Below are 144,179 nucleotides of genomic sequence, written 5' to 3'. Positions count from 1 at the left end.
AGGTTTGAGACCCTGAGGTCGCCAGTTTGAGCCTGGGTTCATCTGGTTTGAGCAAAACTCACCCAAGGTCGCTGGCTCGAGCAAGGGATTACTCGATCTGCTGTAGCCCCACGGTCAAGGCACATATGAGAAAGCAATCAATGAACAACTAAGGTGTCACAACGAAACACTGATGATTGATGTTTCTCATCTCTCTCCATTCCTGTATGTCTGTCTCTATCTATCCCTCTCTCTGACTCTCTCTCTGTCTTTGTAAAGAAAAAAAAACCACTTAGGTAGAGCATACTATGTTTGACTTATACACCTCACAACTACTTATTTTAACTATCTATCACATTGCATTAATACACATTAAATAATAATAAAAAAATAACACATAGCTTCAAATGTCTAGTTCCACAGGCAAGGAGCTTAAGAATCATCACTTCCTTCTAACAACAAGAAAATGCTGAACAAACTGAAATATCAGCAACTTTTCTTAGATCTGTAAGAGAAGCAAGGTCCCAAGGCAAACCACTGCCCCCAAATGGGAGAGACTGACAAGTGGACACAGAGAATCACAACTTACCATTAGCTGAAATCTCCATGGAAACCAGTGCCACAGTAGGAGAACCAGAACTGTGCTTGACAGGCTGCTGGAGGCCCAGAGTGACAGGTCTAAGAGTGAAAATCTCCAGGGAAACCCAATTATAGAGGGGTCTCCTACACCTTTGTGAGTTTCACCTGTAAGAGCTCTCAGAAAATATTCGAGAAAAATCCCTTCGTGATTCTAGCAGGAGGAGAGGAAAAGGAACTATTTTGAAATATGCCAGAACACTGTTTTTTTCCTAACAAGGTCTGCTCTCAGAACAAACAATTTAACCATATACTACCTTTCTGGGACTTAATCAGAACCTGACTGACCTGGAGGAAGAAAAATACCCGATTCCAGCCAGTCTGGCCATCCTGTTTTACCTAAGGGGGTGAGAATAGAATAAAAAGCACTTGTAAAGTTCACATTCCACAGGCACAGGCTTACTAAAAAAAAGATAATTAATCACTGGGCTATAGAACTTCACTCTTCCACAACACCTACCCACCACATTACCAAAGGTCTATTTATAGCCATTCCTTTTACCCAGTTCATCATGTTTTGCTACCAAAAAAAATTACAAGACATACTAAAAGGCAAAAAAAAAAACAAAAAAAAACCACCATATAATTTTAAAACACAAAGTAAGAATCAGAACCAGACATAGCAAGGATGTTGGAATTATCACACTAGAAATATAAAACAGTTATAATTATAACAACATGGGCTATATTACACAGAGTAGTCAGAATGTAAAAACAGATACACACTATAAGAAGAGAGATGGGAATTCTAAGAAAGAACCAAAAAGAAATGCTAGAGACCAGGCCCTGGCCAGATAGCTTCTGTCATCCAGAAGCACAGAGGTTGCTGGTTTGATCCCTGGTAAAAGTATATATAGGAATAGATCAATATTCTATCTCTTTCTTTCTCTTTCTCTCTCTCTCTCTCTCTCTCTCTCTCCCCCTTCCTCTCTCGCTAAAATCAGTAAAATAAAAAATTTTTTGAAAAGAAATTGTAGAGATTAAAAGAACTGTAGGACAACTACAAAAGCTATCATGCATGCATAATAAGAATATCAGAAGAAATATTGGAAAGAATAATGAATGAGAATGTTCCCAAATTAATGTTAGACACCAAACTACAGACTCAGGAAACTAAGAGAACACCAAGTAGAAAAATACCCCCAAAACTACACTCAGGCATATTGTATTCAAATTACAGAAATAAAAAAAATAAACAACATCAAAGGGGAAAATACGTTATTTGCAGAGCAGCAAAGATAAGAATTATATTCAACTTCTTCTCAGAAAACATGCAAGAAGAGAGTGAAATGAAATTTGAGTGTTGTGAGAATTCACCAACCTAGAATTCTGTACCCATGAAATTATCCTTGTGAAAAAGAAATACTTTCTTTAAAAAAATGAGGATAGCCTGACCAGGCGGTGACACAGTGGATAGAGTGTCTGACTGGGATGCGGAGGACCCAGGTTTGAGACCCCGAGGTTGCCAGCTTGAGCATGGGCTCATCAGGTTTGAGCAAAGCTCACCAGCTTGGACCCAAGGTCGCTGGCTCAAGCAAGGGGTTACTCGGTCTGCTGAAGGCCCACAGTCAAGGCATGTATGAAAAAGCAATCAATGAACAACTAAAGTGTCGCAACAAAAAACTGGTGATTGATGCTTCTCATCTCTCTCCATTCCTGTCTATTTGTCCCTATCTATCCCTCTCTCTGACTCTCTCTCTGTCTCTGTAAAAAAAAATAATAATAATAATAATGAGGATATTTGTTGAGAGAAGACATGACTTATAAGAAATATTGAAAGAAATTTGTAGAAAGATGGAAAAAATATGAGTCAGAATTTCAGATATAATTATAATATATATAATATATATAAGATGCTTATATATAAATGACAACAATGATACAAGGGATGGTAGGGAGGAATGAGGATTATTTTGTTATTATAAAGTTCTCACACCACTTGTAAAGTTGTACAATGTTATTTTAAAATAGACTTAGATTAGCTATAAGTGTATATCACAAATTCTAGGGTAACCACTAAAAAATAATTTTTTACAAGTATAACTGATGTGCTAAAAGGAAACAGAATCGCCTGACCAGGCAGTGGCGCAGTGGATAGAGCGTCGGACTGGGATGCGGAGGACCCAGGTTCGAGACCCTGTGGTCACCAGCTTGAGCGCGGGCTTATCTGGTTTGAGCAAAGCTCACCAGCTTGAACTCAAGGTCGCTGGCTTGAGCAAGGGGTTACTCGGTCTGCTGTAGCCCCACGGTCAAGGCACATGAGAGAGCAATCAATGAACAACTAAGATGTTGCAATGAAAAACTAATGATTGATGCTCCTCATCTCTCTCCGTTCCTGTCTGTTCCTATCTATCCCTCTCTCTGACTAAAAAAAAAGGAAACAGAATCATGTGAAATGCAATCATGTGAAATGCTTGGTTAACCCCCCACCCCCAAAAAAGGAAGAAAAAGAGTGGAAGACAAAAATTGGAAAAAAGAGCAAGGGCTACAAAGAGAACTGCTAAAAACTATGTTATCTATTAATTCAATATATCAATAACCAGTCTGAATGTCACCGATCTAAATGCATTGATCAAAAGATACAGGTGATCGGGATGAATCAAAAAACAAAGCCAAACCATATGTTGTCTACAAAAACCCACTTTAAATATAAAGACACATATAGATTAAAGTAAATTTAAAAAGGCATATCATGCAAACACTAATAAAGCAGTAGTAGCTATATTATTTTCAGACAGAGCAAACTTCAAAGCAAGGAAAGTTATCAGGAATAAAGAAAGGCATTACAGCCTGACCAGGCGGTGGTACAGTGAATAGAACATTGGCTTGGGATGCTTAGGACCCAGGTTCAAAACTTCCAGGTCTCCAGCTTAAGCAAAGGCTCACTGGCTGTGAGCGCGGGGTCACAGACATGAACCTATGATTGCTGGCTTGAGCAAGGGTTCACTGGATTGGTTGGAGCCTTCCAGTCAAGGCATGTATGAGAAAGCAGTCAATGAACAGCTAAGGTGCCACAACTATTTGTTGATGTTTCTCATCTTTCACTCTTCCTGTTTGTTTGTCCCTGGTGCTCTCTCCTTCTCTCTCCTTCTCTCTCTCTCTAAAAAAAAAATTAAAAGTACTGTAAATAAGTAAAAGAAGGGCATTACATAATAATAAAAGAGTTCTCTAAAAATACATAATAACCCTTAACATGTGCTTCTAACAACAGAGTGAAAAATACATGAGGCATAAACTGAAAGAACTGCAAGAGGAAATAGATGTCTTCTACTACTGTTGAAGACTTCAGCATCACTCATCAGAAATGGACAGATCCACAGACAGAAAACCAGTGAGGGCGTAGTTTAACTCAGCAACATTAATCAACAAGACATAATGGACATATACTGGCTATTTCATCCAACAACAGCAGAATTTACACTCTTCTTAAGCTCACTTGGAACATTGACCAAGATGGACCACATTCCAAGCCATGAAGCACACCTTAACAAATTTAAAAGAATAAGAATCATAAAATGCTTGCTTTCAGATCACAATGAAATTAAATTAAAATTCAGTAACAGAGAGGTAACTGAAAACCCTAAAACTCATGGATATTAAACACTTCTAAATATCACATGTGTCAAAGAACTCTTAAGCCAAATTGAAAATATTTTGAACTAAATTAAAATGGAAACATGACTTATGAAAATTTGTGAGATATAGCAAAAGCACTGCTTAGAGGAAATTTATTGAATTGAGTGCATACATTAGAAAAGAAAAAAAATATTTAAATCAATCATCTTAAGAAGCTAGCAAAAGTTAGCAGGAAAAAAGAAATAAATATTAGAGCAGAAATTAATGCAATTGAAAATGGGAAATAAATTTTAAAAATCAGCAAAACCGAAAGCTGAATCATTGAAAAGATCAATAAAATACATAGATAAGCCTCTAGCCAGCTAACCAAACAAAAAGAAGACAGGGCATAATTTGCTAACATGAGAAATGAAAGAGGAAATAAACATCACTGCTGATTCATGGACATTAGAAGAATAATAAACGAGTACTATGAGCAACTCAATGCCCAAAAGTTTGATAACCCTGATGAAATGGACCAGCTCCCTGAAAGATAGAATCCACCTAACTCACTCAAAAAGAAATGAACAAATTGAGAAGGCGTATAGCTATTAAATCAATTGAATCAATACTTTATAAACTTCAAAAATAGAAAGCACCAATCCTAGAGAGATTCACTAATGAACTCTATCAAATATTTAAGAAAAAGAAGTATACCAATTGTTTCAGAAGATAGAAACAGAGAGAATAATTCTTAGCCTGTTCTATAAAGCCAGTGTTATCCTAATGCCAAAATCAGATAAAGGCATCACAAGTAAAGAAAACAACAGATCAGTATCTCTCATGAATATAAATGCAAATACCTTCAATAAAATATTAGCAAATCAAATTCATCAATGTATAAAAAAATTATACAACATGACCAAATGGAATTTCTTCCAAGTATCAAAGGCTAGTTCAACATTCAAATATTAAATAATGTAATCCATCACATAAACAAGCTAAAGAAGAAACCACATGATTATATTAACAGGTGCAAAAAAAAAAAAAGAATTTGACAAAATTCAGCACTCATTTATGATAAAAACCACTCAGTAAACTATAAAGAGAGAGCTACTTCCCCCATGTAAGAGATAACATCTATAAAAACCCTACAGATACTATCATGCTTAATGGTGAAAAACTAGCTGTCCCACTAAGATCAGGAATAAGGCGAGAATGTCCCTCCTCACCTCTCCTTTCCAACATCACACTAGAAGTTCAACCTAATGCAGTAAAACATAAAAAGGGTATATGAATTGGAAAGAGGAAATAAAACTGTCTTTGTTCACAGATAACATGATTATTATTTTTTTTTTAAGTTTTATTTATTCATTTTAGAGAGGAGAGAGAGGACAGAGAGAGAGGGGGGAGGAGCTGGAGGCATCAACTCCCATATGTGCCTTGACCAGGCAAGCCCAGGGTTTCGAACCGGCGACCTCAGCATTTCCAGGTCGACGCTTTTATCCACTGCAGGTCAGGCGATAACATGATTATTTATGTTGAAAAATCCAAAAAAAATCAGCAAAAATCTCCAGGAACTTATAAGTGAGTATAGCGAGTTTTCAGAATATTGTTAATATATAAAAGTCAATCACTTTCATATATTAGCAATGAACAAGTGAAATTTGAAATTCCAGACAAAATCCCATTTACATTAGCAAGCAAAAAATGAAATTCTTGGTATAAATCTAATAAAATATGTACAAGATCTATATGAGGAAAACTACAAAACTGATGAAATTTAAGAAAAGAGACATTTCATATTCATGATTAGGAAGACTCAATATTGTCAAGATGTCATTTCTTCCCACATAATCTTTAGATTCAATGCAATCCCAATCAGAATCCCAGCAAGTTACTTTGTGGACATTGACAAACTAATTCAAAAGTTTATATAGAGAGACGAAAGACTCAGAATAGCCAACACAACCTTGAAGTTGAAGAACAAAGTTGAAAGACTGACACTACATGAATTCAAGACTTATTATACAGCTGCAATAATCAGACAGTGTGATATTAGTAAAATAGACAAATAGATTAATGAAATAGAACAAAGAGCCCAGAAAGAGACCTACATAATTATAGCCAACTGTTCTTTGAGAAAGGAGCAAAGACAATGATGCAGTGGTAAAAAGATAGCCTTCTAACAAATGATGCTGAAACAATTGGATATCCACGGGAAAAAAAAAAAAAAAAAAAATTAGTCAAGACACAGACCTTACACCCTTCACAAAATTAACTCCAAGTGGATCACAGACCTAAATGTCAACTGCAAAACTATACAAACCCTAGAAGATAACATAGGAGAAAATCTAGATCAGTAGTCCCCAACCCCCAGGCCGCGGACCAGTACCAGTCTTTGAGCCATTTGATACCGGTCTACAGAGAAAGAATAAATAACTTACATTATTTCCATTTTATTTATATTTAAGTCTGAATGATGTTTTATTTTTTAAAAATGACCAGATTCCCTCTGTTACATCCATCTAACACTCACTCTTTACACTTATCTCGATCACGTGATACATTTATCTGTCCCACCCTAAAGGCCGGTCCGTGAAAATATTTTCTGTCATTAAACCGGTCCGTGACCCAAAAAAGGTTGGGGATCACTGATCTAGATGACCTTGGGTTTGACTTTTTAAATACAACAAAGACATAGTCCACAAAAAATAATATTGATAAGCTGAACTTCATTAACATTAAACCTTTTTTGCTTTGCAAAAGACACTTTTAAAAAAATAAAAAGATAAACCTCAGACTGGGAGAAAATGTTTGCAAAGAATATCCAATAAAGAACTGTTATATTAAAACACACAAACTCAACATTAAGAAAAGAAACAGTTGGCCCTGGCCGGTTGGCTCAGTGGTAGAGCGTCGGCCTGGCGTGCAGAAGTCCCAGGTTCGATTTCCGGCCAGGGCACACAGGAGAAGTGCCCATCTGCTTCTCCACCCCTCCCCCTCTCCTTCCTCTCTGTCTCTCTCTTCCCCTCCTGCAGCCGAGGCTCCAGTGGAGCAAAGATGGCCTGGTCGCTGGGGATGGCTCCTTGGCCTCTACCCCAGGCGCTAGAGTTGCTCTGGTCGTGACAGAGCGATGCCCCAGATGGGCAGAGCATCGCCCCCTGGTGGGCAGAGCGTCGCCCCCTGGTGGGCGTGCCGGTTGGATCCAAGTCGGGCGCATGCGGGAGTCTGTCTGAGTGTCTCTCCCCGTTTCCAGCTTCAGAAAAATACAAAAAGAAAAGAAAAGAAACAGTTAAAAAATGAGCCAAAGACTTGGGCAGACATCTCACTAAAGAAGATATACAGATGGCAAATAAGCATATGAAAAGATAATATCATATGTTATTAGTGAAATGCAAATGGAATGAAGAATGAAATACTACTAACATCTATTATAATGGCCAAAATCCAGAACACTGACAACACCAAATGCTGGTGAGGTTGTGAAGCAATGGGAACTCTCATTCATTGCTGGTGGGATGAAAAATGGTACTGCCACTTTGGAAGACAGTTTGAGAGTTACTTACAAAACTAAACATGCTCTTACTATGCAATCCAGCTATCATACTTCTTTGTACTTGCCCAAAGAACTTGAAAACATTTCCACACAAAAATCTGCACATGGATGTTTATAGAAGCTTTCTTCATAATTGCCAAAACTTAGAAGCAACAGAGATGTCCTTCAATAAGTGCAAAGGTAAATAGGCCGTGGTACATTGAAATAATTGTAATATTATTCAGCACTAAAAGGAAAAGCACTATCAAACCATGAAAAGACCTGCATGAAATATAAATGCATATTATTAAGTGAAGGAAGCCTATCCAAACAGGCTATACACTCTAGGAACTCAACAATATGGCATTTGTAAAAAGGCAAAACTATGGAGACAGTAAACATATCAGTGGTTGCCAGAGGCTAGTGGGGAGAGAGGAATGAATAGGCATAAGAGATTTTTCGGGAAGTGATGTATGATATTACAATAGTGTACACATGTTAGGATACATTTGTACAAACCTCTGGTAAGTACAACACCAAGAATGAACCCAAATGTGAACTATGGGCTTTAGTTGATAATGATGTGTCGATGAAGGTTCATCAACTGGAACAGATGTACCATTCCTGTGGGGAATGCTGATAATGGAGGAGGCCATACATGTGTGGCGGTAGAAGATTATGGGAAATCTCTGTAACTTCCTCTCAATTCTGCTGGGAACCCAAAACTTCTCTAGCAAATAAAATCCATTAAAAAAAAAAAAAGAAAGGTATATTTTGTTTAATAATTTATAAAAATTGATTCCTTATTTTTATTAGATCCTGGACCATTTTAAATAAGACTTGACTGCTTTTGGTTATCTATCTTACAAGATGTATCCCATAATTTGGAGTAAAATTGATTTTTATAATAGTTTTTACAGTATAAATATTAACCCATTTACTTGAATTAAAAAATAAAGCCAAGCTTTTTCTAATAGTAAGTAGACTTGATTTGGTTGATTGGCTTGTCAATGAGAACAGACTTTGCTAATTAGGTTATAGAGTGGAAGTTTTCAATGAATTAAATGAACAGAACCTAAAGCCCCAAGGTCTTAACAAAAATACATTTAAAGCATATGGATTATGGGAGATATAAGCATTTTATCAAACTATTATATTGACAATATGTATTGAAATTATTACTATTTCATGTCACATTATATGTGTGTATATTAGATTAAACCATAGGCCCCTAAGTGCAAACGTAACAGGTATAATTAATAGACATTTAAAAAGTATCAGAAATCATTTCTGGTAGAGTTCCCATACACTGAGAAAATGAGTGACTCCAATAACTGGCTAACAAATCTTTGCAAGTAAAGTGATTTCCAATTCTTTGCTCTCAACAAAATTAAAGACAGACTTAATAGAATATTCAGCTAATAGATCATTTTAAATAATTTCTGGTGCTCGACCACTTTGCAATGTTTGACATGTAGTTCAGCAAGTATTCAAAGAATTACTCTCATCTACTTACCTATGTGAATTGATGCTGAACCCACCCTATGCTACTCAAGCAATAGATAATATTCATTTAGTGTTACATTAACTAATTGGGGGAAGGGAGTATAATCCATCACATAAATACTTAATAAATTTTTTTTTGTTAAATAGTCATCAAAATTACGTGTATGTCACTTTGATCAAATTGCATACTCATAATATAATAACATAATCCAGCACATATTTTCATATAACAAAAAACTTTAATTTAGATTTATAGTTTTTTAAAGTATTATGGGGATCGATAAAAGAATTTTAAGCATAAAAATATGTTTGTTTTCTGTGACAAAGACAGAGAGAGAGAGGGACAGGTAGGGACAGACAGACAGGAAGGAAGATAGATGAGAAGCATCAATTCTTTGTTTGCAGCACCTTAGTTGTTCATTGATTGCTTTCTCATATGTGCCTTGACTATGGTGCTATAGCAGAGCAAGTGACCCCTTGCTCAAGCCCGCAACCTTGGGCTCAAGCTGGTGAGCCTTGCTCAAACCAGATGAGCCCATGCTCAAGCTGGCAACCTTGGGGTTTCGAACCTGGGTCCTCCACATCCCAGTCCAATGCTCTATCCACTGCGCCGCCATCTGGTCAGGCAAAAATATGTTTTCTTAACATAAAACTCTATGGGAGACGTAGAATAAAATTTAGAGCTAAAGGAGAAAATGATATTCAATTTTTTACCACTTAAAATAAAAAGTTCTCTCTTATATTTTTAAAATGAATGGTGATGGCTATGAAATTGCTAGAGCATTTAGATTTTATTGGATACATTTAAAAGAGCATTTTAACAGTTTTATTTAAAATATAAATATGTATAAATATTTAAATATTTCAGAGTTATACCTTTTGCTTTTTTTAAAATTGGTGATTAAAAATTAACTAACAGCAATGATTAAACATTAATTACTCCCAGCCTTATCCTGACAACGAACATGTACTAGTCGCATCTTACAAAATAGTACTCCTCAAAAAAAGTCAAGGTCATCAAAACCAAGAGAAGTCTGAGAAACGGCCACAGTCAAAAGGAGATGTGATGAAGAAACGTGATGCGGTATCCAGAACGGGATCTCCAAACAGAAGAAGGCCACTGGGTAGAAGTAAGGGAAATCTAAATAAAGCATGGACGTTCGTTCCTAACAATACATCAATATTGGTTAGCAATTTTAAAATGCATGATAATAGTGGTGAAATGTTAATAATAAGAGAAACTGGATGCAGGCATATAGGTATAAACCTAAAAATGTGCAAGAAGGTACTTAGCTTTTCAAAAATTATTTAGTAGATATCCATGAGAAAACATGTTTTAAGATTGGGAGTTCTGGCTTCTACTACTTTCTGATTCTATTTACTGGGACAAATGGCCTCACTTCTCCCTGCCTCATTTTTTACCAAAAAAAAACAAAAAAAACAAAACAAACAAACAAACAAAAAAAACACCTCTTAGGTGGAGGTGGTCAAATGGTTGGGGAATAGAAATAGAACAGGACTTGGCTTGGGGCAATGGCACATGATGCAGTATGCAGACAATGTTTTATCAAGTTGAACACTTGGAACCTGTATGGTTTAGTGCAGTGGTCCCCAACCTTTTTTGGGCCACAGATTGGTTTAATGTCAGAAAATATTTTCACAGACCGGCCTATAGGGTGGGACGGATAAATGTATCACGTGACAGAGACAAACATCAAAAGTGAGTCTTAGATGGATGTAACAGAGGGAATCTGGTCATTTTTTAAAAATAATACATCATTCAGACTTAAATATAAATAAAACGGAAATAATGTAAGTTATTTATTCTTTCTCTGCGGACCGGTACCAAATGGCCCACGGACCAGTACCGGTCTGCGGCCCAGGGGTTGGGGACCACTGATTTAGTGAACCAATGTCACTCCCAATAAATTCAATTAAATTTTTTAAAAAGCACTTCTTAATAGACTTTGTGAGAGGCTTAAAATAATGTATATTATGTATCTAGCCTATAGGAAGCACATAAAGGTGGTTGTTATTGCTATTGTTTTTGTCATAGAAGTGGCAGGTCCAGGACTTGTGAATAGAAGTTTATGTTTGAATTTGAGATCACAGCTGAGAGGGTGACAAGTTGGTAAGATCAAGAAAGCAAGATGAAATGCTCATAGTCATGAAACATTCATATGGACATGCACACACACTTTCTCAAGGTGTGGGCCCCACCTTTGCAATGTTCTTCTGCTATTTTCTATTGCAAGGTTCCCTGTGTCCAGCCTCTGACACTAAGCATGACTTCTGACTGCAGCCTGAGAGAAGCCAAGCCTATTCTCAGTGACAAGCCTCTTAGGACACTCAGATTTAAGTCAGAAAGCCCAACCTCCCAGCCACTAAGGACTGACTGCAAGGTCAACCTCTAACAACAGTTCCTTCTAAAACCATCCACCAAGAACTAAAAATTATCTATGGGGTCAGAGTTACTTGTAATCATGATATTGAAAAAAAAGGCATAATGAGGACTGGGCAAATTTGTAAAAACATTCAAAGTGGTATGAGAGCCTTGCAGACATATTTGGAATAGTGACATCTCATCTGCGTGTTTCCATGTCTGTGACTCTTTCCAGCATGTAGACTCAAGGGGAGAAACTGTGGTTTTTAAGCTCTTCATCTCCAACCGAAAGCACAGTGCCTTAGTGAATATTTGTTTAGTTGTTTAGTGAACAACTTTGCCCCCAAAACAATATTTACCCAAATGCACTTTATGAAGATAACAAAATGTTTGTATTCCCTTTATAATATAAACGAATAGTGATAACAGTGTGAATTGCTCTTACATTGGACATTAAACTTTCAACTCACAATTACTTCTATCTTATTTTTATCTTTACAAATCATATATCATTAATTTTGATTTATTAAAATTCATTTTTTCTATGCAAAAAAAAATGGATGCAAACATTTAATCATCTGCCTGTTTACAGGACAGCAAATAATTGCTGTCTGTATGGGGAAAAGCCATTGCAATTCAATCTTGTATTTTGCTTCACAATTCAAATCTTGTATTTGCCTCCTACTTAGTACTTTGGACAACTTGGAATGATTTATTCATTCAATTCTTAATTCATTCATCAAGTCAATAAATGCTTAGCAAACATCTGGTGTGTGCCAGGTACTTGGGTTCGACAGTGAACAAGACATAGAGCTTTTTAAGCACCAAAAAGGTCATAAAAATAGATAAGATGATACCTGCAAAACCTTTGAGTTTCTAAAGAACAAAACCCTATTTGTGCTTGGAAACAAGGCGTCTACCATCTCATTAAGTGTCTGGCACATTGTGTCCCCGACCTTTTATGTATTTTGCTACGTTGACTACTCACTATAAACATGAAAGATGGATATTATCCCTAAACGATAGTTATTTGCATTTTAATGTAATAGGATCTTCATTTTACAGATGAGGAAATCGAGCTGAGGGAAAGTTATCTAAGGTCCTGATAAGTAATGGAGCTGAAATTTAAATGCTCAAGCCCGTTTTCTTTCCATTTTATCTGTGATTTCTAATACAAACTATAATGACACTTTGAAGATTCAGAATAGGAGAGAAAAGAGTTTCAAATTTATATTCAGCACTTTGCTTGTCATGCCCAAGAGAATGTATAAATTTTCTTGTTAGTGCAACAACCATACTGCTTCTCTGCCACAATTCTCTGTTCCCCATTTTATAGAAGTCTCTGGGCCTCTTCTTTATCCAGGGTCGGGCACTTGCCTTAAATCTCAGACTGACTTTTCACCACGGCCTTTCCTTCTCTTCCCTCTCTGAGCCCAACTGTTTACAAAAGGGGCAGGAAGTAGCCAAGATGTTGGGGAAGTAGACAGTGAGGGGTAACCAAGAAAGGGGAAGATGGTGATGGAAGTCTTGGGGGCAGTTGTGGCAAAGGAAGCAGAGGCAAAGAAAAAGAGTGTTAATGACAAGAATTGGAACAGAGCAATGTACAACTTGGTTTGGGTGGGACCTGAAGAATGTGCAAAATCTACGTAAAGAATTTTCCTCTTGCCTGACCAGGCGGTGGCGCAGTGGATAGAGCATCAGACTGGGATGCAGAGGACCAGGGTTCGAGACCCCGAGGTCGCCGGCTTGAGTGTGGGCTCATCTGGTTTGAGGAAAAGCCCACCAGCTTGAACCCAAGATCGCTGGCTCCAGCAAGGGGTTGCTCGTTCTGCTGAAGGCCCGGGGTCAAGACACATATGAGAAAGCAATCAATGAACAACTAAGGTGTCGCAACGCGCAACAAAAAACTAATGATTGAGGCTTCTCGTCTCTCTCTGTTCTTGTCTGTCTGTCCCTGTCTGTCCCTCTCTCTGACTCACTCTCTGTCTCTGTAAAATATAAATAAATAAATAAAAATTAAAAAAAAAAAAAGAATTTTCCTCTTGAATCACTTCCCTTGACAATCATCTTTCCATTCCTCGCAAATAATTATAACCGAATGAATCAGGTTTTGCTGTATAACAAAACACAAACACTTAGTGATATAAAACAACTATTTATTTTGCTCAAAACTCTATGGAGTGGCCATTTTAGGTGAGATTCAGCTGAGTGACTCCTTGGGTCACAGACAGGGTCATTCATGTGTCAGCTGCAGAGTTGACTGGATGCTGGCATAGGTGACTTTAACTGGAACTGCTGGTCAAGGCTCCGGCCACTTTTTCATCCCCCACCAGGCCAGCCAGCACGTGGCAGATGGCAGAGGGGCAGGCTTCCAAGAGAGCAAGTAGCACTCGGGGCCTCTAGAGAACTGGCGTACCACCAGGGCTGCCACATCCTGCCGCTGGAAACAAGGCAGCAGGCCAGCCCAGGTACAAGGAGGAAACAGTCCTCTCCTACATGAGGAGCTGCAAAATCACGTTACAAAAGAGTATGGATATGAGGCAGAGAATTGCATTTTTATACCAAACAATCAGAGCAGCTGAATCCAAAGAAAATATGTCTTATACAAAGATTTTTCAATTACCAAGGATTTCATTAGAAATATCAGCACTGCCCTGGCCAGTTGGCTCAGCAGTAGAGCATCGGCCTGACGTGTGGGGGACCCGGGTTCGATTCCCAGCCAGGGCACATAGGAGAAGCGCCCATCTGCTTCTTCACCCCCCCCCTCCTTCCTCTCTGTCTCTCTCTTCCCCTCCCACAGCCAAGGCTCCATTGGAGCAAAGGTGGCCCGGGCGCTGGGGATGGCTCCTTGGCCTCTGCCCCAGGCGCTAGAGTGGCTCTGGTCGCTGTAGAGCGACGCCCCCTGGTGGGCAGAATGTTGCCCCTGGTGGGCGTGCCGGGTGGATCCCGGTCGGGCGCATGCGGGAGTCTGTCTGACTGTCTCTCCCCGTTTCCAGCTTCAGAAAAATACAAAAAAAAAAAAAATATATATATATATATATATATATATCAGCACTCTGAATTTATCCTTGAACCTTGAATGTCCCTATGTTCATGAAAATAACAATTGCTTATTAAACAGTCATGCTACGCTACAAGCTTTACATTTCATCCTCTATGTACAATGCTACAAGATAAGGTTTATGATCTTTGTTTAACAGACAAGAAAACTGAGGCTTTGAGAGGTCCGAGAGCTTGCCCTGGGCCACATACGTGATGAGTATCAGGCAGTCTTGTCCAGTCCCATGCTCCTCCCTCTCTGTCCCGCTAGTAAACCGCCATCTGAATGCAGCTTTGGAAGTTCACTTTGTGTCCTCTATGTCATAAAGTCTGCACCAAATACGAAGACCGGAAACTTAAACACTATTGTAGATATAGTAGACTGGTTTTAAATATCATTGCAGCCTCCTCCTAGCAGACCTTCGACTATTTTCTCAGAGACTGGAAAGCTAAAATCTGTATTTCCCACAATCACCTGAATGTAGGGTTCTAAAGGTGATTTAGTCGTTTGGTTTCTAGGTTTTTCGGTTTTTTGTACTTTTAGATTTTATTTATTCATTTTAGAGAGGGAAAGAGAGAGAGAGAGAAAGAGAGGGAGAGAAGGGGGCAGGAGCAGGAAGCTTCAACTCCTATATGTGCATTGACCAGGCAAGCCAGGGGTTTTGAACCAGCAACCTTAGCATTCTAGGTTGACGCTTTATCCATGGTGCCACCACAGGTCAGGCTGTTTTTTTGTTTCCTTAGCTTTGGTTGACTTTTTAAAATAAAAATTGTGTATTTAAAGATGTACAACATGATTTGATATACATATGCATAGTGAAGTGATTACTACAGTTAATCTAATTAACATCACATCTCCTCACATGCTTACCATGTGTGCATGAGATGAGAACACCTGAAACCTACTCCCTTAGCACACTCTCGGTGTTGAATACAACATACAACTATACTATAGTTATGCTATTCAGTTAGTCATTAGACTTATTCATCCTACATAACGATACTTTGTAATGGTTCTTTTTATTTTCAGCCTTTTTCCATTAGATGACAAAAGTCCTTCCATGCTGGTACCACCTTTTTGTATTTGTCTTTTTCCCTTGGACTATTTATCATCTAGCACTGTACCTAGCCCACAGAATATGCTTAATAAGTATATTTTTTATTGTCATAAAAATGTGTAATGAGATCTCTAAAAATGCCTAGCAAGATCTCAACAAATTTTAAGTGTACAGTACAGTATTGTTAAAAGAGTATAAGTACAATATAAGAAAACTGTTATAGCCTGACCAGGAGGTTGCACAGTGAATAGAGCGTTGGACTAGGATGCAGAGGACCCAGGTTTGAAACCCCGAGGTTGCCAACTTGATCACAGGCTCACCAACTTGAGCACAGGGTCTCTGGCTTGAGTGTGGGACCATAGACATGACCCCATGGTTGCTGGCAGAGCCCAAAGGTCACTGGCTTAAAGCCCAGGGTTGCTGGCTTGAAGCCCAAGGTGGCTGGCTTGAAGCTCAGGGTCACTGGCTTGAAGCCCAACGTCAATGACTTGAGCAAGGTGTCACTGGCTCAGGCTGTAGCCACCCCCCTCCCCAGTCAAGGCACGTATGAGAAAGCAATCAGTGAACAGCTAAGGTGCTACAATGAAGAATTGATGCTTTTCATCTCTCTCCCTTCCTGTCTGTCTGTCCCTAACTGTCCCTCTCTCTGTCTCTCTTGCTAAAAGAGAGAGAAAGAGAGAGAGAGAGAGAGAGAGAGAGAGAGAGAGAGAAAACTGTTGTCCCTGGCAACTACTCATCTACCTTCTCTTCAATGAGTTCAGCTACTTTAGATACCTCTTGTGAGTAGTATCTGAACTAGTTCATCATTTCAAGATCCCAATTTTAATTCTCTGAATCAAGTATCTAGAAATGGGACTGCTGGGTCATATTTTTAATTTGTAATTATTGTTAATGTTTTGAGCAACCCCCATACTGTTTTCTATAGCAGCTGCACATTTTACATTCCCACCTACAGTGCATGAGTTTCCAATGTCTCTGTATCCTCACCAACACTAGTTGTGTTCTGGTGTGTTATTTTTTTCTTGTAATGGCTGTCTTAACAGATGTGAGATGACATGTCATTGTGGTTTTTATCTGCATTTCCCTGGTTATTACTGACAGTGAGCACTTTTTCACGTACATGTAGGCTATTTGTCTGTCTTCTTGAAAGAAATATCTATCCAAGTCTTGACCCATTTTGAATTAGGTTATTTGGTTTATTTGTTTGTTTATTTGCTTGCTTCTTGCTATTGAATTGTAGATGTTCCTTAACTATTTTGGATAATAATTCCTACCAAATATATAACTGGAAAATATTTCTCTCATTCCATAGACTGCCATTTTACTGTGTTGATGATTTCCTCTGCTGTACAGAAGGTTTTGGGTTGACATAATCCCTCTTGCTTGTTTTCATTTTGTTGCCTGTACTTTGGGTGATATATCAAAGAAATCCCTGCCAAGACCTGGAGGCGATTCAGTTTTGGAAGTAAGGTGAGCGTGCCTAAAATTTGAAAGTTGAAAGCGAGGAGCATGCTACTCTTCCTTCCTCCTCTGCTTCTGCTGTTGCTTTTGATTTTGCTGCCAACCAAGATTGTGGAGACATTTGTTTTTCCACTGGCTATATTAGAAAAGGTCCCGGTGTTCAGTCATTACCTTCATGAATGATGCATATTTGGCATCTATTATACAGGTATAGGTAAAGATTCTAAGAGGCGGTGTGGTTCTGGCCACTCTGAACAACAGCTTCAGGTTATAGGGTACAACGACTGTGGTGATGCTAATTTGGGCTGAAACCAATTGCTTCACAGAAAAGTCAGCAGCATTTTTAAAGACCCAGTTTTACATGTGACTTTGGAATTTAATCCTGAAACTCAACATAGAATTTGTTGCTTTATCCCATCCAACAAGCCATTTGATATTCATAAATACTTTCCTATACAAATTAGCTAGAGTGAATTCCAGCTACATAGCTAGAGTAGATTATTTTTTCCATAACTAAATGCCTAACAATATAGTCATTAACCACTGTTACCTGGATTGTTAATATCATTTTGCTTTAATTTTTTACAGAGGAAAATAGAGGGAAGGGAGGACTCGTTTCTGGTCCATAGGAGTTCAAGTTGTATATGACCTTCATACCTCCATAACATCTTTTGTGACTCTCTCCACTTCCATGCACACCATACACTGAGTATACCTCTCCACAGGATGCCCAGAGGTGACAGCCGGTAACATGGCCTCATGGAGACAGCTCTATACTTAATAAGTGAGCAGCTATGGAACAGATATGCTGACTACAAAGCGCAGCAGGAGCATTTAAACTGAAGCTATGAAGCCCAAAGTGAAAGGCCATTAGTTCCACCTTAGTCATTTCATCCAGATATACCACCTGCACATACACAAAGTTTCTTGTTCCATTAAGGATTTTTTGTTTATGTTGTGTTTGTGGCGTGGGTATGTGTGCAGCAATGGGAATGGAGTCGTGGGAAGAAATGAAAGATGAGAATGGGGAGATTCACGCTCTCTGGCTTTGCTGTGCCCACTCATCTTCTCTTAGGTTGCTTTCATTCTCATCCTTGTCTCTTGATCCTAGCTCTTTTTTCCCTTCCTCACTTTTCTCCTTTATGTGCCCGCCTTTACTCAGACTATACCTCAACCCCACTGTTCTTTCTTCCTCCTCCCGACCATTGTCTCTATTTCTCTTCTTCTCGGTCAAAAGAAGAAAGCAAAAGAGCAAAGCAAATATGTCTTGCAAAGGGAAAAACAAGCTCCTATTCTGACAACTAATATTTGATTCTCTTTTGCTATATTCAATCATGTTATCTTTATACCTAAAAATGACACAAACTGAAACTAAAGGAAAAGGAGAAAACAAATAAGAAAAAGCAAAAATAGTATTCAAATGGTATCTACTACTAGCATTTCTAACTAGATAAGAGCACGATGATGATGATAATGATGATGATGCTACTTAAAAGGCAACTCAGAATAATTTAATAAGCATTTATTCCATTACTACTCTCTATTTCCCATTATAATGAGCTAAAAACTGGCCACAAACCCTGGTTGTATACTCAGTTGGTTAGCATGTTGTCCGGATAAACAAAGGTTGCAGGTTCAATCCCCAGTCAGGGCACATATAGGACTAGATCAATGTTTCTTTCTCTCCTTTTCTCTCTCTCTTTTCCTCTCCTACCCTTCCTTGCTCTCTAAAACCAACACATAAAGTTCTAAAAAAGAAATGGATACAAAATGATAAATAAAACCAAACCCCACCCTGGCCAGTTGGCTCAGTGGTAGAGCGTCGGCCTGGCGTGCAGTAGTCCTGGGTTCGATTCCCGGCCAGGGCACACAGGAGAAGCACCCATCTGCTTCTCCACCCCTCCCCCTTTCCTTCCTCTCTGTCTCTCTCTTCCTCTCCCGCAGTGAAGGCTCTATTGGAGCAAAATTGGCCCAGGCGCTGGGGATGGCTCTATGGCCTCTGCCTCAGGCGCTAGAATGATTCTGGATGCAACAGAGCAATGCCCCAGATGAGTAGAGCATCGTCCCCTCCCTGGTGGGCATGCCTAGTGGATCCTGGTGGGGCGCATGCGGGAGTCTGTGTGACTGCCTCCCTGTTTCCAGCTTCAGAAAATTACAAAAAAAAAAATACAAAAAAAAAACAAACCCTGCCCTCAATCAGCTAGTAAGAAAAAAAATCAGTAAGAGAAACATATAGCACAACTATGACAAATGTGATAAATAAATACTCCAGTTTGAACCAAAAATCTGAGTAACTTTAATTTCTTTCTAGAAAGAGCTGCTCCCACCACTTGCCCACTGAGCTAATGCATTCCTAATACGTAGTTATTGGCTATTTGGTGCCTCCCACTCAAGCACTTATATCCTAAAACCCCAATGAGCACATCTGCTATGGGATGTTTAGGGAAACTTTTTGTGGTCTTAGCTTACCACCAAATCTTCCTTACTCATGTTTCATAGTAAAGAAGTATTGACTGATCCTATTTTTTTCCCTTCCTTTCCTCACGTCCTCATATCTGATCAGTGAGAAGGTCCCATTATTTATATCTCCAGAGAACCCAGCTATCCCACTATTAGGAATATATCCTAAGAATACCAAATCACTGATTCAAAAGAAGAAATGCACACCCATGTTTATTGCAGCATTGTTTACAATAGCCAAGATTTGGAAACAGCCCAAATGTCCATCAGTGGATGAATGGATTAAAAAGCTGTGGTACATATACACAGTGGAATACTATGCGGCCATAAAAAAGAAGGAAATCTTACCTTTTGCAATGGCATGGATGGACCTGGAGAATATTATGCTCAGTGAAATAAGCCAGAGAATATCTTAAATTCATTTACTTCTCTTTACGCTACAAGTCCCTAAAATAAGCTACTATTATTCTTATTTAGACTGCTGCAGTGGCTCCTGATTGGTCTCTGCACTCATTATTTTCTATCTACCATCCCTACCACCTCTTCCAAATCCATTCTCAGTCCTCCTGTGACCTGCATGGCTCCCCAAAAGTCTGATTCTCCTGACCACACCATCTAGACTCCCTTGCTGGCCAGATGCTAGTTAAATCTGGCAGAAGAGGGGCACCAACAAGCAATCAGGAAGTAGAGAAAAAATCAAGGTGTTTCTTTTCCTCTTTACCCCTCCTTAGCACTGCATTTCTGACTACCATCTCTCTGTGGAGCAAACCCTCCTCACAGCTCTAACTCTCACAGGGCTCTGGTTACAAGATTTCTTCTCATTTCTCCTTCAGGCCTGGGGAAGGCTGACGCATTGGGCTGTTACCAGTCATTGGGTGCTTTAGTGTCCCTTGTGGGTTCTCAACCTCACACTCCTCTATAAAAGAATTCCTTTGTTAAAGTTTCTTGAAGCTTCGAAGCTTCTGAGTAGAGATCATTAGGCTGTGACCTAATTCACATAGTCTCCTTGTCTCCACTCTTTTCCCCCTTCAATCCATTCTCCACGCAGTAGCCCAAGTGATAGCTCTTAAAATGTAAATGCTATCACATCACCCTGCCACTTAAAGCCCTCCTGTGGTTTCCTATCACACTTAGAATAACTCCCAACCATGGCCTATAAAGTCATAAGACTTTGCTTTCCCTGGCATTTCTTGTTTCTCTGACCCCATTATTCTATCTTTAGACTCTCAAACAAGCAGATTTTTCCCCATCTTGAGACCCTCACAATAGCTGCTTCCTAATTATGGAATGTTCTTCCTCACACTGTTTGCATGGCTGGTTCTTTATCTTGCAGATCATCTCAAGTTAAGTGTCACCTGTACACTGAGGTCACCCCAGAACACCTGATGTAAAATGACCTCTCAATAAACCAGTTTCAGTGTTCTCTATATGATTATCACTTTTTGATATTTCTTTTGTTTATTTTATTTTATTCTAATTTTTTTGTATTTTTCTGAAACTGGAAACGGGGAGGCAGTCAGACATACTCCCACATGCACCTGAACGGAATCCACCTGGCATGCCTACCAGGGGGCGATGCTCTGCCCATCTGGGGCGCCACTCTGTTGCAACCAGAGCCATTCTAGCGCCTGAGGCAGAGGCCATAGAGCCATCCTCAGCGCCCAGGCCAACTTTGCTCCAATGGAGACTTAGCTGCGGAAGGGGAAGAGAGAGACAGAGAGGAAGGAGAAGAGGAGGGGTGGAGAAGCAGATGGGTGCTTCTCCTGTGTGCCCTGGCCGGGAATCGAACCTGGGACTCCTGCACGCCAGGCCAATGCTCTACCACTGAGCCAACCGGCCAGGGCCTATTTGTTTGTTTATTGACACTGCCTTACCCCCTACTAGAATATAAGCTATATCTGACCATATGAACCTCCCCACCCCCCAAAAATGAGTTTCTTGAATATAATTTGAAAGCTAGTTAGTAGCTCAGAGATTTCATAGAAAGTGGGAGAAGCAGACTAGGAAATTAGGCTGGAGCCAAGGAGGCGCTGAGGGCTAAGCTTAAGGAGGAATAATTTAGGACATCACACCAGACACAGCTACCCACCAGTCCTGCCTTTGGACACCACCCCAGCACGTGACCTGCACTGCCATTGGTGCGTTCACTGCTGCTGGATGGGCGTGGCCACAGGCCACCTCAGCTGAATCACCACAGCTACTTGGGTCTCTGATCCTTGAGCTGAGAGAACAAAGACATCTTCAGAGAGAGGCAACGTTGTATGAGATGGTGGATGAACAACGGTTTCAGACTGTTACTTACTGCTGGCTAAGGAGACAATCGAGACAGAACCAGTTCTGAGTAGGCAGAAGCGTGTGGGTTTGGAAGAACAAATAGCCGATACCATCCAAGTCCACTGCTTTTGCTCTTCATCTGTCCTTGTCCTTCCTTCAGTTTGAAAGTTTTTACCTTCAACCCAGGCAACTAAACTCCCATCATAAGCTGGTAATTTGGTTATGCTGTCACTTGAATGTTAAAACATTAAATACTAACACTCCATATTAGGTAGTAGAATGAGAAAGAGAGATTATAAAGTCATCAATTAATTTAAAAAATAGCTGCTTCAGTTCCTGCACCTATACTAGCTATAGCTATAGCTAGTCAAGAGACCTAAGTGGCCTTCTCCTACTAGCCAGTTCAAGTTCTTTTCACAGTCTGCAAGCATGTCAATCACAAGGAGTTTTTGTATAAAGAGTGACCTGTAGGATCCAACTATTTGGTGGTCTTGTCATTTTGGAGTTACTGCTATTTTTCAGCGAGCAAACCTATCAGACAACAGAGTACCAAAAGGCACCCAAGACAACCCCCTGGATAGTCTTTCTAAAAGATAAGAAGTCATGTGAAGATCATGGAAAGAACATTCCAGAAAGATGGAGAAGTCCTTACATATCTTTCCTTATCTTCAATTTTCCAATTGTGTGTCCAAGTGCCTAACCACCTGGGCAGCCTACTAGCCCCAGCCCACAAATCAGATTATATCTGTGACTAAGGCTATCTCTTTCCATGCCACTGAGCGACCAGTCTCACCTAAAGTTTTGCCTATTTACATGATTTATACACTTTTTTAAATTATATTAAATTTTACTGATTGATTTTAGAGAGAGGGAGAGAGAGGAAGGGAGAAAGGAAGAGAGAGAAACATCAATTCACTGTTCCACCCACCCATGCACTCATTGTTTGATTCCTGCACATGCCCCAACCAGGGATCCAACTCGCAACACTGGTGCATTAGGACAACAGTCCAACCAACTCAGCTACCACACCAGGAGATATAGACACTCTTACCACTATCTTTTGGGGCCTTCCTTAAGTGAGGCAGTTACAACAGCATCTACTTCTGCCTGATGCAAGTATACCATGTAGATACATCAGCCCGGCACCAACATTTTTTTTTCTCTTCCATAAATTAGTCACAGGATTCTCTGTAAGGACAAAGGTATGAACTGAGAGAGAGGTCACAAAGCCGTAGAAGCAGATGAGTCTGAATCACATGCTTATGTAGTTTCCTTGTGCGTCTGGACCTCCTGACAGCCAATATATATTAGCCAATTCCCAATTTACAAAAGACTATTGCCGATCCTTCTGAATTTTATGCTTCATCAGTTCAGATAACATGCTGATAATTAATAATGTGCTGTTTGTGTAACACAGTCACTTTGTCAGATTCTATAGTTCAATGGTCAGCATCCAGCCTCTGTCAGAGCCCAGGAACAAGTCTATGAAGTAGGAAATATTGTGATCATCATTTCAGATCTAAAGAAATATGCACAAAGATACAGAGCTAGTTTAAGTGACAAAGCTAGGATACAAATCCAGAGCCCACCTTTTTTTGTTTGTTTGTTTGTTTTGTCTTGTTTTGTTTTGTTTTTTGAGAGAGAAGGACAAACAGACAGGAAGGGGGAGAGGTGAGAAGCATCAGCTCATAGTTGTGGCACCTTAGTTGCTCATTGATTGCTTTCTCATATGTGCCTTAACTGGGAGGCTCTAGCCGAGTCAGTGGCTCAAACCAACAACCTTGCTCAAACCAACAACCATGGGCTCAAGCCCTTGGTTTTTAAGCCAGCAACCATGAGTCATGTCTATGATCCCATGGACAAGTCAGCAACCCCACACTCAAGCTGGTGAGCCTGCACTCAAGCCAGATGAGCCCACACTCAAGCCGGCAACCTCAGGGTTTCGAACCTGGGTCCTTGGTGTCCCAGGCTGATGCTCTATCCACTGCACCACTGCCTGGTCAGGCCAGAGTCCACATTCTTAATCAACACAGAATATTATCTGTATTTGATTTGGACTTTGAAAGATGAGTAAAGTTTGGGCAAGTGTATCAACTTAACATTTTACATTATTAATAAGCATTTATTGTCTTATTTAAACCATAAAAAACCCAGTGAAGCAGGTGCTATTATCAGTACTTTTTTTTATACATGAAGAGATTACAATTTAGACGGATTAAGTAATTTTCTCACATCACATAGCTAGTTAATGGTAAAACAAAGATTTTAACCCATGCAGTCAGACTCCAGATCACCATGGTAAGCCTTGGCAATGTAGAGTGGAAGAGCATTTAGACAGAAAGACTAGGTGATAAAAGAATAGAGCTAGAGCACCAGAGGGAGTTGGTTTCTAAAGAGCCCTGATTGTTAAAATAAAGAGTTTGAACTTCATCCAGTTGATAATAAGGAACTACTGAAACGTGTTAATTAGGAATGCCACCTACTGGTGGCCATTAAGTACTTGAAATGTGACTGGAAAGAAACTAAGATGTACTCTAAGTGTTAAACATATGCTGGATTTTGAAGACTTTATATAATTAAGAAGTAAAATATCATTAATAATTATATTTCATTGATTAAAGTTGATTAAATTGATATTTGGGGCATATTGGTTAAATAAAATATACATGAAAATTAATTTTATCATTTTTAAAATGTGGCTACTATATAGAGCCTAAAAGTTATGTATGTAGCTGACATTCTATTTCTGTGGAATAGTAATGCTCCAGTAAAGCCTGCTTGTTTACTCAAAGACATTGTATAAGTGGATTTTGGTGAAAAACAAGGAAAAGGCATTAAATCAAGCACCAGTGAGATGGCATCACAGACTGAGTAGTAATAGGCACAAGGCACAGCTTTGAGTTCTACATATATTAATATTTTTAGTTTTTCTTATACTCCTATGAGGACCTCATCTTTCAAACAAGTAAACTAAGGCACAGAAAAATTAAGTTTTTTTCCCAAAGACACACAGTTAGTGGTAGATGAAGATTAGAACTTGGGTAGTCTGACTCTTGAGTCCACACTCTTTTCCTACTGCTTTATTGAATCACTTCTTTAACAGCCACGAGAACTTAAAATAAAAAAGAACTATGAGAATGTAAGTGTGCAGAGAAACTGCAGAAATGTACAGGGAGTGGTGACATTTTCCAGAAGTCCTCTGATGGGCATTTGCTCTCATCTTTCTAGACCTCAGTGGTCTTCTTTAAGACATGAATGACATGGAAGCTGGGTTTGCTCTAAGCCTTGTGTAATTAAATTAGCTTGAATACAAACTCATTTCATATATTTTCTGTTTTTACTTCCAATCAGAAAGCCCCATCTTTGCAACCCATTCTTGATATAATCATACATTATTATTGGTTCTACATTCCCATCCAAATTGAGCTCTTTCTCAGCAAGGAAGGTCTTCAGAAAATTAGAGCTCTTTCCTTTCTAAGCTCCAGACCTAGTACTTTAATTTAGATTCCCTGTTCTCTCAGAGTAAAAAGAAACACTGCTCCAGCCTGTGTCCTAGCATCCAGCTCCTGAAATTCTCTGAATAGCCTTTCTTCACATTTATATTCATTGTGCCTTAGTCTCATCTGTTCTACTTCAATTTCTCTGACGTACAGCTCCCATTTCCATATCCACAGATCTTCTAAAACCTCTTCATTTTTTAGAATACTGACTGCCTCAAAACATTACGGTCACAGTGCATAACTCCCATTTCCAAAGCAAAACATAAATAACCTCCGGTAAAGGCAGGACCCCAGAGAAACATATCCGCAGGGAATAGGAATCCAAGGACTAATGCTTTCAATCTATTGGGTACCCAAGCCTGAAAAAGTTTCAAATATGCTCAGAATTCATATTAACCAGGCACAACAGGAAGGTTGTGGTGAATGGAGGAAGGGTTCAGATATTGTTAAATAGGATCTGTTATAAAAGGTCTTTGTGCTTAAAGATCTGGAAGAAACTTCTTGGGTAAAACTTACTGTAAGTCAATCAACAACTAAGGAGCTGCAATGAAGAACTGGTGCTTCTCATTTCTCTCCCATCTTATCTGTCTGTCCCTATCTGTCCCTCTTTCTGTCTCTGTTACAAAAAAGAAAGAAAGAAAGAAAGAAAGAAAGAAAGAAAGAAAGAAAGAAAGAAAGAAAGAAAGAAAGAAGAAAGAAAGAAGAAAGAAAGAAAGAAAGAAAGAAAGAAAGAAAGAAAGAAAGAAAGAAAGAAAGAAAGAAAGAAAGAGAAAGAAAGAAAGAAAGAAAGAAAGAAAGAAAGAAAGAAAGAAAGAAAGAAAGAAAGAAAGAAAGAAAGAAAGAAAGAAAGAAAGAAATTTACTAAGTAGGTTTGGGCTGCCTTCTGGCAAATAAACCTAAGTCTTTGTGAATGAGGTAACTAACTTAGAGTTACTTGAAGTACTAATAGAGGGTGGCTTCATACTCTATAGACTAAAGTAGGCAAGTATTTCTTTAGCTTTCTGTTCAAAGGTTAGCCCTGTAACATTCTACAAACACAATATATCCCAACAGAACTTTTGATCTGCCCACAAAACTCACTCCTCTCTGAGTTGTCCCCCATTTCGATGAATAATGCCACCATTTACTGTTACTGAGACCAAACCTAGAAATCAGCTTTGATTCCTCTTTTTATTTCATACTGCACCCCTAATGCAAGAGCAAGTTATGTCAGTTGTCTCTTCAAATATTTTCTAAATCTGACCATTTCTCATCACTTCCATTGCTCCCTCACTTAGTAATATGAGCCACCATCTCCTCTAACTTGAAGTGTTTCAGTCACCTCCTAATTTATCACCCTGCTTTCCCTCTTGTTTCTTCAATCTCCACACATGGCCAAATCGACCTTTTAAGATGTAAATTAGATCACATCATTTCCCTACTTAAATCCCTCCGATATTTCTTCATCGCACCCATAATAAAAATTCAAATCTTTAATATGGCACACCAAATGCCTTCACGTTCTGTCCCCTACCCACCTTTATGACCTCGTCACCTATTCCACTCCTCATCATCTACCCCTCCTCATCATCTACACCACATTCCAGCCACAAAAATGCTAGACTCACATGTATATCAGGACCCTATGATCATCTCATTCAGTTTGCTACTCAAATGTGGCCTCCTTGGAAACTAATTTCCTAATCATTATATCAAAAACAGCTCTCCTTTTACTCCCCTCCATTGCTCTCTAGATCTTTAATTTGCTTTATAGTTTTCATAAGATTTATCATCACTTGAAAGGACATTATTTGTATATGTTTATCTACCTCTTTATTCACCATGTACATTCTCAGAAGATGATAAGCTATCTGATTTGTTCATCACTATATTTCCAGTAACTAGAAAAATGCTTGCATAGTACATACTCTATAAATACTGTTAAATGAGGGAAGGAATGGGTTTACTCATCCAATCAAGCCAACTGGTAACAAATTATAGTTGATTTCTGTTCTTAAAACTTTTACCTTTATGCGTGACCAAGCAGTGGCACAGTGGATAGAGCATCAGACTGGGATGCAGAGGACCCACATTCGAAACCCTATGCTTGCTGGCTTGAGCCCAAAGGTCACTGGCTTGAGATCAAAGTCATTGCTTAAGCAAGGGGTCACTCACTCTGCTATAGCCTCCTAATCAAGGCACATTCAATGAGCAACTAAGGTGCCACAATGAAAAATTAGTGCTTCTCATCTCTCTCCCTTCCTGTCTATCTGTCTGTCCCTCTCTCTCTCTGTGTCACAAAAAAAAATAAATAAAAATCCTTTACCTTTACTTTTATCCTAATTGACACCTAGAATTTTTCTGATTTAAAAAAGTTCTTCAACTCAATTAATGGTAGATATAAGGTTGTTCCAATGAGATCCTTAGTGCCCTAACATCAAGTAAAATGAGGATCAATCTGAAAACCCTTCATTTTTCATGGATGGGTGCTACATGTCATTAGATTTCAAAACCATCATACATAGCCTGACCTGTGGTGGCACAGTGGATAAAGCATCGACCTGGAATGCTGAGGTTGCCGGTTCAGAACCTGGGGCTTGCCCAGTCAAGGTACATATGGGAGTTGATGCTTCCTGCTTCTCTCCCCTTCTCTCTCTCTCCCCTCTCTCTAAAAAATGAATAAATAAAAATCTAAAAACAATTTTAAAAAAACAACAAAAAAAAACCATCATACATAAACACAGAAGTAAGGTGATATATGACTCTGAGGTCACAATGAAGATGAGATTTATTCTTTCCATCTCTTTTGACCATGAACCATTTTGGTATATAGCTTCCATGGTAACTGAAGTAGTGGGGAGTTGACTGTAACAATGGAATAAAAGGTTTTATAAGACATAAGCCTTAGTCATATCAATGCACCTCTGGTCAAAGACCACCGGGCATGTACCTGTAGTTGAACAAAGTCGAATTGATTGATTTATTCTAAGAGGGTGATTACACACCATGGAGAAACATGGTGCAGCTCAGTAAGAAGGTCTCACAAAGGACCTATAGCATTTGACTTTGTGTTAGGTTTGTTCAAGCAAGTATTGGAAGCCTGTGTTGGGAGTGTCCAAGCAAACAAAGCTTTGCTCTAGATTGGATGCTATCTAGATGCAAAAGTAATTCTATGGCTGGATATCTGAATAAATCTTATCTGTAAGTTGGAAGGAATGAAGCAAGGCTAAATATATGCTTAATAAAATAGTAGTCATTAGTATTTGCTAGATGAGGGAATATTTAATCATTTTGTTTCAATAGTATTCACATTTTTCTATGTTCAGACATAATCACAGAGTGGTCTTGTTTTTGTCTTGATGCATCTTGGTCACAAAGGAGCCTAGAATGGTGCAATCACTTGCTACTCCTAAGTGACACATGTACCAAAGACCATTACCCTTTCCCCACCATCCGGTAAAGCCTTCAGCTCAGTGGTGGCAAACTGGGAATCCACAGCCAAATCTGGCCTGAAAATATGTTTTGTTTGGGATGCCCAGTATCTTGAGAAAATTAAAGTAGTTAGCAACATTTAAAATTGGAAAAATTGACATAAAATAGATCCAAATGGCTGGCTTGTCTGGAAGAAAACATAAATTCTGGCAATGTCGAGTCTACATTCCTGCCCGTCACCATTCAGCAGGGCTGACAAGCAGGCTTCACTCATAATGAGGGCTTCATAGATACTGGAGTCTGGATTTCTGGTCCACTTCCTTCCCTTCTTTCCCCACCCTTGTCATCATTTTCACAATTTTAATTGCCTCCAGGTGACCCATCGAACACCTTGCATCCAAGTCTCCTGACCTCACAAAGTGATCTTTGCTGCCATCTTACCTCAGTTTCACACTTCTATATCACCCCTAGTGCCTTATTAACAGTAAATGTACCACATTCAGAATCATCAAGTAGCTTTTTTTTTATTATTATTCATTTTAGAGAGGAGAGAGAGAGAGTGAAAGAGTGAGAGCAGCAGGAAGGAGCTGGAAGCATCAACTCCCATATGTGCCTTGACCAGGCAAGCCCAGGGTTTCGAACCAGCGACCTCAGCATTCCAGGTTGACACTTTATGCACTGCGCCACCACAGGTCAGGCATGTAGCCCTTTTTTACTACAACCTCCAATCCTCCAGTTGCCTCGCTCTGTACCTCCTATTAAAATGCTTCATTTACCTTGCCTAGATTCTGAGTTTTTAAATGTCATCATTTTCCCCAGACTAACACTCTCTTCTCTTTCCTGCTGCCTATCCAGCCTAGATTCCATGACCTATCATATAATTACTCTTTTGCAAATCATCAGCTCAAAATCCAACCACTACCTCCCCTGTGCCTGAGCCCGACAGCTGAATGCTGCTAGAGAAATCATACAAGTGGGCCGAATTAGCTACACTTTAAATTCATTTAAAACTCAAATATATTCTCAATGTAGCACTAGAACTTTATTGTATTTCCCTAAAGTATTCTTTTTCCCCCCAATTTTTATACTCTCTTCAAATCTTCCCCATCCCGTCCACTCCCAGCCATCTGTCATGGTTTATAGCCTCACCTCACTCCCTAGAATGAGACTTCAGGAGAGCCTGGATTTTGTGTTGTTTGGCACGATTGTTTAGGCTAGGCATGTGTAATATAATGCCTGGCACACAGTAAGAACTTAATAAATATTTGCTAAAAGATTATTTCCATGTGAATATTTTCCCACCACCTTATCTCCCAACCTGCCTGTAAATGTACCCGTTTTTCTCTGCATTCTCTATGGTTTAATGGAAGAAGTATCCCTGCTCACACTTGTGTGTTCTGCAATTGAGGCCTTCCACATTATTTTGAAATACTAATATAAGTTTGATTTTATGTGAAAATCCATTCATGTTATTCAAGATATTCCAACATTTGACAAAGAGTGGCAATAGGTAAGCTTTATATAGGACATCTTATTGTGCTGTTTATAATCCTAACTAACAATTATTAATATCCCACAATTGCTAAATACAGTTCCAAGGGCTCTTCACATACCAGCCCATTTAAGCTTCACAGAAACATGAGATAGACATTATTTATGTATCCCCAATTAACTGAAGTGCAGAGAGGCCAATTAACCTGCCCACATTCTCACCACCTGAAATAGCAGAGGATGACCCTTATCCACTATGCCTACTGCCTCCTTTTTTATTTTAAGTGGAGGGGGGAGGGATAGACCAGGTCAGTCAGACAGGAAAGGAAAGAGATGAGAAGCATCAACTTATAGTTGCAGTACTTTAGCTGTTCACTGATTTGCTTTCTCATGTATGCCTTGACCGGGATGCTCCAGTTGAGCCAGTGACCCCTTGCTCAAGCCAGCAATCTTTGGGTTCAAGCCAGTGATCATGGGGTCATGTCTATGATCTGATGATCAAGCCAGCAAACCCACGTTCAAGCTGGTGAACCCGTGTGCAAGCCAGTGACCTTGGAGCTTCAAACCTGGGTCCTCAGCATCCCAGGTCAACAATCTATCCACTATGATACCACCTAATCAGGCGATCTACTGCCTCCTTTTTTAAAAAATTAAAAATAAAAAAATTAGTACAAACTGCCATAATGAGGTAAAGAATATTTCTGAGATGGACAATGGAAAGCAGGAAAGAAGGAAGGGAGGGAGACCTTGATGTTTCTACTTCTAAAATTATCTCAAATCTGTTTTGTTCATCTCCTCTGCATTGCCACTGCTCTACTCCAAGCCACCACCATTTTCCAACTGGGCTGTTGCAACAGTCTCCTGTTTGCAGAGACCTTTCTTCTCCTCAGAGCAGCCACAGTCATCTGTTTAAAGCATAAGCCAGCTCATCAGAAGATTGCCACTGCATTTAGCATATAATCCAGACTTCTTGCTATGGTGCATTAAACACTGAGAATTCTGGCCCCTGCCTAACTTCCTAACCAAATCCCCGCAGCTGTGCTTAAGAGGAGGAGTCTTGCTTCTTTCATTCCTGGAGCACATTAGATTCTTTTTTGACTGAGGACCTATGCTTGGAAAGCTCTTCCTCCTGGCTCTCTACCCACCCTAAAATGTCTCCTATGCCAAGAGACATCCCCCAAGCATCCTCTACATTTTGACCTTTTCCCTCAAGTTACTTCTTATAGCAGGAGTATACTTATACTCCTTAAACATCTGTTACTTCCAGATGTTTACAATTATCTGAATATCCTTTATCACTTACTGTAAAGCCAGAAGCCATGGCCACTATCACAGCAGCCTGGCCCATGCAGGTTCGCATTGGATTCGGACAGTCGGTAAAGAAACAACAGAGCCAAAAACTGATGAGCCACCATCTTTAATCCTAGCTTGCACCCAGCGGGCAAGTAAAAAACACACACTGGGCTCCAAAACCCACTCACATTCAGTGCTCACAAAGCTACTGACTTATCTGAGTTTCCTAGAGTCAAAGGTTTCTAGCTCACCAGACTTATTCATCTCTGTTCCCCATCTCCTTCCTTCTCCCTGCACAAACTCTGCACTAACTGGTTTTCTCACTCAACACTCCACCATCTTGGCTGCCTCTCCTGGCCTCTTCCACGTGGCCTTTCTCTGCTGTCTGCTCTGCTCTCTTCTCTAATGCTAATAATCTCTGCAGGAACCGAGAGAGCAAGCTCCCGTTCTGCCCCCATTTTATAGTGTAGAAATCAAAACCTTTAATCCAATATACAAAACAGGGAAGTCTCTAATACAAAGTCACTTATCTGGAGCATGATGGGATTGTACCACCCCACATCAAAAAGGGTGGGAAAGGCTTAATCCCAAAACCAAGCCCCAGGCTACAAGGATTCTGCCTGCCCACAGCCCACAGAGAGACGCACATTAATATCACCTCGGCAACAGCCTCCACGTGGGCAGCACCATCTTTAACAAAGTGAGCATAATATATTTTATCTACCCAACACTTACCTTTTATTGTATATCTTCCTAACTTGAATGTAAGCTTCCAGTGTCTATCTCCATATCCTAGGGATCCAGAACAGTGTTTAGAGCATGACTGATACTCAACAAGTATACACTAAATGGTAAATGGAATAAGAAATTGTATATATAACTCTTAGCACAGTTCCATGGTCCCTACATGCATGGCACTGGCCAAAAGTTAATCAGTTATTGCCCTGGCCAGTTGGCTCAGCGGTAGAGCGTTGGCCTAGCGTGCGGAGGAACCGGGTTCGATTCCTGGCCAGGGCACACAGGAGAAGTGCTCATTTGCTTCTCCACCCCTCCGCTGCGCTTTCCTCTCTGTCTCTCCCTTCCCCTCCCGCAGCCAAGGCTCCATTGGAGCAAAGATGACCCGGGCACTGGGGATGGCTCTGTGGCCTCTGCCTCAGGCGCTAGAGTGTCTCTGGTCGCAACATGGCGACGCCCAGGATGGGCAGAGCATCGCCCCTGGTGGGCGTGCCGGGTGGATCCCGGTCGGACGCATGTGGGAGTCTGTCTGACTGTCTCTCCCTGTTTCCAGCTTCAGAAAAATGAAAAAAAAAAAAAAGTTAATCAGTTATTAACTTCCTAAACTAAGTCAAATTAGTTTCTCAATATATTTTTATCTAAAAATAGCTCTTATTTAGCCCAAATCTTGAAACCTTATTGCTCTTAATTTTTTGGTAGTTTATAAACGGAAGCTGCCCCTGATCTTGTGCCTTGTTTTCCGCAGGAGCACTTTGTTTTATATAATTGTAATAAATTTATTGATGTCCATTCCCAGGAGATGACCTTTTCCTTCGAGCACCTTGCAAATTATCTACAAATGATGGTGAGAAGTACGATCTCTTAATTGTGATAGATACATGAATTTACCAGGAATTCCAACTGCCCTTTTGATGTTCTGCTGATCTGTCAGACCTCACCCTTACTCCCTAGACTACCGTCCCTGAGACAGAGGAATTCCAAGAAGCTGGTCAGCCGCCCCAAGGAGGAGCATTCCGGACATACCAGGACTTTTGATTCGACACCCACTTGCTGGAGACTCTCCCTTACCCCTATAAAATTTGTCCCCCTAGCTTCTACTGGTGCTCTTCTCCCCCAATGATTTTGGTATTGTCTAGCTCTGTATCATTCAACAGCCTAAATGGGAACTAGAGTGATAATCCAAAAAAAATTTTTTTTAATGGAACGGATGAAAAAATGAAAGAATTTAGGTTATTTAATTTATATTACAGAAATATAATGGGAAAACATAACTGTATGATAAGCAACTCTCACCAAAGTAAAATCATGTTAGCTGTAAGCTGAATCTGATGACCCCAAAGAAAATATAAATATTTAACTTTCATGTATTTAAAATATAGGAAGGCCCTGGTTAGTTGGCTCAGTGGTAGAGAGTCGAGCCAGCATGTCAATGTCCCAGGTTTGATTCCCGGTCAAGGCACACAGGAGAGGCAACCATCTGCTTCTCCACCCTTCCCTCTGTTACTTCTCTTTCTTTCTTCCCCTCCTGCAGCCAAGGTTCAATTGGAGCAAGTTGGCCCCAGGCACTGAGGATGGCTCCATGGCCTGTACCTCAAGTGCTAACAAGAACTCGGTTGCTGAGCAACAGAACAAGCCCCAGATCAGGAGAGCTTTGCCCCTTAGTGGGTGTTGGGCAGATAAAATGTATTATGCTCACTTTGTTAAAGATGGTGCTGCCCATGTGAGGCCGTCGCCCAGGTGATATTAATGTGTGTTAGAGATCGTTGTAACCTGGGGCTTGGTTTTGGGATTAAGCCTTTCCCACCCTTTTTGATGTGGGGTGGTACAATCCAATCATGCCTCAGAGAAGTGACTTTGTATTAGAGACTTCCCTATTTTGTATATTGGATTAAAGGTTTTGAATCTACAATATAAAATGGGGGCAGAACGAGAGTTTGCGCTCTTGGTTCCTGGGATGATTAGCATGAGAGAGCAGAGGGAGCAGAGCAGAGAGCAGAAAGAGGCCATGTGGCCAGGAGATGGAGCCAAGATGGCAGAGTGCTGAGATGCCAGTTAGTGCAGTTTGTATCTGGGATAAGGAAGGAGATGGGGAACTGAGGAGAACAAGGCTGGTGAGCTAGAAACCTTTGATTCTAGGAAACTCGGATAAGTCAGTGGCTTTGTGAGCACTAAATGTGAGTGGGTTTTGGAGCCCAGTGTGTGTTTTTACTTGCCCACCGGGTGCAAGCTAGAATTAAAGATGACAGCCCATCAGTTCTTGGCTCCGTTGTTTCTCTACCGACTGTCTGAACCCAATGCGAACCTGCATGGGTTAGGTGGCTGCTCTGATAGTGGCTCTGGCCCTGGCTTCTGGCTTTACAGTGGGCTTACCAGGTGGATCCCAGTCAGAGAGCATGTGGCAGTCTGTCTCTCTGCCTCCCCTCCTCTCACTGAATAAAATAATAAAATAAAATAAAATAAAATAAAACATAGGATGAATGCTTGTATACCGAAAAAATTATCCTACATGGAGAAAATGTACTAGATAAACTGAACCATAAGCATTCTATTTACTTCAAGACTTCATTGTTATAAAGTAAAGTAAATTCTGAAGGCACTGTACCTCACCTCATCAAGTTCATGTAGAGACACCCAGCCCAGATGAATTTTGAAGAGTTTTATTAGAGGAGGAGATTTATTAATATGCTGGCCGCATATGGCTGACATGGGGCATCAGACCCAAATCATGCAGTGCCAAAAATAGTTGAGGGGCTGCTTATATACCCTTGATCACACACGGCAGGGGAGAATATGGCATCATGGTATAGGCTGGCAACATTTGTTTACAGGACACACAGAAACATTAAGACTTTTAAGGTAACACAATCAAAGATGTTTACAAATCTTTCAGGGTACAACTTCCCTCACTAGCCTAGAGGTATTTATTTTACCCTCAAGATTCCAGGAAGGAGGAGGAACTACAACCAATGCAAAGTGGTATTTTCTGCCTCCTATTGAAAGAGAAGAAGTTTATAGGTTAACCTTTATTTTAAAACTGAATGACCTATTGTTCTTACAAGCCAGAAACTTCTACATTCTTCTTCCTCCCCTCCCCAAAGGAGAGACGAGACAGGAAAGCCTGATAGAAAAGCCTGACCTTTCCTCCCAGAATATCAATATCAATTTTCAGCTTTTTGGTACCTTAAAACATCATGATGTAGATTTTATGTAAACTCTGAGTTTATAAATGTAACACTTGAAAAAGTGGACCATATTTCCTACAAATGATAAAGCATTTGGGAGGATGAAATTGGAGAAAATACAATGACAAGTCTCTGATGATATCATCAAGTCAAACTGAGACGCCAGATTTAGTCTCTCCCTTTCTTGGTTCCTTTATAGACAGTTGTTTACTTTGGGACAATAATTGTTAGTAGGAACACTCTGACACCTACTATCATGCTGAGTCAAAAGGCAAGTAAACTCTTTTCACTAAAGCAAAACAATGAGTCAGATAGAAAATAGAAATTGTGTTTCTAACTTTCACAGGTTAAATTTATCACTCTGCCAATAAAAAATAGATGTTCTATAATGTTGTAGGTTCTCTAAAATCAGAAAAATTATGCACAAAAAAAATTCTTGGAGTTGGAAAACTGTTTCTTGCTGATCTGAATTTTTGCTGCTATAATTCTATTTTTGATAATCAGAGTATTCTAGGCAAAGCAACTTACTCTTAGAAGAGTGTTGGGTAGATAAAATATATTATGCTCACTTTGTTAAAGATGGTGCTGCCCACATGGAAGCCTGTTGCCCAGGTGATATTAATGTGTGTTGGGGGCAGGCTGTGGGCAGGCAGGATCCTTGTAGCCTGGGGTTTGGTTTTAGGACTAAGCCTTTCCCACCCTTTTTGATGTGGGGTGGTACAATCCCATCATGCCTCAGATAAGTGACTTTGTATTAGAGACTTCCCTATTTTGTATATTGGATTAAAAGGTTTTGATTTCTACACTATAAAATGAGGGCAGAACGGGAGCTTGCTCTCTCGGTTCCTGAAATTAGTATTAGACAGTAGAGCAGAGAAAGGCCATGTGGAGGAGGCCAGAGTGCTGAAGGAAAAGCCAGTTTGTGCAGGGAGAAGGAAGGAGATGGGGAACAGAGGTGAATAAGGCTGGTGAGCTAGAAACCTTTGATTCTAGGAAACTCAGATAAATCAGTAGCTTTGTGAGCACTGAATATGAGTGGGTTTTGGAGCCCAGTGTGTGTTTTTACTTGTCCGCCGGGTGCAAGCTCGGATTAAAGATAATAGAGCCCACCAGTCTTTGGCTCTGTTGGGCAGATAAAATATATTATGCTCACTTTGCTAAAGATGGCGCTGCCCACGTGGAAGCCATCGCCCAGGTGATATTAATGTGTGTTGGGGGCAGGCTGTGGGCAGGCAGGATCCCTGTAGCCTGCGGCTCAGTTTTAGGACTAAGCCTTTCCCACCCTTTTTGATGTGGGGTGGTACAATCCCATCATGTCTCTGATAAGTGACTTTGTATTAGAGACTTCCCTGTTTTGTATATTGGATTAAAGGTTTTGATTTCTACACTATAAAATGGGGGCAGAACGGGAGCTTGCTCTCTTAGTTCCTGAGATTATCATTAGAGGAGAGAGCAGAGAGAAAGGCCACGTGGAGGAGGCCTGGAGAAGCAGCCAAGATGGTGGAGTGCTAAGTGAGAAGCCAGTTAGTGCAGAGTTTGTGCAGGGAGAAGGAAAGAGATGGGAAATAGAGGTGAATAAGTCTGGTGAGCTAGAAACCTTTGATTCTAGGAAACTCGGATAAGTCAGTAGCTTTGTGAGCACTAAATGTGAGTGGGTTTTGGAGCCCAGTGTGTGTTTTTTACTTGCCCATCGGGTGCAAGCTAGGATTAAAGATGATGGCCCATCCGTTTTTGGCTTCATTGTTTCTTTACCAACTGTCCGAATCCAATGCGAACCTGCATGGGCCAGGCGGCTGTAATGATGGCCGCAGCCACTGGCTTTACAAAGAGTCAGGAAACTAATTGAACCCACATTATAAACAACACTGAGAACAGCAGTAAAGAGAAACAAGGAAAAAAGCATACTGTACAGTTGCATTCTTAACAGGTGGTAGCAGCAAAGAAGCGTCTGCTTAGTAGGAGGTCTATTTAGTGTTCTAAGCATATGATGACCACTGAGTACATGGCAGGAGGTGAGCGCAGCAGCTCACTCTTGATTAACGAACTCAGACAGGGAAGGAGTTTGTACCCATGGCCTGCAGTGTACACAAGAGGAGACTCAGGGGGTTGCTTTTAATATACAAAGCCTTAGCTACCTCTGGTTCCTCTTGCATGGCAACAGCAGTCAGAATTAAGGGAGGGTTTTTGTTTTCCAGCAGCAATTCTGGGGCCTCTCAAAGATCTGTTTGTGGCTTTATATGATACAACTGAGACTTTAGCTGCCCAAATATTTGCAGTTCGTCTCCATGTTGCAAGATGAAACTCTAGTCACGAGATGAAATAAATACAAATGATTACTTGAAAAGTATTTTTGAGAAAGTCTAAGAACCGTATGCTTTCCTTCCATATTCTTCTTCACTATAGACCTCCTTCCCTCCTTCCCTTCCAAGCCACAATTCAAAAAACAGTGGCCCCCACTTAGGAACTCCACGTACTTGCTTCCCTTTCACTCCATAACCCATTGATTGTTTTCTACTCTCACCAACACTGAAACGGCCAAATGGTACTGGTGACCAACACCCTTCTTCGGACCTTATCTGACCAGCCTGTCCCAATGCTTCTGCTCATGTGGATTTCTCCCTTTCTTGAAACTCTGCCTCCTGGACTTCAGTCACGCACTCTGAATTTCCTCCTACCTCTTGAAATGAACTATTTCTTCTTAGTTGTTTATTAGTCTCCCATTTTTGTCTACTTTCTAAAATACTTCTGCTCTTGTGATAGTTTCTTTAGTCAACCATTCTAAACTATTTCTGTTGTATTAAACATCACTTCTGCACTAACAGTTCACAAACTGCATTTCTAGGTTTGCCCTGTTCTCTAAGCTCAGACTTGACTACCCATCTGCTTATTGGATACCTCTATAACAGTTGTCCCATAGGCATCTCAACCTCCGCAAATGAAAAAACAAATTCTTCATCTTCTGGCCTTCTAGTTTACATCCTATTTCAATACACGCTACCAAAGGTCATCCAAGCCAAAGGCCTTGGAAATTTGTTTGGGCTTCTTACTACCTTATTCATTACCCTCTCCATCCTCATACCATTACACCTCTAATGAAATGCTACCAAAAACATCAAGACTTGCTGATTCTACCTGTAAAATAGTTCTACTCTCTACTACGTCCTTTAGGAAAAAGACAATCAATAGATACCAATGCAGAGATAACAAAGATGTTGGAATTATCTAAAAAAGATTTTTAAACTATTTTAAAAATGCTCCAACAGCAATTCATGCTAAGTTGTTTTTTTTTTTAATCTATCAATTCTGAGAGATATGGTAAAATATGCAATGATTGTGGATTTGTCGACACAAATAATTTCCTGGTGGATAAAATACTTTAATATAAAGAACTGAAAAACTAAAATCTATGACAGTTCCCAGACTATTATTGCTTATTATAACTTTAGCACTTTTTTTTTTGTATTTTTCTGAAGTTGGAAACAGCAGTCAGACAGACTCCCGCATGCGCCTGACCGGGATCCACCTGGCACACTCACCAGTGGGCAATGCTCTGCCCATCTGGGGCGTTGCTCTGTTGCAACCAGAGCCATTCTAGCACCTGAGGCAGAGGCCACAGAGCCATCCTCAGCGCCCGGGCCATCTTTGCTCCAATGAAGCTTTAGCTGTGGGAAGGGAAGAGAGAGACAGAAAGGAAGGAGAGGGGGAGGGGTGGAAAAGCAGATGGGCGCTTCTCCTGTGTGCCCTGGTCAGGAATCGAACCCGGGACTTCTGCACGCCAGGCCGACGCTCTACCACTGAGCCAACCGTCCAGGGCCCTTAACCTTAACACTTTTGAGGAGTACTGATCAGTTGTTTTGTGCAATATTTCTTGAATTTTTCTGATGTTTTCTTATGATTAGATTGAGGTACTACAGTTTTGGCGATGTCACAGAACTGATGTACTATTAGTTTTCCCCTTATAATGAATATCTTGAGGGGATACTTTGAGACGGTGGAAATACTCTTATCTCCTCACACATTACACCACAAATGTTAGCTCTGATTAATGGTTTTGCCTACAATTATTCTTGTGATTTCTCATGATGATTTTCTGTTCTTCTCATTCCCTTAACATTAATTAATTATAATTCTTTTTTAGGAGCTATTTCTTCTCTCTCATTTATTTATTTGAGTGATATATTTTATCACTATGAATTCATGCATTTTTATTTTAGTCTTTGAATTATAATCTACTAGTATTATTATACTTTTGTTTTTCAAATTGTTCCAGCTTTGGCCACTTGGGGCTCTTTCAAACTGGCTGCGGTGTTTTTTCAATATGACCTTCCTCACATTCTTTTCTGAGTATATCTTTCTGGCACCATGAAATGCTCAGCTAGACTGTATTTTCAGTGTCTCGATCCTGGAATCAAACACTTCTTCCAGGAGCCCTGGTTCCTTACAGTGGAGAGGGCCATATGAAAACCTACATCTGGGTGCAAGATAAAACCGTATCATTGGAGTGTCATTGGTTCTAGGTCCTCTCAGCAAACAGATTAGTTACACACACACACACACATACACACACACACATACACACACACATCATGGATACATACAGAGCAAATTTATTTCTGTATTTATCTATTTGAATACATATATTAAAATACAATGAATTCATACTAATGCCTCAGATATTAAAGTATTTATTCAAGCCTTCCCCCTTTCCTTATTTGTAACTTTTCCAGCAGGGAGAAACCTGGTTGTCTCTGGCCAAAATACACTTACTTACTTATTGGACCTTACTATATATAAAGTGTAAGAATTGCCAATTTATAGTCCATGAAAAAACATTTACTAAATGAAATATTAAATTTGTATACAAAATTTCCTCATGAGGAAGCATTTTTAACAGCAGCAAATATTTAAAAAAGAAAATTGAAAATTTTGGCCCTGGCCCATTGGCTCAGTGGTAGAGCATTGGTGTGGCATGTGGATAGCCCAGCTTTAATTCCTGGTCAGGGCACACAGGAAAAGCACCCATCTACTTCTCCACCCCTCCCCCTCTTGCTTCTGTCCCTCTTTCTCTCTCTTCCCCTCCCACAGCTGTGGCTGGGTTGTAGCAAGTTGGCCCTGGGCACTGAGGATGGCTGTATGGCCTCTATCTCAGGCACTAAAAAGAGCTCGGTTGCTGAGCAACAGAGCAACAGAGCAACACTCCAATTGGCAGAGCATTCCCCCCTAGTGGGCTTGCCGGGTAGATCCTGCTCAGGGCACATGTGGGAGTCTGTCTCTGCTTCTCCTCCTCTTAGTGAATTAAAAAAAAAAAAAAGGAAAAGAAAATTTTAACTCCATAAACATTTTTCAAGTTGTTGAATGTTTTTGTTAGGTTATTGTATCTTAATATTTTGTTCCTCAAATAGCATATTTCATCTTAAAAGTTTTATAAGCTTTTACTGGAAGGCTATTTTACTGTTTTAAGTTAACTTTATTAAGGTATAATTTATAAAAAAAAAAAAAAAGCTCTATCTATTTAAAGTATAAAATTCTATAACAAAAACGCAGAAGAGATGAGGCAAAAAGAGAGATCAGAGAGCTCTGAAGTGTGGGGAATTAACCGACCACGGCTGGCCTTGAAGATGGGGCAAGGTGGCTACAAGACAAGGAATGTAAGTGACCTATCGAAAATGAGGTCCCTGGTCAACAGCCAGCAAGGAAACAAATCTACATCTAAATAAATAAATAAATAAATAAGGACCTCAGTGTTATAACTGCATTACTTACCTCTGAATTTTGATAACAATGTAAATGAGCTTGGACATGAATTCATTCCCAGAACCACCAGAAAGAAACACTGCTTCCCAACACTGGATTTGGCCTTGTGACATAAAAACTAACTGAGCCCACCAGACTTTTCTGAACAGGGGTGTTTGGCCAGTTTCAGTTGGAATGTATATTATCAATTTTGAAAATGGACAACTAGTATAGCCAATATGGAAAACAGGATGGAGGTTCCAAAAAAATTAAAAATAGAACTTTCATATGATTGAGCAATTGCACTTCTGGGTACGTAACAGAAAGAAATGAAATCAATATCCCAAAGGGATATCTGTATACCCATGTTCATTACAGCATTATTCACAATAGCCGAGATATGAAAACAACCTAAGTGTTCTTGAGTGGATGAATGGATAAGAAGATATGCTACATATACATAATAAAATGGACTATTATTCAGCATGAGGAAGAAAGACATCCTGCTTTTTGTGACAGCCTGGATGGACCCTTGAGGGCATTATGCTAATGAAATAAGTCAGAGAAAGAAAGACCTGAATACTATTACTTATATGTAGAATCTTTTTAAAAAAGAAAAGTCAAACTGATAGAAACAGAGATTACAAAAGTGGTTGCCAGGGGCTGGAGGGAGAGTCGATTATGGAGAGGTTGGTAAAAATGATACAAACTTTCAGCTTTAAGATGTCTGAGAGTACAATAACATGGAGACTATAGTTAATAGCACTGTATTGTATAACTGAAATTTGCTAAGAGGATAGAACTTAAATGTTCTTACCAATAAATAAACATGTGGGTGATGGATGAATGTGTTAACTAGATGGGAAGAATCCTTTCACACACTATATATATAATCATCACTTCATACACTTTAAAGATCTTACAATTCTATTTCTCCATTATACTTCAACAAAGCTGAAAAATAATAAAAAAAAAATTTTAAATAAAGAGAAAGAGTCACTTTAAAAATGTTATGGGAGGTAGAGGACTGAACAAGAACTACTGGATTGGGAACTGGATATAATTTGCAATTTATGTAAGAGGCTTAAAAAGGATTGGAGAGAGAAGCCAGAGCACAGTATATGAAAAGCAAAATGAAAAACAAGAAAGTAGAAATAGCAATAATGTTTTATTTCTTTAGGAACTTTTATTTGGTAAGAAAAGAAACGCACAGGGAGATAGACTAAAAGGGGCATAAGATTTTATTGAAAACCAGTGTTCTGGTCCAGCTTTAAAAAGATTTCTTAAGCTTTTTAACATATAATTTTCCAATCCATAAACTTTGAAAAGGACAATTATGGTAATGGAGATAATTAAGATCTTTGAAATGGAATATGTAATTTTTTTCTGGCATCATGTAACCCCTTAGCTATCATTACTTAATATTAATCCAACATGCATAATTGTTTAATGGACTTTAGACATAGTTCCTGTTTTATACTTGGTTTTTGGTTTTTTATTTTATTTTTTGTAGTAAGAAAGACAGAAACAGACAGGAAGGAAGAGGTATGAGAAGTATCAAATCGTAGTTGTGACACTTTACTTGTTTATTGATAGCTTCTCATACATACCTTGACCAGGGGGCTCCAGCCAAGCCAGTGACCCCTTGCTCAAGCCAGTGACCTTGGGCCTAAACCAGCAACCTTGAGCTTCAAGCCAGTGACTTTTGGGGCTCAAGCCAGCGACCATGGGGTCATGTCATGATCCCATGCTCAAGCCAGCAACCTCTGCTCAAAATTGGCAGCCCTGCGCTCAAGCAGGTGAGCCTGCACTGAAGCTGGCGACCTCAGGGTTTCAAGTTTGGGTCCTCAGTGTCCTAGTTCAAGGCTCTATCTACTGCGCCACTATCTGATCAGGCTTACATTTGGTTTCTTACCAACATTGTTCTATTGCTCCATACTATCTTGTTTTGATAATATGCCAAAGCAGTGGAAATGCTTTCTCAAATATAAAGAATTAAGTAATCCATCACAGAGGTAATAAATGTGTTTTTTTTCCCATTTACTACCCTTCTAAAATGCCTATACATTGTTATGTGTTCATAATAAAAATAAACAAGTAACTGCTAAAGAAATGGGGAATGTAATTTAAGTCACTGCCTTAAATTCTCTAAGTTTGGCCTTTTATATTTTCAGTAGAAAGTTTCATTATATTTTTCTTGTGTTTTTATATTATTTAAAATATTTTTATATATTTGTTACACTATTAAGATGTTTTAAAAAATTTTAGGAATAGCAACTCTAATCAATTTTTTAATTTTAGTTTTAACCAAGACACAGAAATAAAATAGATGAGAATTTCCAAAGCTAATTCACATCTGCATTACCCACCAGTTTGAATTCTCAGCCAGATCAATTACATAAATGGTTATCAGAGTAAAAAAAAGGAAGAAAGAAAGAGAAAGAGAAAGAAAGAAAGACAGAAAGAGAAAGAAAGAAAGACAGAAAGAAAGACAGAAAGAGAAAGAAAGAAAGAGAAAGAAAGAAAGAGAAAGAAAGAAAGGAAGAAAGAAAAGAAAAGAAAGAAAGAAAGAAAGAAAGAAAGAAAGAAAGAAAGAAAGAAAGAAAGAAAGAAAGAAAGAAAGAAAGAAAGAAAGAAAGAAAGAAAGAAAAGTAGACAGATTGATTTATAGAGGTGTTCTCTGGAAGATCTCTACTCTAATGCGGGATTCCCACCTTGACCCCTGAGGCATAGGTTGGTTGTAGTGGGGTCACCTCATTTAGTGAGAAATTGGCTTTTAATATAAAAAGGCCAATTCCTCTTTGTCCTAGCTTTTTCCCTCTGGAAATTTGTTTGGGAGTTTAGGATGGAGCAGAGATTTTCAAACTTTTTCACCTCATGGTAAATATAACTAATTACTAAGATTCTGCAGCACACCAATATATATATATTTGCCAATATGCCAAAAAATAGGTATAATTTTGATCCATTCATACTGGATGGCTATAGTTGTGTTGTTGTTCCTTTTTTTTATTTGACAATCTAAGGGATAAGAGGTCAGTGCCCCTGACTAAATTTGCAGGTATTGCATGTTTCCAAGTTCTTGTGTCACACCAGCGCCCCTTGCAATACACCTGTTGAAATTGCTGAGGTTGAGAAATCTCTGTCTGACTTACCTCACTGAGCATAATGCCCTCAATGTCCGTCCATATTGTTGGGAATACAGGATTTCCTTCTTTTTATGACTGAATAATATTTCATTGTGTATCCATAAACTACTACTTCTTTATCCATGGATCCCTCGATGCTTCCACGTCTTGGCAACTGTAAATAATACTAATATGAACATGGAGATACAGATATCTCTTCTACAGTGTGTTTTCATTTCTTTCATATATAGTCCCAGAAATGAAATTGCTGGATTATATGGTAGTTCTGGTTTTAATTTTTTTTAGGAAACGCCATACTGGTTTTCATAGTGGCTGCAGAGCCAAGGGTCCCTTTGCTGCACATCCTGCTAGCGCTTACCTCTTATCTCTCTGTTGATAGCCATTCTAAGTGATGTGTCTGATATCTCATTACGGTTTTATTTACATTAATGATGTTGAGCATTTTTTCACCTCTTGGAAATTTATATATCTTCTTTAGGCAAATGTCTATTCAGGTCCTTTACCTATTTTAATTGGATTACTTGAGTGTTTTTCTTTTTGCTATTGAGTTGTACGAGTACTTTACATATTTTAGGTATTACCCCTTATCAGGTATATAGTTTGCAAATTTTCCCCATTCATAGGAGGTCATTTTATTTTGTTGATTGTTTCTTCTATTGTGCAGAAGCTTTTAGTCCCATTTGTTTATTTTTTATTTTGTTTCTTGTATTTGAGGTGTCATACCCCAAAATTCACAGCCAAAACCCATAGCAAGGGGATTTTTTTCTCCTATATTTTCTTCCAACAATATGGAATTTTATGGTTTCCAGTATTATATCTAATCCTTTAATCCATTTCAAGTTAATTTTCATGAGTGGTGTAAATTATAGGTCTAATTTTATTCTTTTACATGACCATATCCAATTTTCCCAGTACCATTTATTGAGGAAACTGCCTTTCTCCATTGTGAGTTCTTAGCTCCCTTCTCAAGTATTAGTTGAGCATATATGCATGGGATTATTTCTGGGCTCTCAATTCTGTATCATGGGTCTATAATGTCAGTTTTTATGCCAGTACTATAGTGCTTTGATTACAATAATCTTGTAAACTTGAAATCAGGGAATGTGATGCCTACCAGTTTGTTCTTTCTCGGGAATGCTTTGGCTATTTAGAATCTTCTTTTGTTTAATATACACTTTAGGATTGTTTTTTTCTATTTCTGTAAAAAATGTCACTGGAATCTTGATAGAGATTGCACTGAATCTATAGGTGGCTTTTGGTAGTCTGCATATTTTAACTATCTATTCTTCCATTTCAGGAACATAGGATGACTTTCTATTTATTTGTGTCTTCTTTGATTTCTTTTATCAATGTCATAGTTTTCAATGTAGAGATCTTTTACTTCCTTGGCTAAATTTATTCCTAAATATTTTTTGTTTTAGATGCTACTGTAAGTGAGATTATTTTATTTCTTTTTCAGATAATTTATTGTTCATGTATGAAAATGCTACTGATATTTGTATGTTGTATCTTATAACTTAATTTATTAGTTAACTTTAACAGTTTTTTGGTAGAGACTTTAGGATTTTCTATATATAGAATCATGTAATCTGCAAATAGAAATTATTTTACTTCTTCCTTTTCAATTTGGACATCTTTTTAAATTTTTTTTTCTTGTTTGATTGTTCTGGCTAGGGCTTCCAATGCTATGTTAAATAGGAATGGCAAGAATAGGCACCCTTGTTTTGTTCCTGGTCTTAGAGAAAAATCTCTCAACCTTTCACTATTGAATATAATGTTAGCTGTGTGTATGTCATATATGATCTTTATCATGCTGAAGATTATTCCTTCTATACCTAATTTGTTACATTTTTATCTTGTACAGATGTTGAATATTTTCAGATTCCTTTTCTGCATCTATTTAGCTAATCATATAATTTCTTTGATTCTATTCATGTGGTATCACATTTATAGATTTGCATATGCTGAGCCATCCTTGAATCCCAAGAATAAGTCCCACTTCATCATGGTGAATAATCCTTTTAATTTGCTGCTGAATTTGGTTTGCTAGTTTTATTGAGAATTTTTGTGTCTATATTTATTAGGAATATTGGTCTGTAGTTTTTTCTTTCTTTCCTTATCTTTTTCTGGCATTGGTATCAGGATAATGCTAGCCTTGTAAAATAAGTTTGGGAGTGTTCCCTCCTCTTTGACTTTTTTAGAAGAGTTTGAGAAGAATTGGCATTCATCCTTCTTTAAACATTTGGTAGTATTTACTAGTAAAGTAACCTGGTCTGGGTTTTCTTCATTGGGAGATTTTTAATTATTCAATCTCCTTACTAGTAATTGGTCTGTTCAGATTTTCTGTATCTTCTTGTCTTGGTATATCACATGTTTTTAAAATTTTTTCCATGTCTTCTAGGTTGTCCAGTTTAATTACATGTAGTTGTTCATAGTAGCCTCTTATAATTCTTTTTATTTCTGTGGTATCAGTTGTAATGTCATCTTTTCATTAATAATTGTGTTGATTTGTATCCTCTTTTTTTTCTTTGGGTAGTCTAGCTAAAGGTTTCTATTGGTGCTAATAAACTAAGGAAGGAATTTCTATAGGTGCAAATAAGCCAAGTTATACTTTAGCTATATGCCTGGTGGTGCTAATTCTAAAGAATGTTTTTAATTTTTTAGTCCTGTAGTTAGGCTGTCTGCTTGCCTGTTGGCTTTAAAAACTGTTGTTTGAGCCCTGGCTAGTTGGCTCAGCAGTAGAGCATTGGCCCAGTGTGTGAATGTCCTGGGTTCGATTCCTGGTCAGGGTACACAGGAAAAGCACCCATCTGCTTCTCCATCCCTCCCACTCTCCCTTCTCTCTCTCTCTGTCTCTCTTTTCTCCTCCCTTAGCCATGGTTTGGTTGGAGCAAGTTGGCGCTGGGCACTGAGGATTGCTCCATGGCCTCGGCTCAGGAACTAAAATAACTCAGTTGCTGAGCAATGGAGCAAGAGCCCCAGATGGGCAGAGCATCACCCCATAAAGAGTTTGCTGGATGGATCCTGGCTGGCGCACATGTGGGAGTCTGTCCCTCTACCTCCCTGCTCCTCACTTAAGAAAAACAAAAACAAACAAACAAAACCCAGTTGCTTGAAATACAATGTTGAATTGGCCCATTGCAAAGGTTATTTTGTCCAATTCAAACATTACAAAGGTTTAAGGAAAAAGATATTCAAGAGAGTTCCTCTGGAATGGCTGTCCTAGCTCTGTTTTAAAATGGCTCCACTTATGCCAACTTTTTACAGGTCAAATGTGACTCTCAAGCTGGAGTCATCATAGCCAGGCAGAGCAGAGTGGTTCATTCAGTACTTATTTAATCTGTGCAGCCTTCAGTACCATATTACCTACTTTTACAGCGGAGAAAACTTAATCTCATTAAGTGACCCATCCAAAGTCACGAGGTCCATAAGGGGCAGATCTGGAAGTTTTCCCAACATCTATCCTGACGCAAAGCCCGCGCTGCTTTCTCAGCAGAGGCTCCCATGTCACAGCTGGGCTTTCCAGGCTGTGAATCCTAAAGAACAATTTCCTGGAGGACTAATCTCCTGGGAAACAAAATGCAGAGGTTGAGAGACACTCTTGTAACACAAGACAGCAGGACCAAGGGACCCAGCTGCAGACCTGAACCTTTTTATTGAACGAAACAAAGATCCTGGCTTAACTTCTTACATAAATCATTATTGTTCTGCCTAATGGGGCTGCCATAAACCTAATAACCCGAAGGATTTGCAAGCATTTTAATGAAAAATACACTGGCATTTTAGAGGAAAGTATCTGTGTCCTGGGGGACAGAGCTTGGATACAAGGGAGATTTATTCTGGCAGTCAACAATAAGCTCTGTTACCTGGGCGATGTAACACATTAGCACTGATGAGTTTATGTGATAAGCTGCTGCCAGCAAAGAGCAGAACCCGAAGACAGGCAGAAGAACCCAGGAGGAGTGGTTTGCATGGAGGATGACAGGAGGGAAGGGGGAGGAGGGAAGATGAACTGTATTGCAGTTAGGATAAAAGCAACCTCAAGAAGAACGGAATTGCTAGGGTGATCTATTGGGTTTGTCATAGTTGTTTGTTTAAGATTTTCCAAGTACTTATTAAGTGTGTATTGCACGATCTTCTGGTTGTCAGTCTACGTTTGAAAGCTATCTTGGATGGGTTCGTAAGGTTAGGTAAGGCTGTTGCACTCACACTACCAGAGATGGAGAGATTCAGTGAGCAACAGGAGAGAATGAAACTCTAAAGGAGCGAGGACCAGGAGGGCCTGGGTGTCCGTGGTGTTTTAAGTTCTCGTCCAAACTTTCAGACTCCAGACAGTCCCTGGTTCATGCAGCTCAGACCATTCCAACAAGTCCTTCTGCCCCTTGCAGCCAAAGTTCTTGCTTAATCTAGTTTGTAATGTGTAAAATTGTAAATAGTAATAATGCTGATGATTCAAAAATGGGTGAAATTTCCTAAACACCTGTGAAAGTCAAAACAGCACACTACCCTGCCACAGACCTCAGCTAGCTCCTGGGAAGTTTACATTATCGCTGACACTCCAGGGGTGGGAACCCAGCATCTCTCATATTACCTGAAAAAGGTAAATACCATGAACAGAACACACATGACAGCCTCCTCTGTGAACAGCCTTCAGGAGACTGCACTTTCTGAGGCACAGCCATGTCTCATACCACATGGTCTTTGAGCAGCTCCTCGTTCTATCTCCTCTCTCTCTCTCTCTCTGTCTCTGCCTATTCTTAATAGCAACACACACACAAGGTTTAAATCCATTTTCCCCCAATAGACATTTACTAATCATGTTACCTGTACATCTCAATATTTCAACTCCACCCCAAATGTCTAATTAAGATAATTTCTGAATAAAGTTCTCAGCTAGTTTTACCATATTACAGCAGCACCTCAAATAATGTTGCTTTGCTCAACGTCATTTTGTTATATCATTGATCACAACAATAATCAATTCCCACCCAGGGTCAGTCTGTATGACTGAGTAATGGAGTAGGTCCATTACCCATGTCTCCATGAGTTTTCTCCAGGGACTACAGTTTCCTCTCATATCCCATAGATGTTTCCTAATCTGAGTGAGTAGGTGTGTGAGCGAATTCACCCTGCAATAAAGGGCATCCTGTCTGAGGTGAGTGCCCACCTGGTGCCCTGAGCCACCGGGACAGATTCCGGCCACATGTGATAAAACAAACATTTGGAAAATAATTATCTTGTTTTCATTAATCTTTATTAAACATGTGTATGGCTCAAATTTATTTCAATATTTAATATTAGAACTGTTTTGGATCTTTACTTAGAAGAATGGTGATGTTTTTCTGACCTAAAATATGCCACAGGAACTTGATTCTTGTTGACATCGACTAGCCTGTGGTGAAATTGGTTTCATTTCATTATACATGGTTCAGTTTAAAGTTGCAGTTTCCAAGAATTTATTGATAACATTGAGGACTTGTACATAACCCTTTTTGCTAATTTCATTTATCTTTTTAAAAATCTAATACATTTTTAGATATCTGAGATAGTAAATTATATCTAATTTGATATTCTGCCTCTTCACCTCACTTTAGACCATAAGCATTTTCCCAGGTGAAAACTCTTCAAAACCATATTTAATGTCTTCATAGTAAAATTTATCATATGCATTTATAATGTTATTTATAATTTCCCTAACTTTGAATATTTAGATTGATTTCAGTTTTCTCTATCATAAGTAACAATGCAGTGAACATCTTCTTGGATAAAAGTTTGTAATTTTTTATTCATCTCCTGAAATTGTTCCCAAGAAGTAAAATTAGAGTGTTAAAAGGTATGAAAAATATTAAGACACACCAAATCACTAAGTTGTTTCTCAGGAAGAATATATAAATTTAAACACTCTCTGCCAACGTATTTAAAAAGTGCTAGTTTCAATTTACCCTTGTTATCAATGCAAACTTGGTTACTAAGTTTTAAAAGATTTTCTAACTAAGTGAAAAATGATTCATCATTGGATGTCTATACTTACTAGGAAGGCCGAGAAATTTTTATACAGTTTAGCTTTTTCTTCTTTTGTAAATGGTCTGTTCCTGTCCTTTGGCACTTACATAACAGGAAGCAGGCTCCCGTGCCACCTCTCCTTCTATCACAGAAATACTTTTAATGTTCCTGTTTGAGTTTGTTCTGGCGGTTTTCCCTATAACTGAGTAGTAATAGACTCAAATGGCCATTTCTGTTTCATCAAATTTAGCTCCTGGGTATGAAAAGAAAGGAAAGATTTACGTATAAGTAGTTCATTTGGGAAGTCAATGTTGGGAAGGACATGAAGGAGTGAGGAAGTGTAACACTGAGCTGAGAAAAGCCAATGAATGGGGAATTAGAGAGTAAGATGCATCAGCGGCCTCAGGGCTTAGTATCCCTGGGCCACTTAAAAATGGAACAACTCAAAGTTGTCTCACTGAGAGCAAACTGTCATCCTCACTGGTTGAGAGTTATTCCTGGTGATCATCTCAGCACTCGGGCCTGTTCCTGTTGCAGGTCCAGCCCATTCTGGTGAGAGAATGAGAAGCCAGCAGGTTAGTGTGTGCAGGAACCGGCTCTGGTGGCCTCTGGGGTCAGCTGGGGTAGGGCATCAAGGGGACCTGTTAACACTGTTCTCCCACAGTGTGATATTCATACTTCTATATATTATTTTTTAATTGTTGCTTTGGCGGCCTTGACCATTTAAAACAGCATACTCTAGATCAGTGGTCCCCAACCTTTTTTGGGCCACGGACTGGTTTGATGTCAAAAAATATTTTCACGGACTGGCCTTTAGGGTGGGATGGATAAATGCACAAAATAAAATTATGCAACCAGCGTAAAAACTGTGGTATTTTTAAATATAATTGTTGAACTTACCAGACAAGCATCAAGAGTCTTAGATGGATGTAACAGAGGGAATCTTGTTATTTTTAAAAAATAAAACATTATTCAGACTTAAATATAAATAAAATGGAAATAATGAAAGTTATTTATTCTTTCTCTGCGGCCCAGTACCAAATGGCCCACGGACCGGTACCCGGGGGTTTGGGACCACTGCTCTCGATCCTTTCGACATTCCCATACTGACTCCCCACTCTGTGAGATGAACGTAGCACCCACGCTTTCTCTGCTGGTTCTCTCCCTTTCCACATCCCCCTCTCTTCCAGCGGCACCTGAACCAGGTGGTGAATATTCACATTAGTTCTGGCAACCACAGTCAAGCTTTCTTTGTTTTGTCTTTAACTCTAACACTTGTGACCCAATGAGCAGCATTTTAATATTTATGACACCATAAGGATTGTTCATTAAAAACCCAAGTAATCTGCTTGGATCGCATTTCCTCCTCTCTGAATTCAGGAGCTTGACCCAATGCCATTTGAAAACTGGGGTTAACACACTTAACTTCAAACCATGTATCACTTAGCATCCCATTTGAATCATGACATTCAATTCCAATTTTTCATTTTGCTCAGGAATTCTATTTGCATTTTCTCTCTCGCATTATTTGTATTTAGCATACTGTGCATTTTCTCTAAGCTCAGTGGTCGGTTTTGGTATACGGAGCTCTCTTCTAGGGCCACCTGTCCTTTCCTCCTCACTGGACTGGGAGCCACCTGCCCTCTAAGTCCACTACACAGCTGTCCTCATCAGTCCTCTTATTACTTAATTTGTTTGGGTCCACTGCTGTTAGTATATCATATCCTTCTCTCTCTTGATTTATTCTCTTATTTTGTTGGGCTATATCCTAAGAAAATATTTAACTGAGAACTTACATGCAGGAAAATACATATATTCTGCCTTCACAAAAAAATCAATAATTCATTGGATATAAAATTTCTAGGTTGAAAATGACTTTATGACAGAACTTTTAAATTATTATATTATTTTATATACTTTAGCACAGTTAGAAAAAGAAAATCTGATGTCAGTATGGCTTTTGAGGGTATTAGGATCATCATTTAATCTTGGTTTTGTGAAAGTTCGTGACACTATCTAGGTGTGGGTCTTTCCACATTTATTTTTCTGGACACTAAGTGGATCTTCTCAGCCTGAAAATTCTTTCTTCTTCAGTTCTGGGAAGTTCTGTTCTAGAACTATTCAGTGACTCCTCACTACAACTGTGGCTATCACAAGTTATTGAATTTTGTGTAAAGCAGATAGGCAGATTGCCACCGTGACCATACTATAATACTAGGTATCTTGATTTCTGTTCTCACTAGGTCTCTCTCCAACACAAAAATTTTGACTAAGAACTCTGGTGAGGAAATCCTGGGTATGTCAGTTAGTATAATTCACTTCATTGTGAGCCAACAGAGAACCAGTTGTGATGCTACAAATCTGACCAAATTCTAGAATGAGAAATGTTTCTTTTGGAAGCTCCAAAATCATTACCAAAAGACTTCATTGTCTCCAATTAGTTCTGCTGTTTCTGTCCCCCTGCCCCTTCAAAAATTGAAAAAATGTTGGCCCGGGTGCTGAGGATGGCTCCATGGCCTCTGCCTCAGGCGCTAGAATGGCCCTGGTTGCAACAGAGCAATGCCCCAGATGGGCAGAGCATCGCCCCCTGGTGGGCATGCCAGGTGGATCCCAGTTGGGCGCATGCGGGAGTCTGACTGCCTCCCCATTTCCAACTTAGGAAAAATACAAAAAAAAAAAAAAAGGCAACAAATGTTTTTTACCTTGGAAAACGCCATCTGCTTCTGCTCCCTGAGCAGGGTAGAGAATAAGGAAACACACAGGTAAAGTTGGCCTATATAGACATTTAATTAATCCCTCTGACTCAACCTCATTCACTGTCCCATCTGAATGAATCAGCCCAGAGCCTCCATGGGGTTCTAGTTTGGAAAACTGGGTCCTCCATCTCCAGTAACCTCCTCACATGTTACTGTTTTCTCTGTTTCACCATCAACTCACTCCCAATTTCTCTGTCTTCTAGAAATGGCTTAATCATCTACCTTTTTATTTATTTGAGGGTGGTTTTAGGTTTTTATTATCTTTTTGTATGAGGATTTCAATATATGACTTTTATTATAATTATAGCAAATATCTCTACCAGTGTTACATTTAAAAATATTTTCTAGACATTGTTATTTCAAGCAGAATTTAAGAGAGTGCTCACACACACGCGCGCGCACACATGAGTAACAAAAACAATAAAACAAAAATAATTTTAAAAGCTTAACCTATAATATTACTGTAAGAATCCATATATACAGATAGAAGGTTGGGGACAGCTATAATAGGTAAAATAACGCTGCCCAGAGACGGCCACGCCCTAATCCCCAGAACCTGTTAAGATGCTACATTATACAGCAATGCGGTGGACATAAGGTTACTAAATTGTTGACTTTAAGATAGAGAGAGTATCTGGGCGGACCCAGTATAATCAAAAGGGTCCCTAAAAGTGGAAGAGGAAGGCAGACAAGTGTCAGAGCAATGCAGTGTGAGGAAAACAGGGCCACCACTGCTGACATGAGGATGGAAAAGGACACAAGCCAAGGAATGCAGGCAGCCTCTGGAAGCCAGAGTCGAGGAAACAAATCCTCCCCTGCACCTTGAGTTTAGCCCAGTGAGACTCATCCGGGACTTCTGACCCCCAGAACTGTTAAGTTTGTGCGGTATGAACATACCAAGTTAAAGAATCTCTCAAAGATTCCCAGTGCAACTGATATTCTGGAGTCCAGAGTGGGCAAAACCATCTTGGCAGTACTATCTAATCTATCATTTAGCACATTACTGCTGTCTGGTGAAAGCAGAATAATGAGATCACTATATAACAGTTTTTAAATGTGGTTTTAAATACCGTCCTTGGAAAAAATTAGGGAGTACACTTGCCAAAAGCTTCTCTTCAACAACTTTAAATGCTTATGGCGATGTTGAATTCTCTTATTAAAAAGCAAATTTCTGATTCAACCCACTAGATCCAGTGCTGATAGCTATAAACTGACTGTAGTTTCTAATTTCACAGCAGTTTAAAACGTTGACATTTTGGCCTTTAGACTTCTGTCAGACTTAGGATCAATGTTTATAACCACCAATATGAGACCATTTGTTATGGGACAGATGGCTTGCACCAAAATTTCCTTTAACTCTCTACAATGAGTCAGTTCTTATGAATCACCACTTTAGAGTCCTATCAGGAATGTGTGGAAACCACTAGTTAAATCCCTACCAGAGAAGTCCGCTCACCCAAAAATCTGTCCCTACACCTGGTTCCACAGTGGGGAGGCTTAGCAAACAGGTCAACAGGAAGTAAGCATGTACTTTACGCCCAGGACTCAATGCAGGTTGAAATGAGAACTTGAGAACTCAAACACATCAAGGGAGGTAAAGGTTGGAGAAGAGAGAGTAAAGAAACTATGAAGGAAGCTTTCTCCAGAAGGCAGGATGTTCAGAAAGTCAGTTACCAGTTTTTCCTCACTGTCTGAAATCATACACGAACCACTTTAATTTTTTACTTTTTAAACATTTCATGTGCTTTTATTTATTTATTTTTAAATTATTTTTATTTATTCATTTTAGTGAATAGAGAGATAGAGATATAGAGAGATAAAGAGAGAGAGAGAGAGAGAGAGAGAGAGAGAGAAAGAAGCATTAACTCCCATATGTGCCTTGACCGGGCAAGCCCAGGGTTTTGAACCAGCGACTTCAACATTCCAGGTCGAGGTCTGACCCACTGTACCACCACAGGTCAGGCTATACAACCGCTTTAAACCTAATTAGGAGTTATCATACAGCTGGGGTAGGTCACTCCTCAGGTCACTGGGGAAAGCTTTACAAAGTGTGCACTTGGAAGGAATTAAGAAGCAGTGCAATGGGAATCCCAGTGAAATTTTTAGAGACCTACCCCACCAAGCATGGGGTGAAATCATGAGTACCTAAGATCATAAATCAAGTTTTCCTATTGATTTGAGTATTTTCAGTTATTCACTTTCCCAAAACCTCTGTCTCTGACGATACTGAACACTGACAATATAAAAGTTAACCAAAGGAGCAAAAGAAAAGCAATGCTTGAGAAAATACAGTTGTGCGCAAAACTCTATCTGCATAAAACATATGATGTCGGACATCGCCACCACCACAATCATCAGTGTATATGGATAAGGCACAACCTGTGTGTGCAAAGCAGATTTTAAAAGCTCACTAGAGACTATACTGCTTGGTTCTAGTCTAGGCTCTGCCACTTACTGGCTGTTTAACTAATGTGTCACTCAGGCAGGCTACTCCTCTTCTCTGTTCCAAATTTCTCTTCTGTAAAAGAATAGGGTTGTTAGGAGAAAAAAAAGTTATGTAGTGTTAGAACAGTGACTGGTACATAGTAGGTGCTATAAATTTATTAGTTATAATTGTTCTTACTATTAAGAAAAAGAATTTTGAAATGCCTGTGGCTTCCATGCCCTTTAAGGCAAAGATTTCAACCTATCATTGGGTACATTTCAGATATATTAGTCTGTCCTCTATTAAAAGACTCCCGGTGATGTTGATGATCTTTTCATGTACTTGTTAGCTATCTATATCTCTTTGTAAAAACATCCACATAGGTCTTTTGCCCACTTTTCAACAGACTTTTTATTCTATTAAATGTATGAGTGCTTAAATGTTTTGAATATTATCAGATGTATTCCTTTCAAATATCTTCTATTCAGTAGGTTGCTTTGTTTTATTGATGGTTTCCTTTGTTGTGCAACTTTTGTTTGCTGTAGTCGCACTTGTTTATTTCTGCTTTTGGGGTCAGATCCAAAAAATAACTGCAAAAACTGATGTCAAGGTGTTTATTATCTATGTTTTTTTCTAGGAACATGAGGGTTTTAGGTCTTATATTTAAGTTTGTGATCCATTTTGAGTTAATTATTCTGTATGGTACAAGCCAGTGGTTAAGTTTCATTTTTTTGCATATGGCTGTCCAGTTTTCCCAAGTTAATTGAAGAGACTGTCCTTTCCCCATTGTATATTCTTGGACCCTTTATTGTACAGTAACTGACCACATATGGTGTAATTTCTCCATTCTGTTCCACCGATTTATGTGTCTATTTTTATGCCAATATCACACCATTACAATCACTGTAACTTTTGTAAAAGTTTGAAATCAGGGAGCATGTTTCCAGCTTTGTTCCTTGTTAAGTTGGCTTTGACTATTCATGGTCTTTTGTGGCTCCATATAAATTTTAGGATTGTCTATAGGTATTCTATTTCTGTGAAAAATGCTGTTGGAATTTTAATAGCGAATGCTCTGAATCTGAAGATTGCTTTGAGTAGCATGAACAGTTTTTAAACAGTAAGTCCATGAGCACAAGATGTGCTTCCATTTATTTGTGTCCTGTAGTTTTCATGTATAGGTCTTTTGCCTCTTTGGTTTAATGTATTTCTACATATTTATTCTTTTTTGATGCAATTGTAAATGAAATTATTTTGTTAATTTCTCTGATAGTTTATTGGTGTATAAAAACTCAACAGAATTTTTGTATTTTGATTTTGTGTCTCACAAGTTCACTGAATTTATTCTACCACTGATTTTGTGGAGTCGTTACGGTTTCCTATATATGATGGGTAAAAGTAGGTTTAGTTTGTGAGTATACAGAACAGAGTTTATCTTTTTATTATTACCGTATTTTTCATTCCATAAGATGCACTTTCTCCCCAAAAGTGGAGGGGAAAATGCTCATGTGTCTTATGGAGCGAAAAATATGGTATTTTATTAAATATTTTAATACACCATTTGGTTCAGAGTATTTTTTCCCTTATTTTCCTTCTTAAAACCCTAGGTGTGTCTCATGGTCAGGTGCGTCTTATGGAGCAAAAAATATGGTATATTATTTGTATTATGTAAACCTACTTTTGCCTATCCATATATATAACATTATGCCATCTGAAAATATTGTGTTTTACTTCTTCCTTTCCAATTTGGGAGTCTTTTATTTCTTTTTATTTGTTTCACCTCACTGCTTTGGCTAGGACTTCCAATACTGTGATGAAAAAAAGTAAGAGTGGGCATCCTTATCCTTTCCTCATCATAGTTTAGCTTTCAGATTATCACCCTTTAGTCTGTTTAGGTATTGGCTTTATTATGTTGAGGTATATGCCCTCTATCTCCATCCACTTTGTTGAGTTTTTAATATAAATGCTGAGTTTTGTCAAGTGCTTTTTCACATCTCGAGATGATCATATAATTTTAATGCTTCATTTTATTAATATGGTGTATCACACTAATTGATTTGCAGATGTTGAACCATCCTTACATCCCTAGAACTAAATTCCAGTTGATTATGGTGTATGATTCTTTTGATGTACTGTTGAATTTAATTTGTTAAATATCTGCTGAGGATTTTTGCATCTATGTTCATCAGGGGTACTGGCATGTCATTTTCTTTTTTGTAGCATCCTTTGTCTAGTTTTGGTATTAAGGTTTTGCTGGCCTTGTCAAATGAGTTTGGAAGTGTTACCTCCAAGAGTTTAAGACAGGTCAAATGAGTCTGGAAGTGTTACCTCCACCAGTTTAAGAAAGGTAGATATTCTTTAAATTTTGGTAGAATTCACTAGTAGAGCTGTCTGGTTCTGGACTTTGTTTATTGGGAGGTTTTGATTATTGATTCAAGCACTTTACTAGTAATTGGTCTGGTCAGATTTTTTATTCCTTCATGATTCAGTCTTGGTGGGTTATGTTTCTAAGGATTTATCCATTCTATGTTGTCAAATTTGTTAGTGTACAATTGTTCATAGTAGTTTCATGATATTCTGTATTTTGGGGGTCAATTATTGAACTTTCTTATCCTGTCTCTGACCCTTCCCATTGGCAACTCTTCTGTCTGCTCTTTTATGGGTTCCATTCTTGGTGAGACTTCTAACAGTAGAACAACCACTCCATTCCACCTGCTCCCCCCACTTCTTGTCCTCAAAAGGAAATTTCACTTGGAAAGCACTAGAATATACAATCTTTTCTCTCCATCTTAGCACTGCATTATCCTTAGTAATGGAAACATGTATGGTACACAGCTGATGCTTACTAAATATGTTCTTACTATAAATATTGTTAAATGACTCATATGAAAAACGCATAAAGTACTGCTTTATTACTATCAAAATTTCTCATTTATAATTTATGATAAAAATCAATAAAAATACAAGTTACTACATTTATAGCACTTGTTGTATCTACCTCATTTAAATAAGTTTATCATTACCTAAAGTTTAGAACATTGTATAAGCTGAGTTAAATGTTTGTGAAATCTTCGAAACATTTCAAGAAAATATGGCTTAGAAGCACTGCTCTAGACCTATTATTCTCTTAACATAGATCAATATGCAACAATATTTAGGACTAATTATCCTGATAATTTTCAATTCAACATTAATAATGTTAAGAATCACATGTGCAAAGAATGATTACTATATGGAAATTTGCTATATACATTGCCATTTGGTTAACACACCACATTAATCTGCATTTTTCTCATATTCCATATTTATGATCTTCGGGGTAAATTTTAAAGGTTTAAATCTACTATCATATAACAAAGGCTTTTAATAGTTCAATGTCTAAACAGCCTTTTGCTTCATTAAGTTTTACAATAATACTAAAAAGTTTTGGAAAATTCAGTTTTTTTTTTTGGTTCATACATACATTTGTTTTCCTCCTTTGTTCATGACCTCACGATGTTTATAACTAGTCTCTTTCCTAATACTAACAGATCTTTCAGGACTTCAAATATCTCAAGATTTTCCCCAATTTTTTATCTAGCATCCCAATACTTCTCTCTAGAAAATTAAAGTTTGACACAGTGTTAAGAACATGCATGTCACTCCCATCTCTTTCTTCCTTTTCTATCTCTCAAACTTATTTCTCCTTCTTTCACTAAAATTTAATTTAGCCAAGCACAGAGATAGGCAAGAGATACATTAGGAACAAGTACACTCTATCTTATATTTCTTTTCTTCATTTTTGGCCTCTTAAAGTCTCAACTCCCTACTGAAATATAATTCAACTTGAGGTTTACATAAGCATACCTAAAAATGGTAAAAAAAGTAAACAATTATCTGGGTAAAGGCAAATAAAAAAATTCAAAGAAATATGAGAAGCTAAAATTCATGGCAAAAAATATTTAATGTACAAACAAAATTCAATTTTCATTACAGTAGAATATAAGAACTATAGGACAAATTATAAGTTGTGGGGTAGACTGTAATACATCATTAGCTCCCAATGAATAATACCTCCTGCTATCTGTACCCTTATATATCCCCTTTCACACTGGCTCTAGACTTGGCCATGTGACTTGTTTAATGGAAGAGGACCAGCTCTGATGGAAGTATAGGCTTGGTAAGGCCTGACCTGTGGTGGTTCAGTGTATAAAGCGTCGATCTGGAATGCTGAGGTTGCTGGTTCAAAACCCAGCTTGCCCGGTCAAGGCACATATAGGAAGGAATTATTAAGAGTTAATGCTTCCTGCTTCTCCCCTCCTCCTTCTTTCTCTTTCTCTCCCTCTCTCTCTCTCTCTCCCTCTCTCTCCTCTACTCCCTCTAAAAATCAATAAATAAAATGAAATTATATATATATATAATAGGCTTGGTAAAGTCTTACACATTAAGGGCTTGCCTTCTTGGAATGTCTTCTCTCTCACAGGAAGAAGCACAGTCTAGTCTACTGACGGATGATGGGCCACACAGAACAGAGACAGTCAAGTCATTGAATCATGAGAAATTATAAAACTTCCTGTTTTAAACCAGAGTTTTGGGGTAGTTTGTTATGCACTGATAGATAAAAGCTATTCTTTGTATGTAGAACTTTATCATCTCTCTATGTCTATGAAAGAACAAATGGATAAAAATTAAATTATATTTAATTTGATAACACATTTAAGGTCTCTCAATAAACTTACACAATGTTAGACCTGCTGTACTCCTGTTACATTTCCCCCACCTAAGCTGTTCAGTTCATTTAATTATCTACAAGAATCAACATTTTAACTATTAGCCTACACATTCTATAGGTACAGAATGTAGAAACTATATCAATAAACACAGAGAACACGATAAATATTTTTATTTTTAAACACTAAATTGTACATTTTTTTCATATAAAAGACTCAAGCCTGTTTTTAAAAAATTATATTAATAGTATCTTTACGTATTTACAGGAGCAAATTTTCTCTGAATTTTCAGCTTCATTCCATAGCTTTTATAGGATCATAATCTCTCAAATATATTTCCAATATCCTTTTAAAAATAAAAATTCATACAAGATAATTTTATTTAACACATGACCACTTAATAGGTTACAGTATAACTGCCCAGCCCCACAGCTGTCACTGACACTTCTCCCAGTACAGAGAAACCGAGATGTTGGCTTCACTAATTCTCTGTTTTTACCTTTATTAAAAAGAGGTTTCTGGTAGTCAGAACAAATAATCTCTCATTTGTTGCCTGAAAGCCTAAAATAGGATCGCTGGTCTCCAGGCTTGCTACTTGCTGCTTAGCAACCTGCCCGACTTGCCGGCCTTCCTTTCTGTTGTACAGCACCGTGGACATGGGCGTGGGCTGCCGGTAGATGAACACCCGGCGCAGGCACTCACAAAGCGCTGCATAGGAGTAATCTGGAGCACAGGCAAAAAATTTTTTGTCTCTCTTTGATGCTTGGACATAGCCTGCCAAGAAATAGGAGACAAAAGAAAAACTATATATTAAACAAAAGAAGAAAGGTTGTGATTTAACATTTACTATTTTATAATTTTATTATAAACTAAAATGCCTAAAATTCAAGATATACCATAAAGACTCAAACAATGAACCATTAATAGTCACAATCAATTTCTCTCAACTGGTCAAAAATACAGCTTTGACTCTTCAAGAACAAAATAAACAGGGTTTCATCTCTTCAAGAAAGGAACAGCACCATATAATTTTCAGGAATAATTCAAACACTATAAATCTAAATTTTTAAATGTGAAAAACAGGCCAAAATATCTTTAAATGCCAATTTAATAATTAAGTTCATCAGTCACAGATGGGTCATTACACAATCTTTTTTTTTTCTTAAATAAATGGGAAAATGTTTATGGAATACCATTGAAAAGCTATTTCAGGAATGTATTCATAATGCAAGGCCCATTCCAAAAGGTACTAATATGCACAATATGTTCTCGTTATTTCTAGTATTTTTATATACCAATATCAATACCTTAACAAAATTTTGTTGTACTTCAGTTCCCTGAAGTAGAATCCCGACCACTTCAAGCTTGAAATAAAATTCAAGGATGTAATTTTTAAAAACTTCATTAGGATATCCATCAAAAACTAATTAAACTTTGAAAAAAAAAAACCAGTATTACTTTTTTAAATAATTATCTTTACAGATTAAAAAGCTGAAATATAAATTAGGATTTTCAGCTATAAGATGTGAGACAAGGCCCTGGCCAGTTGAGTTGACTCAGTGGTAGAGCACTGGCCTAGTGTGTGAAAGTCCTAGGTTTGAGTTCCAGTAAGGACACACAGGAGAAGCGACCATATGCTTCTCCATCCCACTCCACCACCACCCCCATTCCCTTCCCACAGCCATACTCCAATGGTTTCAGCAAAGTTGGCCCTGAGCACTGAGGATGGCTCCATGGCCTCCACCTCAGGTGCTAAAATAGCTCGGTTGCCGAGCAACAGAGCTAAGGCCCAGCTGGGCAAAGCATTGCCTGGTAGGGGTTTGCCAGGTGGGGCGCATGCAGAAATCTGTCTCTGCCTCCCTGCCTTTCACTTAATAATAATAATAAAAAAAGGATGTGAGACAAAAAATAAAACACTAGTGTAAATTAAGTTCATCAAACAATGAATGAGCAAAGAGGAACCACTGAGCACAGACAGATGAATATTGCCTTTTAATATTAAGCAGGGTTTGAGAAGGAAAAAGAGGATGTAGATTCCTGTTTGAGTGGCTTAGAATTAGTTCTCTGGGCTAATTTTGACAAAATTAATAATGCATATAATATCTTTAGACTACATATTTAGAGTAATGTTGATTTAAGTTAAACTGAAGCATAATCCAACTTTTCCATTCTAAGGGATAAAATGGAGGATCTGAGCGTATGATAAGTATGACTAAGTTTCCTTTTACTGGAAAAGAGGATAGAGAATTAAAAAATAGGAATTATAATAAAAAGGCTAGAAATATGCAAACTACTTACATAATCGAAATTTACTTCAGGTCATAAAAATCAATTTGGAATCTGAATTAGCCAGTTTAGCAGTTATATTACTAACTATAAGGGATAACTAACAAAAGTCTTCTACAGTTAGGGCTGTGCACATACAGCAATCAAAATGCCTAATTTTACTCCCTGTTTCCAGTTTAAAATAACCTTTCAATAAGCAATAACTGACTAATTCATGTAAAAAATTTCTCCCACACAAAACTAATGCATTTTGATATAAAATCAATTATTGCACAAGTCTACAATTTGGCAGTTTAAATTTTCCAAGCCCTAGTTTTAAAACCAGTAGTTTCCCTTTATCCTACAGAATGAATTTGATTTCTGCTTATACGCATTTTCCCTAAGTGTTTTCATTTATAACTGCTCTCTTTGCACTACATCCCGCGGAAGGTGTCTCCTAATGTGCATGACCGTAGAGGCATTCTATGATGGCTTTTGAAGATTACTCTGACAAAACCTAAATACAAGTGCCATGTACAGTACTGTCAAACTCCCTGTTCATATTCTAATACCGCACAGCGTAACTGCAATAAACAAATGATTGATTAGAACATTTCAAGTGTTTAACCACTTTGCTTTCTATTTGCATTGATCTTCTGTACAAGCATAAAAAAAGATTAGTCCTACTGTTCCAAAAGTACTGACATTCATCAACTACACTACAAGCAACCAAATTAGAGTACAAATCAACCCAAATATAATTAGGACAGCTCAAATTTTTTAAAAAGGAAAAAGAAACCAAAAAACCCATAAAAACGACGACTGTAATTTTTGATCTAACGGAAAAGGCTGTAAGAGAGCTGGCTCTCTGTCTACCTAATGCATTGAACGTGGCGATGTGCTCCCACAGCTCGTCCTGTTTGCCGCAGTGTGGCTGCCAGAGCAGCGCGTCCACGTCGTGACGCAGGCAGAAGCAGGGCATTTTCCCGGGGTCCGCTACGACAGAGAAAAGGTACTCGTTGCTTCCGAGATTCACCTGAAATAAAAAGGGACACAAAGTAATATTTACTCAACAAATGATTAAAAATAATGACGATGACAAAAACTGACATACAAACGCTTGATGTCCGCACCTGCTATAAACTTTTAAAACACTTAGCCTGGTTAACTTCAGAAGGCCCTGGGAGAGATGTGCTATCGCTTCCTGCATTTCAAAGCTGAGGAAAGTGATGCACAGGGCAGGTAAGGAACTTGCCCAAGAAGAGCCTGGGAATAAGTCATGAGTTGAGATCTGAACCCAGAGTCTATGTTCTTAACCATGACACTAACCTACCTGTTTTCTGTCAGTAACTAGTTTAAAGCATGATATAAAACACCAATTTATAAGCACAATATTTTTTAAACCACAGAATACAAACACAAAGTTTATAAATGCTAACCTGTAATAATTGTCAAGAATAATGATAGCTACTAGGAATTATGAGCACATTCTATGTCAGACATGTTATAAAGATTAACGTCAACAACCCACAAGGCTGTTAGGATGGTCATTCGGCAGATGAAAGACTATACTTGGAGAGCTTGAGTAACATTCTAGGCTACACAGACAAATCCTAATGCTGAGACCCAAAATCAGATCTGTCGGTTTATAAATATTTACTTCGGTATACTGTTTAATTACAGAATGACTATCAGTAATGTCTATAATGTAGTAAGTTTATTGTAATATTGCCTTACATGGCAAAGGGGACTTTGTAGATGTGACAAAGCTAATGATCTTGAACTGAAGAGATAATCGTGGAACACCTGGATGGGCCCAGTATATTACTAAGGATTCTTGTAAGAAGGAAAGGGGAGGAGACACAGAAGGTGATAAGACAGCAAAGGCAGAGGGATAAGAGCGACAGATAGAAAGAGGCTTTGAAACTGGAAGCTGAGGAATACTGAATTACATTGATTAATATCTGAATGTTGAATCAATCTTGAATTCCCAGAATAAACTCTACTTAGTCATGACATATTATGTTTTTTACTCACTGGATTAGATTTACTAATATTTTGCTGAGGATTTTTGTGTCTATAATCACAAGAGATATTGGTTTCTTTTCTTTTTTCCCATTTTGTTTTCTTGTCATGTCCTTGCCACCAGGGCAATGCTGGCCTCATAAAATAAGGGGGACGTGTTTCTGTCTCTTTTATTTTCGGGAATAGGCTGTACAGAATTAGTATAGTTTCTGTTTCTTCATTTGGCAGCACTCATCTGTGAAGCAACCCAGGTCTGGAGATTTGTCAGCAGGTTAATAATAAATTCAACCTCTTAACAGACATGGGACTACTAGGTTACCTATTTCTTCCTGAGTGAACTATGGTAATGCTTATCTTTCAAGGAGTTTGTCTGTTTCACCTAAATTGTTTTAAAATTTTATTTTTATTTCTGCCCAGTTGCACTGGGTCTTCTTCTGAGCCCTTGGGATGGTAAGACTTAGTGCTCTTCACTCAGCAGCATCAGGATTGTGTTACTTAAGGAAGATAATCCAGGAAGGGCTTCACACTTTGAGCAGCTTTCCTCTGGTCTCCCCCAGTCTTGCAGTCTCCCTTGTCAGGCCCTGGTCAAGGTCCGCAGAGCGGATCTGTGAACCCCAAGGGCACTGCACTTTCTTGCTAGCCCACAGGAGCCCTTCAGCAATTGTTAGCCGAGTTTTTCTTATATGGCAGTCCTTTCTTCTTCCCTTGCTAAAATGAACCAGTTCTCCTATCTCAGCTTTACCTTGGTGGCACCTGTTTTTCCTTAGATTTCAAGCTACTTTGTTGCCCTGTGACCTCAGCTCTCAAATGAATTTATAAAAAGTAATGATCCTAAAGATTATCCAGTCTTTTACTGTTATATTGGGAGTGACGTCTTTCTAGTTTTCTACCTACTAGATAGAATGTCACACTGATGTCATTCAACCATCAAAAAACTATTACCTTCTCTTTATAACGCTCTCCATAAGATTTCGGGCAAATGCATTTTAGTAAGATTCTATTTTAAAAAGGGCTTTAAATATAGTTTTTAGCAATTAATTTACATTCCACAATTTATTCGGAAAACTCATTCTTTGGTAATGTTAAAAAAGTATCCAATGGCCTTAGAAAGAAAACCTCTTCAATCCATAAACCCTTTATCCAATAAAATATAACCCCACATTTCTTTTATTCTCACATTTACTATAGAAAAGGTTATATTTACTTTTGACGTACCGAGACGACTACAACTGAATTATATATTCTGTAGAGAAAAATTTGAAACATAAACTTCAAGTAGTAAATTGACGGTCTTTTTCTTTTCTTTGTAGAACACTAGCAATTAAAAACTTCTGAAGATTAAATGTCAAAGTGAAGATAAACAACCTTTAATCTCTGCTACTACCAAATTAAATTGAGAAGAAGTATTGCGAGACTTTATTCAGAAACCAAAAATCTGTTAGGAGGCCAGATTGAAAATTTAGAAACTCTGTCCCAGGAACTGGGGACAGAGGCTGAGATACACATATTATTATTTCACAACTACCTTATTTAATCTTCTCTTCCTGAGAATTAGGATATAATACCGTTTTATAGAAGAAGAAACTAAAACTCAAGAGATTAAGGGATTTAAGTTAAGATGCTAATACAGGGGTCGGGAACCTTTTTGGCTGAGAGAGCCATGAATGCTACATATTTTAAAATGTAATTCCATGACAGCCATACAACGACCGTGTATGTTACTCATTATCTAATAAAAATTTGGGTGTTGTCCTGGAGGTCAGCTGTGATTGGCTCCAGCCACCCACAACCATGAACATGAGCGGTAGGAAATGAATGGATAATACATGAGAATGTTTGATATTTTTAACGTTACTATTTTTTTTATTAAAGGTTTGTCTGTGAGCCAGATGCAGCCATCAAAAGAGCCACATCTGGCTCGCGAGCCATAGGTTCCTGTCCCTTGTGCTAATAAGTGGTTGCTAGGATTTAAATTAATATGTGCTCCCAAAGCCATGTTCTTAGTCACTGTTACTGCATGCTCTCCCAAAGCCCATTTTCTAGTCGTTATTAAGCATCACCACAGTATGTCTGTGGCTCAGCACTATTTCAGATACGGCAATTCACACATTATAAAATATGTGTATATTCTTTCTGCTTGGTCAGTTAAATAGTGTTGAGAAGTTGTGCATGTGTGGCATGTCTAAAATTGATGTTTATAAACAATGGCAAAGAAGTCTTATAAAATCTTGAGCTGCAATTTTGTTTGAATACCCATTCATATAGTAAAGTACAAAATCAAAGGCGTTGAAACACTGACTAGAGATTAAGCACAGGACGATGCCAAATTTTAGCTAAGTGATGTAAAATGCAATTGGGGAAACACACTTACATTTTTACTTTAATAAAATCTGTAAGAAAAAAAAAAACTATTAGTACTTAATATTTTAAGAGAAAAATTGACAATGTTTTTCATTTTGAAAACTATCTGATTGGATCTTTAGCTGTATATATCATAATTAATATCAAATTTCATTGAGTATTCTAATGGATATATATAAAAAACACAATGGAGGACATATTAGACAACAGAAATATATAAATAAATAAAAATACAAACTGCCATGAGAAAAGGAGAAAGCAGGTGAGATAATGTGGCTCTGTTTGATATAAGTTAGTAAGGGACGGAAGGTAACATGTGAATAGAAGTCTGAATAAAGTCAGGAACTCATAAGGAAAGGCAGAACACTTCAGGTAAAGAGAATTCCAAATGCCAAGGCCTTCAAGGCGAAGCATGTTTAGTAATGAGGAAAAGCATCAAGTCCAGAGTGGCTAGGAAAAGTGAGTGAGGTAGAAAATGAAACACAATTAGTACTGGATTTTAAAGTAGGGGTCTCAGTACTGGTATCACAATCAATTTAATAGATCAGAAAAGATATTTCTATTGTATTTCATTAAAAAGAGTATGAAACAGAGTACTACAATATATCCTATACAATACGGAAAGTACTTTGTGAAAATTTTGTTTCAAATTTGTGTGTGTGTTTATTGTATTTTGATTTACAATATATACACTGCGTCACAGAAAGTTTGAAAGGGGCTTGAAGACCACGGTAGCAATCGTAGACACTATTTTAAATAAGACAGGTAGAAAGCCAGTATAGAACGAAAAGAAATAGAGAAATAACAAAATCTACTAAAACCTTTAAAAGGGTGACTTTGACCTTCACACAAACTACTTATTAATTCAAGGGGAAGATAAAGGTTGGCTAACTGGATGTTCCAAATTAAAGGAGATCAAAGAGACATCACAACTAAATGCAATGTGACATGGGATTGAATCCCAAATCAAGAAAAAAAATAATTATACAGTATTTTCCCTGAGAAATTGGTAAAATATGAAATAGACTCCATACTACATTAAAGTATTGTATCAAAGTTAAATTTCCTGAATTGTACTGTGGTTAAATAAAAAGACTGGGGGTAAAGGACACAGAATGTGCAACTCATCCCTAAACGTTTCAGCCACCAGACAAGGCAGTGGAAAACACAGAAAAAGTAAATGTGGCAAAATGTTAACATCTGCTAAAATCTAAATGAAAGATAGTTATTGGCTAAGCTATATCCCCTGAAAATTTGTATGCTGAACTCCTAACCCTTAGTACTTCAGAATGTGATCATATCTGGAGACAGAAGTTAAATAAGGTCATAGGGTGAGTCCAAATCCATTATCACTTATGTCACTATAAGAGATTAGGACACAGACACATGCAGAGGGAAGACCATGTCAAGACATAGGAGAGACAACAGCCATCCACAGTCAAAGAAAGAGGCTTCAGAAGAAACTAATCATGCTAACCCCTGGGTCTCAGACTTCTAGTCTCCAGAACTGTGAGAAAACAAATTTCTGTTGTTTAAGCCCCCAGTCTATATAATACTGTTAAGGCAGCCCTTGCAGGGAAATTATTATTATCTTAATATCTAATATGGTCAAATTTGATATTTGTCAAAATAAACAAAAAGATTAACTTCCTCAAGGAACTTAACAATGTAAAGGGGTCCTAAGACCAAGAAGCTAGAGAGCCAATGGTTTTTAGATACTTTCTAAAAATATTTTCTGCCTCTATATCTTCTGATCCTATCCTTAATATCTTTTTGAAAAAATTAGTATTGAGTGTATGTCTTTTCAATCAACATTTAAAACGACATTAACCTAAAATAATTATTTCCTTTGTAACTTCTCTGCCTGCTTCCTGTATTAATGATATTACAAATCACACATCTTCTTTACAGCTGTTTCAATTTCATGTTTAACAGTATATGATGAACATGATGTTATTTGGGAAACTTGCTGTAATTTAAATTTTTAAAATATCTTACCAGCTTTTGATTACTCAAGTCTGCATTTAATTTAATCATATGGACCAGTATTGTCCAACAGAAATAAAATGCAAGCCACATATATAAACTTAAAATTTTCTAGGAGCTACATTAAAAAGTAAAAAGAAACAAAATTAATTTCAATCATATATTTTATTTAACCAAACATATCCAAACTATTATCACTTCAACATAAACATTCATATAAAAATTATGATTAATATATTTATTTTTCATGCTACTTCAAAACCAGGTTGTGTATTTTACATTTATAGGACACCTCAATTAGAAAAGCCACAGTTCAAGTGCTCAATTCCTACAATGCGATCAGTGGCTAATATTTTACAAAACATACCTAGCACAGCTTTAGATAGAAACAGAAATAATGAGTCTTCAAATACATCCGAATTCTGGTTTGAGCTTTACACCCCAGTGACCACATTTATTACTTTTTTTCTTCAGTTCTGATATTTAATATTTCTATTTTATTGTTCTGCTGCATATATTCATTTAACATTTTATTTCCCAAATGCCAAAGTCTAACTCTGATTTACATTTCTTTCAGGGAATTTTATATTTTGAAAAATCTGTCATTTACAACATAGAGTTCTGACCTTTCTCCTAAACTATAAGGACATATATTGACCTTTCCATGTACAGGTAATTTTTAAATTATTATCCAAGTCTTGACAAATGAAATCAAGAAGAGAAACTGAAGTAGACATTGCAGAAAGACGTACAAACTGTCAATAAAGTACTACATGACTCCTAAAGTGAATGCAGAACTGAAGCCCCAAAACATGATGGCCTCCTTCACTGCTTTCTCCAATGACAAGCCAACTCATACCCTTGCTAGTACAAGGGACATTGGACCAGGTAGATCTTGACTTGCACACAATACACTGATAAACCAAACCTACCGTTAGAAAGATGGTCTTACCACTGACTTATTGGAGCTTTTCAATTTATAGCTAGTTCATCCACCTACACCCAAAAAGCAATGTTTATGCAATTTTACTTCATTAAATCTTCGCCTATATATTTTAAAAAATGACTAATAACAGAAAAATGACACTGCTAATAATTGTAAAAAAAAAAAAAAAAAAAGAAAAGAAAAAGAAAACTCTGGCCTCAAATATAACCCAACTGAAACAGATAAGAATGTTTAGAAGGTTCAGGTTCAAGATGGCAACACAGGAAGATCCTGAACTCGCCTCCTCATGTGAACACACCAAATCTACAGCTACATATTGATCAATTTCTGCTGAGGATAAAAAGAAAGGACACCAAAGCAAGCTACAGAACTCCTACATATCAGGTGAACTAGAAAAAAACCACCCACCTGACAGTCAACCATGATCAGGAAAGAAACCAAAACCTTGAGTTTCTCCCCGTGAGGAGCAATGATTTTAACCCCATATATCAAGTGTCACAACTTTTAAGACTTGCATCTAGGAGATGAGGCCCTAAAACATCTAGCTTTGAAAGTCAATGGGGTTTGCATCCACAAGACCCACAAGGCTATAATGAACTGAGAAATGGTTCTTTAAGGGCTCTCATATGTGGGCTCAAACCCCAAAGCACCACACAGAGGCAGCCAGCTGCAAGGTACCCAGATTTTCTGTGAAAAGCTTATTTGTTCATCTTGAAGCATCAGTGTGAGATACAGGCATCTAATTTAATATACATCTAGGAGCCTACTGAAACACTTTCCAGACAAGCAAAAGCTGAAGGAGCACATCACCACCAGACCAGCCTTACAAGAAATTTAAAGAGAGTTTTCAAGTTGAAATGAAAAGGCACTAAGTAGAAATCTCACCTATAAAGGTAAATATATAATATTCAGAATAACCTAACATTGTAAAGTTGATGGATCACTTATTAAGGGAGTATAAAAACATAAAACTAGTAAAAATAACTGTAAGTACAATAATTTGGGAAGGGCTTTACAATATAAAAAGATGTAAACTGTTGTATCAAAACAAAATGTGAGTGGTAGGTAAGAGAGAAGTGCCGATACAGAACTTGTAAGAGTAAATATTTAATTTTGGTACAGCTTCAACGGCACTTCTGCCTAGCCAGCGGTCCTCTGCCATTCCATCCCATGTGTCTACACAGGCAAGCGCTCATTTCTTTATGTCCTTTGAGTACTGTAATGACCAGCCATTAGTTAAAGAAAGTTAAGTACACAAAAAAGACTAGGAAAGGGTAGTGAGAGAGGAACAGCTGCTCTGTTAGGTGAAGTTCCCATGACACTTTTGAATCTAATTCCATAAACTTTTCCTAGAATATACTTTCCCCTCAACCTCCACAAGACAAAAAAACACATCAGGCCAATTTGGCAGATATTTTCAAGATTTTTGGAGGGGGCTTCTATCAAAGATTTAGAGGTCTAAAAACAAAATAGCAAAAGGCCAAATGGTTCTCTTTTGTATTGTTTTTGCTTGCTCCTAAAGCCCAATACTTCCTGTTTTGGTAGTAAGACTAAACTAATTTCTATATGCAATGCTCTAAATTAGCCACTGATTTACTATGAAGACCCCTCTCACACAAACAACTCTATGAGTCATGTCTTTGTTTATATGTAGTATTATATAATTGTTATGATTCCCCAATGGAAATATATCTAATAAAGTTCTTTTTTTTTAAATAAGTGAGAGGTGGGGATGCAAAGAGACAGACTCCCACATGCGGCCCAACTGGACTCCACCTGGTAAGCCCCCTACCAAGCAATGCTCTGCCTGTCTGGGACCATTGCTCTGTTGCTCAGCAACTGAGCTATTTTAGTGCCTGAGGCAAGGCCATGGAGCCATCCTCAGTGCCCAGGGCCAACTTGCTCAAGCCATTTGAGCCATGGCTGCAGAACTGGGGTGGGGGGGGGAGAGAAAGAGAGAAAGAAAAGGAAGGTGTAGAGAAGCAGATAGTCACTTTTCCTGTGTGCCCTGACTGGGAATCGAACCTAGTACTTCTACAAGCCAGGCTGACGCTCCAATGCTGAGCCAACTGGCCAGGGCCAATAAAGTTCTAAATTAAAAAAAAAAAAAAAAAAAAATCTAAAAAGCTGAGAACCACACTCAAAGCTTTTTAACAGAATAAAATTTTAAGAGGAAAAAAAAATTAACCAATTTATATATTTTTGACATACCAGAGAGAAAATTTTCTATTGAATTAAGGAGTAACATAAAAATTTCAAAATGGAGGGAAAAAACAAGAAAGAGTTTGCTAAGTTTATTACAGGACACACAAAAATATAAGAAATACTAAAACAAATAAAAAATTATTTTAAAAAAAACTATTAAAAGTAATATATGAAACAGTCAACAGTAAAAAAACACAACCAAACAAACAAACAACCCCCCCCAAAAAAACAACCCAGAACAAATTTCTATATTTTTCACACTAGTTAGTAAAGATGAAACAAAAACTGAAGGGGAAGGTAAAAATGAAGTATAAGGGGCAATAACTGCAAACACTACTCATGAGAACATAAAGTAGAAATCAACTTGTCGTGACAGCCTATGACAGGGGTCCCCAAACTTTTTACACAGGGGGCCAGTTCACTGTCCCTCAGACCGTTGGAGGGCCAGACTATAAAAAAAACTATGAACAAATCCCTATGCACACTGCACATATCTTATTTTAAAGTAAAAAAACAAAACGGGAACAAATACAATATTTAAAATAAAGAACAAGTAAATTTAAATCAACAAACTGACCAGTATTTCAATGGGAACTATGCTCCTCTCACTGACCACCAATGAAAGAGGTGCCCCTTCCGGAAGTGCGATGGGGGCCGGATAAATGGCCTCAGGGGGCCGCATGCGGCCTGCGGGCCGTAGTTTGGGGACCCCTAGCCTATGACTTACTCATTTGACTTCTGTAACTCTTTATTAGATAAATACCCCTGAATATAAAAATGTCTTCATATAAAAGGGAGATTTAGGAAAACAGCATCATTATAAATGCAATTCAAAAAAATTATTAAAGATGTATACTGTAACCTATAGAATGACCACTACACACACACACGAACATCAATTATAGTATAATCCAACCATTAAACTAGAGATTGAAATAATGTGAGAACATAAGGAAATGCTAAGTCATAATTCTGCATGAAAAAAGACAAAAATTACTATACATCATAGGGATAACTGTATATAAAAATATGCACAAACAAAAGCCAATTAAAAGATATAAATATGTAACAGTACCAAACCAATATATTTTTAATTGAGGGTGGTGCTATAAAAAATTACCACTTTATGGAGTAATGATCTTTATAGCACAGCCAGTAATTGCTAATCAAGCAATCACTACAAAATATATATAAATATATATTTGTTCAATCAATAATCATTTTATCTAAGTAACTTCTATTTTTTCACAAATTTTTAGAAAAATCATTAAGAACTTACCACATGAGTAGTTTTTAATGTATTGCCATCAAATCTGCATAAACTGGAACTCTCTTCAAAGAAAATATCACATTCTTCTAACTCTTGAGCATTACAAGGGGGTTTTCCTTTATCTGGATTTGGGTTCTTAGATCAAAAAATAAATATAAAAACAAACAATAAGAAAACGGATTTCTTCATATTTAAAAATGTTAATATTACAGCAATAAATAAAAACTAAATTTCAACCTATGACCAATAAAAACTTCATCAACAGACACAGAAATGATAGAATTATGGAATTAGAGAAAAGTATAATGAAATAGCTATTATAAATAAGTTCTATATATTCAAAGGTGTAAAAAAATCATAAACATGTTGAGTGAGAAATGGAAGATATAAAATGGAACAAATTTACCTTCTAGATATGATAATATAGTACCTAAAATGGAAATCAAGATAGAATTGACAGCTTATTAGATTTTGCAGAAGAAAAGACTAATGAGCCTGACACACAATAGAGCCTATCGAAACTGAAACACAAAGAAGTCAAAAAATAAAACAGAACTCGGGTGACCTGTGAGGCGAACGTGATAACCACTACACTACGGAAACAACTGCTTGGGTGACCTGTGGAACACTATCAAATGGACTAATAATGAGTAATTGGTAGGGGGCAGGAAAAATGGAAAAAATTTTAAAGAAATAATGACCCAAAATTTTATAATTTTTTTAAAATTCATTTTAGAAAGCAGAGGAGAAAGAGAGAGAAGGGGAAGAGAAGCAGGAAGCATCAACTCTCATAAGTGCCTTGACCTGGCAAGTCCAGGGTTTCAAACCGGCAACCTTCGAGTTCCAGTCTGACACTTTATCCACTGCACCACTACACGTCAGGAAAAAAATTTCTTTTACAATGGGATGAAAACTTGCATCCTATATAGTCAGTCAAGAAGGTCAAAGCTGGGATGTAGAGCCACCTAGTGGTGGTTGTCTGAGACAGCCTATAATGGAAACAATTCTGGTGGTTGTGGCTTGCTGAGACTGCAATTAGCTGGAACCATTTGTCACAGTGACCCAAGAAGATATATATTTGTCCAGCAGAATAAAGAATGCACCTGCCACACTCCTTCCTCCCTTCCCTTTTCAATTACCCACATGTTAGAGACAGGAAGACAAAAATGAAAACTTCAGGACTATCAAGGCAGCCAGTGCTTACAGGTCAAGATTACAGAGAAAAGAGAATAATCAGAGAGAACTCAAGACTGCTGCTTTCCTAAAGCCATAAGTAGAATTTAAAAAGACAGGTGAAAAGCAGCAGATGAGGGAATAAAAAACTGAATTTTGATTTTATTAAAATATTTGAGAAACAAAAATTAGAGATTATACCCACATAGGAGAAGGGAAAGAAAAACTGAGTTTTGATATTATTAAAATGATGGGGAGACAAAAATCAGAGATTATGGCCCACACAGAAGGAGAAGCCCTGGTAAACAACCCAATCTTTCATTTGAGTTTTGCACTAGGAGTAAGAATAAACAAGGTATAAATAAATATGAATAAATATGAGTTGTGTAAAAGACTGAAATCCAGCATCAGGTTAGATCAATCCTTAATGGAATTAAGAAGACATGCTGAAAATCTGGGGGATGCAGCTAAAGTAGTGTTTAGAAGGACATGTATAGCATTAAATCCTTTCATTAGAAAAGAAGGTCAAAAATCAAACATCTAAGCTTTTTTTTAAAAAAAAAAAGAGCAAAATAAATCCAGAGTAAGCAAAAAGGACAAATTCTCAATGTACTATGAATAACAGAAATGTGCTCAATGTGATTAAAAGTATTATCGTACTTAAAGGTGAAATACTCAATTCTTTCTCCCAAAGTCACAAATAAGGCAAGAATATATACTTCCACTATTTACAGTGAAATTGTACAGCCTAAGATAATTAAAAGTATAGTGTAGTAAACTCATAAACCAGTAACATCAATGTTTAATATCACTATCAAGTATTAAGTACTGCACACAATTTTACGTGCTTTACTTTTATGTGTCTGGTAGCGCAGTAGGTTTGTTTATACCAGCATTACCACAGACACCTGAATAAGTCATTGTGCTGCAACCTTACAATGGCTAGGATGGCTATATTTACAATATATACTTTACTATTTATTTCTAATTTACAGTAAATTAGGGGTCTAACCAATGCAATTAGGCAAGAAAAAAATAAAAATAATTGAAAAACACAAAACTGACCAGTTTCAGGTAACAAGATTTTGTTTTGTTTTTCAAAATGTAACAAACACATTGGGATTCATTCATAAGTAACTCATATAGTAACAATATTCACTTGAAATCATCAAGTGTGAGGAGGTAGCAATTATCTATACCCTCAAAACAAGCCCCCACTATCACCATTATTCCCCATAGCCCTATCACAACAAATACTTGCTGAATGAATGAGCACAGGGCAATGCCCTGTGCATGGCTTATTATAACAGGTCTATGAAATCAAGGTTTTATAGTCTTATGTATGAATTCCAGTGATTCCTGAAATTTTTAATTACGGATGGCAAACATGAAACTTGGTTTTTCCATGTGGCCATGTTTTCTTTTGACAGACATTTATTTCAAATATTCTAATCTTTCCTTTCTATCTTAGGGTGTAACTAACTGTATAGTATAAATACTTCATATAGTTTTCTTCATTGCTATAATTTCAGATGGCAGTAAGTCAGACATTTTACACCTGCTGATATAATTTTTGGTGAATAAACATACAACTGAAATGCTGGTGTACTGCTATACAGTATTTGTTCAAATTTTTAACATCTTAAAATTTATCAGGATGGGTATCTAGGCAACAAAATCTCATAGAGAAATAAGTTGTGAATTGTCATCATTACAATGGATTACAATATCAATAAAAAATTAAGTGTACTGAATGAGATTATATATATGCCCCTCGTGATATACTAAGATCATTTAGAAAATTTCAATGGTGATAAGTAGGTTATTAGCAAGGAGGGCAGGAAAATAATGATTTTTGTTCCTGTGAGCATTGGTCAGTCTATAATCTTCTAAAGGAGAATATACATATTCACATATCCATACGTATACACACACACATAGAGTTGTGTTACACAACATTTCAGCTAATGACTGTTTACATATACAATGGTGGTCCCATAAAGCAATAATGGAGCTGAAAAATTCCTACTGCCTAACGACATCCTAGCCATTGTAAGGTTGCAGCACAATGACTTACTCAGGTGTCTGTGGTAATGCTGGTATAAATAAACCTACTGCGCTGCCAGACACATAAAAGTAAAGCACGTAAAACTGTGTGCAGTACTTAATACTTGATAGTGATATTAAACATTGATGTTACTGGTTTATGAGTTTACTACACTATACTTTTAATTATCTTAGACTGTACAATTTCTACGTATAAAAAGTTTGCTATAAAACAGTATGCAACATTAAGCCAGCAGCAGCCTCATGTATCTCATGCTACTGTTCTCTCGATTCATTTTCTCTTGCACTTGATTTAATCTCACATTGATTTGTACAGTAACATGCTGTAGAGGCTTGTAGCCTAGCAGCATTAGGCTATACCACACAGCATAGGTGTGTAGTAGGCTATACCATCTAGGTCTGTGTAAGTGCACTCTATGATATCAGCACCATGATGAACTCACCTAATGAGGCATTTCTCAGAAAGTATCTCTGCTGTTTAATGTGTGTGTGTGTGTGTGTGTAGATACATGCACATCTACCCTACACAACATACGCAATACAAGCACATGTATATATGTATTCAAATAGTGTAAAAAACGGATTTTAGAATTTTAAGCCATAATCAAATACCAGTCAGCAGTACTTAATTTGTGCTTTTTACCTTAGAAAAGCAAAAAATGTTTGAAAACAGTATAATCCTCATATTTCTAATCCTAAGAAAGTCAAACTACTGTTGCAATTTCTTACCAGTTCTTCAGAGGTCAAATGCATCAAACGTTCAGCTATTGCAGCACACTGGGCTGAGTCTCTGATCAATTCCCCTTGTTTATCACCAACCACAAGCTCTGGCCAGGTCACACCTTCATTCTTTTTAATCAAGGAAATCTCCAAGCTAGAAGTTTCAATAAGAAAAGTAATGTTATATTAAACAACTATGCAAATTATACAGCCAATACCAAACAGGAGAATCTTCCATAGAAATTACCCTTCTGGTGTCCAGGAGATGTTTTACCAAATACTGTGTTCATTTTAGTTTTGCATATGATGGAAAATCTATAATCCAAGGGTAAATAATATAGTTAAACAAGAAAGTACCACTGGAAATGGTATGTCAAGTGGCTCTATGAGAAGAGTAATTGGTTGTAGTGTGGATGTGCAATGTGTTACCAAACTCAAGTAACAGAAATACAAGCAGCACATATCCGAGATCGTTCACTAGTGACTGGTAGGGGTGGGCGCATAAAGTTCATTGGAAAGGGCCTCTAACTAAAGATACCTGTAGTGTGGAGCCAGTTAACTCTATTTTCACAAACTAGTAGGCATAATAATATATAATTATTAATCTAAAGATCAGGAAGTTTCAATCAGTACAAATGTTAATTTTTAAAATACAGAGTTTAGAGAACTGATAAGAAATGTAGGAATTAGAAAAAAAACAACTTTGGTAATACAGGAAAAAAAGTTGTTAATATGGTCTGTATTAACCTAACATTTAATTCTGTATATTTAAGCCAGGAAACACAAATTCCAAATGCAATAAAAAGGGCTCATCAGGGAATCCTGAGAATAAGGTCTGATGCAGCAGTAAAGGGAGAGAGGCAACCCAGGACAAACGGTGGACACAGGACAGGGAGTTGCCCATGTGCCTCTTAAATAGGAAGGGCAGTCCCAGGAAGCGGCTTTGCTGTAATGCAGAGAAAGGTAGGGTAGTGGTAGCTATTCCACAGCAAAGCAACCTTTGTCACGTGCCATCTCTGGTACACGTGTGCCATCCCAACCCAGGCCCCGGAACACAACTGCAAGAACACAATAGTAACTATTATCATAATTACCAAATAGAACATATAAACATCAACTATTCTTTTTCAAGGCTGTTATTATCACCACCTCATGAATTAATTACAGCACTTAAAATTTTTTTCAAACTACTAATTTCGAAAGACTATACAAAATATCTTTCTTATGTAATATATTCCTATCAGTAGCAATTTCCTCCAAAAACAATAATGCCCAGGTTTAGTTATATTTTCTAAAGAGAAAGCTAATCCTGAGCATGATGATGATGAACCGTAATGAAAATTTAAAAAAATCACTGAGAGGTTAAGAACTTGCCAAGGTCACAAGCTAGTAAAGCAGTCTGGCTCCTGTCCATGTTCCTCACCACTGCACTATTCTGCCTCTCTGCAAAAATATATGTAAATTACTACTAAAGAACAGCATAAATATAAACATGGTATAAACTACTAAAGAATGTATAAATACTGTTCTTCATCAGCTGCTACCTAAAGAAGTTACAGAAAGTTCATAGTCTCAGATGTAAAAAAATTCTGATCCACCATTAAATTTGCACAATTATTGATACATCTCTACATTTTAATACTGGTATCAATCCTGCCATACAACTCCCCCAAAAAACATAAAACCACACATATAAGAACTGTAGACTAATTATTCTTCCAATGTAAGAGGGAACAATACTTGAAAATGAGATGCAAATAATTTAATCAAGTACAGAAAATCATGTATTTTTAAGACAATGATACTACCTACACATCACTGTTATTACCTTTTGTAACATAAAATAGTAATCAAGTTGAATTTAATGGAAAAACAATACTGGTCTGTGTTCATGTATTAAATGCTGAAACTATCTGCATGAGGTCCAGCTCTTCTTGTAGACCTTTGGTGAGTACTGCTTAACGACTTATATTTAATAAGATGTTCTAGCTGGTTTGCCATATTATAATGCTGCCCTCAAATCTCTCTCTCACACACAAAATATGTTAAATAAAATATGTGGAGAATATATAATGAAAGTAATTTTATTAATCCAAATGATTGAGGCATGAAGTACCTGGGACAACAGATTTGCAAACAGGCATGGCAGTGGGGGCAGAAAATTATAGTTTTATAAGATCCTTAACCTTTGCTTTCCCTTCTTTTACATACTCCTTTTATAGAAGTATAATTTATAGACGAAATTCACTGGGTTTAAGTGTAGAATTCATTGAGTTTGTCAAATGCATATACAAGGAAGATACTGAACCATCCACAAAGTTCCCTTGTGCCCTTTCCACTCAATCCTGACACCTTAGAGGTAACCCCGGTTCTGATTTAAATCACCATAGATTCACTTTGCCAGTTCTAGAACTTCCATATGTGGAATCAAACAGTATGTATTCTTTTGTTTCCGCCTCTTCCACTCCACCTTTCTGAGTCATTTATATTGTTGTGTTTATCAGTAGTTCATTCTTTTTTAATTGCAGAGTAGCATTCAATTCTATGAATAGACCACCACGTGTGTTTATTCTTTTGTCTTTTCATAAATATTGAGCTGTTCCAATTTTTTGGGTTTTATAAATAAAGTTGTTATAAATATACTTTTACAAGTTTGAGGAGAAGGTTGTTTTATTTATTTTTTTATTATTACTATTTTTTGCATTTTTCCGAAGCTGGAAATGGGGAGGCAGTCAGACAGACTCCAGCATGCGCCCCACCGGGATCCACCTGGCATGCCCACCAGGGGGCGATGCTCTGCCCCTCTGGGGCATCGCTCTGTTGCATCCAGAGCCATTCTAGCGCCTGAGGCAGAGACCATAGAGCCATCCCCAGTGCCTGGGCCAACTTTGCTCCAATGGAGCCTCGGCTGCGGGAGGGGAAGAGAGAGACAGAGAGGGAGGAGAGGGAGAGGGGTGGAGAAGCAGATGAGTGCTTCTCCTGTGTGCCCTGGCCGGAAATCGAACCCAGGACTCCTGCACACCAGGCCGATGCTCTACCACTGAGCCAACCGGCCAGGGCTGGGTTACAATGTATTTAAGAAACTGCTTAACAGTTTGTCAAAGTCACTGTATCATTTCCACTCCTACAGGCAATGTACAAGTTGCTGATGCTTCACATCCTTGCCAACATTTGCTATTGTCAAATTCTTTAGTTTCAGCCATGTAATGGTGTCTCATCTAGCTTTAATTTGTGTTTCCCTAATGACTAATAATGATTATTTTTCCATGTGCTTGCTAGGTATTTGTTTATCTTCTTTTGTGACATGTCTCTTTAAGTCATTTGACCATTTTTAAATTGTGTTTTATTATGAATTTGTAGTATGTTTTCTTTATATATTAAGAACATAAGTCCTATGTTTGATGTTATTACTGGGAATACTGTTTCCCAGTCCATGGTTTGCCTCTTTGTTTTCTTACTGATATCCTTATAAGAGAAGAAATTATCCATTTTGATGTACAAAAAAAGCTTTGTTTTGATGAAGTTAAATTTTATTATTTATTTTTTATGTGTCCTGAACACACAATTCAAAAAGAAATATAAATAGCTAATTTGCATAAAAAGTATTCATTATCCACAATTTTCAAAGGAATACAAACCATTCCATTTATAGATATTTATGCTGTCTGTATATTCCTTCACATGTGAAATGATTATATCTTTGTAGATATAATCTACAAAGTAGATTGTAATAACAATTACTGTAGCAAAAGACTAAAAACAATTTACATGTCCAATAGTAGAGGACCAATTTTTTCAAGTGATTATGCAGTTGACAGAGTAGAATTCTATAAGCCATACATACAATAGGATAAAAAAATAATTATGCATCCTTTATGAAAAGCTTTCAAAGATGTATTGTTAAAGTCAACAAAAGCAAGCTGTATAACTGTGTGTAGTGTGTTGAAAACTTTTTTGTTAAAAAAAATATGTACTGCTTGTCCATGCATAAAGGTAAACTAATAATAGTGGTTGTGGGGAGTTAGGGATGGGTGACTGGAGGGCTTGGGTTGGAGGGAGACTATACATATATTTTTATGTATCTTAAATTTTAAAGACTGGAAATGTATTATCTAGTCAACAAATTAAAGGTTGTAGAAAACCCATTTCTATTAAAAAATTTAAGCTTGACCATTGGTGCAGTGGATAACAGAGCATTGACCTCAGAGGCTGAGGACCCAGGTTCGGAACCCCAAGGTTGCCACCTTGAGCGTGGGCTCCTCCAGCTTGAGTGCAGGATCACAGACACAATCCGAAGGTGACTGGCTGAAGCCTAACATCACTGGTTTGAGCCAGGGATCACTGGCTTGGCTAGAGACTCCTGGTTAAGTCACTTATAAGAAACAATCAATGAACAACTAAAATGATACAATTACAAGCTGATGCTTCTCATCTCTCTCCCTTCCTGTCTTTTTCTCTCACTGGAAAAAAAAAAAGTTTAAAAGGTACAAATCAAAATTACTATTTTCACCTATTAATTATTAGTTACTATTATTATTATTGTATCCAGAGCTGGTAATGAAAATCACTACTGTGTAATGCATGCAATAACTATAACTAGTATCTTTAATCTTAATTATAATTATGTTCTTTGACATAGTAATTCCAATTTTAATCTACCTTAAAAATAATCAGCAATACGGACAGAGCAATTATAGTATTCATCTCTGAGATAACTACTGTGGAAAAAATAAAAGTAAAATACTAATAAATAAAAATTTTAATATAAATAAAACTATTAAAAATACCTATTATTCTCTTTAATTATCCATGTGCTGCTTTCATGATCTATAGATGAATACAGATTTCCTTCCAAAAACTCCTGACCCTTCAGCACAATGTTGACGTGATCGGGCAAAAACTGTACTTGAATATCCTCTTTAGTGCTGTCGTTTGGAAGCCGTATTGTGACTGTCAAATCATCTTCAGTCTGTTGCCAGTAATAAAGAGGCTCTATTGGGAAAAGAAAAATGCATTCCATGATAATAAGTTAGAGAATAGAACTTACAAAATTAAAGACTAGAAGACATAAAAGAATACCTACTTAAAAGAATCTTAGCATATTTTCCAGTGATCTTCTCACAGAGAAGAAATTATAAACAAACATATACAGATCTGTTGGGGGAATTTTCAATCAAGCAGTTACAGCATTTGCACGTAACATTCCAGGCTTACCTAACTATTCACAAAATACTAACGACAGCAGTCCTTTACCCCCATTCCTTCTCTCCTGGCCTCCAAGTCCCTCACTCTCTCTCTTTCTTCCTCTTCCCCTTATACACACGCACGCACGCGCAGTGGATTCCTAATTCAATGGAACACCACTGTCTGAAAGTTTCACCACTGCCTTTATTTACCCATGTTAGAGCAAGGCAACTCTGTCACACTGGGGACCACTATTATTTGATGAGACATATCCACACAAAAATAGAAGATACATTTTCCTAATAAAAGTACTGACAATTCTACCCCACAACTTTGTTGCATGAATCCTCCTTCCCTATCTCCTTGGCCTGTCTCCTCAAAGCCAGCTTACTGAAGAAACAACTTTAGACCCATCAGACTATACCCACGGAACTAAGAAAATAGGGCATAAATGCAAAGTAAATAAATATTTGCTTAATGGCATCCATAAACATTAATCTGTCCACTCACACATCAGAAGAAACATTATATAGTGGTTAGGAACTGGTACTCCAGAGTTGACTAGTCCTGGGTCAGAATCCTGGATCAACCATGTATCATATTAATCTGGTATGCAACTGGATCTCTGAGCTTCATTTTCTTAATTTATATTCCATACATTAAAGACATTTAAATGAGTTAATATATATAAAACATTTAATAAAAATCCTGTTATCTAAATGTATTATAAATTCTTTCTAAATGTGGGTAATTATTTTTTATTTCTGTGCTATTTTATTTTATTTATTTATTTATTTATTTATTTAGTATTTTTCTGAAGTTGGAAACGGGGAGGCAGTCAGACAGACTCCCGCATGCGCCTGACCTGGATCCACCTGGCACGCCCACCAGGGGGCGATGCTCTGCCCATCTGGGGCATCGCTCTGTTACAACCAGAGCCATTCTAGCGCCTGAGGCAGAGGCCACAGAGCCATCCTCAGAGTCCAGGCCAACTCTGCTCCAATGGAGCCTTGGCTGTGGGAGGGGAAGAGAGAGACAGAGAGGAAGGAGAGGAGGAGAGGTGGAGAAGCAGATGGGTGCCTCTCCTGTGTGCCCTGGCCGGGAATCGAACCCGGGACTCCTGCACGCCAGGCCGATGCTCTGCCACTGAGCTAACCGGCCAGGGCCCCATTGAGTTTTATGTATAAACTGCTATGTCACTTTTGCAGTAGACAGAGATATGAATTAAATTATTTGCCTTAAGAAGCTATAGTTTTAAACTATAGTTGTAAGCTATAGTTTAAAGTTTTTCAGTGAATTTATATTAAAAGTACTATTAAAGGCAAAAGAGAGCATCTGAGAGGCTATTTAAAGGAATGTGATGCAGGTTAGAAGTTACTCCAGAGTAACAATTTTGTCATGAAAACTCATGCATATTTTGGATTTCTTTCTATAATATCGTTTGTTAAATTTTTTAACATCAAGTGACCCTTTAGAAGATGTACCATACTTATGCTGTATCTCTGAGTATATCTAGTACCACCAAAGTTTTTACATAAAATAGCACAGGGCCCTGGCCGGTTGGCTCAGTGGTAGAGCGTCAGCCTGGCGTGCAGGAGTCCCGGGTTCGATTCCTGGCCAGGGCACACAGGAGAGGCGCCCATCTGCTTCTCCACTCCTCCCCCCTCCTCCCTCCTCTCTGTCTCTCTCTTCCCCTCCCGCAGCCAAGGCTCCATTGGAGCAAAGTTTGCCCGGGCGCTGAGGATGGCTCTGTGGCCTCTGCCTCAGGCACTAGAATGGCTCTGATTGCGGCAGAGCGACGCCCCCTGGTGGGCATGCTGGGTGGATCCCGGTCGGGCGCATGCGGGAGTCTGTCTGACTGCCTCCCCGTTTCCAACTTCAGAACAATACAAAAAAAAAAAAAAAAAAAAAAAAAGAAACCTCAATGGGTAACTTCTGCCAGATACAAGATGAAAGGAATTTGCAAAATTACATGAACTTTTAGTATAAGTAAAAAATCATGGCAGTAGACTAAAGGGAAAGTGAAAAATTTTAAATCTTCTCTCCACTAAATGTACACAAACACGTCAATACTCTTCTCAGTTGCTGGTTGCTTTGAGCACCATTCTATGATTTTAGAGATCATCTTTTACATCTTTCAAAGAAAGTACAATTATTTATACCACATAACACTAAATGGGCAACAGACAATATATCTTCTTGAGGTTTATAGAAAATAAGACTAAGCCTGACCAGGTGGTGGCGCAGTGGCTAGAGCGTTGGACTGGGATGTTGAAGGACCCAGGTTTGAGACCCCGAGGTTGCCAGCTTGAGCATGGGCTCATCTAGCTTGAGCAAAAACTCACCAGCTTGGACCCAGTGTCGCTGGCTCCAGCAAGGGGTTACTCAGTCTGCTGAAGGCCCGCAGTCAAGGCACATATGAGAAAGCAATCAATGAAAAACTAAGAAGTCACAACACTCAACGAAAAACTAATGATTGATGCTTCTCATCTGTCTCCATTCCTGTCTGTCTGTCCCTGTCTATCCCTCTGACTCTGTCTCTGTCTCTGTAAAAAAAAAAAAAAAAAGACTAGTATACATACCGGAAGACTGTGCAAAAGAAAGCGGTCTATAACTAACAAGCTAGCCATATTTTTTTAATTATATTTTTTCTTTATTATTGTGAAATCCTATGATCAAATAAATACAGAATTTCCAAATAGAAACTGTGTACAAGAAATTAAGTATGGACTGTTAATTAGAAGAAAAACAAAAAAGGAAGGGATTTTCAGTTTACATTAAAAGGGAAAAATAAACATCATAATATATAAATTCAGAAAGAATTCAAAATAAAATGTGAACTGTCAATAAGAAAAAACAATACCTAACCTGATAGCTACTGAAACACACGTCCCACTTAGCTGCATCTGTCTGGGAAGCACATGGTCCTATCTTCTAGGCAAAATGGTTCCAAGGAGAAAGGCACCCCTTCCATCCTTCACAACTGCTCGCCTAAGGAGTTAACTTGTAAAGGCCATGTGGTCTAAAAATATGAATAGCTGTTCTGGCTAACTCGAGAAAAACTTAACATTACAATTAACAAAAGATAATAGAGCCTGACTAGGTGGTGGCGCAGTGGATAGAGGGTCAATCTGGGATGCTGAGGACTGAGGTTAGAAATCCTGAGGTCACTGGCTTGAGCACGGATTCATCTGGCATGAGCGTGGTCTCACCAGCTTGAGCGCAGGTTCACCAGTTTGAGCATGGGATCAGACATGACCCTATGGTCACAAGCTTGAGCCCAAAGGTCACTGGCTTGAACAGGGGGTCACTGGCTCAGCTGGAACCCCCCCCCCCCCCCCCCCCGGCCGCAGTCAAGGCACATATGAGAAAGTAATCAATTAACTCAATTGCTACAATTATGAGTTGATGCTTCTCATCTCTCTCCCTTCCTGTCTGTCTCTGTCTCTTTCTCTCTTGCTAAAAAGAAAAAAAAATTGAACACCTATTGTGATCTGGTAAAATCGATAACCTAATTGGGCAGAAAAAGCAGACATAAATATATATGCATTAAATACACATAAACCTATAAAGATTAATAGTAAAGTTACCTTTGATTTTATCTGACACGTCTTCATCCACACTTTCGTCAGTATCTTGGTGAACAAACGTGAAGGACTGGTAGGAGACAATCATCAGACCATTTCCGTCAGGCTCAATAGCAGCATAATGTGGCGCTGACTTCCCGCGGAGAATAGCACGCTTAATCATTTCATATTTTTCATTATCTGAAAGAAATTAACTTTTTGAACAAAAATTACAAATAAAAGACTATATTATAAAAATACTCTGAAATATTTGTATGTTAGTTTGAATTAAAATATTTTAAATGTACTATTAAAAGACATATTATTGTCTTTATAGATAAAAAGGATATAAAAAATTGACCACCTAATATTCTATAAATAAATTCCTATTTTAAAATATTATGGATCTGATAAAAATTGTTCTAGATAGTTATTCAATGTGGCAACCACTGGTCACAAGTGGCTAAAATTAAGTAAAACTGGAAATTCTTTTCCTTCATCACACTCCAACATTCCAAGTGCTCAGCAGCCACACAAGGCTAGCTGCTATCACACTGAATGCACACATATAAAGCGTGTCCATTTTGCGGAAATTTCTATAGAACAGCAGTGCTCTAGATCATGAGAGTGACTGACTTGCCTGAAATATCAGGCTCTGAAGGATCCACCTTCTCCTTGACTACACAGCCTGTCCACCTTCCTAGTAACTATACAATAGGCATATTCTGTTCTGGAAAGAGCCACAAAGTGGGGTTAAGGGAAAAAGTGTGGTGTGGGCTATTTTTCTGCATACTCTAGCTGCTGAAAGGGGTTTCATTAAAATGAAATCTGTTGAAGGTAGAAATGATTTTTATCCACACTCAAATATAGATCTATATGCCTGCTATACCCAAACATAAATAACTGTACTTGGAATTTTTAAGATATAAATAACTGTAATCTGAAAGTATCTAGTAAATTAAATAAATTTATTTCCCCATGAAAATACATTCTTTTTGTTCTTTAAAAATATCCAAACATTTCAGTTGAGTCCATACCTTTACTTATACTGTTACTCTATTAAAGTGCATTCTACTTGTAGCTTCATGCTGAGCAGTCGAAATCGTATCATCTGAGTTATACTTAGTAATAGAATCTAATCTAAAATAACAATTACTGTTTTTACTCTCAACCCTCATACATTTATTTCATACACATTTAAGAACAGATCTTCCATTTCACGTCATGACTTAAAAACGCCTATTTTTTCCGCACAGGTGCGTGCAGGGCAGAGTCCTGCCTGTCTCTAAGGACCTGGACTCAGACACTATACTTTCTAGAGTGGCTTTACCCAGCGTGTGTGGAACAGAAAATAATGGGTAAGTCTCCAGTACACTCCATGGTTAAATAACTTGGGAAGGTCGGATTAAAATTACATGTTCTTTTTCACTCAAAATTTTTAGAAACTTTAATATGCTTACTATATAATGGGGATATTGTTTGCCTACATTTTAAAACTAATTTGACCACAAAATATTTATGAAATGTTTCACTCAACAGTTTATAAAAACACTGAACTGTTATCATCATTTAAAAATAAAATGAAAAAATAGCACAATTATATTAATAATAGGAGGAAAAAGGGAATGAGACATTAAGAAAAAAAAAAGGTGGCCCTGGCCCATTGGCTCAGCGGTAAAGCATTGGCCCAGTGGGTGGAAGTCCCGGGTTCGATTCCCAGTAATCAGGGCACACAGAAGTGGTTATCTGCTTTTCCACCCCCCTTTCCTCCCCTTCTCTTTCTCTCCTCCCCTCCTGCAGCCATGGCTGAAATGGTTCAAACAATTTGGTCCCGAGCACTGAGAATGGCTCCATGGCCTCACTTTAGGCACTGAAATAGCTTGGTTACCCAGCAATGGAGCAGTGGCTCCAGATGGGCAAAGCATTGCTCTGTAGGGGGCTTGCTGCGTGGATCCTGGTTGGGGCACATGCAGGAGTCTGTTTCTGCCTCCCTGGCTCCTGCCTCTCACTTAATAAAAATGAACGAATGAATGAATAAATAAATAAATATTAAATTTTTAAAAAGGCAAAGTAACCACAGAAAGAATGTTTTCTACAATAGTAATTAAAATTAGTTTTGGGAAAAAGAAGAAAGGTGAGTGTAAACATAATTGAGTAACTGAAACAAGGGAACAAAGAGAATGGGAACGGAGGTGACGGAGGCGGAGCAGAGTGCCACTGGGTCCTGAGGCAGTCTGGTGACAGTTCCTGTGGACTGAGCGAATCCACAGGCTTAGCTTACAGAACCAGGTATATCAGAGAAAAGAAGGCATGTGAATGATGGTTTCTCCTATAAGTTGTTAAGTAACTTAATTAAAAAATAAAGTTTTTATTCTCTAAAGCAGGGATTTGCACACAATAGACTATGTGTCAAAAAATAAATTTTATATTTTTAAATGGTTAAAAAAATCAAAAGAATAATACTTAAATACATGTAAAAAATACATAAAGTCCAAATGTCAGTGTCCATATATAAAGTATTATTGGAAGACAGCTATACCCATGGATGTATTGTCTGGTGGCTTCTGTACCATCATATGCTTACCACTAGCCCTATACAGAAAGAGTTTTCCCAAATGGAATCTAACAACATAAAGTTTAAGATAATATGTTGTTCCAGAGAGTAAACTACAACACCGGTTAGAAAACAAACAAACAATTACATCAAATACTTCAAAGGAAAAATTGAGAAAATTGATTCAGCTTACTTATAAACTATTCTGATACACACACACCTATGTACACATACACACATTTATTCACATATTATATATATTTAAAACATATAGTTCATTTAAAATAAGAAACCTCTTAAAAAATGCTATTAGCCTTTATCAGAGTATAAACTAGTAGCTATAGTGAAGAAATCTCTTCTATAGAGACCAATGATAAATGAAGACTGATAAGTTAAATGAGGAGGTTAATAAAAACTACTGAGAAAAATAACAGTCATGGCAACAATCTCCTTTAGTGCTCAATTACAGTAAAAAACCACTTGGTGAGTCAGTAAGAGCTAAGCACTAGTAAAGAGCAAGGCTACACCGTTAAAGGAATTCTAATTAATAAAAGAAAAAGTAATTTTTTACGTCCAAGTTAGAAGCCTGACGGTTACAGGACAGACGACACGTCAGGACTTTCCTACACATGGAAGCTCTTGAGTGAAACAAGTTTTCCCGAGGGCAGAAACAAACGGAAAAGTTCAATCAGATGAAAGAAAATCACAGTTGAGATTTAATGAAATAAAGGCATTCATTTCCATCTAAGCAGTTATATTTAATTTATATTTCAATTACACTGTGATTTATAATTAATATACGTTTAGCTTTATATACAGGGTGGGGCAAAAGTAGATTACAGCTGTGAGCATGCACAATAGTTGATTCTTGTGTTTTTCATTCAAACAACTATAAACCTCCTTTTGCCCACCCTGTAAATATATTGATAAATTCTAGTGCACACGTGTAAATATTAAAAATATACACTTTAAATTCTTCAAATTTTATGTAATGTCTCCTTTTATACAAAAAGGCATGACTGACTGGGTGTAAAGCCAGTAGCCGCGGCCACCATCACAGCCACCTGGCCCATGCAGGTTCGCATTTGATTCGGACAGACGGTAATAAAACAACAACAGAGCCAAGAACTGGTGAGCCATTACCTTTAATCCTAGCTTGCACCCGACAGGCAAGAAATACACACAGTGGGAAAACACTTCCCTTTCCATTCAGGGCTCCCAAAGCCACTGACTTATCCAACTTTCCTAGAATCAAAGGTATCTACCTCACCAGTCTTATTCAACCTCTGTTTTTCATCTTCTTCTCTGCACAAACTCTACATAAACTGGCTTCTCCTCCAGCACTCTGCCATCTTGGCTGCTTCTCCTCTCTTCCATGTGGCCTTTCTCTCCCCTCCTGCATGGGCTCCTCTGCCCCATTTTATAGTGTAGAAATCAAAACCTTTAATCCAATATACAAACAAGGAAGTCTCTGATACAAAGTCACTCATCTGAGGCATAATGGGATTCCTCATGAGAGTGCACCACCCCACATCATGCAATCAGTCAAGGGTGTAGGAAAGGCTTAGTCTTAAAACTAAGCCTTAGGCTATAATGACCCTGCCTGCTTACAGCCTGTCCCCCATACCCAATGCAAACTATAAGCAAGCAAATATATATGTCATATTTACAGTCTTATTTGACCAACACTGGGGAAGCACCTTATTATTTATATAACGCACACTTAAGGAAAACTATCTACAGATATTCATTCCACTGGATAGCAAGTTCTAGAATCATAATCCAATCCCCAAGAAAAAACAAACAGCATCTACAGGAACAGCTTTGCACTCCAAACCTAACTTTTGACAACCATTACGGAGAGATTCAGAATTTGTTATGTTTTACCTTTATTTGTCTTACTGATAGTGACCCACTCCAAGGAAACAAAGAACCCACTTCCTTTCATGTTCAAGTCTTCTTTCTCTATTCGAAGAAGTAGAGTAGCTATTGAATGTTCTTCACCTTTCAACAAGGAGATGCTGTGAAGTATGATAAAAGGACTCCCTAGCTCTTCATTAAACATAATCTAGGAAAGAAAAAAAAGGTAACACATGAAAATGTATATATTACGTAAATGCATATGGCAGAAAGAATACATAGAATTCTGCCAATCCAACAATTTGGATATTGTTTATTACAAGAAATACAAAAATTTTAAAAGACTTTAAATAAAGCTTGCAATTTTAATTACAACTCCTTGAAGAACTTTTAAAAAATATATTTGTTTAAAATAGAAAAGTGATCAGTGTTCTTGGCTTAAAAACAAACAGGAAATTCAAAGAGCATCTAAAGGAGAAACAGAACTAAAAGCAATCTCCTGGAAATGAATTATCAAGTGAAAACAGAGCTCTGCACAAAAGAGAGGACACGGTCAGTTTAACACTAATCCTTCCTCCATCTCTCCCTGTCTCTATGATTTATTTCTGCTTTCTTCCTCTGCTTCGGGGCACCATGCATGCACGTGTATGTGTGCATGTGCGCTTTTTCCCCTATTTTTATTTTTATTTTTATTTGTCTTTCTGTATTCTCTCAGAGTTTACAAAGAGTCAAAGGCAATGAAAAATAAACCATTAAAATTTTCTTGTTTCTTAAAAACAGAAACTATTTGCATTTAAAAGGTATAATTCAACCATTTAAAATGTACTACTGAATCTGCTTATAAAAAAAGGAAACTTAAGCATCATATGGAGACACACAAAATCTTACCAAATTCTTTTTTATACTATAAGCACAATATACAATATTTTTATTAAAGTAAATACTAAACAGAAATTTTAAGACTGATTTCTAAACAAGATTTTCAAATAAATGAAAAAATAGTTGGAAAAAACCCACCTAACTAAAAAACACAAATTAGCTTGTTTTCTTAAAAACTTCTATATAGAATTGCATTGTTGGGCAGATAAAATATATAATGCTCACTTTGTTAAAGATGGCACTGCCCACGTGAAAGCCCGTCGCCCAGGTGATATTAATGTGTGTTGGTGGCGGGCTGTGGGCAGGCAGGATCCTTGTAGCCTGGGGCTTGGTTTTAGGACTAAGCCTTTCCCACCCTTTTTGATGTGGGGTGGTGCAATCCCATCATGTCTCTGATAAGTGACTTTGTATTAGAGACTTCCCTATTTTGTATATTGGATTAAAGGTTTTTGGTGGGTTTTTTTTGTATTTTTCAAAAGCTGGAAACAGGGAGAGACAGTCAGACAGACTCCCACATGCACCCGACCGGGATCCACCTGGCACGTCCACCAGAGGGCGACGCTCTGCCCACCAGGGGGTGATGCTCTGCCCCTCCGGGGCGTCCCTCTGTTGCGACCAGAGCCACTCTAGAGCCTGGGGCAGAGGCCAAGGAGCCATCCCCAGCGCCCGAGCCATCTTTGATCCAATGGAGCCTCGGCTGCGGGAGGGGAAGAGAGAGACAGAGAGGAAGGAGAGGGGGAAGGGTGGAGAAGCAGATGGGCACTTCTCCTGTGTGCCCTGGCCGGGAATCGAACCCAGGACTTATGCACGCCAGGCTGATGCTCTACCACTGATCCAAATGGCCGGATTAAAGGTTTTGATTTCTGCACTTTAAAGTGGGGCTCTCGGTTCCTGAGATTAGCATTAGAGAGAAGAGAGCAGAGGAGAGCAGAGAGAGGCCACGTAGAGTAGGCCAGGAGAAGCAGCCAAGATGGTGGAGTGCTGAGTGAGAAGCCAGTTTGTGCAGAGTTTGTGCAGAGAGAAGGAAGGAGATAGGGAACAGAGTTGAATAAATCTGGTAAGCTAGAAACCTTTTTTCTAGAAAACTCGGATAAATCAGTAGCTTTGTGAGTACTGAATGAGTGGGTTTTGGAGCCCAGTGTGTGTTTTTACTTGCCCGCCGGGTACAAGCTAGGATTAAAGGTAATGGCCCACCAGTTCTTGGCTCCATTGTTTCATTACCGACTGTCCGAATCCAATGCGAACCTGCATGGGCCAGGCGGCTGTGATGGTGGCCGCGGCTACTGGCCATACATGCATCATATCTGCTCCTACTTGAAAGCTTTATAAAGTGTGCTTTAATGTAATCAATTTCCCCATGTGTCTGAGCAACACTGTCAAAATTATTCAAATAGGAGTCCTTTGGAATCCATCCTAAGCAGAAAAACAGTAACAGCAACTCAAATACTCAAAACAGAGATGATCAAGACAGACTTTTAGTTGCTTGGTTGGGTTTTGCTTTTGTTTGGGGAACTAGGTGAGACAAAAAGGAAGAAGGAAAATAGTAAATTTTGCCAGGTACGAGGAGCTAGTTTATTGTTTCCTTCTCTTTCTCTCTTACACTCACAAAAGGGACTGGACTAAAACGAGACAGGTAGACGTCTGGACTTTTAGAGAAATTGTCAGGCTGCAGTTTCCAGTCTTCTGAACAAGCCCAGCAACTCAACTGCGATAATGTTGATCCACAGCACCCCTCACAGTAGAGGCAGCCCGTCTGGAAAGCAGGCAGTATGGCTGTCTTACTTCTTTCTACACTTCAGCCCACCATCCGGCTCGCTGGGCCCTGTAAGCCCTACCATGCCCCCAACCACTCCCATCTTTAGCTTCCTCGTTGTTGCACCAAACCCCAAAGTCCTACAACTCTCCTGGTTCTCTTAAAGCAGCCTGTATTTACTCTATAGGACCCCTCCCACTCAGTTAATGCCCAAGTCCCAGGTCTTTCCCACCCGCAGTCAAAACTATTATTAACTGAAAACATCTCAGAGGGTGCTTATTTCATTACAGCAATGTATACTGATCAGGAAGTAGATTCATATTTTTGAATGTCTAGTATGTGCCAACGGGGGAGATGCAGCAGAAGCCAAATGAATTATAAACCCATGTGATTTCCTTCCTAGCTAAATATGCAGTGTTATGTTAAGCTGAAAGTGTTTTTCTTCCTGCTCAAAACCAACAGAATCAATATATCTTTACAACAGATAAATTCTCATTCATGTATTTACCACCCATCCTTCTCCAAACTCCTCTAAACTGTTTCAGGCAGCAGTGTGATATACCACATTGCCTCAGCAAGAAAAAGAAAAAGTTATCACAGGGGTCAGAGCAGAAAATGTCCTGAAGTCCAACGAATACCTGAAGCTGTGACTGCAAGTACAACCTGAGCAGAGGAAGATAGGCCAATGCAGTTCTTTGGCCAACTCTTCTTCAAGAAGAAGGTGATGTCAATGTTTAGTGTCCTGCTTCACTTATACAAAACACTCAATAAATATCTGCTGAAAAAATACATGCAATTCTTGACAACTGCACTGACTCAAGATCAAATCAGGAATGATTAACATATCAGTTCTGTAAAACACATAAATTTGTAATTTAATTAAAGAGATATTCAAAACATTATGTATGATAAAAATCAAGTGGCCACACATAAACTATCCCTAAAAGTGTTATTTCAAAATTAAGGTTCTTAATTTATAAATACTTTCCAGCACTTGCATGAATCTAAAAATAAAAAACAAAAAAACAAATCCTCACCTCCCATTTTTCAGAAGCACTGTTTCCACGGTCACCTGTTCCAATGAGATATAACCTTCCAGTTCCATCTGACAAGGTAACCCAGGTAGAAGATGTGAAATGGAGAGATGCACAGAGGCGATTGTCATATGCTGTCAAATCTGTAGGAAGTCGAAATACCTCTCGTGGTTTTCCTAAGGCAGTCTCCTAAAAAGAAGCCAAATATTATGAATGAATCCCTCCTTTCTTGGTCCATACACACACGGAATAAATACCTGCATCATAGTTACTCTCCTTTTCAAGAGATGGTATCTAATTGCCCTTTCTTGGAGTATGAGTTGTACTACTCACTCATCTTGAAAACATATGGCAGAAGTGATGATTATGTGACTTCTCAGACTAGGTCATAAAAGACTTTACCTCTAGCTTGCTCTCTGTCTTGGATAACACATGGTAGACCCACACAGGGAGGAACTGAGGGCTTTCAACAATAACCAGCTTTCTGTGAGTCAATTGTCTTATCCTTCAGCCCTAGGCAAGCCTTCCAATCACGGCCATCCTGGCTGACATCTTTCTTGACTACACTTCCATGAGAAACCTTGAGACAGAACCAACCAAGACACTTTCTAATTTCTGACCCTCAGAAACTGTGAGATGACAAATGTTTGTTTCAAGTCACTAAGTTTTCAATTAAAATATAACTAACATACAATATTAGATTAATTATAGGTGTACAGCATAGTTACTCAACATTTATATATAGCTAACAACATGATCACCATCATATGGCACTAAGTTTTGAAGAAAGTTGTCACACAGAAATAGATAACTAATACAATGCAGTAACCTAGTCTTTATTCTTCTTAAGTTTAGAGTTAATCATCAGCATTTTTAACTAATTAGAAATACCACATCATGTTCTAAATGCCTACATAAACATCAGCCTGTGGTATGAAAACACCAGATGTAGACTATTAAATAATTAGGCTTTTATTAATACATTTTAATTTTGTCCATGTCCTCATAATTTAAAGCTGTAAGATGGAGTACATCATTAGAATGTTTTACAAGAAAATATATGTAGAAAAAGGCCTATAATTCAGAAAATAAAATTCCTTTCATACATCTATTCAATAAACTTCCTCTCACACACTGTATTTGATGATTTTTGGTTGTTGTTTCAGTTTTCAGTCAAGAAATTTTCTACAGGACATATAATCCATGCATTTTATTCCCTGTTCCTAGAACTGTGAAGAGCAGTGTATACTGTACATTGATAAGATTTAAGTAAGCTATATTCAGTATCCTTACTAGCCTCAAGCTTTTTAGCTACCCATTGTTGGAAGCATACAAGTTAGTTTTCTTTGAAACAGCACCTTCCCCCTTTTTGTACTCATATTTTAGTGATTTACATAACAGTGGATTAAATAATTCAGTAACAAACACAGCTGGAATAAAGTTTTTAGAATGACCAATCCTCTCCCCAAATCACCTAACACAAACCCAATCTTGCAATAAGTCCTTTCTAACATCCTCTTACTGAGACACTCACTCTGTGGGTCCCCTGGGTGTGCATTTTACTTTGAGGCAAAAAGTAATCAATCCAAATAACTGTTAAGCATACTGAAGTGGACTCATATGCTGACATAAAAAGACATCCAAGATAATAACTGGAAAAAACCATGCAGCATATGTACAGTACAAATCCAAATATGTTGAAACAAACAAATGCTGGGATTGACAGCACAGAATAAGGTAAAGACAGACACCCACATAGTGGTCTATTAACAGCGTTCACCATGAAAAGAAAAATAAGATTGGACTGAGACTGGTAGGAGGGGAAATTTCCCTTTAGCCTTCAAATAACACTATTTTTTTCCACTGAGCAATTTATGTATTATATACATAACTTAAAGATACTAATAAAATAAAATGGGACTTCATCCTCAAAATAGTTGTTTCAAAGTAAAGCTGTCTAGTGATCTCCACACATGCCCTTCTCTGCATCTAACCGTGTGAATCCTTATTAGGAAGAATGCAGACCTAAACTTAAGTTACTGTTCTTCATTTCATACATAATTATAAATGTTATACTAAGCCCTTTTATTTTATTATATTTATTTATTTTTATTTTTCTTAAATTGGAAATGGGGAGGCAGTCAGACTCCCGCATGCGCCCTACCGGGATCCACCCGGCATGCCCACCAGGGGGCGATGCTCTGCCCATCTGGGGCGTTGCTCTGTTGCAACCAGGGCCATTCTAGCGCCTGAGGCAGAAGCCACAGAGCCATCCCCAGTGCCAGGGCCAACCTTGCTCCAATGGAGCCTCGGCTGCGGGAGGGGAAGAGAGAGACAGAGAGGAAGGAGAGGGGGAGGGGTGGAGGAGCAGATGGGCGCTTCTCCTGTGTGCCCTGGACAGGAATCGAACCTGGGACTCCTGCATGCCAGGCTGATGCTCTACCACTGAGCCAACCACCCAGGGCCTAAGCCCTTTTCTTTTAAATACAAGGTTACACATGACTGAGATCACTAGAAGTCTAGCAGATAAAGTAGTGCAATATCCAAGAGAATGATTATGATGGTCAAGTATGTAAATGTGAAGCCAAATTCATTAAGTTAAAATACAAAATAAAACACACATTGGTATCTCTGTTAAGTTAAATGATAGTTGAAGTGACAGCAAACTGAATATTCCTGATCTTCAAAATCTATTTTTCAAAGGGTACATTTAAATCTTTAAATGCATGGCATCCAATAAAATATTTTCTTCTGTAAATCTTAAATTATTTTTGAACAACCTCCATTGACAGTTTTACAAAGTGTTCTCATAATAACACTTCATATAATTGGTATCTATTTATATAATAAAGTCCTTATTCCACCTGATCATTTTCTTCTAGACAAAAAATGTTAATGTAACCATGTTCAAGGCTGTTGAAATCATTTTGAGGTAACATTTCACAGCTGAACTGCAAAAGGATTAATATTTCATTGATAAATGAAACACTGACAGAATGACTATAATGTAAAAGCATTGTATTAAATAAGTGCTTTCACTTTTTACCATCTTATTTAATTATTACCAAACCCTATGAAGTTAAAATTAGTACCTCCATTTTAAGAAGATAAAGAGCTCTGTTTCAAAAAAATTAAATAATATGCCTGAGACTCCACTACTACAAAATGGCAGGGCTGAGATTCTAATCCCTATTCAATGCACTCCAAAGGTTCACGTTCTTTCCTGTATTCCAAACTTTCTCTAAATGAACCACTTTCCAAGTTTTTCTAAACAATATCTCAGATCTCACTGCAATTTCTAGAATACCCCCGTCCAAAAAACCCTATTAGGAATACGACTGTATTCAGTTTTCCTTCATGCTACTATATTATACAGTATTTTTTTTTTGACAGAGACAGAGAGAGTCAGAGAGAGGGACAGATAGAGACAGACAGGAAGGGAGAGAGATGAGAAGCATCAATTCTTTATATATTTAGGTGCTCCTATATTAGGTGCATATATTTATAATGGTTATCTCTTCCTGTTGGATTGCTCCCTTTATCATTATGTAATGACCTTCTTTATTCCTTACTATAGTGTTTGTTTTAAAGTCTATTTTGTCAGATATAAGTATTGTTACCCCAGCTTTTTTTTTCATTTTCATTTGCATGAAATATTTTTTCCATCCCTTTACTTTCGGTCTATGTGTATCTTCTGTTTTGAGGTGGGTCTCCTGTAAACAACAATGTACGGGTCCTGTTTTCTTATCCATTCAGATACCCTATGTCTTTTGATTGGAGCATTTAATCCATTTACATTTAAGATTATTATTGATATGTAGTTGTTTATTGCCATTTTTTTCTTTAAATCTATATCCCCCCCACCCCCTGGCTTTTTTTTGTCTACAGCAGGCCTCTTAACATTTCTTGCAGCATTGGTTTGGTTATGATGAATACCTTGAGTTTTTTTTGTCTGGGAAGCTTTTTATTTCTCCTTCAATTTTAAACAATAGTTCTGCTGATAAAGAAGTCTTGGTTGTAGGTTCTTATTCTGCATTACTTTGAATATTTCTTGCCAATTCCTTCTGGCCTCAAGTGTTTCTGTTGAGAAGTCAGATGTCATCCTTATGGGTGTTCCTTTGTAGGTGATTGACTGTTTTTCTCTTACAGCTTTTAATATTTTCTTTATCTCTTAGCTTTAGTATTTTGACTATGATATGTCTTGGTGTGGGTCTCTTTGGGTTCTTTTTTAATGGGGTTCTCTCTGCTTCTTGAACTTGTGTGACTCCTGCATCAATTTAGGGAAATTTTCATCTATACTTTCTTCAAAAAGCTTCTCTAGTCCTTGTTCTTTCTCTTCTCCTTCAGGAACACCTATTATGCGGATATTGTTTCTCTTCCTATTGTCACAGAGCTCTCTTAGGGTTTCCTCAGACTTTTTGATCCTCTTTTCTTTTTGCTTTTCTGTTTCTATGTTTTCACTTATCTTGTCTTCTAAGTCGCTGATTGATTCTCTGCTTCATCCAGCCTGCTTTTAATTCCTTCTAGTGTAGTCTTCATTTCTGATATTGTGTTTGGCATTTCTGTCTGATTCTTCTTTATGATTTCTGTGTCCTTTTTGATGCTCACAATTTTTTTATTGGGGTGTTCATTAAGTCCATCCATTGTAGCTTTGAGATCCTTAAGCATCCTAACAAGCATTATTTTATTCTCTGCATCTGGTAATTTGATTACTTCCAACTCGTCCAGGACTTTTTCTTAGGACTTATCTTGTTAAAGCTATGACTTATGATTCTCTGCCTACCCATTATTCTCTATGACTTGTAGGCTTCTTCCAGTTGTGATCTCCTTACCCAGTAGAGCCACTTTAAAGTCTTGATTTGTTTGTTTCTTCTCAGTTTTCTTAACTCAGTGGTAATCTTGTTTACTGATCTCAGCAGGGGGCTTATTTGAAACTATATCCAGGAATGCCGTGGGTATAACCTGAGACACTGAAGGCTTGATCTGCCAGCTTCTCTCAGGAGGCAGGGTGCTTTCTCCGCTTCAGTAGGGGGAGATGTATCTCAGATCTCCATGGAGACCTGAGTTACTGCCCCTCCTCCCCACTTCCTGTTTTCAGCTGTGTCTTGTTGCACTGATTAGAGCTGGAGAGCTTTCTGGAGGTGGGTCACTTGGAACCACTTTTAGGCTTGTGCTGTGTGGAGGAATCAACCCCTCCTCCAGCTATGGCTGCCTCTGCACTGGATGAGTCAGCTTCTCAGGTTCTCCCATGCATTCCTCTGCCCCTGATAGTCTGTCTCTCTCTCCCCACTTTCCTTTTGGAAGATAAGCCAGCCCTCTCAGCACACCACATTCCCTGGTCCCCAGGCAAGTGGCTGTGATATTTTCTGCTTTTCTCCTTGTAATGAGAGCGCTTCTGGGCTCTCAGCCTCACCCCTCCCCCCACTCCTGGAAGCAGGGGAGCTCCCATTATGTCCCATACTCCCTACCAGGTTTGGTGTGTCTTCTTCTTTGCTCCTTGGTTTTTGAGACCTGTTCTTGTAGTCCAAAGTTGGTTTTTCACGCTGATTGTTCCTAAATTAATTTGTAATCCAGTTTGGTAGTGTGAGCTTGGAGTCTGTGCGTCTGCCTATTCCACTGCCATCTTACAAGGTCGAGAAGCATCAATTCTTCATTGCAGCTCCTTAGTCATTCATTGATTGCTTTCTCATATGTGCCTTGACCAGGGGGCTATAGCAGAGTGAATGACTCCTTGTTCAAGCCAGTGGCCTTGGGCTTCAAGCCAGTGACCTTTGGGCTCAAGCTTGCGACTACGGAGTCATATCTATGATCCCACACTCAAGCCAGCAACCCCTCGCTCAAGCCGGTGAGCCCGTGCTCAAGCTGAATGAGCCCGTGCTCAACCCAGCAACCTTGGGGTTTCAAACCTGGGTCCTCTGCGTCCTAGTCCAATGCTCTAGCCACTGCACCACCACCGCATCAGGCTACAGTATTTTTAATTAGATTTCTGAGTCAATAAAACAAAAATTAGAATGTCTACACAGTATATTTAAGTGACACCATCAAGAGTAAATATTAATGTATAAACTGTATATATTTATGAAAAAATCTCTAAACAGTAATTTTAGGGCCTCTTAATTTCATCTACAAGGAGAAAAGCTTTGAACTAACAAAACATTATTTTAACACTTATAAAAAGGGTTACTCAAGTTCAAAAAAAATGGTCAAGCAAAATTAAGTAGAAATACCATTTACTAGTATTATTAGATACTGACATTTAAAATTTTACCCTTTTAAAAAGACATAATCTTTTTCTGGACAAAGCCTTTCATTATTAATAACTTTTAACTTCATTTGAAAAACTGTCTTTCTTCAGTTTTCACTTTTTTTGTTAAAGCTTTAAGAAAAGGTGTTTTTTAATTAATTGCTGTTTGAGTAATGTCTCTACATAACATAAAGTTTTCAAGAATGCATTAAACAGCTAGTTCCAAGAACTTAATCCTCCTTTGATTTTTTTCTTTAGGAAAATAAATGGCCCATATTAATAGAGTCAGCCAGAGAAAATAAGGTGAGGTTCAAGTCTAGATATGAGAATACTGGCATATATCCGAGCCGGACTGACAAGTAGTTGTAACCTGTTACTGCAAGACACAGCCTCACAAATATAGGCTCACAAGTGGGTTGAGTAACTCTCCCTGTAGCTTTAAGTGCATTTTAAAGACACACCACAAAGATGGCCCTCTTCTTAGTAGCACAAACTATTTTTTCGGGTAAATGGAAAAGAAGTTATGATAATTAAATTCTCATTAAAAAAATGAATGCTTTACTTATTAAAACAAGCCATAATACCATAATAAAATGATATAAAAACTAAATTTTAAACTTTTTTTCTTTCCCAAGGCATTTTCCACTTCCTAAGTATGCTTCCTTTCAATTGACATTTCTCTAAAATTTTAAACCCACAAATTAAACTGACTTGGATGCAACGCCTCTCTAAAGGTGTGTGTTGAACTAATGCCACCTACTGGTTCCTGACAAAGTCCAAACACAATCTCAATTTCCTTTCTAATGTCCTAGAGCCTCCAGACCACAGTATTTTGCCAGCTGCAGGAAAATAGCCTCTCTGGAATTTGAGCATGTGTGCCTTTGCCTAAAAACAAACACACAAACAAGTAAGTAAGTAAGTAAATAAATAAATAAATAAATAGGATGGATATTGGGACTGTTTTCTGCTATAAAAAAAGCCAATGTGTAGTCAGTGGTCAGTACTTTCTACCAGCCCTCTCAAAACACAGAAACCTAACTTCAAAGAGCAGATAAATATCCATTGTTGCTAATCATAAAAATAAGAAGAAGTGTGGTATCCTTCTATACCACAGGGGCAAGTTTCTCAAAACGTAATCACTGAAACACAAGTAACATCATTTGAAGTGCTTGATAAAATGCAGATTCCCAACTCTGACCAACCCTAACATACTGAATCAGAATCTTTGGGAACAGTAACCTAAAATTAGCTTTTGTTTGGTCAGTTACTCTCTGTGATTCTGATGTGTGATACAGTTAAAAAATAAATAAAGTGCCTTACCAGCCGGTGGTGCAGTGCATAGAGCATCGGCCTGAAACAATGAAGACCCAGGTCCAAAACCCCAAAGCTTGAGCACGAGCTCATTCGGTTTGAGCATGGGCTCATCAGCTTGAGTACGGGTAGCTAGCTTGAGCATGGGATCACAGACATGACCTCATGGTTGCTGGCTTGAGCCCAAAGGTCACTGGCTTAAAATCCAAAGTCACTGATTTGAGCAAGGGGTCACTGGCTTGGCTAGAGCCCCCCGGTCAAGTCACGTATGAGAAAGCAATCAATGAACTAAAGTGCCACAGTTATGAGTTGATGCTTCCTCTCGCTCTCCCTTTCTGTCTGTTCCTCTCTCTCACTTTGTCTCTTGCTAAAAAAATAAAATAAAAACAATAAAGTTAAATCTGAATTAATTAAACAGAAAACTAAAACAATACCAAACATGATTCTTTAGAAATAAAATAATGGGAACTGGCCAGGTAGCTCAGTTAGTTAGAGCGTTGTCTGGGTACGCCAAAGTCGCAGGTTCAATCCCTGGTCAGGTCACATACAAGACTAAGCAAAGGAATGCATAAATAAGTCAAACAAATTGATATTTCTCTCTCTGTCTCTTTCTCTACCTCTCTCTCTTTCTAAAATCAATCAATAAAAATATATATTTTTTTAAAATCAAATAATAATAATACCTTCTAAAGTCTGATTAAAGAAAAATAGAAAAAAGACAAAGAGCACAATACACGCAACTTTTACAGGAACAAGTTTAAAACTTAAGAGGAAATGGATAATTTCCTCTAGCAAAAAAAAAAATTACAAAATTACCCAAGAAACACCGTTGAATAAACCAATAACCATAAAATAAATTGAATAATTTGGTTAGGTGATTAGAAAACAACCACTGAAAAGGAAAACAGGATATAAAAGAAATACAAGGAGGATCTTTAAAATGCAAAAAAAATCTTTTCAGTTTTAAACTATTTTAGTGCCAGAAAGCTCTCCAATTCATTTAAGGAAGCCAGTAAAACTTTAATCAAAATCTAACAAATATCAGAAAAATAAAAAATAAAAAACTACTATAACTTGTGAAAATAAATACAAATAAACATTCTAAGTAAAATGTCAGCAAAAGAATCTAACAATGCATCTAAATAATAATATACTATTACTTAAAAAGGGTTTTAGTTTAAGAAATAAGAAAAGTAAAGAATATAACAATTTTATCAATCTAAATCACTACATTGATAAATTAATGAAAAGCACATCATCATTAACAAGTGAGTGCTAAAATGGCATGTGATAAAATTCAGCAGTCATTCTTAATAAAAAATACTAAATAGAAACAGAAAATGAGGTAAAGCACCTTAAAACAATAAAAGCTTTTTATCAAAACCAACAGAAAGTATTTTCCTAAACAAATTAAAAATCCCCTACAATTAAAAATCAAGAGCAAAACAGGGATATCAGCAATGCCATTATTCAGCGTTGTCTTGAGGTTCTATCAAGTAACAGCAATAAGATAAAAATGAAATGACCTGGCAGGCAATGTTTTTTCCATTTTCATAAACACTAGAAAAGATAAAACCATTTCCTTTTGTTGATGATATAATTATGCAGTCTGAAAATCTAAATGAGAGTACATAAAAAATTACTGAATTATGAAATAAGGTGGCTGTTTATAAAAGTCTTTATCAATAAGCACCTAGAAAATAGAAAAACTATATTAACAGATGAAGGAAGTATAAAATACTTAAGAATAAATTTAATAAAATGAACATAAGGAAAAACTATAAAAATTTTACTAAAAGACATAAAAGAAGATATAAATAAATGGAAGGACATACTATTATTATGGGGTGGAAAAAAATGACATAAAAATGCCAATTCTTCCTAAATCAGTTTAAATTTCTCACTCTAGCAAAAAACTAAAGATTTCTCTATTAAAAGTTTAAACTAGACTGCCTCTGGCCAGCCAGCCCAACTAAGCACAAAGATCAAGTACAGGCCCTGGCCGGTTGGCTCAGTGGTAGAGCATCGGCCTGGCATGCAGGAGTCCCGGGTTCGATTTCCGGCCAGGGCACACAGGAGAAGCGCCCATCTGCTTCTCCACCCTTCCCCCTCTCCTTCCTCTCTGTCTCTCTCTTCCCCTCCCGTAGCCAAGGCTCCATTGGAGCAAAGTTGGCCTCTGCCTCAGGTGCTAGAGCAGCTCTGGTCGCAACAGAGTAACGCCCCAGATGGGCAGAGCATCGCCCCCTGGTGGGCATGCCCGGTGGATCCCGGTCAGGCGCATGCGGGAGTCTGTCTGACTGCCTCCCCATTTCCAACTTCAGAAAAATACCAAAAAAAAAAAAAATAAAATAAAATAAAAGATCAAGTACACTACTTAACGAAAACAGGGGGTTTAGTGGACTCCAACATATTAAAAAATTAAAAGAAACAAAACCTTCTTTTTGCTTGGATCCCAGAATGCTAGGATCAGACCTTATGCCTCATAGATAAGAAAGCAGAGGACCCCTCTGCAGGGCCACCTGCCAGCCCAGGAGATAAGGCTTTCAAAAACTACATGCGGGGAAGAGGTCCAAACTCAATCATATAGATCACTTAACAGTGGAAGAAAAGATACAGGGCAAGCCTTTTACATAGCAGATCTAATAAATTATTTTAGGATGTATTTTATGTTCAGGGATGAAGATGCTTAAGAGCCAAGAAAGAAGGCAACTTGTAGAAACTTTCCCAGAGGTCATCCATTATTCTAAATTATGCTTTCCTGATTGCTTAGTAATGAAAATTTTATTAAAAAGCTTTTAACTTTATCAGAACACTAAACAAGTTTAAATGTACACTATATATATATATATATATATATATATATATGAAGGTGGAGATTGCGTTGAACATGTTTGTACATGTACCAAAAGAGCTTATTTCAATATCAAGTTCAAACTGGGGAAGAAAGGAAGGAAGCAGTTCAAATTCTACTATGAACTAATAAACTGGAAGGGACTCTATTTTGTACACTGCAGCACTGCCAGTGCCTACAGCAACGTATAATATATATTGAGTAAGGAGGCGTGCCATAAATGCAATAAATATTTTGAATGTCGAGTATCTACATATCAACGACTATGTACTGAGTTAGGCTTATAAAAAATCAATATTCTTAGAGAATTTTGAGATTTTAGATGTCTTCCTAAAGAAACAAAATATAACAATTTTAAAAGCATTAAAGCCCCCAACTTTAAATGACAATAAAATGCAAACTATGCATAGGCATAAGAATATGGATCCATATGATCATGGATGCACACTATAGTGTATGTGCATGTTTTAGGGCATCTGGCTTGTGTTTACACACTACTAAAGGATATAGTGCATATAGAGTGTATATATATATATAGATAGATAGATAGATAAATAGATAGATAGATAGATAGATAGATAGATAGATATAGATATATATATGTGTGTGTGTGTGTGTGTGTGTGTCTCAGATGAGTCCATAAACAAGCAAAGACAGACTAAACTAAATAAGGAATTATGTATAACGAGTTATTCTAAAGTGTCCATAGATGCTAGAGAATAGGTCAGAAAAAGGACTCAAAAACATCTTAGTCTTTACTCCGATTCCATGTCAAATAAGCTATCTTAAAACTATAGGATCAAATGTACAAATAAGCTATCTTAAAACTATAGGATCAAATGTACTAAAACTATAGTACATTTGATCCTTGAACAACACAGATTTGAACTGTGTGGGATCACTTATAGATGAATTTTTTTCAATAAATCCTTGTACTGTTTTTTATTAGCTTGTGAGTCAGTGGATGTGGAAGGCCAACTGTATACATTGATCTATGCCATTTTATATAGGGTACTTGGGCATCTATGGATATCTGCAGGGGAAGGGGGTATCCAACCACCTCCTGTAGATGCTAAGGGATAACCAAGTTTTGGGGAGTCCAAAGTTATATGGGGATTTCCAACTGCAAGGGAGTTGGCACCCCTAACACCAAGTTGTTCAAGAGTCAACTGTATTTGATTTCCTATGGAAACTTTCCAACAGAAGAAGGAAAATAATGACCAGTCCACACTGTTTGTCTATAGTATTTCATATATAATCATTAAATTTTCCTTCAGATTTCCAATCTTAAATCTTGTAATTTAAGTTGGAATTAGCATCCCAAATTGTAATTAGTAATGGGTGAACTGATAAAACCAAGCTTTTGACCTTGAACTATGACCCTATTCCCACCTCTCTCCTGACCAAGCATAATACTAACCTGTTCCCTTCTCCATCTTATCCCTACTTCCACTGTTATCTGTTACCAATTTACATGTGTATGTGGCTATTAGGTACATGACACATTAAATAAATGTTTGTTAAAGAAATATAAATATTTCTCACTCAGTAAAATTATTTACCTCAACAAACCAGACTCCACACGTATGCGCGGATAATAAAAAGATCCTACCAAGAATGCAAAGACAACTCCAAAGAGTAAGAACAAACTTTAAACAGTTGTTATCTATTCAACAAACACAATGACCATGTGTCTCCTTCTGCTATGTGTCAGAATTACAGAAATATAAGGAAGACCCACAGGCTAGCCCAACGGTCACCAAACTATAGTCCATAAGCCAAATCTGGCCTATGGTCTGCTTCGGTAAATTAAGATTAATAGGCATGCAGCCACACACTCATTTTCATACTACCTGTTGCTGTTTTCATACTACTACAGCACAGGTGAGCAGTTGTGACAAAACTATTTTCCCCAAACCCTAAAAGACTTATTATTTGGCCTTGTGCACAAGAAACTTGCCAACCCCTGGCCTAGAGCAAATTCATAGTCCATGCAGATCTGGGGGTGAACGGCTCAAATGTTCCTGGGGAGCAAAGGGAGTTCTCGGGACAAGCTTCTAGATGAAACGATAGCAGGGACTTAAGTGGAGACTGGGAAGCAGCCGGACAGAACTAAGAGAATGTTCCAGGGAGAGTTTATCACCTGGCGAGCCACCGGGCATGTCTCAGGAGCTGCAAGTGTGTTATTACCAGAGTATAGTCTCTACGAAGTGGTGAAAGTTGGAGAGAAGGGCATTATAAACTTCGTATGCCAAGAAGAGTTTGTATATTAAGAATATACATCATTTTGTGCTTAAACTTGTTGAAAAAATCAAAAACAGACACATAAGGAAACCACGTCTATAAGAACAGATAAGAAACCAGTAAAAAAACTTGCAGAGGGAATACAGGCACTGAACATAGGAGAGATAGAAGGTGAGGTCAGAAAGACTTCACTAAATACCTTTCAAAATTTCTTGCTTTTTAAATCACTTGAACACATTGCCTATTCTAAAATTATGTATTAAAAAGTGTGGATTTTTACATCAATAAAAAGGAAACCACCAAACTGAAAAAAAAACTTCAAGAAAAAAGAAAAAGTATCAAATTTGTCATAAAGAAAATATTAGGCCCTGGCCGGTTGGCTTGGTGGTAGAGCATCAGCCTGGCATGCAGGAGTCCCGAGTTCAATCCCCGGCCAGGGCACATAGGAGAAGCGCCCATCTGCTTCTCCACCCCTCCCCCTCTCCTTCCTCTCTGTCTCTCTCTTCCCCTCCCGCAGCTGAGGCTCCATTGGAGCAAAGTTGGCCCAGGCACTGAGGATGGCTCTGTGGCTTCTGCCTCAGGCGCTAGAATGGCTCTGGTTGCAGCAGAGCGAGGCCCCAGATGGGCAGAGCATCGCCCCCTGGTGGGCATGCCGGGTGGATCCCGGTCGGGTGCATGTGGGAGTCTGTCTGACTGCCTCCCCATTTCCAACTTTGGAAAAATACCAAAGAAAAATATTAAATTCAAGTGAGAAGATTAGATAAACCAATTTAGATTATTCTATAGATGCAATGTAGATTTTGGCTAGAAGGAGCAGAGATTAGTAAGCTATTAACTGATCATTGACTATTTAAAGGAAGTATGCTAACAGTATGTCATAGATTTACAATATATGGTAAAGCAAAATACTGGATTCTCATACTGGATAAAAAACAAGGCCCTACTAAGTGCTCTTTATGAGAGATATACTTTAAAAACAAGAACACTGATAAACTGAAATTAAAAAGATAAAAAAGATAAATATATACACACACAAAAAGATAAATACTAGTTCTTTAAAAAGCCAGCATGACTATATTAATGTGAAGATTTCCAGACAAAATTATTTCCAGAGCCTAGAAACAAAAAATAATCCTACAAGGGCCAATACATGGCAGGTAAAATAATCCTAAATGTTTGTACCCAAATAACATTGTTAAAAAAAAAACATAAATAAAAAAATAACTAAAAGGAAAAATTGATCCACTATCATAGTCGGGGATAACACTTCACATAAAAAAAAGAAAAATGAACTGTTACATCAACATTGATAAATTCATTAGAGTAGTTGCCCAATGATGGGAGTGGAGGGGAATAAATACATGTAGGAAAAGGAACAAAGAGAAAAATTACAATTGAATTAAACAGAAATGGAGCCTTACACAGAATGATCATAGGATTCCCTTTAGTAAAGGTATGTGTATACCAATTACCTTTACATCGGATTCAAAGTGAAAATTAAGGGTCAAATTTATTAGAAAAACTAGTATTATATATTACATAATTTCCTTACCAGCATCACTGTTAAATTCATGATTCTTCCAAGGTTATCAATGTAGTATACACTGTCCTGATACCATGAATCACAGTGTAGGTAATTATACATTCCAAAAGCATGCATGTGTTCCAGTGTGTACTGATCATCTCGAAGTTTTACTTCGGCTACAGCTGAAATATAAGAAAAATAAACATGAACACCATGAGTTTGCCTCAAATTGTTCCTTTCTGCACAATGCTTACATGGCAATCACTGAACGCTAATCACAGAGACCTTCAGGACAATTCACTGTTACTCATTCAAAAACAATTTTGGGTACTAGGGAGAAACTGTGTACAAAGAATAAACAGTGCGTAGACCTGACATGGTCCCTGCCCTTACAGAACTTAGAATATCATGGCCACAGGAGACGGGCTTCCTGTACCATAACCCTTTCTTTTAGGCATCTATTCCTTGTAATTATAAAAAGAACAGAAAATTTCTAAAATTAAATTTCCTATCTCCTGGACAACTTTTAAGTACACTGTATAAAGTATTCTAATACTCTTTAAAATGCTTTTACCTCTACTATCTCATTGATTTTACCACACATTAAGAAACAGTGTTTTGCCTGACCAGGCGGTGGTACAGTGGATAGAGCGTCGGACTGGGATACAGAGGACCCAGGTTAGAGATCCTGAGGTCACTAGCTTGAGCGCAGGCTCATCTGGTTTGAGCAAGGCTTGTCAGCTTGAGCCCAAGGTCGCTGGCTCAAGCCAGGGGTCACTCAGTCTGCTGTAGCCCTCCAGTCAAGAAACATATGAGAAAGCAATCAATGAATAACTAAGGTGCCTCAACGAAGAGTTCATTGCTTCTCATCTCTCTCTCTTCCTGTCTGTCTGTCCCTCTCTGTACCTCTCTCTGTCTCTGTCACACACACAGAAAAAAAAAAGACAAAGTGTTTTTAGTATCTCATTACACAATTATGGAAATAAATAGAAGCACAAATGGTGACTTCTCCAATGTTATACCACATTTTTCCAAGGGTACAGAGAAAAACAATATTATACATGGAACAGAAACAAGGTTTCCTTCTTAAAGATTAGAGCTTTTTCCACTCAAGTGTTAGCTACTTCCATAATTTTATTTTACATTCCTCCAGGTTTTTTGGGATATACTGGCATATAACATTGTATAAGTTTAAGATATACAAACTAATGATTTGATATATGTATATATTGTAAAATGATTACTACAATAAGTTTACTTAACACATCCATCACTTCACAGTTACAACTTTTTCTTGTATAAGAACTTTTAAGATCTACTCTCTTAGCTCTTTGCATAATTTTAAATCTGCAAAATGTGATCTCTGCCTCTCACTCCTCCTTCCTTCCACACGGATTGGAATCCTTATAGTGCTGGGCTGCCTGTGACCTAGAATTAATTTCTGCTCCAACAGGAAATATGTAAGTGGACCAAGGTGAGCCAATACCTTACCTTAATATAAGACTCACCTTACCATATCCTAATTGGAAGTTTTATACTAGAATGCTCACCTGTTCTTAATTCTGTTACCTACTTTGATTCTTGGCCGACTTATATCCATTCATTCACTTATCCAACAAATATTTTAAGGGGCACCAGTGCCACAATGAGGAGAAAAAACCACAGAATCTATCTTCTTAACACTTATGATCAAGTAGGAAAACATTACTCAAATAATTGTATAAGTAAATATATAAATATTATTAAGAAAAGTTACTGGACTGGGACGCAGAGAACCCAGGTTTGAAACCCCAAGGTCGCCAGCTTGAGCGCAGGCTCATCTGGTTTGAGCAAGGCTCACCAGCTTGAGCCTAAGGTCACTGGCTTGAGCAAGGGGGTCAGTCAGTATGCTGTAGCCTCCCCCCACCCCACACCACCCCTGTTCAAGGCACATATGAGAAAGCAATCAATGAACAACTAAGGTGCCGCAACAAAAGATTGATGCTTCTCATCTCTCTCCTTTCCTGTCTGTCTGTCCCTATCTGTCTCTTTCTCTGCCTCTGTCACACTCACACACACACACACACACACACACATGCGCGCACACAAAGAAAAACTACCAGGTACCATGAGAACAAGTAACAATGGAAGCTAAGCTTCTTAGGGAGATTAGAGGAAGCTTTCAAATATTTGAGCCAAGCTACAGAGGACATCATAGAGTTAACTTAAGAAGTATACCTAGGCCTTGGCCAATTGGCTCAGCGGTAGAGCGTTCGCCTGGAGTGTGGAAGTCCCGTGTTTGATTCCCAGCCAGGGCACACAGGAGAAGCGCCCATCTGCTTCTCCACCCTTCCCCCTCTCCTTTCTGTCTTTCTCTTCCCCTCTTACAGCCAAGGCTCCATTGGAGCCATGCTGGCCCGGGCACTGAGGATGGCTCCATGGCCTCTGGCCTCAGGAGCTAGAATGGCTCCGGCTGCAACAGAGCAATGCCCCAGATGGAGCCCTGGGGCAAAGCATCACCCCCCAGTGAGCATGCCAAGTGGATCCGGGTCAGGCGCACGCAGGAGTCAGAGACTGCCTCCCGCTTCTAACTTCGGGAAAACACAAAAAAACAAAAACAAACAAAAAAGAAGTATACCTACACACACAGCACACGTGCACAAACACCGACTTACAGAGGCGGAAGGAAAAGCAGACAAAAGTAGGAGGAAAACTTGTGTTCACAAACCCAAAAGATGACCAAACTGGCTGAAATGATAGAGCAATAGAACTGTATGAGGGAAGGCTTACAGAGGAATGAAGTTAGAGAACTTGGCAGGAGTTGAATCATGAAAGACCTTGTCTTTAATTATATTTGTTGATAAACTAAATATAATAAGAATTTTTTTAAAGCAGGAGAATCAAGTCCAGATTCAAATCTATAAAAGGATCACTTATAACTACAATATGGAAAACATACCAGAGTAAAGCAGGGGTCAATCCAGGGAGATCCATTAGGAAGCAGTCAAGTAAAGCATCCGGGTCAAAGGGCCACTGAAGTTTAGAGGCATTTCAGAAGTAACATCATTATAACTTTATGATGGATTTGACAGAGGCTGAGGAAACTGTTCCTCTGTAACTCAAGGAAGTGTGCATTTTATAACGGAACAGTTAAAAATACATATTCCACTGAGTAGGAGGGAAACAAACATCAGTTCTTGGTTCTCTAGCACCACTTTGTGGATGAAACTTGATACTGCAGGAAATGTGGATGGTTCCATAATGGCCAAACAGTAATGTTACTAAACAATGTGATGACAAATACATTTTGTCCATATCTGTCCTGTTAATGCACAGGAAAAGGCTGCCTCTGGCCCCACATGAGAAAGGAAAATGTCATGTTAATCATCTTGAGTACAAGCGGGAGGCAGAGTGACTGAAAGGAGAAAAGCAGTGTGGCGAACGAGGGACACAGAGCTCTTTTACAAAGTCTCCGACGAGAAGGAGTGGAGGGCAGGGAGCTCAAATCTCAGTTGGGAGCTCTGAAATGGTTGGAAAAAAATGTTTTAACAGAGGGCTAAAAAGCCAGTTTAGTAAATATTTTATTATTTATCATTATCTTGCATTGGAAAAAAAGAGTTTTGCTGAAAAATCCTTCTTAATCTTTAAAAGAAAACATGGCTTAACACAAAGGGAGGCATTTCACCTAATCTTGACCGAAATTCCTTACAAAACATACATGTAATCTCAAAAACCTATAGTTTTTAGCCTGACGAGTGGTGGCCCTGGGGGTAGAGCATCAACCTCTGGGATGCTGAGGTCTCAGGTTCGAAACCTCAAAGCTACCGGCTGGAGTACAGGCTCATTGAGCATGGGATCATAGACATGACCCATGGTTGCTGGCTTGAGCCCAAAGGTTGCTGGCTTGAAGCCCAAGGTCACTGGCCTGAGCAAGGGGTCACTGGCTTGGCTAGGGAATCAATCAATGAACAACTAAAGTGCTGTAACAATGAGGTGATGCCTCTCATCTCTCTCCCTTCCTGTCTCCCCCTCTCTCTAAAAACAAACCCCCCCTCCCCAAAAAAAAAAACCTATAGTTTTTCACTCACAAATCATTTATTGAATGACTACTATGTGTCAGATACTGTGCATTGGCAAACAGCAGTAAACAAAACAGACATAGGTCCTGGTCAGTTGGCTCAGTGGTAAAGTGTCAGCCTGGCATGTGGATGTCCCAGGTTCGATTCCTGGTGAGGGCACACAGGAGAAGCATCCATCTGCTTATCCACCCCTCTACTTCTCGCTTCTCTCTCTTTCTCCCCCTCCTGTAGCCATGGCTCAATTGAAGCAAGTTGGCCCTGGGCACCGAGGATGGCTCCATGGCCTCTGTCTCAGACACTAAAAAGAGCTTGGTTGCTGAGCAACAGAGCATCGCACTCTAGTCTCTAGTGGGCTGGCCAGGTGGATCATGGTTGGGGTACATGCGGGAGTCTGTCTCTGCCTCCTCTCCTCTCACTGAATAAAAGAAAGAAATAAAATAAAAAACAGACATGAGCCCTGTTAATGGTGCTCATTAATAACAGTTACAATTATTGCTTCATTTCCATAACATACTATTATGCTGAACCACATGAAACTGCCAATCAATGCTTCTGACACCAGCTATGATTCAATCTAATCTCATATAAGCATGGTATTTTTTAAAGGGAGGAAGAAGCAAAGAATATTAACAAAGGTTACTTCTTGGACCATTTATCTCTAATCATACCAAATGGGTTGTCTTCTTTTGCATAGTTACTGAATTTGTTATTTGTTTGTAAAGATGAAAATAAATGGATTATAAACTTGTATTACAAGTTTGAAGCACAATTTACAGGATAAGGCAGGGCTAGAATTAGGAGCATTACACTCACTAAACTATGTTATATAAATGCTTCTGCACACTAACATAGTCACCTGCCGTTCATTCTTCTCCATATTTCCCTATGGAAAAGTAGATTTGAATTGTATGGTGAAGTCTACATAAATACAATGGTCACATGGCTCTTCTCTCCCTTTATTCCAACTATCGCCTTCACCTTCACCAGCGTTTACTCTCCCTGCCCTGAAGAAACAGTTCAGACAGACTACAAAGATCATCAGAAGTGCAACTTTCCCACTGACAAGCAGCCTGGTTAGTTACCTAACCTTTCCATCCAGTCTCACCTGTAACAAAGGTTAACAGTACCTGTCCAATAACACAGTGCTTGCTATCTGGCACATAGAAGAAGTGCAGGTCTCCCTGCTTCTCTTCTCCCTCCCAAGGCTAATTCTCACACAGGTGCTTAGGGTTCCATTCTCCCCTCCCTCTGCTAGGCCCTTCCTCTGGCAATTATCCTCTCTCTACTGATCCCTTCGCCTCCACTTAAATATGCTGAAAACCTCTCCCTTGGCAAGCAAGACGAACAGAGGCAAAGGTTTCCTCCTCTCTAACATGCACTCAAAAAAGAGCTCTCTCCTACCCTGTACATTATCAACTTCCTTAAAAACACCTACATTCCTATATTAACTCATTTTAAAAAAAATTTATTGATTGATTTTGAGAGAGAGAGAGAAACATTAATTTTTTTTGTTCCACTTATTTATGCATTTATTAGTTGAGTCTTGTATGTGCCCTGGCCGAGGATTAAACTGGCAACCATCTCTGTATCAGGATGACACTCTAACCAACTGAGATACCTGACCATGGCCCTTATTAACTCATTTTAATTGTTTGTACTCTCTACTATTCTACAGAAAGCATTTTCTCACTTAAAAAAATACATATTAGCCTGACCAGGCAGTGGAGCAGTGAATACAGCATTGATCTGGGATGCTGAGGTCCCAGGTTCAAAACCCAGAGGTCACTTGCTTGAGCCCAGAGGTCGCTGGCTTGAAGCCCAAGGTCACTGGCTTGAGCAAGGGGTCAATCTCAGCTGGAGCCCCCGGGTCAAGGCATGTGTGAGTAAGTAGTCAATGAACAACTAAGGTGCCGCAACAAATAGATGATTCTCATCTCTCTCCCCTCCTGTCTGTCTCCTCAATGGCTGAAATTATATATGTGTGTGTGCGTGTGTGTGTGTGTGTGTGTGTATATTAAACAATGCTTTCTTGCAGTCAATATGGAATAATAGTGACCAGATTTATCTTTCCATCAGAAAAAGTCAATTAAATAACATTATATAAACCTGACAAAATTACATGAAACAATAGTTTTCAAGACACTAGAATCTGGCACCAGAGGCTAGTGAGCCCTAAGAAATGAGAAACAGAGGAGGTGAGCCCTGCCACTGACCCAGCTTACTACTGCCTTGAATGAGTTTCCAGACCGTGGTACAAAGGGGAAAGTGAGGCAGAACATGAAAGACTCCCTTTGTTGTGGAAACGGAGTAAAAGCCCGGGAAGACAACCAAAGCAGCTATAGCTCTTTGGGCAGAGTACCAGAGCAGAGCCACACAGAGAGAAATCCAGAGGGTCTCCCTCAAGTAAAGGCACATATTTAAGGAGACTACCCCAAGCCAGGGAAAGAACCATCTGAAATGATTACAGATAACTGTTTTGGGTACTCACAGGAGACTAGGAGCTGTGATTGTTCCCATCAGGCAAAATGGAGAAAACTCAGAATTCATGAGATGGACAGAATACACAGAATACAACTATTCTCTTGTCATGGGGAATAGTTAGCCTGAGACTGAGCATTCCTCCAGACCAGCCTAACATCCTAAAAGCAACACCCAATTAAACTGTTTCCAAGCAACTCAACTGCATCCCAGAACAATGTTCAAGAAGTTTTATAAAAAATATAAATATAATTTAAAATTCATAGTTTTTTGCAGTCAGTTAAATATTACCAGGTGTGCAAAAAGGAAAGAAAAGCAAACCCATAATGAAAAGAACAGACAATCAACAGAATTTCAACACAAAACTGACACAGAAGTTATAATTCGCAGAAGAGAACATTACAAGTTATTAAAACAGAATGGGAAAAAAATGAAAATGATATTGATGCGCTGGGTCAACTTCCAGTTATCTAAAAATGGGCAATTGGATTTCTCAAAGGAAAGAAGAGAGAGGGAAAGAAGAAGGAAGAAATAATGGCTGAAAACTTTCCAAACCTGAAGAAAACTATAAATCCACAGATTTGAGAAGGTCAGTAAACTTTAAGCACAAGTCTAGTGAGGAAAACCATGCCAAGACACAACATAATCAAATGCTCAAGAACAATGTAAAAGAAAAAAAAAATCAAAGAAACAGAAAAAAGATATGATATGCATAAAAAAACCAAAGAGGGGTAACATCAGATTTCTCATCAGAAACAACACAATACAAGAGAAAAGACAGGGGAATAACACCTTTAAAGTGTACTGAAAGAAAAACACTGTCAACCTAGAATTCTACATGTGGCAAAACTGTCTATTGAAAACCAAGGCAAAATAAAAATGTTTCCTGACATAAAAAAGCTGACAGATTTCATGTCCAAGACCCACAGGCTGAAGGAAAATTATACAGATAAAGATATGGATCCACAAAAAGGAATAAAGAGCACCAGAAATGGCAACTGTAGGAGAAATGTATTATATTTTCTTACAGTTTACATCTCTTTGAGATAATTAACTATTTAAATGAAAATAGTGACAATGTATTGTGAATTTATAATATTACATAAAATGCATGACAACAATAGTAGAAAGGCCAGCAGGAGAGAAAAGGAAGTGTGTATTGTAAGGTCTTACACTACACATGAAATAGTTTAATATCATTTGAGTATATCGTGTAATAAGTTAAGCTGTAAGCTCAAATCCCAAAGCAACTACTAAAATAACAAAACAAAGAGCTATAACTAATAAGCCAACAAAGGTGATAAAATAGATTCATAAAAAAACAAAACAAAAAAAAACCCACTTAATCCAAAAAGAGGCAGAACAGTGGGAAAATTTCATTTTCTGGAAGACTAGAGAGAAAGAGTACTAATGGCAAGATAAAAGGCCCAACCCTAACAAAACGAATGACCACATTAAATGTAAACAACTGAATTAAAAGATAGAGATTGTAGATTAATTAAAAAGGTAAGCTCCAACTACTTCTGCCAATACAAATGCATGTTAAATATTAAAACACAGGCTAAAAGTGAAGGGATTAAAAAACATATAATATATATATATAATGGCAACATTAATCAAAAGAAAGCTGGAGTGACTAATTTTAACATATGATTTCAAAGCAAAGACTATTACCAAGGTGAAAGATTATTTCATAATGATAAAGGGTTAAATTTATGAAGAGGACATAATAATCAATATTTATACAACAGACCAGAACTTCAAAATATATGAAGAAAAAACTCATAGAGCTGCAAAAAAATTAAAAAAGAAACAGTTATAGTCAGAGACATCAATATCTCTCTCTCAAGGCAACAAGGATGAATTCAAAGTAATTATGCTGAGTAAAAGGGAACAGACAAAAAAGAATATACTATATAATCCCATCAATATAAAACTCTTAGAAAGTACAAAAAAACTAACATATTAACAAGAAGCACCTCAGGACTCGCTTAGGGACTGAGGGGGGTACGGGAAGGAAGAGGACTGGTCACAGAGGGGCATGCGGTCCTTCAGAAAATGATAGCTAAGTTCAGTATCTTGATTGTGGCAATGACTTCATGAGTATATACATATGTCAAAATTTGCCAAACTACACACTTAAATATGTAGAGGTTATTGTTTATTATATCTCAATAAGGCTGTTTAATGTGTGTAATATAAAATAATCTACAGTGTGTCCGTAAAGTCATGGTGCACTTTTGACCGGTCACAGGAAAGCAACGAAAGACAATAGAAATATGAAATCTGCACCAAATAAAAGGAAAACCCTCCCAGTTTCTGTAAGATGATGTGGCAGCATGTGTGCATGTGCAGATGATGACGTAACACCGTGTATACAGCGGAGCAGCCCACGGCCATGCCAGTCAAGATGTGGATGGTACAGAGGAAAGTTCAGTGTGTTCTGTGGCTCACTAAATTCAAATCCATGACCAAAGTGCAATAACGAAGCACCACCACATAGAAATAACATTACTCGGTGGGATAAGCAGTTGAAGGAAACTGGCAGTTTGGTGGAGAAACCCCGTTCTGGTAGGCCATCGGTCAGTGACGAGTCTGTAGAAGCTATACGGGATAGCTACCTAAGGAGCCCTAAAAAATCTGTGCATGAGCCCACATCAAACTGCACTTAATAGGTATGAAACTGGGAGAGTTTTCCTTTTATTTGGTGCAGATTTCACATTTCTATTGTCTTTTGTTGCTTTCCTGTGACCGGTCAAAAGTGCACCATGACCTTACGGACACACTGTATTATTTATCAGGCATGCTCCAGCCCTAGAGATAAAAGTGCTGAAAAGATGGACACAGAACTCATCAATACAGAATAGTCCTAGCATAGAAAAGACAGAATACTACTAAGTATGACAAAGTCTATGAAGTACCAGGTACTATGTGATCATACAGATCCTAAAATGTACAGATTCTACAGTATAGATTCTAACTGGGTAGTCAAGAAAGGAATCTCTAAGTAAGTAACATGAAAATCAAGACGCAAAAATAGAGTATGAGTTAGCCGAGTGAAATATAGGGGCAAGGGTATACAAAGGCATTTACTGGATAAAGACTCTAGGAAATAAAATATAAGACAGATGTCCAGACATGGAATTGCTAGGTTAAATGGCAATTACATTTTATAAAAAAGGGGGGGGGGTTTCTTAGTTCTTTGAAATAGAAAGAGACAAAGTGACACGTACTGTTTACACAGCAGAGGAAATTTCAGAACCATTTAATGACATTATTTAAGACAAGAATAAACCTCCAAGGTCTTTGAGAGCAGAAACCACGTTCATCCTCACATCCTAAATGCAGAGCGTCACACGTCAGAGATGCCCACTAAGTTTGCTGAGCTCACGTCAACTCCTTGGGTTAGTCCTTAGTATAGAGAAGTCAGGTTGCCAAGAGGAGGTCCTCAATCATACCTCTCTAACAGCGGTAGTTTTAAAGGAACTACCTCTTCCACCATCATCGCTAAAAGTGAATAAAGGGTTAATGTACCCTCTCGGTGAACGAGTGCACAAGTGTTCAGCTCCATTCCTCTCATTTGCCCAATTCACCTCCACAGAGTCAAACAGCAAACCATTCAAACCCCAAATCGATTTTCCTCTGTACTTAAAACCCTAAATGGCACCTCATCACCTCAAGTTCTGCATTCCAAACACAGAATTTAAGACCAATCCTGGTGAAATGAACAGAGAAAAAGGACAATTTAGTGAGTTTCTAATAAAGTTGATGTATTTGATTTAGAGAGCTATTTATTGAGATTTTGCTTCCTGTTTTTTTGGTGTTAAAATATCCTTTTATGCCCTGTCTGGCACAGTGGCTAAAGCGTGGGCCTGGCATGCAGACGTCCTGGGTTCGATCCCCGGTCAGGGCACACATTGAAGCGACCATCTGCTTATCTTCCTCTCCCTCTCCTGCTCCTCTCCCTCTCCCCACTCTGCAGCCAGTGGCTCCACTGGTTTGAGCATTGCCCTGGGTGCTGAGGACAGATTGGCTGATTCGAGCATTGGCCCCAGATTGAGGTTGCCAGGTGGATACTGAGTGGGATGTATGCAGGAGTCCATCTATCACCCCTCCTCACACTTAAAACACACACATATATATTTTTATTTATAAAAGGATGAATGAATAAATGAATTTTTAAAAACATGTCCAGTTGGCAAATTTAAAAGTTGGCAAACTAAGACAGATGAGCTTTATTTTTTATTGTAAGGCCCATGAAGAAGTCTGGGAAATGACGACAGGATAAAGCCCAAAAGACAAACAGGGCCTTCACCTATCTTCCTCAGTCCTATCTCACTTCCCCAGGAGGTCTTTCCTCCTTGTCCTGTTCATTCACTCCATTTATTGAGCACCTACTATGATAAAAACAATCACAGAGCAGTGACCAAAGGAGAAACATCACTGTCTTCATGGAGCTCACAGTCTAGTGGAGAAAATAAAATAAACACAGAATTAAAAACGTTGATTGTACTGTCTTAAGGACAATGGAGTGAAGGAGCTCAAAGTGAAGACAGGAAAGAGAGTCAGGAAATTACTATAGTTAAGGTAAGAGATAACTGTGATTTGGACAAGTATACAGGCATGAAAAAGCCAAAACCTTGAGTGGACACGCCTGCTGACAGACTGACTAGGTGGCTAAAAGATGAAATAGCTCCATGACTTCAGCATAAACAACTAGACAGACTTGCACTAACAGTCCTAATTTTTTATGCCTCCCTGGATCTATGGCATTTGGTATGAGGTTACTACAATTACTCTAGGCTTTATTGCAATGACTTGCTTAGGCCAATGGGACAACAGTAAGTTTATTCCAAGCAGTAGCTTGAAAAAGTGCTTGTGTAGTGCTACTTGTCTCTTGGAATAAGCCTGGACTAGCTGGCTAACGAATGAGAGACCACCTGAAATTATCTTAAACCAGTCTATAGCCAGAAAATCACTAAACATCTGAGGATGTCCAGCCAGGATGAGCAGACACACCTAGCAGAGACACCATCACTGAACAAAACTGCACAAATGAGCCCAAGACATGCCTCAAACCACCTACCTGACTTGTAGACTTGTGAGCAACAATAACTGCTTCTTGTTTTGACCACTAAGTTTTGGGATGATTTTTAATGCATAAACTAACTAAATATGGTGGTACCATTTACTGATATGGGATAGGAGAGGAAATGGAAAGGCATGAAGTGAAAAGAAAAACCAAGCTCGTTCTATCTTACGCTGGTCAACTCTTACTTATCAAGTCCAACCTAGATGTGGACTCCTCCAGGTAGCTTTCAGATCCTCCACGCTGGTTTGGAAAGATACTTAAGTACTACCATTGTGTTTTGTAGTATCCCAATTGCTGCCTTCCCACATTGTTTTATAATCATATTTACTTCCCAACAACACAACTGCACCTTCATGTCAGACTGTCTTACTCACTTGATATTAGCATGTAACATAAAACAGGCTCCCAATAGATGTTTCCTAATTTCATAAATGAATTAAACACTTATCACATATTTGACTCTATACAAACTATTAACTAAATCTAGACTACTGTTTCTTAGAGTGATCTACAGAATCTGCAAGGGTGTGCATTAAAAATGCAAATCTCTGGGCTCTTTATCAATGAAAATACCATTCTTTACTTTATTTAAAAAAAATAAAAGATGAATATCCTGGCCAGTTACAGACAAACAAAAAACAAGGATGGGTACAAAAACCAACTTTTTCTCAAATTTTTCCAGAGATGTTCTCTACAATACAGTCCTTAGTATGATATCACCTAGGTAACCGAAAATGCTCTGAACTACAATGAAGTTTCTTTTATGAAATGGGTCTCGGCCAGAGGAAAACGGCGTTGGGGGTCCTCCAAGGAGGTGTCGCTCCTCAACGCACACTTGCACAGAGGATGCTCCGGGGGGGTAGGGACCGAGCCAGGGACGGACTGGCGGCCTCGGTCCCACAGCACGCGCCTGCCGGACCCCGGAGCCCCGGCGGCGGGCCGAGTGCCGGCCCGTGCTCCCGCTCGAGAAGAGCCCCGCGAAGGTGGCCCCCACGGAGTTCCGGGATGGGCGTCTCTCTCCAGGCACCGCCACCCTGTGTCCACCCCCGTCCGACGGGCCGTCAGGAAGGCGGCGATCGCCACGCCTGCCCGAGTCAGAAAGGGAGAGAATGCGGGAAGGGTCTGGCCCCCTGGCAGCCGAAAGGGGAGAAGAAGAGTGCAAGGGGGGGCCCCCGCTTCCCACCTGCGTCAAGCTCCAGCTGGTAACAAGGCAGCGGCTCGAGGGAGAGTTTGTAACCCTCGAATCGGGGATCCAACAGAGGTCTCTTCACCCGCAGGGAGCAGTTGGCGGCCACCTCCATCGCGTTCCAGTATCCCAGCGTGAGAATTAATAAAGCTCTTGTTGAAAGATCCGCGCTTCACTCGCAGCACAGAGGCGGGGAGGCGGCGTGGGTCCCATCCCAGGAAACGCCGCGGCGCAGAATGCCTTCTGGGAAATGTAGTCCCTGGAGGAAGTTAACCTGCATGCTGGGCTACGTAGTTTCCAGCGGGACCCAGCTCCCGCGCGACAGGAGGAGTTGGACTCTCTTACCCAGAAGGCTAAGCGGCCAGGAGGCGGCCCGCGCTCGGTTAAATTCTCACTTTATAGGCAGGGTGGTGAGACCCCGCCCCGGAAATGCGTGTTCTAGCTTTCTGTGTGCTTAGGCGCCCGAGCTACTGAGGGTCTAAGTCCGGGCAGCCGAAGAGTGTGGTAGGTAACGGTCGTCAGCGCAAGGGTCATTTCGTCGCTGGGAAGGGACGGCCCTCGCCCGCGGTGATGGTGGTGAGCTATGCCCGTGGTCCTCAGGGCCGGGACCCGGGCCCAGCCCAGGCTCCTTTCGATGTGCTGTCTTTCCTTAGCTTCCCTGACCCGCGCTCGCGGGCCTGTAGGGCTCTCCGACAGGGCGTGCGACCGGAGTTGGCCTGCAGCCAGTCCTCGCTTTGTGTCCCGGCTCCTCCCCGCCCACCTCTCCCGCTGTCTCCGCCCTGTTCTGCTTTCCCCAGAATGACTGGACTGGGAGGGATCCCGTAGCGCCCTGGTTTTACCCGTGAGAAAACTGAGGTCTTCTACGAATTGACTTGTCCAAGGTCACTATTCGCCCAGTAGGGGCGAGCTGAAGTTCGAGATTCTAGGAACGGGACTGACCAGACCTTAGGATTATTTTGAAAACGTTAGCCTTCCACGTACAAAAGCAGACATTTCTTAGTTTTTTTTCTCTCCACTTCTCCTTTTTCCTGTCCACTCAAAAAAAGAAAAAGAAAGAAATCAACTCTGAACACTCAACTGCCAGTGTGAGTTTCCATAGAGGTTTAGATGGGAGAAGACCGAAGTAGTCTGAAGTTAGTGACAGGTTAGGTGAAGTCATGTTAGCGCGTTTCAGATTTTACAACCTAACCTTCCACTTCTTTCTGCACCATTTTGGTGTTGGCTGTCTGTTTTTACTGAAAATTGAGAACTTTCCAAGTTTGGAATTAGTTTGGGATTTGTTTTTCCCTTATTCCAACAGTCTCAGATGAAGAGCAGACACTAATGTACTTACAGCTAGTTTGGTAGTTGTGATTCTGGATAAATCCTAGTGAAAAGTAAAGCACTTAGAAGTTGATCTTGACGTTTCATTTTTCACCAACAATGCTTAATCTTTTATTGATTCTTAGGTTATATTATGGCTTCCCCAAAAGTTTGAATGCAGTTAAGGTACAGAAACGATTATCAGTTACGATATGCTGTTCAAGTTTCCCCCGGGGTGGGGGGTGGGGCGTTCTGGGGTCAGAGCACGTGAGTTCCAAACCTGCCTTCACCAGTTTCTATCTCAGTGCCTCAGTTTCCTCATCTGTAAAATATAAATATGTTAATATATAAAAAAATAAGTTCTGCTTGTTAAAAGAGATAAAAACCAATGTGTTAGCCCAGTACCAAGCATATAAGTATTTAGTAAATGTTACAATAATTACTATTTAAAGACTCAATTAAGGGTATATGGGGGAAGAAAATTGTTAACTGAGTTCATCAGTATGACTTCTTGGGATGGAGTAAATACTGAGTAACGACACTTAACACGTTGTTGAAATTTATCACCCCTACATTTGATTAAATGTTAAACATGGTTAGATGCTTGCCTAGAGGGTTTAGAAGAAAATGCTTTGTAAATGTTCTATATCTGAAAGTACTTGTTGATGTTCAGGTTAGCAAGATGAACAAAGATGCGCAGATGAGAGCAGCGATTAACCAAAAGTTGATAGAAACTGGAGAAAGAGAACGGTAAGTAATAGACTGTGTTAATAAGTTGCAATTAACACCTTTAAATTATAGTTATGTATAAGAATCTAAATATGAAAGAACAAAACTGTTGTCAGTGGAAAGAGTTACGGAAAGAGATTGTCAAAAGTTTCAGTTCCTGACATCTACGAGAAGTAGGTCTGTTTAACATTGCAGGACTTGGAGGGAAGTAGGTGATTAAAAATATGAATAAGAAATGAATCTCTCTCAAAGATTGTGTAATAGCAAGAAATTTACAAATAACTACAATTGGAGACATAAGATTACCCAGTTTTTAACAGGGAAACGACATAATAGAACAGATTTTACTTACCAGACTCTCTTCATGTCAGAGTACTATGTACTATTCCTACTTCCTGAAAAATTCTTTATCTTTTCCCCCCTAATCCTTAGCTACTTGTGTTGCATCTTTCAGGTCTTAATTTAAATATCTCTTCTGAGTATCTGTTAACTCCCAAATACCTTGTTCTGTCTAAACATTTAATCACATTGTATTGTGACCATCTACTTTGCTAGTTTGTGTCCTTCAATATAAGTTACTTGACAGCAGAAATACCATTGTATAACCAGTATCATGCCTAGCTCATAATTGGCCAAGTAAATATTTGTAAAATGAACAAAAGGATTGGACAGTAGGAAGGAGATGCTGAGGAATCAAGGAAGGCCTCCAGAAGCAGGTCGATAAATTGTGAGAAAAATTTATATAGAAGGAATAGTAGGGATCTTTTGACTCTACCTGAAGGTTAAGGTGATCAGTTAAGGTCTAGTACAGAATAGTAAAAGAGGTATTTCAGAGGGTCAAGAAGGATTAGCAGTTCTCAAGACAATCTAGGCAGATGGAACAGAATGTGCAAAGTCACAGAGCTTTATCACAGCGTAAGAATGTTCCAGGGAAGTGCAGACTTAAAGCTAGAAGATAAAGGGTAAAAGCTTTGTGGCTGCAACAGTGGACGGGAGGGGTAGATTTTGTATGTCAGAATTTTTTTAATTGAAATTGATAGAAACTGGCTTAACCAATGGAAATATGTAAGCTCATCTAACTAGAAAGTCTAGAGCTTGAAGTTGCTTCAGGCATCACTGGGTCCAGGCACTCAAAAGTTTTTAAGAATATTTCTTTTCTCACTCAGTAGTGCTTTTCTCTGTGTTGGCTTTATTCTAAAACAGGGTCAACCTACAGATGTTAGTGGTTAAAAATGTATCTTCCTCTGGCACAGACTACCTTCCCTCGAGTATTTTCGATAAAGTCCTAGCTTGATTAGCATCTTACTTAGGTGATAGGCTAGTTACAGCCACCTTGCCTGGTCACATTTCCATCACCACTGCCCTCTCTGAATTTCTTACACTGAGAGTGGTGAAAGGGGTTTTTTTCTTGTTGGTTTTTTTTTTCCTGTCAAAAAAAGGCAGGAAAATGGGTGGTGGGTTTGCAGAAACATCTGTTGTTGATAGTATCCTTGGGTGGTGTGAGTCATTAAAAGATTTTTAAAGGGGAATGACTAGATCCCATTTGCACTTCAGGAATGCTATTCTGGCAGGGTGGCGGACAGACTGGAAGCATTGGAGATCGCGTGCACACTGTATTTAGAAGATTATATTGGGTTAAAAATGAAAGACAGCAAATGGAAAAAAGAACTTTGTTTTTTTGTTTTTTAAATAAAATCAGAAATGAGGAAGAAGGTAGAAACCAGAAAAGTGCCTTGGGAAACAGAAGATAGTATTGCTGATAATGAATATAGGGGATTATACTTTTTTTTTTTTTAATTTGTGTTTTCATTCATGCAGCTCAGTTCCTGAATTTCTGCCACCTGCTGTGTCCTGTTAAGGTGCTGAAATTATAGTCGTAAACAAAATAAAGTCTGTCCTTTCTTGGAGCTTCCATTCTAATGGAAGGAAACAGACAATAAATGTCTAATATGTCAGGTAGTGATGAGTTCTAGAGGAAAAACAAAGCAGAGAATAATGAGTCATGTTACTTTGTATAGAAAAAACAAGACTTCACTGGTGAGAGAGCTGAAGGCTATGAGGGAGATGGGAGGACTCCTAGAGCCAAGGTCCTGAGACCGGAGCTTTTTGGCATTTTGAGGAGCACATGGAAGCTAATGAGACTGACTAAACTGGGAGAGGGAAAGGAGAAAGCGGGCGTAGCTGGGCAGGGGGAAAATCATGGAGGGTCATTTAGGCCAGTGATTTTCAACCTTTTTTGAGCCGTGGCACATTTTTTACATTTACAAAATCCTAGGGCACACCACCTACCAAAATGACACTCTAACACAGTACATATTATACATATAGTTAATAATATAGTTTCTAAATGTATTTATACTCACACCTGACCATGTCTCACGGCACACTAGTGTGCCACGGCACATTGGTCAAAAAACACTGATTTAGGCTGTAGCAGACTTGAAGGTATTCCAAGTAGATTAGGAAGCCACTGGAGAGTTTTAAACAGGGAGAGGAGAATGGAAATGGACAAGGAAGCAGCAGAGGGATGGGTTAGGAGGCTTTGGTAACAATCCAGTCAGGACAGGCTGGTAGCTTGCACAGGGGTAGTAATGGCAGAGAGGATGAAAACCATCTGGATTGCAGGTGTATATGTAAAAACTGGAAACCATAGGATTTCCTCATGGGTTGGCTGTGTAGTGTTAACAAAGTTGCTGAGTGAAAGACGCTACCATGCTTTCTAGCCTGCAGCACCGGAAGAATGGAGTGGCCATTGTGAAAGGAGAACAGGCTGAGGTTGGAGGGAAGCATGAGTGGGTTTGGGCCCTATTAATATTGAAAGACCTGCCTGACCAGGTAGTGGCACAGTGGATAGAGCGTCGGTCTGGGACTTAGAGGACCCAGGTTTGAAACCCTGAGGTCACCTGCTTGCATCCAGGTTCACCAGCTTGAGCGTGGGATCATGGACATGACCTCATGATTGCTGGCTTGAGCCCAAAGTCACTGGCTTGAGCAAGGGTCACTCATGCCTCCGTCCCCACCTCATCAAGGCACATATGAGAAAGCAATTGGCAATCGGTGAATAACTAAGGTGCCAAAATGAAGAATTGATGCTTCTCATCTCTCTCCCTTCCTGTCTGTCCCTCTCTTTGTCTCCCTCTCTATCTCTGTCACACACAAAAAAGATTGAAAAACCTGATTAAATACTGAGATGAGCATTTTGGTTTGTACTATGCCATGTTTAAGCTGAGAAATTACATGGTTTAGGTTGAAGATTGAGGTTTTGTTAAGAGTGAGTATGACAAAAGGATGAGAAAGTACTGAGAAGAAAATATTTTATTACATCCATGATGCCATTAGTTGCAATATACACCTTTTTTTAAAACCAATAAGAAACAAGAAAACCCTGCCAAATAAATTATGATAGGTATGCCAATTACTGAATTGTTAAAACATGGGGAAGAAAGTGTTAGATTCAATGAAATACATAGTTGATGAATAATTTAGGAGGTTAGTGGAAAAAGGGAAGGGGAAGTCTTTGAGAGAGAGAAATAGTGGTAAAGTAAGGGAACTGAAGGTTAGAAATCTGTGGGTAGAGAAGGGATTCTGGAGTTTGAAGAGTTTGGTAGTGTAGCTGCTCCAAGTTCAAATAATACCCTCCAGAAGTTGTACAGACCCGCACTATTCCTGTTGGTGGAGGGAAATAGATAGTCTGTAAGCAGGCCACGGTAGAGCTGCAGATGTGTTGTGTCCTATCCACTTCTATCTTACTGATAGAACGAGAGCCAGAGTTTAAATGACTCACATAAGATCAAAGAACTATTTAAACTGTTTCATGATAGTACCAGGATTTAGCCATGGTTAAATTAAAGTTTTGTGACTGGAAGGCAGGGAGTTTTTAATTGAAGGATTGAACCTTTGATTCAAACATTCGTAAGATATCGTACATTGTTGTAGTTTAATTTGAAAACACTTCTTTTTCAACAGCCTCAAAGAGTTGCTGAGAGCTAAATTAATTGAATGTGGCTGGAAGGATCAATTGAAGGCACACTGTAAAGGTAATCAGTTTGATTTAGAAGAAAAGCTAATTCCAGTGCTCCCAACTTGGTTGATTTGGGGTTTACTAGAAAAATTACAATCAGTATTTTAAAGGTATGTTAAGTGCTCAACATAATTTTAAAGAAATTGAAAATTGACTTATAGTAATAATTTACTCCTCTTTAGGATAATACATAGACCTAATTCCTAAATTTTTAGAAATTTTCTTGTGTTTCTCTTAAAATAAGCAAGGTAAGATTTTATCTGGCTTCAAAGTACAGACTTTTTCCAGTGTTCCTATTCAAAATGCAACATTACTTATTCCTAATATATTTTAATTTAACAAATTGAGCACTTTCTGATTGTTAGATGGATAGGAATTATGTCTCTTTAATAATATTTTGAAAAATTTATTTTAGAAAATTATGTTTATTTTTAAATTTTTATTTATTAATTTTAGAGAGAGAGAAAAAACCATCAGTTTGTTATTCCACTTGTGCATTCATTGGTTGATTCTTTTTATTCAGTGAGAGGAAGGGAGGCAGGGAAACAAGACTCTTGCATGCACCTCCACTGGAATCTGCCCAGCAAGCAATGCTCTGCCCATCTGGGTTATTGCTCTGTTGCCTGACAACTGAGCTATTTTTAGTGCTTGAGACATCCTTAACACCAGGGCCAACTCACTGGAACCCATCAAGCCATGGCTGTGGGAGAGGGGAGAGAGAGAGAGAGAGAGAGAGAGAGAATGGAGAAGGGTGGAGAAGCAGATGGTCACTTCTCCTGTGTGCCCTGACTGGGAATCGAACCAACAATGTTGGAGTATCGGGATGATGCTCTAAACCAACTGAGCCAGTGGTGGGATTCAGCCGGTTCACACCAGTTTAGCAGATCCAATACCTAATTTTTTGTTGAGTTCAGCGAACTGGTTAAAATGGCACTTGTAATCAGGGTTCTCTCTAAGGTGGGTGCCTAGGCAGTCACTTAATGTGGAAATCACAAATTTACATTCCTTATTTTTTTTAACATTCATCTGTACAATAGCATATTCTAAGCACCTGTAGTAATATTCACTCCATCCATAGGTGAAAAAACTTTGACGGAACTATGCTTATAGTATTTATTTATTCATTTCATAAAACTCATTATTTCTTTGATGAAATACTGCATTTTAATTCCTTTATGTTTGTTACTGCAGTAAACAAACATATAACGGAAAGAGAAAAAGTGCCAAACAACCAGGGGGTGACAACTTGTATTTTTTTGTCAGGTATTATTTAATATTTTTTTATTAATATTTAAAAACTCTTATAATCTAATTTTGTGTACCTCTTATTATTCTTAAGTATTAAATTGCATGAAATAATAAACTACTTTCCATTATATCATTTTTTTATACATAAAACAGCAGAGAACCGGTTGTTGTTTGAATCTCACCACTGAACTAAGCTACCCGGTCAGGGTCTACTTATTTTTTAAAATGTAGAATAGGAGTTATAATATTGCTTAATATTGATGATGACACCAGTAGATAGATTACACGTCACTAAGACGAGCCTCCATTATGGCTCAGCTTTTAGTATAATAATAGCATTTTGGTTATTTTTAGTGATTTCTCATTATTTTGTAGGGTTTCTACAAGTAATAATGACAGTGGCAGCTGTTTATCTATAACATTAACCTTAATAAGGAATGTGACAAATTAGTACTAGCATAGACTTTGAAGTCCCACTTCTTCACTAGTAGGAGACTAGAGCTGTATTTCAGCTCATGTTTGGATGAGTTATTTCATCCTTACACCTCAGTTGCCTCACTTGTGAACTGGAGATCATTCCCAGCCCATTAGGAAAATGCCCTGTTCATTCAATTATTGTGACTGAAATGATGTAAAGCTTCCAACACATAAGAGATGTTCAGTAAATGGTAACTACTTTCTTCTCCTTCCATGGCCCAGCCTAGAGAGGAGAGGAGCAAAAGAGTTCTATATTTTCATTTTGGGCTATGAAATTATAAGTTGGACACAAATAATAGCTTTTTTCCCTCCATAAATATAAGAGCTACTATGATTACAGTGAAGTAAGATCTGTGCAGTTGTGTTTCCAGCTCTTTGCAAATGTTAAATTTAACCATACAGTTCAAATTCATTCTGTGTTGTATTTCTTGAGCTGAGAGATGAACAGGCGTATATGATTTTATCTGGTGAATATGTGTTTAAAGTTGAACTAAATACACATTAAAAAAGAAGTGTCCTCTTTTTTTTTTTAAAGACCAGTCTGCACTCTAAAAACATGATCTTAACCCTTCCTCTATGAAAATCTTTCTTACAGATAATGATTTTAAATGATATGATTTGTTTTTTGCTTTTGCATAAGAGGTAATTAAAGAAAAAGGACTAGAACACGTTACTGTTGATGACTTGGTGGCTGAAATCACACCAAAAGGCAGAGGTGAGGAATACAAATTGTGTGAAAAGAGACGTGTGCTAAAGACGGGATCGTTTCTCTCGCTGGTTCTACTTGTCCTTCTTTCTACAAGGAAAACATTTCCAAAGTTATGTGGGTACTTGGTGTTTTTTCATTGGGAAGACTTATAATTGCCTACCTACCTCTCTGGCATGGTTTTGAGTAACGTGAGATAAGAGATGTGAAATGTTTCTGCAATCTAAAACAGTATGCAAATAAGTTGATAGGGTTGTTAAGACAGATGATTTTTAAAATATGTGATTTTATAGAGGCAAATAGTACATGATGCTAAAGTTTATAAACTTATTAGATATGGCCTGATTTCACTTAAATATTTATTAAGTCAGAGCTTTATTTCTGTCCCTGAGTCATTGCTCCACTCTCTTTCTGCTTATTAAAGATAAACCAACCTCTGTCTTCTCTAATGTCTAAGAATTTGGTAGTGCTGTAATTCCATGTTGAGGGCTATTCATACTTAAGATTCACACTACAACCAGTGCATTTCTTCTTTTAATGTCTTGTTTATTGAAGGCAAAGGACAGAGAGGAAATATATTACCATTGATGTAATAGAATAAATATTGTCAGGAACTACATTATATTGTTGTCTCAGATGGAGCTATATTTTTTTCATTTATTTTGAGAAAGTGGAAGTGGAAGCAGGCAAATTAAATGACCTTTTCTTTTGTCACATAGAAATAGTAGGCCTGACCAGGCAGTGGAGCAGTGGAACAGTGGGTAGAGCATCGGCCTAGGATGCAGAGGACTCAGGTTCAAAACCCTGAGGTCGCCAGCTTGAGCGTGGGATCATAGACATGACCCCATGGTTGCAGGCTTGAGCCCAAAGGTCGCTGGCTTGAGCCCAAGGTCACTGACTTGAGCAAGGGGTCACTCACTCTGTTGTAGCCCCCCCAGTCAAAGCACATATGAGAAAGCAATCAATGAACAACTAAGGAGTCGCAACAAAGAATTGATGCTTCTCATCTCTCTTCCTCTCTTCCTATCTGTCCCTCTCTCTGTCCTTCTCTCTCTGTCTCTGACATAAAAAAAGAAAAAGAGTAAAAAAAATTTTAAGTGTAAAAGTAAGTTTGAAAATTATTATTGGAGACTGCTAGCTCCCTGAACTGCTTAGCTGGTGGGAAGGAGTAGGGAATCCCCTGGACCTTCCCACCATATGTTTTGGCCTACTTGCAGCTACAAACACCTGACTCTTTCTTCACACAGGTCTCAGGGCAAGAAAAAGGAAAAAGAAAAAACAAACCAACAGTATTTATTATCCCTCTCCATGAGTTTATGTTTTAAAATAGTATTCCCTAACTTTGTTTTTTATTTTTCTTCTGTAATTGATGCTTAATCTGTTACCGTTACGTAGGAACTGGCTATACAGGGTAGAAATTGTCCTTTTTTTCTCCGTGAACGCTGTAGTCTTGGAAATATCAGTCCCTGTAGCGCCCGTGCGGGAGAATGAGCAAAAGAGAAGTGAAAGTAAATCTGTTCTTGTATGCGCTTAGTCTTTACAGTTACAAGTAGAAGCCTTTTATTGTTATAAATATACAGTGAAATTGACCTTTTTTTTAGTGTGCAATTCTCTGAATTTTGTACACATGTATAAATTCATGTAGCCACCACTGCCTTGAAACTCTCTCAGGCTGGCCCTCTGTATTCATACCCTGTCCCCAACCCCAGAGCAGCTGATCTGTTCTCCAACACCATAACTTTAACTAAAAGTATATGTAATGTACATATTGATCACATTTCCAGTGTACTTGAATTAATTATGTAGTCTTTATTTCTAGGCAGGCTTAAACTAAATAATTTATACAGAAAAGTATCTGTCTCATTTGATTTGTGTACTGACTTCTGGAATTCTTTATAGAAATATTGGACTATATCTGAAGCTTTCCATTTCCTAAGATGTAAGCAAATAACATTAGAACTGTTAGTTAATTCTCTATTGCCCTTATTTTTTAATAGCCAAAAAAAGGAACAACAATAATGTGTATTTGTTTACTGACATTTAATATTAAAATTTCAAACAACAGGGCTTTTTTTTTTTTTCATTTTTAATTTAGGACCCTCATAGATAATACAGTGACATGGTTCAAATTCAAACAGTAAAAATACAGGAAATATAACCACTGTGGTGTTTTCGCATCTTTGCTGAGTCAGAGAGTATGTGTACTTATTTATATAAAATATTCCCAAATTACTTTCCCAAAAATGTTGTACCAGTTTACACTCCCACCAGCTAACATGAAACTGCCAGTTTGTCCCTCAGTCCTGCCAACACTGTATATTATTGGAATTTTAGCCAATCTGATTGGTAAAATATGTTATCTCAATGTGGTTTTAATTTTTATTTCTACTGTGAGGTTTATCCCTTTTTTGTTCAAGAACTGTGTACTTCTCCTTTTCTTTATCTGCTATACTCATTTTTCTACCAGCCTGCTGATCTTTTTCTTATCAAATAGAAGAAATTGTAGAGAGATAGCCCCTTTCAGTAAATGTTTTCCCAGTTTTTGTCTTTTGCCTGTTAACAGTGATTTTGACCAAGCTTATTAAGTTGATGTTGCATTTGAATTAAAATTATCAATTTCTTACAGCCTGTATGTTTAAAAAATGCCTTTTTTACTCCTAGTTTAAAGAGTTTTTCCATGTTGTCAGTGTGCAGTATATTTCAGTACTGGATAGTTCATTCCAATATTGAATTGCAAAGATACTTGATTTTTTCAGATATTTATCTATTTTTTTTTATTAAAGCATGAGGGCTATTTGTGAAGTAAATTATAAATAAATTTATGGATTAGTCATCCTGAATAAAATATATCTCAAATTGACATATATTAATTGGAATATTCTTACTCTTATATTTTGTATTTCAGCCCTGGTACCTGACAGTGTAAAGAAGGAGCTTCTACAAAGAATAAGAACATTCCTTGCTCAGCATGCCAGCCTTTAAGATTGAATTAGCTTGTGTTGTTTTGTGATCTTACTTCTGACAGTAAAACTTGCCATAAATTAGGAATCGCTTTCCCAAAATAAAATCCTTTTTTGTATGATGGTATACAGTTTTCGGTAATGATGTATACATTGTATTGATTTTTTTCCCTAAATGTGTTATTTTAATAAATATCTCATGAATGAGTTTGAAGTTTCCTTGGATTTTGGAATAAATGGGACTTTTCAACAATCTACCAGATTTGTTGTGAGAAAAAGTCAGCAACTAATATAGTTTACTTATTAAGTATGTGCATATTTCTGTGCTCACAACTGAGGAGAAGTAAGCAGCCTCTTCTGATTGTCTAGATACGGTGTGTTTCTGTTTTGAATCCCTATAGTATTTTATAATACATGCCCCATCTTGTACTACAGTTGTCTTATTTGTTATAAACTGAGCATTAGGACTGGGTCTTACTTATCTTTATGTGCCTTCCTTATTCCTCAAAGAATTTACCATCCTATTGGAAGAGAGAACAATTGCAAAACTGGCTCCATACCAAGCTCCTCTCACTTATCTACTCATCTGAACTTTGAAAGCAGAAACTCTAAATTACATCCCCACATACTAAGGTCAAGAAAGAACTTAATGGGAAATAACCTCCACCCATAGCTTTACTCTGACATCAAGATTGCCAAATCCAATGGACTCTTGTCTGTACTTATGTGACCTCTTCTGGAAACTGAGAATGTTGAGCATCCCGCCACTGGAACTTTCCTCCCACTCCTCACTGTTTATTCCTACCACTGGAAGTTCCTTCTATTTCTTGTGGAGTACCTTTTGCCGTATGGACTTGAAATAATGGTGTTTCTTAGGGCTTGCTCCTGAGCCCTCTGCCTGACTAATGATACGCTTTTCCTGGAGAAATCCCAGGGAATGGGTCGGACCATGACTTCAAATACTAACAGGTTAATAAATGGTAAATTGCATCACCAACCCAGACTTCAACCCCGTCTCCATATGCGTGTACCCACCTACTATGGATCAGCTTCCTTGGATGTTCCAAGAGCACCTCAAACTGACCACACCTAACATAGTGACATTCTTCCCTTAGTAACTACCCCTACTGTATTCCTTATCAATGCAAGTCGTACCTCCTAGGGATACGTATTGCCTGAGGAGCTTGTTAAAATACTGATTTGAAGGTAAGAGGTGTTGCACAGGATTCTATTTCTGACAAACCCAATCAATGCTTATGCTGCTGATCAAGGACCCCTTGTGGCGAGGTGATCGGGTGTCTGCTCCCTGCCCTCTTCCTGCCTCAGTTCACGCCCAGATAAGTGGGGTAAGCAGCTATTGTTTCCTTGCCGCATGCTCCATGCATCCTCCAGCATCCACACTTGCCTAATCACCCTATTAAATTCAAGCTTGGTCCTTTTATTCCTCTTCTTGGAACTTAATGGCTCTTCCTGGTTTGCAGGGTAAAATTCACACTTAGCCATAGCACCTAGGCCCTCTTGCTCTGACATTTATATACTTACTTCCCTAAGGAGTTCCCCAAAGCATCGAGTTGTTCATCCCGAAATCCCTTTGAAGGTCTGTCAAGCTAGAAAGCCCTATCACTTACCTCACTCTTGGCCTTTGAAATTTTGCCTGAGTTCCTAAAGCATTTTGACATTTCTATTTGATGTAGATTTCCCACTGCTGTTTTTCCATCAGGAGCACCTGTGCATCATTTCTTTGCAACACAGTAGTGCTAGAATTTTTGCATGCATCTTTTGGAGGGGAGGGAATATTTGTGAGTGAATGGACAAAATAAATGAATCAGTGGGTGAACATTATGAAAGCAGAATAGAAGGTAAAAAATACAATTGGCATATATTTGAGGAAAAGTTTCACAGAGATAGAATTTTACTTTCTGATGAATTTATGTTTTAAATGTAGTCTTGGAACCTGCTGGACTTAATTACATGAAATGTTGAACCTAAAACATGCACGCACAATGACAAAACCTACTGAAAGAGTGTTTTGTTTCATCTCACAAAGCAATGATCTAAAGTTGAATGAGTTATATTCATTGTTCTGCTACCCATTATCAAAAAGGAAATGTTAAAAACAATGGGTAGTTCTTATTTCATAGTACTGTATATAAAAGCAAAATTGCTCATAGAGATACTATTTTATTAGTGCAGAACAAAATATGAGAAAAGGAAAAGATAAAAATATTTTGAGATGGAACAAAAGATAATTGAAAATATTTCATAGCAATTCAAAATACTAAAAAGCATAGCTTCAAAATGATAGGGCTGAGAATCTCTAGGGTTTTTTGACATCTTCAAAATGTCTTGTAGTTTGCATCCAGAACCATTTGATATCTTTCAAATAAACCAACTTTCTGAACATCTTGACTGACATTATTGATTTATGTTAACTAGGAATACATTCTTTAAAAATCTTGCATCCTTTCGTGCTCAATGTTAAAAGTTCAATAGCAGATTACTGTTACATGACTGCATTGAGTGAGTAAAAAATAGTACTTAGAGTTACTATAAACTTTTCTTGTATAGGATTAGAGACGACTCAACTAAATTATTTAGGTAATCACTTTGCTTTGGCATTGCAAGTGTGTCATTTGGTTGAGCAGTGCCAAGCTAGGGCCTAGGTGATGCTGGAGACGAAACTGGATATGGGACTTTTCATAACTTGATAAAGGCTCCATCTGACCCTAGAGAACTGTGACAGGTGCTCAGTAGCTGATGCTGGAAATGATCCAATGTGTGCATTTGTGTTTTAACCCTTCTTGTAAATTGCTGTCTCATGTTACTCAGTGACTTAATAAAACCCCTCATATTTACCATTAGAAACCACACAAAGTCATTGGATGAATCCAACAAGAAAACAGGTGCAATCAAAAACTTCGAGTTCTAGTCTCATCTGTGACACTGAATTATCAGGTAAGATTGCCTCTTCTGCCTCAGTTTCCTCATCTGCATAATACATTTTAAATGTTGATCTGGCAAGAACTAAAATAATTTAAAAACTGTAATATTAATAGAATAATCCAAAGCAATATGGATCATTATAAAAAAACACTGAATTCATTTTACTCCTAGGAAAAGTTATAGAAATATGTATTTACTACGTGTTTTCTAGATTTACATAGATATAGAAATAATACGTATGTAGAAAAAACCTGCTTTTACTTTTCTGGAATTTCTATACATTATTAATTTCCATGAGAATTACTACAAAAGTAAAGATCACCAAAATTGCTTGATAGGAATAGAAAAAATACCACTATAATAGCCCTTAGGGAGGATTGAAATTATCCTGTAATTTTCACACTGGACTATAAACAGTTTGTGTCATAGTTTATTTTTTGTTTCTGTTTATATTTTTTATCCATTTGGGAGTCTAAGTGAAAACAATTCTCGATAAATTATTTTAAGCTAATAAATAATGAGGGTAGGGAAAATTTGATTTATGCCAAATTATTTCAGACTTCAAATTATATTTGATTATTCTGCTTATCAGCCACCAGGGGGCACTTCAAGACTATTCTGGTCCTCTTTGGGCTCTGGGTAAATGAAACGTGTCATCCCAACTGGCCAAGCAGCTTTTTCAAGATGAAGGTGTTATTGAATTAAAACTTAATTGTGAGGGCCTCAGAACATGCTGCTATTATAAATTAAAATGAAGCTACAGTGAGATGCAGATAGTGTTTCATTGTGACTGTTTTCCAAAGTCAATTCACGAATGCAGGAAGCAAGTTGATTTAAATAGCTTATGCCACAACTGAAATATTTCTGTTTCAGTTTCTTTATCAAAAAAAAAAAAAGCAGCAGAGTAAATTCTTATTAAAAAATGAAAGAAAATTACATTCAGTGTCTATTTCCTTGTCATTGTGCTCCTCTTATAGGAGCCCTTTTAAAGGAATAATATTCATATTTTCCTTTTTTCATACTATGTCACTTTGTTTTTTAAAAATATATATAAATAGACATTATATAGTGTCAAAACTGTGTGGACGTTCAGTGAATGTTGGCTTAGCATGACAATAGTGAAGAAAGGTGAGAAATGAAAGTAGACAGAATCTCTACTCCTGGTATAATGTTGCTCATGTAATAGTTTTAAGTACAAGAGCTGGTACCAGTACCTATCACATCCATAAATTCTTTGGCTTTGTGCTTCACCTGAATGAAGTGAAGATGAGTAAGATAAGTCACTTTCAGTTACTGTATACTTTCTTATCCCAAAATTATTGTTGAGGGTACCCCTTTGAGAATTTATTCTTCATAGACAGCTAACTCATATGGGCTTCAATGGAATAGGAAGCATGAAGTAGAGTAATTGAAATAGAGCTGTCCATTGAACCACAGCCTGTCTGATGCGTAGGTGATTTAGGTGGCACTGTACATTGTGTGGTCTGAGGAGCATTCACTCTGACTAATATAATTTGTGAGTGCTCTGGCTCTCTACTCAGTTTTACTATTAATGTGCTTAATGTTTTCATTAGTCACTTAGATGTTCTATGGCCACTCCTCTTAGGGGATGTGACATGGAGTCAAAGTTATGGTCAAGGACTTTATATGTCTTTATCCATATACTGTACCTTTCTCCTAACAATCGTGCTCATATAATAGTTTCGTGTTTAGGATCTAGATCCCATACTTTACCCCAGCAGACATTGTTAATGAAAAAACACAGATGATTTCTCTGCCCAGCAGCATTTTCTATAATCCTAACCAATTTTCACTTTGTAGAAACACTGTAGAGATCTCCAGACAACTAACAACCCATTCAAAGCCAGAAAGGCTTCTTAATTGAGTTGTCTATAGTCACTGTCTGTACTCTTTACCTCCTACTCACTCATATTAATTAACCTTATGGAAATTACACTCCACCGAAGCTATTCATGCCAAGTTCAAGAGACGTTACTACCTTAACCTCTTGGCAGTGTTGGTAACAACTGGCCACTCTCCTTCCTCAGACATAGTCTTCCTTGATTTGCATATTACAAAGCTGTCCTCCTTCCCCCTAACTCATGGCTGCTGTCTTCCAGTCTTCTTTGCTGACATCTCTTCAGCTGGACTCTAACTGCTGGAGTTTCTCAAATCCTAACCACATGACCTAGTTTCTTCTCTACCTAAATCAGAGGTCTTAACAGTTTTTGTATGACTTCAGCAGTCAAGTGAAACCTATGAATTCTTTCTCAGTATAACATATATAAGGGCACAAAATAAAATTCTTAGAATTACACAGGAAACTATATTAAAATATAATCATAATTTTTTTTCAAAATGCATAGTATTCATCTTTATTAACAAAATTAAGGCAGTGCATTTCAAATATAAGTAAACTTAAAATCATATCTTATTATTTTAAAATAACAGTGTTAAGGCTTATTCAAGTTATTTCTAAACTTGTATAAGAATATTAAACTGTGGGTGATGTTCAACAGCACAACATATATTATATATATAATATATTGGAAATTCCATGAATTTCAAATTTTTATCTTAATGGTTATAAGCACAGAAAACCTTGATTAATTAATGTGTATATAAATGAATAAATCATTTTTATTCAAGGTGTCCCAAATTTGGAATTTACTTTTTTTCAGAAAACTTAAAGCAACTAACTGCCTTAATTTTAAAAAGCACTTAAGTTTTGTTTTCTGTGAAAGCCAGTAAACTCTTTGATAAAGGTGTACTTTGTATTCTTGTCCTCTTTCTTTTTTTTCTCTCTTTATTGAACTTATTGGGTGACACTAGTTAACAAAATTATACAGGTTTCAGGTGCACAATCCTACAACAAACACGTCATCTGTACACTATTGTATGTCTACCACCCCCAGTCAATTCTCCATCCATCACTATTTATCCCTCCATACCCACTTCGACCTCCCCCACCCCACCTTCCCAGCAATCACCACACTGTTGTCAGTGTCCGTGAGGGCTTTTTTCTTCTTTTTTGCTAAATCTCTCTACTCTCCTTCACCTAGTCCCCCTACCATGACAGCTGTCAGCCTTCTCTATATCTATGAGATTGTTTCTATTTTGCTTGATAATTCATTTTGTTCATTAGATCCCACATACGAGTGAAATCATATGGTACTTGTCTTTCTTTGACTTGCTTATTTCATTTAGCGTAATGCTCTCCATCACCATCCATGCTGTCACAAAAAGTAAGATTTCCTTCTTTTGTACTGCTGAGTAGTATTCCATTGTGTAAATGTACCACTGCTTTTTTATCCATTCATCTACTGATAGGCACTTGGGCTGCTTCCAGATCTTGGCCATTGTAAATAATGATGCAATAAATATAGGGGTGCATATATTTTTTCAAATTTGTATATCAGGTTTCTTCAGGTTAAGTCCCAGAAGCGGAATCACTGGGTCATAAGGAAGTTCCATTTTAAATTTTTTGAGGTAACCCCATACTGCTTTTCAGAGTGACTGCACTGCACCAGTCTGTACTGCCACCAACAGTGCAAAAGGGTTCCCTTTATTCCACATCCTTGCCAACACTTGTTATTTATTGACTTGTTGATGATAGCCATTCTGACAGGTGTGAGGTGATATCTCATTGTGGTTTTAATTTGCACTTCTCTGATGATTAGTTATTTTGAGCATCTTTTCATATGTCTTTTGGCCATCTGTCTGTCCTCTTTGGAGAAGTGTCTATTCAGATCCTTTGCCAATTTTTTAATTGGATTGTTTGTTTTACTTTGGTGTGAGTTCATTATAAATTTTAGATATTAACCTCTTAATTAGATGTATCAGTGAATATGATCTCCCATTCAGTGGGTTGTCTTTTCATTTTGTGTTGATGGTTTCCTTTGCTGTGCAAAACTTTTTAGTTTGATGTAGTCCTATGTGTTTGTTTATTATTTTGTTTTGCTTGCCTGAGGAGATATATCAGAAAAAATATTGTTAGGAGAAATGTCCAAGATTTTACTGCTCGAATTTTCTTCTAAGATTTTTATGGTTTCAAGTCTAACAGTTAAGTCTTTAAGCCATTTTGAGTTTATTTTTGTATATAGTGGTCTAGTTTTATTTTATTTTTTTGCATGTATCTAATTCACCCAACACCATTAATTGAATAAACTAGCTTTACCTCATTGTTATATTTTTGAGTCCTTTGTGAAATATTAGTTGATTATGAGGTGTGGGTTTATTTCTGGGCTCTCTATTCTGTTCCATTGATCTATATCTGTTTTTATGTTGGAAGCTGGCTCTTTTCATTACTGTGGCTTTGTAGTATAGTTTGATAGCAGGTAGTATGATTCCTCTCACTTTGTTCTTAATTCTCAAGATTGCTGTTGCTATCTGTGGTCTTTTGTGATTCCATATAAGTTTTTGAATATTTGTTCTAGTTCTATGAAATATGCCATTGGTATCTTGATAGGAATTACAAATATTGATCGACTTATGACCTATGCAACTTACGACCATTCGACTTTATGACCAGTCACTAGCCACAACTGCTCCGCGTCTGGCAGCTCAAGTGTTGCCCAGCTGGGCATACGACAGTGCGGACCAGCTTCCGACAGCACTACCATCTCCGCGTGCACCATTTCAATTGTTATCCCAGACTCGGTACAGTAATTTGTGTTTTGTGTCTTGGACATTTTTCATCAAACCCCTCCCAAGATGTCTACCAAAAAGAAATTGTCTTTGCAAATATTAAACCAGTTGTACTGGTAATGCAGTGTTTTACTTAAACCTGACAAATGTAAAAATAAGAAACAAAATGGTGTAGAGATGATACAAATGGCATAAAATGAACAAAGAAAATTATGATATATAACAATAATGAAAGAAAATTATGATAAAATATGACTTAAAGATTTTTATAACATCATTTCACAGTACTGTACATATAGCCTACTCTACTTACGACCAAATTGTGTTACAACCAGTCTGTTGGAACCAATCGTGGTTGTAAGTCGAGCACTAGCTATACATTGAATCTATAGATTGCTTTGGGTAGTAAAACATTTTAATGTTATCAGTTCTTCTTATTTATGAACACAATATATGCTTCAACTTATTTGTATCTTTTTCAATTTCTTCCCTCAGTGTCTTATAATTTCCCAAGTACAGTTCTTTTATATCCTTGGTTAAATTTATTTCTTGGTATTTTATTCTTTGTGAAGAATGAATGGTTTGTAATTGTTTTCTTAGTTTCCCTTTCTGATAGCTCATTATTGGTGTATAAATAATATGATTAATTTCTGGATATTTATTTTGTATTTATTTATTTTTTTATTGCAGGGGAGGGGAGAGGAATGCAGGAAGGAAGAGAGATGAGAAGCATCAGCTTATAATTGCCATCTGTCTGTCCGCTTTGGAGAAGTGTCTATTCAGATCCTTTGCCAATTTTTTAATTGGATTGTTTGTTTTACTTTGCAGCTTTAGTTGTTCATTGATTGCTTCTCATATGTGCTTTGACTAGGACGGTGTTTCCCAACGTGGGGCCCACGCCCCACAGGGGGGCAATTTGATAGTTAAGGGGGGCAATTTGAAAATGGACTCAACAGGACTTTAACTCTTTCGCCCCAGGCCATTTAAATGCAATGCTAGATATCGGTGCCAAATTTAACAAAAAATGCAATTCTTAAATAATTGCGGTAAATAATTATTAAGTATAATTTCGTTTGACGAGACCAAAATATCAACTGGGTGATTGGCGTCGTCAAGTAAACTTTGTCCTGGGTTCACCGCGGAGTGTGCCATCTGCCGCGGGGAACCCCGGACATTTTAAAAACTCGCTAAACAATGCAGTTATTCTCACCTAATTGGCCCATCGCAACTTCTGTAGTGTTTCACATCATTCAGTTGGTGTTAATTTGAAATAAGTGTCAGTCAAAACTGTTGTAAAAGCTTGTTGATTTAATAAATATACATATATATATTGTATAGATATAATTGGTATTTGATTTTATTTTTATCAATATTAAACTCTTTATTAAGTACTTCTTGCATCGGGGCTAGAAAGCACTAATATTTTATAAATATTATTGGGGCTATAATAGTGCATGCATGACAATTTTAATTTTAGAAGCATAACTTTCCAGAAAATTTTATCAAGTGGAAAAAATATAGATACCTTTTGATTTGCGGTGGTAGTGTAGTAAATGTGTTATATACATTTAAATAAATATGAATTTTTAGTATACGTTTACTCTATGTCACATTGAATATATTTTAACACATATTTTAATATTAGTTTTTAATTGATCTTATTTTTATTTCTTATAGCCCATAGTAAAATGAGTGGTGCAAGCAAGAAAAAAACTTGTCAATATTCAGAGGAATATTTAAAATTTGGGTTGATACCCGCTGTTCACGATGAGCAGATTCCTTTTTGTCTTTTATGCCAGCAATGCTTGACCAACGAATCAATGAAATGAGGTCGTCTTGAGGCGCATTTGAAGGTGAAACATAGTGCTCATATTAATTCAGATTTGAGTTACTTTAAAACTTTAAAGAAAATTTTTGAAAAAAACAACATTAAAGTCTCTATTTACTGCTCATACTTCAACTAATAATCATGTTCTTGAGGCTAGTTATCAAATTTCTTTATTCATCACTAAAACTGGAGAAAATCACACTATAGGAGAGAATTTAATAAAACCGTCAATATCAGCATTTCTTAAAATGGTTCTTGAAAAAGATGACAAAGATGTAAAAGCTATGCCACTCAGTGACAATACTGTTAGCAGAAGAATAGACTAAATGAGTGAGGATATTGAAAAACAACTTATTGAAAAGCTGAAAACAAGAAAATTCTCTTTGCAAATGGATGAATCAACTTTGAGAGACAGTGAGGCAGTATTGATAACTTACGTAAGATATATTGATAAAGGACATTTTGTTGAAGAAATGTTGTTCTGTAAAAGATTAGAAAGCACCACTACCTCTAAAGATATATATAATAAGCTAAAAAACTACTTAGATGTCAATGATATACCAATGAAAAATATAACATCTTGTGCTGCAGATGGTGCTCCCAATATGATGGGCAAGAAAAATGGCTGCTTAAAATTGATGAAAGATGCAAATCCAGAAATGATTCTTGTGCATTGTGTTATTCATAGGGAAAACTTGGTAGCTAAAAACATCTCGCCTGTTCTGAATGAAGTATTACATACAGTAATAAAGTGTGTTAATGCTATTAAAGCTAGTGCCAAATGTGAGCGTCTTTTCAAGCTATTTTGTGAAGAACAAAATGAAGACCATGTGAGAATTTTACTTCATACTGAAGTAAGATGGCTATCTAAAGGAAACTGTTTGAAAAGATTTATGGAACTGTTTGATACTCTTAGTGATTTTTTAAGCGACAAACCTGAAATGAAGTATCTGTTAACAATAGATGGTAAAACATTTGTGAGTTATTTAGCCGATATCTTTGAAAAACTAAATATATTAAATAAGCAACTTCAAGGAACAAATAAAACTCTTGTTGATGCAAAAGCAAAGATATTTGGTTTCATTACCAATATTGAGTTATGTCAGAAACATATTAACAACAAAAACTTTAAACAGTTTCATTGGCTCCAAAAATGTGAAGTAACTGATACTGCTTTACTTGTTATTGTCAATCATTTGAATATTCTATCGGCTGATTTAAAAGAAAGATTTTCTGATTTAAAACAAATTGATTTCCCAACATGGATGATGCAGCCAATGTTAGTGGATTTGTCTGATATATCAAATATGCAGTATCAAGAAGAACTCGCAGAATTGCAAAATGATGAGTCAGTTAAAGCTTTATTTAATATCAAAGGAGCAATGGCATGGCTTTGTGAGGAAACAGAAATCAAATACCCAAATTCAACCAAATGTGCAAGAAAACTATTGCTACCGTTTCCATCTTCATTTTTAGCTGAATGTGGATTTAGTGCTGTAAATGATTTACTGGTAAAAAAAAGAAATCTGCTGGATATAACACAACGTGGAGACTTGAGACTAAAGCTAACCAAATTGGAACCTAATATAAAATCTCTGTGCAGCAAGCATCAAGCGCAAGGATCACACTAAATTGAAATAATAAATTAATATAGAAAAATCTGTATTAAAATTATTTGGAATTTAAATTTCTGTTTTTCATTATATGTTTTGAAATTTTACTTACTGTGTTTTGTTAACAATTTCATAGTGATTTCTTCCTAGAACCTATCATTTATGTTTATTAAGTGAACAAATCAATTTTTTAATGTTAAAAATTATGTATGTTACATAGGGGGGGACATAAAAATTTTAGAAAGGTTAAGGTGGGGCATAGCACAAAAAAGATTGGGAAACACTGGACTAGGAGGTTCAAGCTGAGCCAGTGACCCCTTCCTTAAGCCAGCAACCTTGGGCTTCAAGCCAGCAACCTTTGGGCTGAAGCTAATGATCATGGGATCATGTCAATGGTCCCACACTCAAGCCAGTAACACTGTGCTCAAGCTGATGAGCCTGTGCTCACACCAGCGATCTCGGGGTTTTGAATCTGGGTCCCCAACATTCCATGTTACTCTGTCTACTGCCCCATCATGGATAAGGCTGGGTATCTATTTTGTATCCTGCTACTTTACTGAATTCATTTATCTGTTCTAATAGGTTTTTTGTTTTG

The 144,179-nt window shown here is 38.0% G+C and overlaps 2 protein-coding genes across 5 annotated transcripts; one reads left to right on the top strand and one right to left on the bottom strand.

Annotated features, from left to right (window-relative positions):
• Window positions 1–60,431: 60,431 nt before the first annotated feature.
• Window positions 60,432–121,317, bottom strand: NUDCD1 (NudC domain containing 1). The gene is made up of 10 exons (XM_066265814.1): window positions 121,108–121,317; window positions 108,324–108,478; window positions 94,125–94,310; window positions 90,483–90,663; window positions 86,066–86,242; window positions 82,079–82,283; window positions 77,301–77,445; window positions 73,341–73,466; window positions 63,415–63,574; window positions 60,432–61,047 (listed from the first exon to the last, which is right to left on the bottom strand). Exons 1-10 carry the CDS (start codon window positions 121,223–121,225, stop codon window positions 60,755–60,757), a joined length of 1,746 nt encoding a protein of 581 aa, XP_066121911.1. The 5' UTR covers window positions 121,226–121,317; the 3' UTR covers window positions 60,432–60,754.
• Window positions 121,318–121,532: 215 nt separating this feature from the next.
• On the top strand, window positions 121,533–133,556 carry ENY2 (ENY2 transcription and export complex 2 subunit). Of its 4 annotated transcripts, none has more exons than XM_066265811.1 (6): window positions 121,541–121,686; window positions 122,559–122,598; window positions 123,086–123,162; window positions 127,108–127,178; window positions 129,528–129,602; window positions 132,499–133,556. In XM_066265811.1, exons 3-6 carry the CDS (start codon window positions 123,095–123,097, stop codon window positions 132,573–132,575), a joined length of 291 nt encoding a protein of 96 aa, XP_066121908.1. In that variant the 5' UTR covers window positions 121,541–121,686; window positions 122,559–122,598; window positions 123,086–123,094; the 3' UTR covers window positions 132,576–133,556. The 4 variants fall into 4 exon arrangements, with proteins under 4 accessions (XP_066121909.1, XP_066121908.1, XP_066121906.1 ...); XM_066265813.1 differs by having other exon boundaries at window positions 121,582–121,614; XM_066265812.1 differs by lacking the exon at window positions 122,559–122,598 and having other exon boundaries at window positions 121,533–121,614.
• Window positions 133,557–144,179: the final 10,623 nt, after the last annotated feature.

The sequence above is a fragment of the Saccopteryx bilineata genome, chromosome 3 (assembly GCF_036850765.1).
Source record: "Saccopteryx bilineata isolate mSacBil1 chromosome 3, mSacBil1_pri_phased_curated, whole genome shotgun sequence".
Classification (NCBI taxonomy): domain Eukaryota; kingdom Metazoa; phylum Chordata; class Mammalia; order Chiroptera; family Emballonuridae; genus Saccopteryx; species Saccopteryx bilineata.
Note: the sequence above shows the minus strand (reverse complement) of the source record. Positions and strands in the feature narration are given on the sequence as shown.

Coding starts and splice junctions, on each gene's coding strand:
- ENY2 (XM_066265809.1), top strand. Junction 123,163..127,107: donor GAAACTGGAGAAAGAGAACG/GTAAGTAATAGA, acceptor CTTTTTCAACAG/CCTCAAAGAGTTGCTGAGAG. Junction 129,603..132,498: donor AATCACACCAAAAGGCAGAG/GTGAGGAATACA, acceptor TTTGTATTTCAG/CCCTGGTACCTGACAGTGTA.
- NUDCD1 (XM_066265814.1), bottom strand. CDS start 121,225: ATGGAGGTGGCCGCCAACTGCTCCCTGCGGGTGAAGAGACCTCTGTTG. Junction 77,446..82,078: donor ATAATTAAAGAGAATAATAG/GTATTTTTAATA, acceptor TGAAACTTCTAG/CTTGGAGATTTCCTTGATTA. Junction 63,575..73,340: donor CATTAAAAACTACTCATGTG/GTAAGTTCTTAA, acceptor TTTTTATTTCAG/GTGAATCTCGGAAGCAACGA.